This window comes from Mus caroli, chromosome 15 (assembly GCF_900094665.2).
Source record: "Mus caroli chromosome 15, CAROLI_EIJ_v1.1, whole genome shotgun sequence".
NCBI classification, from domain to species: Eukaryota; Metazoa; Chordata; class Mammalia; order Rodentia; family Muridae; genus Mus; species Mus caroli.
This window is the reverse complement of record NC_034584.1, coordinates 66,629,077-66,756,761: the sequence shown is the minus strand read 5'-3', so window position 1 is coordinate 66,756,761 and position 127,685 is coordinate 66,629,077. Positions and strand designations below refer to the sequence as shown.

Below are 127,685 nucleotides of genomic sequence, written 5' to 3'. Positions count from 1 at the left end.
GGATTTCTGAGTTCGAGGCCAGCCTGGTCTACAAAGTGAGTTCCAGGACAGCCAAGGCTACACAGAGAAACCCTGTCTCAAAAAACAAAACAAACAAACAAAAACCAAACGACATTGTATCCTTATAGGCCTATAGGCCACAGGCTTGTGGTGCCTGGCCTCTGTTGGGTTTACCACTGCTTTCTCACATTGGCTCAAGGGAAGCCCATATAGTCATCATCAGGAGGACTAGAGAACCAAAGATGGGACCTTGCTTGGCTCTCTATCCAGGGTTACTGACTTTTGGGAGACTGCTTGACCCTCTCTTCTTTCTTGGACTTTGTTGACTATAGAGTACTCTGTGACCATCACCATGGCCCAGCAGCCCAGCCCATCTAGATGACTGATGTTACCTGCTAGAAGGATGACACCTAGGAGTCACCAATGTCTGCTTTTGTGGAAGCTCTCATCAGCATTTTTGTGTGCGGAGGTTGATTGCTAGTTGCGTAGGAACGGAGCATCTGTTTCTATGGCAACACAGTGATGCCTTGGCTTGTACAAAGACAGGAGTGGATGGCTGGATTCAAGTGCATCTCCATCTGCTGTGTTGTGGAGCGTGGGAGCCAGGTGCTGCTAGGTGACCATGTCCCCAAGGGTCTGTTATTCAAAAAAGAGCAGCAAGATGGGAGGCACCTACAGGCAGCCAAGCACAGCTGAAAGCAGCTAAGGTACCCAGGAAAGATGTGACTCTTGCTTCAGGCTTTCACTTCACCAAGCCCACATCTAAATAGATTCCTGCATTCACAGAACACTTCACAAAAGGCCAGGGGATCTCAGTTCCTCACAAAGCAAGAAACCATTGCTCCCAGGCTTAAGGGTGCCTGTGAGGCCTGGCAGAAAGGACTGTGAGAGCTGAGCTTTGGGAGCCCTGGAAACAAACAGTACCTGCAAGAATGGAGTCTGATGTCTACATGGTATGGAGAGCCAGAGGCCTCCCTCACACTCTCAGGCATGTGGCCCTGAAGCTGCAGGACACACCAGCTGCTGCCCTGCCCTGGGCTACATTGCTGGGTGCATGGTCACTCCAGTGTTCTCCACCTGTATCTGCCCTGGACTACATCTCTACGGGCCTAGTCCATACCAGTTCTGCAGGCCATCTCAGTTTTACCCAGTAAAGGATGACAATCATTTGAAATGTCTTTTTGTTTGTTAGTTTTTCTGACAGAGTCTGTGAAACCTTGGCTGGGCTGGAACTTGTGGCCATTTCCCCGGACTCTACCACCCATGTGCTGGGATTATAGGCATTGGGATTATGAGAGAATTAAGAGAAAGGTTCTCAGGAGAGAGATGTCCCTTCCCTGAGGTGGAGAGATGGTGTGCTTCCCACGGGAGAATAGGAGCAAGTAAAATGTACTCAAGTGCGTGTGAGCTTCTGCTGGAGTAGGCATGGCTTCTCAGCATCAGCCCTGAAGACCATTTGGGGGGGGGTGTCTCAAGTTACACCTCAAACATTTGCTAAAACACCCTCTCCTTTTTGCTTTTTCTTTTGTTTTCTGTTTTTGTTTTTGATGTGTGTTTTGTTTTGTTCAAGACAGGGTTTTTCTGTGTAGTTCTGGCTGTCCTGGACTTTGCTCTGTACAACTGGCTGGCCCTGAACTCATAGAAATCTACCTGCCTCTGCCTCCAGAGCTCTGGGATTAAAGGCATTTTGATGGGCAAGATAAAGATCTGTGGATACCTTGGGCGGATTTTTAGTCTGATGAGGTGAAGCCAGGAGTCAGTAGGGTTGCACAGGGGACTTAGTGTGTGCCCTTTCCATGTAAATGGGGTTTCTGATGAGATTCCTACAGAATTTCACACATTTGTAACTGGGAAGGGAGAAAGACCTTAAGCAGTTAACTATGCTAGTTAGAGTCTTCAGCCAGACTCCAGGGCAAGGGGCTCCTTTCTCCTTCTCATGTCCCCAAGCTTTCCCTGCTTTCCCTTGCACACAGCTCATGATGCGTGTGTGTGTGTGTGTGTGTGTGTGTGTGTGTGTGTGTGTGTTTCGAGACAGGGTTTCTCTGTGTAGCCCTGGCTGTCCTGGAACTCACTCTGTAGACCAGGCTGGCCTCATACTCAGAAATCTGCCTGCCTCTACCTCCCAAGTGCTGGGATTAAAGGAGTGCGCCACCACTGCCCGACCCTTTTGTCCTTTTTCAAGACATTGTATTTCTGGCTCTTCTAAGTCATTTTGTTTATGTCTCACTTTGTTCTGTTTTGTTGAGATAGTCTAATACGTAGCCCAAGCTGGCCTGGTGATTACTATGTAGCCCAGGCTGGTCTCACAGGGATATTAATCCTCCTGCTTCTGTCTCCCCAGTTCTGGAGTTACAGGTTTGAGCCACCATGTCTCGCTGTCGTTTGCAGTTATATATTCACTTAGAGTGAATTTGTCAGTTTCTGGGCTCCGGTGTACTTAGCAGCGGAGCACTTGCCTAGGCCCTGGATTCAATCCCCAGGACCACACCAATGAACTGTATTAAATGAGAAAGTCAGTTTGTCAGTTCCCACTCTGGGAAAAGCCCTTTGGGGTTTGTACCAGTTCATTTAACAAATGCTATTGACTCCACATCTGAGGCTTGGCTGGTTGTGGCTCAGTTGGCTGAGGTAGCTGTGTTTACCTGAGGCCTGCCGCAGCTGGACAGCTGGACAGTGCTCCATGAGCAGCTAAGGCCAGGCTGGCCCCATAGCCACCAGGGGTAAGCTGCTCTTGGTGGCCTTGGCGAGACCCAAGCTGAGGCCAGGTCTCCAGGCGTCTGAGTGTGTACTACCCTAGTCACACAGGTGTCTTGGAGGGAGAACTAGGCTCTAGGGCAGGCAGGTCACTTCTCTGGCCCCTTCTCTTGCCAACACACACCTAAGCTTGGTTTCCCGACCTTTGCTTTCCCCACCCTGTGCACCAGTGCACAGTGAGCCAGCTTTAGGTCCAATTCTGCGGCTGCAGGAAAGAGGTTGCCTGGGGTTCTGGCCTTAGGCTGAAATGGCTCCGAGACTGGAGTCACTTTGATATAACTTCCTCCTGATGCCACCTGCTATTTGGGGCCCATAGCTCCCGTGGTGCTGATGTAGGGAAAATGAACAATGAGAAAAGAACAATCAAAGACCCCCTACTCCCTCCAGCCATCAGCAGCCCTTCCTTGGGTTCGTCAAGTCATGGACAAAGAAAGGTCTCTGTTCTCTCTTTGAACTATGTTACTGCTGGGACTGGAGCTCAGGACAGGGCACTAATCTAGTATGTCCTGAGCACTCCCTGGCTTTAATCCCCAGCAGTGAAGAAAGAGAGAAAGGAAGGGAGGGAGGGAGGGAAGGAGGGGGAAAAAAAAAAGAAATAAATTTCCACTCAAATTGTCCTTTCCATGACTGTAACAATCAGTCAGCTTTATCCCGTTGTGACCAGATTCCTGAGAGAAGCCCCCTAGGGGCAAGAGATTTTTTGTTTTTGGGATTTATTTTTATGTCTATGAGTGCTCTATTTGCATGTATACCTGCATGCCAGAAGAGGGCTTCAGATCCCACTATGGATGGTTGTGATCCATCATGTGGTTGCTGGGAAGTGAACTCAGGGCCTCAGGAAGACCAGCTCTTAACTGCTGAGCCACCTCTTTCAGTCCCAAGAGATTTCTTTTGGAGTGTTTGCTCCATGGCTGCTTGGCTCCATGGCACTTGTGGCAGATGTGTTAGTGGAGGCTCTTCTCCTTCATGATTGACAGGAAATAGTCAGGCACCATGCAGGCCTCGGGATCATACCTGGTGACCCGGGTTCCCAGCATAGCTGCACCACCTCCCTGCAGTCATTCATCCCAGGAACCGCACGGTGGACGATCTAAACACTTCCACGGGCCCTTAGGCTATGCTTTACTAGTGAGCTGGGCATCTTTGGAGTCAAGTTTACAGTCAAGACAACAGTCCCAGTGACTGGGTTATTTCGTATCCAACTCTTACGTCTCTTTAACCAGCTGTGTACTGCACATCTGATCACATAGCAACTATTTTCCTTGTACTCGGAGGCGCATAGGAAAGTCTGAGATTCCAGTTTGCCTATGCACGTGTGTATGAACATAGACACACACAGAGATACACAAACACACACAATATTTTTTCAGTGCCAAGGACTAATCTCAAGGCCTTAACACATACTAGGCAAGTACTCTAGCCGTTATATATTACTCTTTTTTTTTTTTGGTGGCCTTTAAAAATATATATGTTGTGTTACATTTTTGTGTATTGGTATGTGCATGTGCAATACACATGTGCCTGCCTTTCATGATTCATATGTGGAAGTCAGAGGTCAGCTTGGAAAAAGCCCGTTCTCTCCTTCCGCTGTGGATCTAGGGCTGAACTCCCACCATCAGGTTTCATGGCAGGAACCTTTTAACAGGTATGGTGGCGCATGCCTTCAATTTCAGGATTTGGGAGGCAAAGCCAGGCACATCTCTCTGAGTTTGAGGTCAGCCTGGTCTATAGAGCAAGTTCCAGGACAGCCAGGGCTACACAGAGAAACCCTGTCTCGAAACTTCCTTTCCCCCAAAACATTCACTATATAGCCTGGCTGGCCTGTAACTTGGAGAGATCCTCGTGTCTCTGCCTCTTTGGTGCTTAGATTCCAACCATGGGCCACCAGGCCTGATTCATGTGATGCTAAGGAGAGAACCCAGGACTTTGTGCATGCGAGGCAAGCCCTCTACCAACGGAACCATAACTCCAGCGCTTCCCTTCTCATTTGCAGAGTCCAGTAAAAGTGTCTCAATCCATAGTGACTACCGTAACATAATGCCACAGACCATGGCTTAAACACAACAGAAAGTGGAGCCGTGGGCAGTGGGCCTACACGTGTAAAGAGCCACCTACAGGGAAGGCTGAGGCTCTAGAGTAAGACAGAAACGGAAGGATGGGGTGGAGAGGGATAGGAAGCAACCAAGAGAAAGGAAAGGAAAGACAGCCAGGTGTGGTCACGAAGGTAAAGGCAAGAGGATCAGAAGTTCAAGGGCAGCCTCAGCTATTTATTTGGTGAATTTGCGGTAGCCAATCTAAGCTACCTCAGACCCTGTCTCAAAAGGAATAAAAAAGCAAAAGAAGCCTAGTGGCTTCAAACATGTATAGGCCAGCCTGCCTCTGCCTTTCAAGTGCTGGGATTAAATGCATGCAGCACATCACACCTAGCTGTTTTTGAGATGGTTTGTCGATCCCCCTGCCTTAGCGTCAGTGCTAGGATTACAAATATAACCACACCGACTTGAAGGAACTAATAGGCCCTAAAGTTGAATCCTTCAGGCCCCGTAGCATTGGAGCATGTGGTGTGCAATGCCTCAGGCTCTCTTTTCTCTTTCCTGGGGATTATTGATCAAAACTGGGAGTGCAAAGTGTTTTAAGAGATGGGCTGGCCTGCTTCATCAGCTCGTCCTGTGCCTGAGTGTATAGCTACATATAGCACCAGGAGCCCCAACCCAAGAGTAGGAATTGAGCCGGGAGGGACCGAGGCCTCCAATGCTATGTGCCAGGCCAGACTGGGAACTGGAGAAGGTTCTAGGCGTGAGTGGAGATGACACCGTTGTAAGTTGAGTCCTAGCTTGCAGTCCAGAAAGAAGGCAGCCCCCCCCCTCCATGGGGGAAGAGGTGGATTGGGGATGAAATTGTCAGAGGGAGCGATGGTGTCCTTGGCTTGGGTTGTGGGTCTGCAGATTTTTGGACGGTGCATCAGCGCAGGGGAGGATGGCTGTACCCTGGAAAAGGGCACTCTGAATGCTGGTACGGAGTGGCTGAATGTGAGCCCGGGACTTAACTGGGCACTGAGCTGTGGAAGGAGGCCGACGGGAAGCAATGGCATCCTTCTACCAGCAGAGGGCAGTGTTGGGTCTCAGGAGAGACACAATCCAGCCTTCCTGAGATAATCCTGCCTGGAAACAAAAGTTTCCCAGCCTCCATCCTACCGCAGAGCCTGCAGCTTTTCTCCCAGGTCCTAGTGTTATACTGTCAAGCAGGCTCTGTGGGCCTCGGAGTGAAACATGGCTCCTGGAACGGTATGCTGCAACCGCAGGTATCCAGGGGGCTGCTCCACACGGCCCTTTCCTGCTAGATGGACACCGTAGCTACTACTTAGCTGTTTTTAGGATGGCGGCTACTTACAAAGGCATCTCTGAGCTACTTTAATTTTGCTTGTTTGGGATCTTCCCCCTCCCTCGCTCCCTCCCTTAGAGGCAGGGATTCCTATACTGCCTCAGCCTCCTGGAAGCACAGCTGGATGCGTAGGAACCCTTACAATAATGGGAGTCACACCTCCAGGCTGATGCTGGCCTGTTGGCTCAGGGCCAAGCACACTGCTGCACTTAGCCGCACTGACTGGATCCCATCTGCAGACACACTCTACTGTCTTTCTCACTCCACTCTGGAGGGAGCGCGCACGGTGTCCATCTTCGCCGTGATCCCTGTGATGAGCAGCAATGCCCACAGTACCCAGGCTTCCCTGTGCTCAGAAACACATGTGTAATCATGCGCTTTTTTTTTTTTTTTTTTGCGGCGTTGAGGATTGAACCCAGGGCTTCTTGATGCCTGGCAACTTACCTACTCCATGTTCCCCAAAACGACTTCATGACTTTGGGGGTAGGATGTCAGTGCTGGGAGCAGACCCAATGTCAGTGCTTTACTGCTGAGTTGAAGTCTAACACTGCCTCCCGCTGAACACCGCCTCCCCCCCCCCCATTAGTTCTGTGTTACCCTGGCTGGTTCTGAGCCAAGATGTCTCCTGAGTTCAGCAAATCCTGTCTCCATCCCTAAAGTACCAAAGTAGTGGTGACCACAAGGGCTAGGTATGATTGATTACCCATTTGTGTCAATCACTTGGGAGAGGGGTGGGGGCAAGTCTTTCTTCTATGTATCCTAGACTGGATTTACGGGAGCCATCCGCCTCCCTCGACTTCTGGCTAGCTGGGATGGCAGCCCTGCAATGCTGTGTCTAGTTTCCTCCTCCTCCTCCTTTATTGGAAGGAGAGCTTCTTTTCTTGCTCCTGGCACTATCTTTAAGCACTACACAGAATATGGAGCCTACCCCGATGATGGGGTCCCTGCAGTAGGACCCTGTTTGTCTTTGGCCTGGGTTCTCAGTATGGGCTTTGAAGACATTGCAAAGTCTGCAGGGCGAGGCAGGAGCTGACACACCCTCCTCTTCTATAGAAAAGGTTCCAGAGGCAGCTGGACAGGTCTGGGAGCACACGCCAGCAACAAGTGGAGAAGGGACATGCGTGCATAGAGCATGCTGGTCTAGCAGGCCTCAGAGCAGAACTTGGGGGCTCGGAGGCCAGAAAGCGGGGAGCCCCGACCAGATCTGCTCCCTGACAGCTGATAAAATTTAATCTTGAACTTGCTGGGCTTCCTTGGTGCTTTGCTAGGATTATCTAGGTTGTCGAGTCGCGCCGGGAGGTGGCGGTGTGGTCACGCGCACGGGTCTGGCCGCGTCCAAGTTCAAGCTCTGGGTGGGGAGCTAGCTTCCCGTCGCCGTTTCGTTAATAACTTAAAGAGCCAGGCCGAGGTGCAGGGGCGGGTGCGCGGCGGGACGCGGCCGAGGCTCTGCCACTCGGCGCGGGAGGACTCCGACTCTGGTCGCAGTGCCGGGCTGGCCGCGCCCGGAAACCAGACGTCGCCTCGCTCGGCCGCAGGGAAGGTCTCGGCTCGCGTGCCCCGGGTCGCTTCTGGGGTCCCTCATTCAGGGCAAGCACGCGGGGGGCCGCCACCGCGAGTCCCCCCACCCCATCCCGCCGGCGCGAGCCGCCTCCAGCCTCCTCCCCTGCCCCCCTCCCTGCCACCTTCCCTCCTCCCCACCGTCCCCTCCCTCCCCGCCGTCCCCTCCCTCGTCGTCCCTTCGCCCCTCCTCCTCCCCTCCCTCCTCCCGCTCCCCTCCCCCTCCGCTCCCGCCGCCTCCGCCCGCCGCCCCGGCCGCGTCGGGTAAACCTGTTCTGCGAGGCGGCCGCGCCGGGGCGGATCGAGCGGCCGGCGGCTCCTCGCGGCTCGCGGCGTCGGGGCCCGTGGAGCGCGCGGCCGGCCCTCGGCCGCGGCCCTCGGCAACGCCACCATGTACTCGGGAGCCGGCCCCGGTGAGTCCGCGCGGCGCCCGGCACTCGTGCCGCGGCGGTTGGCGGTTGGCGGGCGGGGCAGGCGAGGGCGGCGGGGCCTGTGGGGCCGCGGCGTAGCCTCGGGGCGGCCGGGCAGGGCCTCGGGGCTGGGAGGCCCAGTGCACCCGAGCAGCGCCACCGGGACGTGTGCGGGGGCCCAGGTTCGGCCTGCAACGGGTCTCCGTCCTCCCGTAGCGCTCCTCCCGCCGTCCCCGAGCGCATAGCTGTGGGGCCCAGCACGGCGGGCCTGGGGCGGGGAGCTGGACGGGTCGGGAACCGAACCCCGGGGCCCCGGGACCGCGATCGGTCGCTGGGACGCAGTTTCACGCCGGGCAGCCGCCCTCCCCATTCAAGTGCTAATCGCCCTGCGATTTCCTAGCGGAGCGGGTGGCCGCCGTGGCACCCCTTTCCCACCAGCGTGCCCGTTTCTCTGGAAAAGTTCCAGAAAACTTAAAAACACGAACGCATTTCCCCACCCCGCTCCTGGAGCCGAGAGGAGGGCGGTTTACTCGCGGGGTTGAGAAAACAAGTGTTGGGGAGGCTTTTTCGCCTTCTCCCGCCAGGCACGTGGCTCCATTTCCCGGCTGCCCCGCCGCTTGCTCGGGCTCAGCCTGCCCCCCTTTGTCCGCCAGGCTGTACTTGGCGCCCGCGGGCCCTCCCCGCTGCCCACCTGACCTAGTGGTTCGGCCCTGGGGCCTCCCCAGACTTCTTCACTGTGGGGTCTGGAAGCCTCCCAGATCCTCCCGGGTTCCCTATGGTGCCTGCTTCGGAGCCTAGTGCGCCTCCGCTCCTGATGTCACAGAGCTCCTCGAATGCCCACTGACCAACTTGTAAATGCGTTATAAGGCTTCCCAACGATTTGAAGACCCTTTTAACCTTGCGCTTGGGAGGTGCCCGGGTCCTAGGGACAGATGTTGGGGCCTGGAGGTCCCTGCGAAATGGCCAGCGGCAGCCTCTTGCCAGATTGGGAATCCCCCCACCCCCACCCCCCCAGCTCAGCGCTGTGGAGGAACCCAGCAAATCTTAGCTCCAAATTTGTACGTTTTCCCAATGTGTCAATTTCTAGTGACTTTCTCGGGGACGAGGCCAGGCTTTCGTTAATTTCGCGTGTTGATTGATCCCTTCAGCTTGCCACAGTGGGTCTTTCTTGAAGACGGACAGTGGAGGCTCAGAGACGTTTAACATCCGGGAGCCAGCAAGCATTAGGGCAACCTGTTTGAGCACTCCCCTCTAGAAGTGCTTCCCAGTCCCTTTGACCTTGACCCGCTGTTGGAAGTACTGGTTTGGTGTGGATTAGACCAGTGAGCTCTTAGGTAGGGTGGAAGTAAGAGCCTACTGTGTGTTCTGCAAGGAGAGCTTTGTTGCCTTTTTAAAAAAGAGAATGCGGTAGCTTTCTTGGTTAAACCGGTTCATTTTGGTCACTGGCAGCTTTGAAGATGGCTGCTGCGTGGGCCTCCGCATTGTGGCCTAAGAGAGAGACAGTCCCCTCTAACCAAGAAGGCCTTGGGTGAGAAAAGAGATGCCTGTAGGATAATTCTTGGCCAATGGCGGGCTGGGAAGGAACTCAAGTTTCAGGTGGGCCAGTGTCTGTAATTGCAAGCCTGGAGTGCAGCTCCATTTTATTGTACATATCAAGGCTTTTAATTCTGTTTACAAGGAATCCCCCCGCCCCCATCTCGTCAAAGAGACTCCATCATATTTCCAAGTTTAGGAGAATGGAAGACCATTGGATCTGAATTATAGAAAAGTGACAGACTTTTGCTGTTTCTGAGCTTGATGGGAAGTAAATACTTAGTAAATTAACTTTAAAAATAGAATTCACCGTGGGTTCTTATTGTGTCTGTCACAAATACTGTTAGATGTGTGAGGTTAGTAGCATTGGGGGCCAAGGTTCAGAACCTCATAGGGTTTTTTTTTTTCTTTTCCTTCCTGTGCTATTGGGATTGGTTAGTGGTTTCCGGAAGGTAAATTCCCTACCCATACTGAAACTTCCTAGATAGTGGGTTCTAGGTGGGGTCCCCCCACCCACCCACCCAAGGATCTTAAACTGTCTGGGAGGAGCTTTGCCTCCAGCAAGGCGTGTTCCTGCATTATAGAGCCCGAGAGTATTTGCTACAAAATAACCCTGGAAATTGCCAATCAGGACTGAGTCTTTGATCATTGCTGTGCTCTCGGATGGCAGCGGTTAGCCCTGCCCCCACTCCCATTCTCCCCAATTCACAGTTTTGTCTGAGGGTACCACTGCAGCCTGGCGGCCTGTGTGTGCCGCAGGGAAAGCTCTGCCAACAGCTGGAACGCACAGCCGGTGGCTGAGCACTTGTGGGAAATCTTCCCCCCACCCCCCAGTAGCTTGTCGGGGAATTTAAATAAGAGTTCAAGAGAAAAGATGGAAAAGCTTTGACTTACACATTCTGAAGAAGCAACATTTTGTAACTTTTGAGTGTCTCTGTCAACACCATTGGTTTTATTCTTTACAAGTCAAGAGGCTGGGGCTGCCAGAATGATAAAAATGTTTCTCTTCTTTCTCCCCCCCCCCCCTTTTTAAATTTTATGAATTGTTATTGTAAGAACTGTATCACACAATTTTTTAAGAAGTTTCTACTGTGGAGTAATTTTACAAACCTGAAAGCAAGGTGTCAAAGGATTTTGTTTCTCCTGCGCTTGTCAATGTCCTGGTCTTGTCAGCTGTCCCTTTCCCTTTACATCCTTAGACACATTCCAGAGGACATGTTTGTGTGAGTAGAATACAGGGAATCACGCCCCTCCCTCCCTGGGCTATAAACAGGCTGGTCTCAAACTCATCTTCCTGTCTCTGCTTCCTGAGTCTTGGGATCACAGGTCACCCTGGTGGGCTGGTGAAGGTACGGTGTGGGCACCGCCCACTGCCATTGGTATGCTAGTTCTCTTGGCTGCAGAAACATGATTGCAATTGGCTTGCTTTTTAGATCTATTTGTATTTATGTAGGTTGGTGTTTGCATGTATGTATGTATGTGTACCACATGTGTACATTGACCTAAAGGCCAGAAGAGGGCATCAAATCTTCTGGAAGTGATCTTCTGGAAGCGGAGTCACAGGTGTGAGTTTCCATGTGGTTGCTGGGACTTGAACCTGGGTCCTCCCTGGAAGAGCAGCCAGTGCTCTTAACTGCTGATCCACCTGTCCAGCCCCTAAAATTGATGTTAGAATATGAAGTTAGTAGACTATGTACATTTGCTTTCCTGTCTTCTAAATCTTTCTTGGTTTTTGTTTGTTTGTTTTGTTTTGTTTTGTTTTGTTTTTGGAAGCGGCATCTTATTATATATCCTGGGCCGGCTCTCAACTTGCTTTGGTTCTCTTTTGGGAGATCCGAATGTATGCCATCTTACCAGCTTTACTATCTGCCTGGCCTTCAGAGTCCTCCTGCCTGCTTTCCTGTTCTGTGAGGGGCTGATGGAGACCCACCCCCTCATGTTCATTCTGACTCCCTTGTCCTGAGGGTGGTTTTTGTTTGTTCTGTTTTTTGTTTTTTTAAAGATTTATTTACTTTTTATTTATATGAGTACACTGCAGCTGTCTTCAGACACACACTAGAAGAGGGCATTGAATCCCATTACAGATGGTTGTGAGCCACCACGTAGTTGCTGGGATTTGAACTCAGGACCTCTGGCAGAGAGAGCAGTCAGTGCTCTTAACTTCTGAGCCACCTCTCCAGCCCAGTCCTGAGGGGGTTTTGTTTTGTTTTTGTTTTGCACAGGTCACTTTGAATGTAAAACTCATAGTTGCAGGAGCCTATATTTTTTTCTTTTTTTAAAAAATATTTTGTCTCTCTTCAAACACACCAGAAGAGGGCATCGGATCGCATTATAGATGGTTGTGAGCCACCGTGTGGGTGCTAGGAATTGAACTCAGGACCTCTGGAAGAGCAGTCAGTTCTTAACCACTGAGCCATCTTTCCAGTCCTTTTTTTTTTTTTTTTAATTTTTCTTTTTTATGATGTGAGCACACTGTCACTGTCTTTAGACCCACCAGAAGTGGGCATCACATCCCATTACAGATGGTTGTGAGCCACCATGTGGTTGCTGGGAATTGAACTCAGGACCTCTGGAAAAGCAGCTGGTGCTCTTAACCGCTGAGCCATCTCTCCAGCTCAGGAGCCTGTTTTTCCATGGCCTGTTTCTACACTTTCAACACATGTTATTCAACACACAGAAAGTCAAAGCCAGGACGACGCCCTTGCCCAGGGTGGATTTTTTTTTTTTCCTTCCCCAGTTTTGGGCTCAGGTGTGAGGTGAGGAGCCCTGCTCTGTGTTTTGTGCTCTTTCCCTTTATCTACCCCAACTGTCTGCACCCTGCTGCGTTGCCCCACCAGCACACTATCTTAAGGGCGGTGAGGCTAGGCTGGCCCAGCCCCAGCCTGCCATCCTCTCACTTTGGATGGTTAAAGGGAACCAATTTCCCTTTTCACCTCTAAGGGCAAGCCCTGGTCCCCTTGTTCTTTGAGACCAAACACTGAACTCTCCTATCTGTTTCTCAGTAGAGCCGAGCAGGGTTCTTCTTCATCTAAACTGGGAGCTTTCTCCAGTCAAGTGAGGTAGGTGCTGGGACTGCAGGCAGACCCAGAGGGCCATCTTCAGGGCAGGCTTGGGGCTCAGGATCGACAGGCCTGATTTCACCTGGAGTCCTGAGGGCTGAAGGTGCACACGAGGTGTCTCTGAGATGCTGTACCAAAATGTGCCGCTGTAGCCACAAGCAGGGAACCTACCACCTGTGTGAGAGGCAACCAGGCACTCAGCTGACAGGAACAAGGTCCATTCTTGGTCTTCCCATGGCCTCAGCAGAACCAGTGGACAGATGAATGTGTTCATCTATTTCAGTTCTGTCCTCTTAGGCATGCGTGGTGAGTTGGTCTTAGGCATGCGTGGTGAGTTGGTCTTCTCTGTGGAGCCTGTGAGAGGTTGAATGGGTTGCTCATGGATTTTGTGACCTGGATTCGTTCCCTTCCCCTGTGGCGCAGACTGAAGGTGGAGTTATATGTATGTGTCCCCAGTCTTCTTGGGAGCATTCTGTCAGGATTGGTGGTTGCCCAAGGCAGCCAGCCAGGCTTGAAGCCTAGCCTGCAGAGCTAGGACTACAGCACTGCCTGTAAGTGATGCTCTGGAGCTGGTGTGCCAATCCAGATAGGAGTTCCAGTCAGGCAGTTCTTAGACATGCTTACGACTGAGCAGAATCTTAACCCGGTGATGCAAAGAGCATTAAGAAGTACCTGCCTCCCCATGTTTCCATGTGTGTCTGCGCAGGTGTCATTGGCTCTTTGTCTCTGCTGGTCCTGACTCCCAGGGAGCCCATTTGAAGCTGAGTCCTAGGAACGAACCATCTTGAGTGGGTCACTGGAGAGCAAGCCGCCAATGGTGCCAATGGTTTAAAGAGAGAGGAATTGGGGAATAGGGCACTAAAACTATGGGACCATGGAAGGCCAGGTTAGCATCTGTGGGAGTCAGAGAATGTTGAGGAGGAGGAGGCCTGGGCAGAAATTGCTACCCAAGAGCTGGGGCACTGGGTGGTCGGGCTCTTGGACAAATCCTCCAACAGTTTCTTATCCACATGTGTGTTTGGGCAGGAGCTGGCAGCCATACTGGGACGGGAATGAAAAGAAAATCATAGGTGATTGGTTGGTCAGGAATTATGTTGAGTGGAGTGACCCTTGGACCCCCCACCTATTAATTTAAATTTTATTTATTGTTTATCCTTTTTTTTTTCTTTTAATTTTGAGTGCATTGGTGTTTTGCCTGCACGTATATCTGGGTGAGGGTATCATATAGAGTTACTGACAGCTGTGATCTGCCCTGCGGGTGCTGGTAATTGAGCCGTGGTCCTCTAGAAGAGCATCCTGTGCTCTTAACTGCTGATTCATCTCTCTAGGCCTGCATGGACCCTTTTTTTTATAGTTGTGGGAAGACTGACAGAACATGGGGGAGGTGACAGGCTCTGAGGGCTAGTCATAGGGACCTCTCTGTCAGCTCTCCCAGCCTTCTTCACCTGGGGGAAGGAGGTGGTGATGGGTGTGGGCCGAATTGGTTACTTCTCTTTTACTGTGATTAAAGCACCCTGACCAAGGCAACTTACAGAAGGGGGTTTATTTGGGGGTTATGATTCCAGGGGTCAGAGTCCATGATGAGGAGGCATGGCGCAAGGAACAGGAAACAGAGCTCGCATTTTCAAACATTTACAAGCATAGAGCTGAGCGAAATGGAAATAGCACCCTCTACGCTCTTAAAATCAAGCCCTAGGTGTGATGTACTCTCTCTAACAAGGCCACAGCTAGGGACATTTCTCATTCGAACCACTGCAGGGGTGAGAGGAGTTGAGCCAGTGCCGCATCGTCCTAGTAGGCAGTGAGTCTCTATGGGACTATGGTCTATGCACTGCATGAGGTCTGAGTGTGAACCCAGCACACGGTCCAGCATTGGACATTGGGCAGGCATTGGGTTTAGCTGTACCTTCACCATGACAACTGCCAGGAAGCAGTAAGTAGTTCATTTCATGGCCGTGGTAGGAAGAGAGGCCAGATACAATGGTGTCCTAACTGGCATTGCTGCCAGTGGTGGAATAAGGGGGGATGATCTGCAGGCTTTGAGGTGAGGGTTCGGTTATTAGGCTTGGGGTGCTGAAGGGGGCAGTTTGAGGTTGGGGTGAGTGCTGGATATGAGCTTGGAAAAGCCAGATGATGTGGGTAAGGCTTTGAGACCCACAGCTTCTCTGCTTGCTCCCGGAAGATCCAGGCCATGCCCAGGTGATTTCTGTGGCCAGGGGCGTGGGTCTCCCAGGTGCTGTGAGTAGGAGGACCTCTGAGAAGGTAGAAAAGAGCCCCAGGCATTCCCCAGACTACTGCTGGCCAGAGTGGGGCTAGGCCAGAAGCCTGGGTTGGATGGGCCTAAGAGAATCGTTCCTGCCTTCCGCACAGCCTCGGAGATGAGAGATAAGCTGAACTGTTAAGTATATCTGCTTGTCTGTCTGCTTACCTGCCCCTCCTCTTTCCTGAAAAAGCTTAAAGGTATAACCTAGGACCAGTGCTCCCTAATCACTGCTCGAGCATCATGGTTAGGTTACCATTAAGGAGTCCCCAAAATGCTATGGCAACCGTGCTGTGCATTTTTAAGCACCTGAAGCCTCAAGGCTTGGGAACAGCTAGACTAGAGGCTCCTTTTGTGATGACCAGGACAATAATAGGTGTCCTGGCTGGGGATGTGATCTGGGGGGTCCTGACTGGGGAGCCTGGTTTCTCTGGATGGTGGCATTGTGGGGGGGGGGGGGTTGAAAAAACAGCCCTGTGAGATAAAAGGAAGAGAGGAACGTGTGGTGGTACATGTGTGCGCATGGCGTCAAGCAAATGCAGAACTAGATTGGCCTCTGGAGGGAGTTGAATTTCATTCTGTTGGGTCACCCCTCCCTAGAGGATCCTAGTTGCCTGTGGTGTCAAGGAGTTGCCTCGGGGTTTATAGGAGATTGAGCCCTGGGCCTCACTTCTCTAGAGAGGGCAGGACACTTATCATCTGCCACCGGGAGGGTGGAGAGATGGTGCCTGCCCCAGGGCGTGCAAGACCAGCCCTCAAAAGCACACTGCGGGTACCAAGTGTTACTCTAAAGAACATTTATTTGAAATGTGGTTTTTGTTTTATTCTTGCTTAATTTTACTGAGCGAGGTGTTTTTGAGTTCATGTTGCGGAATGACATGTGTTAAGAATCTTGCCAAGTCATCCATCCATCTTATGCCAGACCTCAGAAGCTGGGCGGGCAGGTGGCTGCCATTACTCCCTAGTATTCCAGCCCTGGCCTCTGGGATGGATCCTGGAGCTTCCACTGGCCCTATGGCAAGTCCTTTCTGGCCCTCACCCTAGTCCGACCCAGCAGGACGCAGTGCAGTGTGGTGTATTGCTCTCATCTATCTGGTTCAAGTGGGTCTGCACTGACAACAGAAAGAAGAAAAAGGATTGACACTTCAGAGCAGGGAAGTACTTTCAAAATGACAGCCTTTCAAAAAAAAGTAGCGAAGTTTACGTAACACGCATTTAACCAGTTAAGGGGCTGGAGAGATGGCTCAGTGGTTAAGAACACATACTGCTCTTGTAGAGAACTTGAGTTTCATTCTTAGTGCCCACACTGGGAGGATCACAACTGCCTATGTCCAGCTCCTGGGAGATTCGACTGTCTGCATCCCCAGGCACCTACCTGCAGGCAAATAACACACGTGTAGTGAGAATTTTGGTTTCTTTTAAAAACATAGAAATAGCCGGGGCCGTGGTGGCACACACCTTCAATCCCAGCACTTGGGAGGCAGAGGCAGGCAGATTTCTGAGTTCGAGGTCAGCCTGGTCTACAGAATGAGTTCCAGGACAGCCAGGGCTACACAGAGAAACTCTGTCTTGGAAAAACCTTAAAAAAAAAAAAAAGAGAGAGAGAGAGAGAGAGAAAGAAAGAAAAAAGAAATATGGGGATTTGTTTTGTTTTTTTAATCTCAGGTGTGGGATATGGGGTTGCTTCAGAGTGTCCACAGCCGGTGACTGATTTGCCTCACGTTCTAGCAAGTACGTGGTTTTGCCAGCTGCAAATCTGTTTCTGCACGTGGTGATGTTTGGCGTTCTGGGACCTTTTCAGAGGATCTATAAATGCTAGGGTACCCCCAGAGAAAGGGATTGGTTGGTAGTTGAATGATGTTGGTTGCCTCGTGTTGCCGTTTGTTTGAACAGTTACCATGTATGGGAGGTGATTTCCTGGAGAACTTACTTCACTTCCTCTACCTGCGTCACCATGAAGGCGTGGCTTCACTGGCATCACAGAGTTTTAGAAAGGGAAGGATTTTGTTGTTGTTTTAAGGGAAGTTGAGACAGAGTCGTGTCTGAAGTTGGCCAGGAGCTGCCCTGATGCTCCTGCCTCTGTCTTCTGAGCTGTGGGATTACACAGGTGTGGACCACAAGGCTCAGTTTAGAAAGTGAGGTTCTTTGATAAGACTAATTGATTAGGTAGGCATCAAAACTGATGGGAAATGTGAAGTCTACATTTCAAAGATGTACCAAAGAGAGATAAGGCACACTTATCTCATTAGGACACATTGTAGAATTTGTAGCCTAGACACTAATGAGTTATTGGTAGGACCCCGAGAGTCCGGGATCCTGGTCTGGGTCCTAGCGTCTGAGTATTTGCTGCTAGCCCTGTACTGCTGAATGCAAGCTGCCTCCTGCTCCACCAGCGGAAAGCCACGCGAGTGGGTGACCACACGTGGTCCTCACAGAGTAGGTAAACACAGGTAAGAAACTAGGCACAGCTTTCTGCCTGAGGGGACCGAGAGACAGAGGGAGGCAGGACAGACCTGCTCCATTCCAAAAGACGGGAGCCAGGTTGCGCTGGATAGATTCATGGGTGTGGAAGCTGCTGTGTGTTAAAAAACTTGGGGAAAAAAGTGGTAAGGGGCTTTTAGTTGTGAAAAAAATAAAAATGTTCAGAAAAGCAGAGGAGAAAATTTAAGGACAGTGTCCGTACCTGACGCCCATGTCAGGGGCAGAGCGGCTCCACCAGTCCCCCACCAGTCACCAGTCCCCACCTGCCGAGTTGTTCGTCCCTCGTTCCTCCTGCTGGGGACAGAAACCAGGCCTTGAGCTCCAAGCAGAGGTTCTTTAATCTCTGAAATGACCGCAGCCTTCGAGAAGGGTGTAGCTGGGATGCACCTGCAAGCACCCGCGTTGTACTCCCCACCCCGCCTACCAGGGGACCAGTTATAGACACCAGGAAGCCATGGGCGTGTGGTCTTTTGACTTCTGCTGAAGGTGGGCACAGCCATCCGACTCCACTTAGCACAGGCTGGTCTCTGCGACGTCAGCTCTCTGTACTTCACTTTCTGTGTCCTTAGCCCTTTCCAGCATGATCCCTGGGTGGTGGTTTGGGGCTGTGGTGATTCCCATCTGTCTTGTCTGTTGTAGTCCTGCCTGTCACAGTTAGGTGTGAGACACACACACTCACCTGCACCATCCTTGGCGCCTCTTCTGTTCTCCCCCCAGCTGCCATCTGACCTGTGTTTTCTACATCACTGTAGACCACTGTTGTCTTGCATGTCTCTAGTTGTGCATCCAGCTCTTCCTGCAGCAATGGATAGTCTGTAGTTGAGAACAACATGACTACTGTGTTGTGGTTGAAATCTGAACAGTGAGGAGGCTGAGAGCCCTGACTTGGGCAGCCCACCATGGTGTTGCCCTAGGAGTATCAGTTGCCACCAAGTGTGTGCCCAAGCTGTGGTTGGCAACTTGGCAACAGTAGCTGTTGAGACCAGGGATAACCACCTGCTGCACGTCATTGTGTAGCCTGGCATGTGCTCCTCTGGTCTCTGTGTGGCACTGATGAGGCCTGGAAGTTAGTGGCGTTTTCTTGAGAGGTGGCACTTTGGTCCCATGGCTTTTTTGTTGAACACCTGGCAGTCTCCTGAGCATGTACAGTCCCCATAGCCAGGTTGCCTTCAATCTGGTGTTTTTCTGGTCTTCATAATCAAGAGGTATGTGTGTTCATTTCAGAGAACTTAGGAGATAAAGTAAGCTGGTGTCAGCCGGTCTCAGATCAGATGGGAGCATGGCACAGGGTGGGGGCAGCTCTGTGAAGCCTCCTTTCCTGAGAGCTGAAGTGTCTGGTCCTAACATCCATTGTGGCAGTCAGCACCTTGCTTAGTGCCTGTCCTGTCCTGCTCTGTCCCTGTCAGTCTTCGGGGCTCTCTTCTTTGAGTCTCGCACGTATTGAGGGTGGTGCTGCAGTGCCCTGCCTGGAGTGTCTCACTGTTGCCTGCCTGGCATCTGCTTAGTTAAAGTTATTACTGAGAGAAGAAGATGCATGACTTAGGTCTCAATACATGGAGGACAAGCTGACTCCCTGAAAACACAGGGCGCTTGCACACAGAGACTCCTTGCTAAAACACCTGCACCTTTTTACAGTGACTCCTTTCTGGGTGCGAACTGCATCCAAGGTGAGGTAGGGAAGATACTGTCCCACATTTGGAGTGACCCTGGGGAGATGGTTAGTTTCCGAGATTTCCATCCCGCTTCACTCAGTAGTCAGTTCCCTGGGTCTCTTTCCTAGTCTGTAAAGTGGGAGTTGCAATAGCTCTCCTTACTGTTATTACAAGGAATTGCTGTGCATTCCTAGGAAATTACCTCCAGCATCAGAATAATTAGTACCGTGCATTGTACTTTGTCTGTGGCCGTTAGTAATGTGTAGCTGTCATATCAAGTCACGGACTGATGGTTCTAACGGCCCATGGTTAATAAGTGTCCCACTGGTCGTATTGTTATGTGTAGAGCAAGTGTGAATGACTTTGCAGAGTCCTGGGTGGAGGTGTGCTGTGCTACACACATCCTTAATTGCGGTTGTGAGAGTGGGAAGGGGTGCCATGGCTTTTCTGAGGAATGCCAATTGTGGTCTGGGTGCTGGTGAAGTGGTGGCTGACTTGGGCTATGGGGCACAGAACCTGAAGATGATACCGTGTGAATCCCACCAAGAGAACCTCCTGAGCTGTGTAGCGGGGCTCCCATCAATCCCTAGCTTTTTCAAAACCTAAAAAAGGCTGAGAGTTGCAGATGGGGGATTTTAGTTGGAAGGACAGTGATGGAGCCTTCATCCTCCTCTAACCTCCTATTTGAACAAGAATAGCATCTTCTGTTTTTGCATATGAGTTTGTAGACATTTGGTCAGATGCTGTCAGAAGCTGTTTTCTAAACAAAGCCATGGAAAAGACAGCAGACACATGACTGTGTAACCTAGTAGTGAATCCTAATTCAATCCTGTCTAAGACAGGGCCCATGCACCTAGGAACAGACATGGTTTCTCTTAGTAATGTAGAGAGCGTTTGAGTCCGACACATAAGAGGGGAAAGGAGCTGCCATGTGGGGAGAGTGTGGAGGAGAGGAGAGATGCCATGCCTGTGAGGGCAGGACAGAGAGGCATGGCCACCATGTGAAGGAGCCAGGAGCAGCACAGCACGGCGCAGCACAGCAGGGCAGCCAGCTGGGTCCAGAGCAGCTGGATAGAACATAAAATTAGTGAGTAGTAACTCAAGATTATCGGCAGGAGATAATGGAGGGTAGGCAGTGGCCCAGCTATTGTGTTGTTTAAGGCATATCAAAATATAAGGCTAACTGTCTTTCATTTGGGAACTTTAAACTATTGAGGTGGGGAGTGATCCCACCACCAAAACTGTATTAATATGTGTTTCAACAGGTCACCCTGGCTTATAAACCAAGGCCTCCTGAAGGGGAGAATGGTGCTGGACCTGCATCTTTGACTTCTGTCAGGTCCACAGCATAGGACCCATATTAGGAACTATTTTGGGGCCTCCAAGGTCTTTGTTAAAGAGCAAATGGATTTTGTGTTTTCTTTTTTGATTTGTTGTTGTTGTTGTTGTTGTTGTTGTTGTTTTGAGACCAAAAAAGTGCTGGGACTAAAGGTGTATGCCACCACCACCCGGCGATTTTGTGTTTTCTAAAATAGTCTTACCATGTAGTTTTGGCTGACGTGAAACTCACTAAATAGATCGGGCTGGTTTGGAGATTTGCCTCTGCCTCTGCCTCTGCCTCTGCCTCTGCCTCTGCCTCTGCCTCTGCCTCTGCCTCTGCCTCTGCCTCTGCCTCTGCCTCTGCCTCCTAGATGCTGAGAATAAAGAAAGGCCTGTACCACCACCACACACTTGAAGTTTTGTTTTGTTTTGTTTTGTTTTGTTTTTTCGAGACAGGGTTTCTCTGTATATCCCTGGCTGTCCTGGAACTCACTCTGTAGACCAGGCTGGCCTCGAACTCAGAAATCCGCCTGCCTCTGCCTCCCAAGTGCTGGGATTAAAGGCATGCACCACCACTAGTTTAATTTTTTTTTTTTTTTTTGAGGTTGGTATTTTGAATTCTAAGCGCTGGTGTGGCTCATGACTGTGACCTCATGAGTGCAATGGGAACTGTCTTTTCTTGGCCTGTATTCCCATAGGTCTTTGCTGCTGCTGCCAGGCTCACGGGCACACTGTCACACTGTGGAGGGTTAAAGTGTCTGATGCTTTCCATTTCTTGACTTTCTGTGAGATTGGAGACTCTCGTGGGAGTGGGCTGGGAGCCTGCTTCTGTAGGTTGCTTTGGGACGTCCCCTGATTTGGACCTTTTAGGTGGTAGGATGGTGGCCCATCAGGACCATTTGCATCTAGTCTAGTTGTGTGTTCTGGCCTTGGAGCTCCACAGCCTAGAGAAGGAAGGTGGTGCCTGTGTTGCCTCCCAGGGGCTTTGGCTGTTGGGATCCAGGTCTAGGCTCACAAGTGCTCTACTAACTGAGCTACGTACCCAGTCTGTAGTTTTGGTTTTTTGGTTTGTTTCTTTCTTTCTTTGATTTTTTTTACTACACAATTAAACTAAACTAAAACAAAACAAAAAACTGGGAGAAGGCATTGGGTGACCTTGCCATGAAATGTGGGCTACAGCCCTCAGTTTCCCTGGCCCATCCTGCAGGGCCTGGGGCCTGGTAAGGTAGGTACGTGATGGAACTGCCCTTTCACCCTGGAGCCTGGCTGCCAGGCGGGGAGGGTTGTCTGCCCATTCTGAGGGCACAGACACCCCTGTTTGTTCAGCGACTTTTCCCTGGTGCGATTATGTATTTTGAAGTGAACAATGTTTGCTATCTCTTGAGCTAAGCGCTCAATAAATAGCTGTTTAAACTGTAATAACCAGATAACCGTGGAGGACACAGTGATTTGCCAAACTTCAAAACCAAGGGCAGGATAGGTGCCTGGTTCCTAGCTTTGGGGTTCTGAAAATCCAGAGCTGGTACAGATGCCATGAGCATCCTGGCCCCACCCCCTGTCCTGTGTTGGCTTCAGCAGAGGATGACTGGCTCAGTCAGAGGACAGTTTGAACGAACAGGCTCAAAAGCCCCTGGGCTGTGGTAATTGCCCGTGACTAACAAGGCCGCCCTTCATGACCTTCAGTGTCAGGTGGTGGCTTCCTCCCAGGGGCTCTGGTACAGTGTTCCACACTCTGACTTCCTGAGACCCAGCCCAGAACCTCACACTGAATAATAGGGTCAGCTCAGTCATCAGGTTTCCACAGGTGGACTAGGTAGCAGGACAGAAAACAAGCTGCTCCCCACTGACTGGACCTGGGCTCCATGGGGTGGGCAGAATGTTGCCAGGGCTCTTGTTAGGTGTCCATGTGTGTCAGAGTTGCAGGACCAGAACCTGTGCCTTCCAGCCTTCCTCAGAGACACCTCAGGTGGTTCTTGTTGGTTGGTTTTTGAGATAGGGTCTTTTTTTTTTTTTTTTTTTTTGGTTTTTTGAGACAGGGTTTCTTTGTATAGCCCTGGCTGTCCTGTAACTCACTTTCCAGGCTGGCCTCGAACTCCCTGGCTGTGCCTCTGCCTCTTGGAAGGTGTGTGTCCCCACACCCAGCCTGTGTTCTTGAGGTTTTGAGAAAGTCTAGATGACAATTCATTGTCACATAATGACAGAATTAGACCGTGGCTCAGGTGGAGCAGAGGGGTCTCTGCTACTAAGGATTCCAAAGACCCTTTCTTCTTGGGGCCTTTTATCAGTCAGTGCTTGTGCTAGCCTGGAACCTGGGGATTTAAATGGTTGGGTATGTAGTTCAGTTTATAGTTGTCTGCCTAGCTTTGGTCCCCAGGCCCCCACATACTGGGTGTAGCGGCCCGTATCCATGACCCCAAGACTTGAGAGGCTGAGGCAGGAAGACCTCAAAATTGAAGTCATTCTGAAACCCTATTTCAAAACCAACCAACCAAACCCAAATGAGTGTGGCGGTACATGTGTTTATTTCCAGTACGAAAGAGGCGGAGGCGGGTGGATCTCTCTCTGAGTTTGAAGTCAGCCAGGGCTACACAGAGAAACCCTGGGTAGAAAAACAAAACAAAAACCCAAACCATGCAGAAAGGAAATATATTTAAGAGGCAACATGCCAAATATATATCAATATAAACATTATTGTGCCGGGCGTGGTGGCATACGCCTTTAATCCCTGTACTCGGGAGGCAGAGGCAGGAGGATTTCTGAGGCCAGCCTGGTCTACAAAGTGAGTTCCAGGACAGCCAGGGCTACACAGAGAAACCCTGTCTCCAAAAGAAAAAGAAAAAAAATATATATATATATATATGAAATGGTTTTTTAAAGAAAAATGTGAGTTACTGTGTAGCTTGTGTGTGTGTGTGCTTTCTTAGGAGCTGGCTCTGGAAAGGGCTGTGGTTGGCATTCATTATTAGGACACATAGAAGAAAACAGCCTGCCTCAGATAGACCTATGGCCTTTGCACACTGCTGAGGGTGTACTGCTAATGTGGAGACCAGAACCTGCAACTATCAGCTCATACCTCGGATTCCAGGTCTCCTGAGAGAATCGCACATGTGACCTGATGACAGGGTGCTGGCAAAATTCATCTGAGCAGAAGTACTAATACAAATGTCACATTTAGACTTGGGTCCTATCCCCAAGATGGCTCCTCACATAGCCACAGATGTTTGGAAATTGGGAAAACTTCTTCTCCCAAGTCAGTTGCATCAGGGGTTTTCAAGCTACAGTAATTTCTGTCCTGCCCCACCCCACCCCACCCCTTCCCTGTCAAGGTGTATGTTTTTGAGACAGGATTAGACACTGGCTTTGAACCTCCCTGTACTGGAGTGACAGGCAATGCACACAATGTTTGTATGTGTTTGAGACATTGTCTTCCTCGTGCCCTGGAACTATTGATCCTCCTGCCTCAGCTTCTTCTATTCTGAAGAGCCCTGCTTCCATATTGGTTTGTTTCTTTTTTTTTAAAGACTTTATTGTGTATCTGTCTTTGTGAGTATGTGCCATGTGTGTGGGAAGAAGGCCAGAAGAGGCTGTGGGTCCCCTGAGGTTGGGGTTATAGTTGGAATTGGTTGTAAGCCTCCACACGCTGGTATTGGGGACTGAACTCAGTCAGGTTCCCTGCAAGAGACACCAGCACTCTTCATCGGTAAGCCATCTCTGAGCCCCATCATGGCTTCTTAAAAGTTGGCTACGCTGGATGGGAAAGCATGTACAGTTGTGAGGGGTTTTTAATCGGCCATTTGGAACATAGTTTGAGTTCCTAGACCTTTTGAACATTGACAAGTTTGATTTCATGAAATCTAAATATCCCATTCATGATTTTCACTGCTGTCCCCAGGAACTCATGGTGCAAATGGAAACTTCCTGATTCAAGTTTCCATTATAATTTTTGTGTTAAAGCTGGAATTTTATACTTGCCCCTTTCTTAGAAGTGGTCAGCCATTTGGCTTATTTTCAAGAAAATGGCTGGCTGACTCCTTAATCTCAGCTGTGACCCCTGCTAGCTACATTGACTAACCTAACAAGACAGGCTCACTGGTGCTGCAGTGGCACAGCTGTTAGGGGAGTTACCAATCACACTCTGATTGGCTAAGAGGCCCACTCCAGGGGATAGAACCTACACATGGTACTATTCACGGGGCAGTTCCAGGGGGTTTACAGCGGCTCTGGCCGACACACACTGCACACACTCAGACCGATATACACATATGTGAGAAGAAAAAGAAATCTTAGAAGAAAAGAAATCCGTGTGGAGTCTAGCCCTCTCAGAACTGGACAGACAGACAGACAGAAACATAGTTGCAGTGCATAAAGGAGAAGCAGCAATCAGATATCGATATGTCCTCAGCCAGGAACTTTGTCTCTTACAGAAAAGGGTGGTGGTAGCCCCAGTGCTCGAGTCCTGGTGCTTTCCTTGGATCGGGGCTCTGGTCACACGTGGGACCTGCATTTTGCCCATCTAATCAATGCATGTAGACAAGTTGACTAAGGAACATTTTTACTTTTGCAATAGTTTTATTAATTCTAGTTTTCTACAATGTGTTTTGAGCTTATCCCCCCTCCCTAATTCCTTCCTTTAGCATGTTTCCCACCATCCATTTCTTCCCATCTAGCTCCCCACCCCCCACCCCCCATCAAGTCCAGTGTGGGTTGCTTCACTGCCTTAAAATGTGTTCACCCTGTCAGGGGTCACACCACTAAAGAAACCTGATCCTCCCATGTCCCTGCAGCAAGCAAATTCCAGTAGCTCCTCACTTAGGTGTGGGATTGGGTACCCACCTGACCTCCCCACTTCTGTGATGAGATTTGGTTTGACAGGAGCGTGCGCAGGTCTTGCGCGTGCTGTCACAGTTGCTGTGAGTCCACATGGACGTTTGTCCTGTTGTGTTACAAACCACCTCTGGCTCTTAAGGAGCTTCCTGCCCCATTGCCCACAAAGATCCTAAGCCTTGCAGGGAGTCTGGCTTAGGTAGGACTGAGCACTACAGTCTGAGTTTTAACCAATTGTGGTTCTCCGAGTCTACTGCAAGTAGAGCTTCTCTGGGAATGGCCTTTGACCTACCTCACCAGGTTCTTGGCCCCTTGAATAGTGCCATGTATATGTTCTATCTCATGGAATGGTCCTCTGATCTAATAAAAAAAATGGTTGGTAATTCTGTAATGCGTGTGTCACTATTGTACCCGTGGGCCTAGCTTGTCCCATCATCAGTCATTATAACTTAAGATAACTAATTGCTGGCTCACAGCTTGGAGAGATGAGGCTTACTTTTTCCCTGATGCCCTCCAGCAGCATGAACACTAGCCAATAGGGACGAAGCTTCCAGGAGAGTATCAGCCTTATGTCCCTGTGTTCTGTGACTTGTGCATCTTCAGCAATCGGGGCTTACCAGTATGTTCTGGGGGTAACCGAGAGCAATGGCAATAGCCTATAATGTTTGAGGAGGCGGGTGGGTTGCGGATCTATATGACCCCGTTCACAACAACGCAAAAAGAAGTAATTCACTCCTGTTCCTGGGGTGTTTATTTACTAACATGGGGGTTTCTGTGGGACTCTGGACATACAAAGGGGAGCTTGCTCTCTTCATTGTGTCTGACGTCCTATGGCTGAGGGTTAGGGTAGTTTTACCACACATGTGTGTATGTCCATAACCCTGCTGCTTTCCAGCCTCCAATACTGACAACAGCACATGTCGGCACATCAGTGTTTTACCCTTGCGGTTCCATGGCCATGAAACTACTGAATTAGAAGCATCTTAAGTTTGGGGACTTCCCTCTCCAGAATGGGGTGTGTGTGTGTGTGTGTGTGTGAGTGAGAGAGAGAGAGAGAGAGAGAGAGAGAGAGAGAGAGAGAGATCCCAGAGTGTTGTAGAATTGTGCTCCTGCAGTCACGCTGTTTCCCGATTTGAAGTCTCACCTTAGTTGTGTAGAGTTGCTGTGCAGTCTGTGAGCGAGTGTGTGGAGGGCCAGTAGGCCATTGCTCCATATTCTGAAGCCCCTCTCCCCCACAGTGCCTCCATGTGAGAGGAGATATGCCCCCTCCTCTCCCCACCCCCCGCCCCTGCTGGGATGCTCATCCCTGACCCTGTTTGTGACGGAGAACTGGGTTGAATGGAGAACACACTGCCCTTGGCTGCTGACCTCCTGTGGTGCTGGGGCAGCTTGAGCCAGCTGTGGAGAAGCTGCTAGGAGCTGTGTCGGTGTAGATGGCAGTCTCTTACAATTCACCGCCCTTCCAGTTGGGGAAGTCACCGAGAGAGGTGACTCTTCCCTTGCTGGTAGTGCCCAGATTGACTTAAGTATTCTGCGGGGAATGGAAAAGTGTCCTACGTCTAGTTTTCTCTTCGATGTGATTGAAATACCTAGATAAAAGTCTCTTAGGGGAAGATGGATTTACTTTGGCCCATGATTTAAGAGTGGAGTCCATCTTGGTGGGGCTTAGTGCCAGGAGCCTGAGGCAGCTGCTCACATCCCACCTACAGTCCGGAAACCAAGAGCGATGAGTGCTCGCTGTCCGTCTGGGACCCAGGCTGATGGGATAGGCGTTCATATTTGGCATAATAAATCCTCTCTGCTTATCCTCAGCTGCATCCAGAGATTTGTCTCCAAAGTGACTCCAAATCTAGGCACAGTGACAGGGACGACTAACCTTCGCACTGCCCACCCTGCCTGGTCTTCATCTCTCTCTCTGCTTGCTTGTGCTGTGAAGCATCCCAGAGGCCCCTGGGGTTGACAGTGGGGTGCAGAGATGAGTCTCTTTCCACTTCCACCTCTTCACTTTAGTTTTAGTGTAGTTTGAGACGGGGTCTCACTCTATATCCCTGGCTGCCCCCACCCCCTGACTCCCACAGATTGCTCTGCTCTCTGTGTGTTGGGGTTAGGGGTGTGCGTCACCACTCCTAGACAGCTCTACTGTTTTAGAATGGGATATGAGCTTTGCTCCGGCATCAGGTGAGTTGACCCATAACCCAGAACGGACACTGTCTTCCTTGGTTCCTGTCCTTGTTTGGTTCCCGTTGCTATGATGATAAACACCATGACCAAAAGCCACTTGAGGGAAGAAAAGGCTTATTTGGTTTACAGATGATATACAGTTCATCCCTAAGAAAGCTGAGGCGGGAATTGAAGCAGAGACCATGAAGAATGATGCTTCCTGGCTCTTGTTCACCCTCACCTACCTTTCCTAAACCTCTCAGGGCTACCGGCCCAGTCGTGCATGCGTGAGTGAGTGAGTGTGTGCATGCATGTTGAACCTGCGGCACATGGTTTTCTGTGACCCTTTGTGTTGCAAGGTCTTTGTGGCAACATGAACTAGTGTCTTCCTGTGAGTATGCAGGTCCACAGTAGGGACACACACTTCCATTTGTTCCCATATTTGTCAGAGGACATTTGGGTTGCTTCCAAATACATTTTTGAACAGTTTTGAAGTTAGTTGTTAGCCTTCGAGCCCTGTTGGAATTCCAAGTATGTAACTAACTTTATGGGGACCCATGGGCCAGGCTGGCAGTTTTTCCTTATTGAGTGGTAAGCGCAAGAAGTGTGTGTGTGTCACGGTTGGTCCTTGTTTGTGCTCTTGGGGGATGGAATTGCACATCACCCGTCTAAGTCCATCTACTCCATGAATTGTTCTGGGTCATCAGAACCTGTCTGGTCTCTGGGGTGAATCATAGCATGTCCATGCTCTGCAAGAATTCAGGCCTCAGTATTGTTTCTCCAGGAGGTAAATATGGGACACTGCCGAGCACTGGTGGTCAGAGTGGGGCTGAGCCTGGCTGGCTTAGATGAAGCAGTGTGCTCTGACCCGGGTCTGGTATTGCTTGTGTTGAGTGGATTTCCCTTCTTGCTGGTATAGGAAGCCCAGCAGAGGTGAGCTGACCCTGCACTGCCTTCCACAGCTGTGACTGCTGTCCTGTCCTTAGGACCTTTCTCCCTCCAGCTTTTCCTGCACGGGTCTGCTAGGTTTCCTGTTGTCCTCCTTCTCTAGGAGGCAGAAGCCTTTCTCCTCCTTGCTGAGTTTGCCATAGGCCCTTTCCACGTCCTGGTTCATAGTCGCCGGAGCTGTGTTGGAGATTAGATGTAGCTTTGATCCAGCATGTGAGGTCAGCAGCAGCTCCCGCCAAGGCTTCAAAGGGAGAGAGAGAGAGCTGCCCACTGATCCATAGTGGCAGTGGTAGCACCAGTGACAGCTACAGACCTGCCCTGGAGAGATGTGGGCTGCAGCCTCCTGCTGGCCCCCTCAGCTCACAATCCCTGCCGTCCTCTTCAGTGGATCCTCGCCGGCTTCAGTTCTGTTAGCTGGGTAATCCCATTCTGTTCCATCTGGATTCCCTCATTGGCTGGCAAGTATTTGTAAGTATTAAGAACTGCTTACACGTGTTGGGCATGGCAGTTTCAGGTCCAGCCTTTAGTTACAGCATGGGAGGCAGAAAGAAGCAGGTGAATTCCTGTGAGTTCTGGGCCAGTATGGTTTACATGGCAAGTTCTAGGCCAGCCATTGCTATACAGTGAGACCTTGTCTCAAAACAAAATGAACAAAAACTACTTACAGATGTAGCATGGTGATGCATGTCTAATCACAACAACTCTGAGACTGAGGCAGGAGAATGGCTATGAAGGGCAGCCTGAGCTACGTGGTAGATTCTGCTTGAAATAGCAACAACAGACAGACAGACAGACAAAGTCCTTTCAAGCAATATGTAAATGGACATAAATACTAAGAAGAAGGAAGTCTAGCCACTTGGGGGCAGCCAGCATGTGGCTCTTTCCTCCCTACCTGCAGTGGTTGGGGTGGGTTGGTTTATAAATGTCTATTTACATGTGTGTCTATTTTCATGTATGTATGTGCAAAGAGGCAGACTCCTTTCTGAAAGTGGAACCATAGTGCTATGACCTGTGGCAGGTCATCAACTGTGCATTGGGGACTCGGGTGTTCCATATCGTTGAAAGTGTCCTTTCACTTGGGTTTGTTTATTTAAGTCTGCATTGTACACACAAGAAGCCTCCCCAGCTCTCCAGCGCTGTTCCTAGGCACTGTGCCAATGGAATTCTTAAGTTCTCTCTCTCTCTCTCTCTCTCTCTCTCTCTCTCTCTCTCTCTCTCTGGTATATGTGTGTCTGTAGGTGTTCCCCTGGATGTCAGGAGAGGGTATCAGATCCCCTGAATCTGGGTTTGCAGGTGGGTGTTAGCAGTCGAAGTGCTGGGAACTGAACTCAGGTCCTGGAAGTGCAGCTAATGTTCTAACTGCTGAGCCATCTCTCAGACACGGATTCCAGTTCTTAGAGATACCTTCCAGCTGGGAGAGAGCTGCCCCATGCAGATGCCACATTGCCTAAAAGTGTCCCATTTCCCAGTGTACCTTGACCACAGCTTAAAGCCATCCCATTCCTCACTGTGCCTGTATTTCTCAGGCATCTGGGCATTGGCCTGCCAAGTGACTCGGCTTCAGTTCTCTCTCTGTCTAGGTGGCTCTGCCTGTCTATGCAGTTGGTGCTCTGCTTCTCCCACCCCCAAACAGGTTTCTTTCACATGTCCCTAAGGGCTGTCATTCGAGGGACATCACCTGAATTTGGAAGGAGTGATGATGTCCAGGCTATAACCCTCAAGCCCGAAGCTCCAACATAGGTACAGCATGGGTGTGCCTCTCAAGTGCATTGTGGAGAGGCCAGGAAATGGCTTGCTCCCCCTTTACTGAAAGTGGCCCGGGCAAGCAGAGCCTTGGGAGCAGATGGAGAGGGATGAGAGAAGAAATGCAGGAGCTACCCAGTGGGTCTGTGGTTTGTAGAGTCAAGGAGAGAAGTGATGAACACACAGAATCTAAACGTGTTAGGACACATTGCACACTCTGCAGTGGCTAAGGTGGTACATTTCTATAACTAACAGGAAGGAGGCCACCCTGACCACCCTGCCTCCAAACGGCCCATCTCTTCCACAGTGTGGAAGCTTTTCACTGTGAGATGTGTTTGTAGCCAGCTGGTTCCTTGGTGACTTTGGGCTTCTGCCTTATGCTAAATGCAGCCACCTGAGCACCAGGGTCCCAGCCTCCACTCTCAGCTGGCCCCAGCTGGAGAGCTCGCCTGCTATTGTCATAGGCTAGTATTCGATAGAGATTGTCAGAGTCACAGGGAGAGCTCACAAGGCCCACCACGAGTTGAAGAACCACAGGCAACTCATGACTTGCCTCATGTCAGTTGTCAGGGATAAGCCCTCATAGGATATCCAAGCCCAGGCAGTCAACCCCAAACACTTGTATAAGCAAGCAGCAACAAATGGGTTTAGCAGGTTGTGTGTGTGTGTGTGTGTGTGTGACTGAATTTTAGGAGTTGGGACACATGAATTGGAGTGGAAAGAGGGTGTGGTAGACGCGATGTAAATATAGTACTCGTATGAAATTGTGAAGATGTGCCTCTGATAGAGCCAACTGGGGGAACGCCGTAACAGTCCTTTAAAGGACAGCAACCAGGCCCTACTTCCTGCGCAGCCCGGAATGGAAGCCACCTGCATCTAGGACTGCTGTTCTTCAGTATTCTGAAGAATGAGGGAACAGCTTTAATTTATTTTAAATTGCAAGCCTGTCTATCCTTAGGAAGAAATCGATTAAAGGAGCCAAACAGCCCCATGGATTGTATCTGCTTGATTTCAACAATTTACTCCTTAATTAATTATTCTGACTAGGAAAAAAAATTTTCCCTCTATGGGATGCCAGTATTTAGAAGTGACATTTCAAATAGCTGGTGAGAAAATTGGGGACGTTTTCTGGTTTCTGTCACTTGTTAAATTTGCTTTTAAGCTGCTCCTCTGGGGGTTGTATTAGGTCCAAGCTGGGATCTTAAAGTGACGTTTTTCATCTGCAGCACCCACTGAGTGACAGGTGTGGCGGTGCTCTGGCACTAAGGAAGCCTCACTTCTGGACAAAGCCAAGGCTAGAGTGTTTTTTTCAGTGTTTTATATGTGGCAGGAGGAACATTCTGCATGCTGTCTGGAGGGAATATTGTGGATGTGTGTCTCACTGTTCTGGGAATGAATATCTCAATGTTACAATTGAGAAGGTATTTCTGCTTCTTATAATTTAAGACAAATGTGAGAATTTTCTTGCAGTTGAAATCCTCCTAAAAGCTGGGCAGTGGTGGCGCACACTAACCGGGCAGTGGTGGTACACGCTTTTAATCCCAGCACTTGAGAGGCAGAGGCAGGCAGATTTCTGAGTTCAAGGCCAAGTTGTTCTACAGAGTGAGTTCCAGAACAGCCAGGGCTACACAGAGAAACCCTGTCTCGAAAAACACAACAACAACAACAACAACAATTCAAGCTGAGCAGAAATCCTCCTAAAACAAGATACTGTACTTGTGTTTCGCTGAGGGTCACATGGCAGCCAACCTGGCTCACCTAGGATCTTGGATGGTCCTGCTGGGGCTCTGGAGTGTTGTAGAAGCTCTTTGTCCCAAGCAGAAATAGCATGTTCTCTATGCAATTTCAGCATCGATTTCCCTCTAAGCTTAGACAATGTTGAGATTGTCTTTTAGGGACAATATTGAGGTTGTCAAAAGACCATTGTCTTGGAGCAGGTTCTTACTAAGTCTACCTTTCTGCATGACTTTAACATGGAGGCCATAGGTGGCAAGCTGTGGAACCACCTTGCTTAGCCGGCTCAGAATGTAATGGGAGAATGTATGTCTCCAGGTTGAGTGTATATCAGCAGGTTGGACACAGCAGGAGAGCCCAGGTCATGGGTATGGTGTGCAGAAATTCTGGGTACCAGAGGGCTTTGAGGAGAGGTGACAGCAGCCTCGGTTACTCACTGGAGGCTGCTCCTCACGGTACAGGTGCACCTAGGAAGTCAGCATCCAGAGCACAGAGGGGCTGCCAGGGATGCACTGGAACTCAGCAGCTCTGAGGTCTGGGCATTTAAGTAGTGTGGTTCTGTGTCCACTGAACTTTAGGGGCTATGGAGACCCGCCACTGATTTAACCAAGGACCTTTGCTTGGTGGAAGTGAGGCTTAATATCTGGCCTGGAAGAGATGAGGAGGTGCAAGTTCAGTCTGGCAATACCAGGCACGCAGGACTGATTTCAGGGCCTGACTTTTCTCTGAGGTTTGCTGGCAAATTGGGGAAACTGCTCTGTAAGACTTGGCCCTGGTAGGGCAGATGAGCCGCCCCCCCTGGTTCCTGCCACACCTTTGTCTTTGTAGAGTAGATCTTGCAGTGGCCCTATCAGCTGGCCAGGCTTTTCTCCCCTGGTTCAAACCTCCTCCCATCAGAGTGGTGGTGGGGGGTTGAGATGTCACTTTCAGTGTCTTATTGCTATGAGGGGGTCACTTGCCCACTTCCTGTAGCCTGGTCTCACCCCTCCCCCACCTCACCTTTCTGTGTTAGATCATATAGTGATGAGCTCTGAGGCGGACAGGTGATCAGAGGACAGCGTGAGGCCTGCAGCCTAGGCCCTGGCTGGCACTGCTGTCTGCCAGGATGTCCCCGGCAGAAGGGCCATGTGCCAGTTCTCCTGGGTGGCAGGTGGTAGCTTGGCTTAAGAAAGGGCCTGTGTTGAGTAGGTTAGTAGAAGAGGTTCATAGGTTCTGCTACCTCAGTGGAAAACATGACATCCATTCTTTCCAAGACAGGCAGAGGGCCAAGGCTTGGTCTCAATCCCACGTGGTGGAAGTGAGACGTGGGGGAAGGGCCACCCTTCTCTTCCTTCTGGGCCTCCTGCATGCTGATGCTGCTCAGGTGCCCTGCCAAACTGCAGCTCCAGCCTCACACCTACTGATTTCTGGTTTAACATTTTCTTCCTGATTCTTTCTATTAAAATGCTTCTGGTCTCACAGATTGTAAGGGCAAACCAGACTTAAGCAGCTCCAGTGAGTGGCTCTGAGGGATGGATGACTTATTCTTGGCCTGTTAGATTCAAGTGTGAGGTCGCCGTGTCTGTCCCCAGCTCAGGCTGGAAAGCAAGAGGTGAGAAAGGCCCTGGTCCAGCCCCACCTATCCACACTGCTGTTGGAGACTTATTCCAGAGAAAGAATTAGAGCAGTGGGCCTGGGCCTGGGCCTGCTACATCATTGGTTGTTATTGATGCCGACAATACATGTGCGAATCGAGCACAAGGTTGACCTACAGTACCCTTCTTAGTAGGTGAGGGCTGGCCATTTCCTTAGCAGGAGGGGTGTGGCACTGAAGACAGGATTGTACTGCTGCTGCCTCGTGGACTCCACTGCGCTGGGCTGCGAGCTGTGCAGGCAGCCTCTCCCCTTGGGCTCTCTAGGGAGAGGTGTGTCAAAATGGGGATGTTTTGTCTCTTAAAGAGTGAGCACCGTGCATGTGGGAAGAAGTGTGGGGAGGAGTCTCCCTACACACCAGATGGAGGAGCACGGGTGGAATGTGGACCCCTAGTCAGGGAGGCAGTGCTGGGCAGAGCAATTGTGTTATTTTCAGTTGTGCGGGTCTGTTGTGAACTCCCCTAGCCATGGTGTGAACTCAGAGTGGGTGTCAGACCTGGTTTGAATCCAAAGCCAGCAGTGTTTCTGGCTCTGGGGTGGAAGAGCAGGACCCTTATCTGGACAGGGTCCCAGGAACTGGAAGCACCAGTATCTCTCCAGGACCGTAGGACCGTGAAGAACATTAGCAGTGACCTCACGTGGGATGTGCGGTTTGAACAGGCCTACTATGGACCTCAGGCTAGGAGTATTCCTAGGTCTCTCTTCATGAAAGGACATAGTGGCTGGCTGCTCACGGCTGCCTCTTGTTTTCTTTTTCATGGTTGGTTGAGAATGAGTCATGCTGGGTAACCAAGGGTGACCTTGATCTTCCTGCCTCCACTTCCCAGGTGCTGGGGTTATAGATAGGAGCCTCACAGCCAGCCTGAGCTGCCCTTGCTAATTACAGCTGTCAAGTCTTTGGATCTTTTTCCTGCCAAGGCTGAGGACCTGACTTTGTCTGTAGAGGCTGTGGTGTAGTTCACACTGTGGTCTGTGGGCTGCTACCAGGAAAGGGTCTGCCATTTGGCCCAAGAACCCTGGCCCTTCTCCCCATGCCAGTAAGCATGTCGAAGTAGGAAATGAATTTGATAAGTGGGTGTGGACATGCTAAAACCTCAATAAGTGTATTGCCCCGCCCCACCTGAGCAGATGCCGACTGACCGTGCAGAGTAACAGTCCCTCCCTGAGGCTTGGGATTCCCTGCAAAGACTGTCAACATTGAATTATCAATCAGGCTGCTGAGATCAGCTACTCTTTCATTTACCTGTGCAATCAGCCAGTCCACAGTTGTGCATAAAACGACACAGGTCCCCTGGTCAGGATGCTAACTGTGCAGTCTAGCAAGAAGCAGACTTTGGCCCTAGGACCATAAAGCATGGTGACTCTGGACTCGAGGAAAGACAGAGTGAAGGCGTTCTTTCTGCTCAGCTTCCTCAAGTTACACCAGGGTTCACTATGGGGCAGTTTTAGCCAGGTACTCATCACAGCAGCCGGGCCCCCTTGTGGCAGTTGTATCGGGAAGAGTAACTGGGGTGCAGCCTTGGGGAGTTGTCTATATAGTTTTTCTTGAGCAGCCCCATTTGTTTAGTGTGGTATTTTGAATGTTACAGGGGAAGAGTTGCTGGACCTGAGGGGGTTTAACTTGTGAGAGAACTGTTCAGAATTTACTAAGCAAAACTATTTTTGAGATGGGTTTGGGGGCCATTTCTCAAAGAGGGTCATGATCAGAGTTTCATACTGAACCAAAAAAGCCACTGAAACCCCCACTGTAAATCAGTGGGTTCCGTTTGAGACGAAAGTGAGCGGTTGGATCTCCGCAGGGCGTGTCACTGTCACAGCTGACCCTAAGCCTCTGTGTGCACCCTGCGCTCACATAGTACATTCTATCACTTGCTGAAATAAGGTCAACATATATTTAGCAGATTACTCATTAAACCAAAAGGGCCACATGAGTAATTGTAGTACTCCACCCTCTGAACCCCTCAGAGAAGCCTGACTTACCCAGCACCCTCACACCCCTCAAGTGTCCGATCCCCAAGGACCCTATTTCCTGTCTCACCCAAACTAGCTATGATGACAAGAGATTTCCCAGAGGGTTTTTTTTTTTTTTTTAAATCAGGTGTGATCAAAGCAAAAAACTCCCGGGCAGCTAGTAACTTTCAAGGACAACAGGTTTCTAGAGGACGAGGTCCCTGCCTTCCTTTCCTCTCGTGGCAGAGGGATATCCTCCATCCCCCACTACACAGGAGGACATCACTGAAGGGCCTTGTGGTTTATGGAGACATTAGGTGATGGCCAGAATTAATTCCTGATTCTGTGTACTCTGGAACATTTAAATTCTGCAGTGGCCCCAAACAGCTTCTGAGATCAAACCACCCTATTCTACGGCAGTAACCGCCCACTGCTCAGTCTTCATCTCCTGTGCTCAAGTGCCATTAGGATGGTCACCCTTTCTGCCCTAGAGTGCTCAGCTGCATCTCTGCAGTGTTTGTTTGCTAAGTCTGGAGCCAGGTCCTGGAAGGGCAAAGGCTCCCTCCCTCGCTGTGGTTATGTTCTGCTCTCTCAGATTCTCGCACGCTCGCTCGGCTTACAGTAGAGTTTGCCAAGCTGTGGGAGTCAGAACTGGGGTGGGAGGGATCTTACCACAAGCATGGTTCCAGTCCAAGCTGTACTTGAGCCAGATGCGAGGAGGACGTGAGCATGGGTGTTCCTGTGTTGGAAGCCACTCCCGCAGCGGGGCTGGTTTTGGGTTTGTGTTCTCTGTTGGCTGGTGGTTACTGAGGTCTTCTGACAGTGGTTCTACACTGCTTCTGCTAATAGTGTGTGGTAGCTGTGTTCCTTCTCCAGCCATGGAGCAGATGGCCGTGGCTTCGTTCTTGGTACACACTCCTGGCATCCCTTTCTTGTCCAAAAAGCCTGGCTGTGTTTAATGTAGCTCTGTCAGTGTGGGCAGCATATGGCTAGCTGCACAGTAGGATTGTAGGATCGTCAACTATGCAATGCATCCCGAGTCTCCCAAAAGCACCTGTTTGACAGAACCTACCATCAGTCTGTGCTCCTGCAAGCTGTCAGCTTCCTCTCTGTTCTGGAGCCTGCAGTGTCCAGCTTTGGCCTGACTATTGTCTAGCCAAGAACCCAGACAAGTCACCCAACCATGAAGTGTCTGTAGACGCTTTCCTGTGGGGCTGACAGTGGCAGAAAGGTGCTGGTGTCCATGCCTGTTGTGGTCCACGGTGTGGTACGGGTTGGCTTCCCTGGCTGTGTGTCACATGCTTTTCATTCATAATTTCTGGCTGATGTTCAGTGTGCACACAGACTTCTACAAGAAAGATGAACTAGGTGCCTTCAAAGATACTGGCTTTGAAGCCCAGCCCTGGGAAGAACTCTGCAATCTTGGAGTGTTCCCCTCTCCCTTTGTGGATGCCTGAGGCTAGGCTGGGTCCTGGAGGAAGAGCCCTGGGTTCCACTTGTCCTGGGCTTGCTTGTCTTTCATAGTCAGGCCTTTGTTTTTGTTTGTTGGTTTGTGGCTGAGTTCCTCTTACTCTAGGATGGAACTTAGTATGGCACAGACATCGTCATAGTCACAGCTATACACCTGCTTCAGCTTTCAGAATGCTGAAATACAGGCTGTAGCCAACACAACTGACTCATCATTAGCTTCTTAAGCTACTGTTTGGTGTTGAGATATTCATATGGAGTGTGTGTGTGTGTGTGGGGGGTGTACATGTTGAAGCCATGCCATCGGGTGTCTCCATTTTTAAAATTTTATTAAAAAGACAGTGTCACCGGGCGTGGTGGCGCACACCTTTACTCCCAGCACTCGGGAGGCAGAGGCAGGCGGATTTCTGAGTTTGAGGCCAGCCTGGTCTACAAAGTGAGTTCCAGGACAGCCAGGGCTATACAGAGNGAGGCCAGCCTGGTCTACAAAGTGAGTTCCAGGACAGCCAGGGCTATACAGAGAAACCCTGTCTCGAAAAACCAAAAAAAAAAAAAAAAAAAGATAGTGTCTTTGAACCTGGAGCCCACCACTCCAGGGAGGGCTAGACTAGCAGACCAGGCAGTCCCCCAGGAATCTGTTTCTTTTGGCCCTCCAGGTGGCTTTTCTAATGGGTCCTGGGGCTCTGAGCTCAGGACTGTCAGGACTGTCCCAGCACTTGGTTTACTGGCAGCCACCCCACGCCCACTCTGTCCTGCAAGTCACCCAGGAGTGAAGTCATGAAACCTTTGTTCTGTTTAAAGGTCATACAACTCATACTTAGATGTCATAGCGGGACTGCAGGTGGGTGGTGACAGGAAGCGGCCTTCTGGGAAGGGTAGCAGCTGTCCTCTATGCTTTCCTCCCTCCCCCCTCACACTGAGACCCTCAGATGGGGTGCAGTAGCCCCCTTATGTCTCTGTGCACATAGACCCGAACCTGGCCAATGATGCTCACTAGTCTGAGCAAGTCTGAGGGGATTTTTCCTATGTAGGTAGCTCAGGTTGGCCTCTTACCTCATGTTCCTCCTGTCTTAGTCTCCTGCAATCTGGGATTGTGAGTGTGCACCCCCCCCCCCTTCCTATGGTTAATTCTACAGAAAAATCTCTGACTTGCTCACTAGTCTGAGCAAGCGAGGGGTGGGAGTTTTCTCCTGGTTTCCAAGGTGACTCCTGGTTTCCAAGGTGACGTCCTGCTCCAGGTGGTTTGTCACATGACACCTGTAGTCTTCAGCAGGCACAGGTATACAGTGGCAACAAGATGTGTGCTTGCCACACAGTAGGCCCTTAACGAAAGCCTGACTATGTGGGGGTGGAGATGCAGGCGTTGTCTTAGTTGAACAGGTTGAATGTTTGTTTAAAAAGGTTTATTTTATTCATGTCTATGTGTGCCATGTGAATGCAGGTGCCCCTGAAATTGGCACCCTGTTTGTGAGCTGCCCCGTGTGGGTGCTGGGGGCCATTGCTCAAGCCCTTGAAGGGGTGTTCATTTTGTTGTTGTTTTGGGTTTTTGTTTTGTCTTCCTAGTTGACAGTGTCTTCCTATGTAGGTAGCTCAGGTTGGCCTCTTACCTCATGTTCCTCCTGTCTTAGTCTCCTGCAATCTGGGATTGTGAGTGTGCACCCCCCCCCCTTCCTATGGTTAATTCTACAGAAAAATCTCTGAACAGTCACACCCTTCTACTTACACATCCCAGAGTGGCCGTCACATGAGCCCAAAGCACTTGTATATGGGAGCGTATGAAATGCCTAGGTCATGTCCCAGGGCTACATGATAGCTACATGTGTGTCCGTGCCAGGATGCCATGTGGGGGCGCCAGTGTCGGGCTTCCTCAGGACACCAGCCTCCTGATTCAAACTCGAAGCCGCCCATGCCAACAGCCTGCATGATGAGCAGGCGCAGGAGAGGCCGGTTGCCATGGCAGTGGTAAATGGTGAACTGACGCACATTGTTGCAGCCATGGTGACAGCAGAGTCCCTACCACGTCTGCAGGGTGCTGGCCTGACCTTCCAGCTGCTCCTGCCTCAGGAGGGCGGTGCCGCCTTTTCCAAAAGACCCCTAGAGAGAAACAGTTAACCTGCCCATCCCCCATAACCAGTCTGAGGGCAGGTTTGATGCTTTCGAGCTGGGTGCCTGCTTCTGCCTTTAGAGATGAGGCCACCCCGGCCCTAGAGACCCAGGGAAGCTGCTTCTCACGTGTTCAGATCACGAGTTCCCTTGTCAGTCTGGTGACGCTGGTGTGGGAATTTTTCTGGAATAATGATTTTCATGGCAGAAACAAAATCTACAGGTTGATAGATCAAATTAGTCATACTGAATTAAAGCCATCAAAATACCAAATTTAATATGTGATACAAAATAAGGACTTCTTCATCTGTGTAACCGCAGAGTCGCGCGGGTGATGGGAAGCACGCCACAGTGCTAGTAAGGGTGGCTGCCCATGGGCCAGCTGGGTCTCTTGCCACCTGAGACTGTATCGAGGACAGGTACTGGGACAAACAGGTCTAAGCTTGCCAGGTTTTCAGTGTAGCATTCATTCGTCCTGAAGGAAAAGATGTCAGAATGCCAGGCTGGGATAGCCAGCTTGTAGATCTGGTCTAGCATGCAAAAGACCCTGGGTTCAAACCCCACTGCATAGATGTGGTGATGCACACCTATAGTCTTAGCACTGGCAAGCTAGAGGCAGGAAGATTAGGAATTCAAGGCCAGCCTTGTCTACCGAGCAGGTTGGAGGCTAACCTAGGTTACATGAGACCATCTGGAAAGAAAAAAGGAAGGAAGGAAAAGAAAGTCTCAGAATTCAATGTGGAGTTGCAGTGTAGGAGTGGAATGCTGAGCTGAGGGTGGCTGGAGGTGACACACAGACCCACAGAGTTGTGTAGCTTCTGGCTCCCATTGGGTCCTTGGTTCCACAACACACTCTGATGCCACAAAGTGTCATCCATACAGGGGTCACCTATGGTGGGCTCCTAAGCTGTGAAGTGCCTGGGCCAGGGTGAGGGCCACGGAGGAGCTCAGTGAGGTGGCTACTTTAGTTCTGAGAAGCTGTAGGCACTCAGAGGCCTCAGCCTGAAGAAGACAGGGCAGGAAGATGGGCAGTCAGCGCTGAGGGCGGGTGCTGTCGGAGTTCCCACTGTGGCTCCTAGTTTCTGTCCCGGGATGAAGGGAGATAGAGGTGTATTCTCTCAGGGGTGTCAGCCTAGACTTTGTGTGGTCCTGAGGGAGTTTGGAAAACCCTGAGGTGGTTTGGAGCTCTGGGCATGGTATAATGTTAAAGGAAGGACGAGGGGTGGGGTGGGGGTGGAAAAACCCAGTCAGGTCTAGCTGGGGCATGTGTGCTTTGAGGCTCATTTTACAGGGATTGTCTCATGGTGACTTTCTCTGTGGTTTTAGTCTACTTTTCTCTGTCTTCTATAATTTTTTATTATCAAGGTTGGAAAGAATAAAAGTATATTACAGTAATGGCTCTGTTTCAGCTCCACCATGGGCAGAGAAGAAGCCGCAAGGCCCCTTGACTAAGAGTGGTCCCTGGTTGGCTGAGAACATTCCTGAGGGCCTGTGCAGAGGGCCAGGCCAGGAAAGGCGCAGCAGCCAGGGCAGCCAGGTCCCCTGTTCCTAAGCCTGTAAGGAGAGGGAGGATATAGGTTTTTCCAGAAGGCCCTGTGACCCTCCTTGGTAGTAGTTTGTAGCAAGCATAGGTTGCTGGCCTGCAGCAGGGCTCTTCAAGCTTGGCACATTATCTGGGTAGGGACCATCTGTCTTCCACCCAGGGCCTCTCCACATCCCTCAGGAAGCAAGTTTTCCCAGGAAATGTTGACTACACAGTGCTGGTCTGGGTTGTACATGATGCTCCAACAACATCCAGCATCCCTGTCCCACGGCAAGAAGTGGACAGTGTGCTGGTGACCTGGGTTGTCAGGGCCGAGTCACAGGATTCAGGACCCTTTCCTAGGTGCCTGAGGGCAGGTAGGAATATGGGTAAAGTAGACCCATCCTGCTGCTGCACACCCCTACTACACACATGCCGTGGGTTTTTTTGGTTTTCTTTTCTTTTCTTTGTTTTTCCTTTTTCTTTTTTTGCTAGTCAGTCCTGGTGTGGGAGGCTGAGGCTGGACCTATGCTAGGGACTCAGAGCATTCCAAGCCTACAGTACTTGTGTGTGGTAGGTTGCTCCCAGGACCTTCCCTGGATACTCTGTCCCTGATAGTCCCATGTTTGTTGTCTGGAGCTGGTGTTTGTGCTTAAACTGAGCATGTGGGCAGAGCAAATGTTTCCAGAGTACAGCACTGTCTCTTACAGGGAGGCTGGATATATGCGCACCCATGCTCCAGGTAGGAGTTGGGGGGTAGGCATCTCAGCAGCCTCCCTTGTGCAGATCCCCTGTGCGCCCCAGGACTTTTGAGGCCATCCTGTCCTGCGGCGGGCTCGGGCCTCTCTTGGCATCTGCTGCAAACACCAGATCTTTTGGTCTCCTGGCCGCGGTTGCTCATACAGGAAGTCTCTGTGTTACTCATTCTCTGTGTTTCCCTTTCTCTGTTTGTGATGGGGCTCTAAAAATGGAGCTCTCAAACAAATGTGCTAAGTGATCAGCGAGTAGGCAAACACTGGGTGCCAGCGTTGTCACCACGCTGGCACCACACTGGGATTGTGTCCTGGGAGTCTCCCTGTCGGGGAACCCTCTGCAGCAGTGAGCAGTAGCTGGGTATATCATCCAGGGGTTTAGTAGGGGACACTGCCCCTCCCTGAGGCCTCCTAGGTGAAAGATGGGATTTGCCTTCTTGGTCCCAAGGATTTCCTTAGAAGGCAGCTGGGAACATTCAGGACAAGGGTAGGAGACCAATTGCCAGAGCAGGTGTCTGGGTGCTACCTGGGATTGGGGGAGAAGGGACATTGGGTATCTGAGGGCTGTGCCCAGAGGATAGAGAGGGCAGGGCCAGCCACCTGGGAGTCTTTGGTGCTTTCCTCCTCAGTGTCAGAAAGGAGGGGGTATGGGGGCGTGCTGCCTTTTGCCTCTTCGAGCTTGGCACATTATCTGTCGGGTCAGAGCCTATACCTCACAAGCTTAGCTGTTTCCCTGCTCTGTTCCCTTCTCTTGGGAGCTCTGTGCTCACACGGAGCCAGCTTCTCTCCAGGGCTTTGGGTCTGAACCTCCTGCTTGTTTGGCAGTGTGCACTTGGGGCTCCCTGGGAGTGATAAAAATAGGTCTCTGGTGTCTCAGAAGAGGGATCATGGGATTACAGTACTTAGGAAGAGGCCTAGGACCGAGAATTTGTATGGGCCAGATGTGATTTTATACTCTCCGTGGCTTTCTATGAAGTAGCTGCCTTGTCATTCCTTCCAGAGGTAATGGGAACAGTATCTTGTGAAATCACACTTCATGTTTCCCCACTCCCTTTATTGATGCTGCCTGCAGCCCCAGCTGGCTGGTGACACTCTGCAGTCCCCATAGCTGGCGATAGGGGGTGGGCTTCCAGGTGACCCTAGAAGTGAGAGTCTGAAAATATGCTGTGGCCAGGTCTGGGTGCTGAGACCACATCAACCATGACAGAAGGGGGACCCTGGGCTGGGCTTCCCAGGAACGCCTCTTCCGTTGACTTTGTAAGCTGGGGTCTGCCCAACCACGTGCGATTACTGGCTCCCACACAGTGTGTCTGAGCTTCCTGACTGTGGTTTGGCTGATTCTGTTCTCAGCTTTCACTGCTTGGACCAGTGGTGACCACCTGAGAGCAGGGACCACAGTCCCGTGACTGTTCTTTTGTTAAGTCTTCTTTGACCTGAAGGTCAGGTAGGTTTGTTCACCTGGCTATTCTGTGTCCTGGTCAAGGTCTGTGGAGGGAAGGATGGTGGGTGTCCTGGAGAGCTAATACTGACTTCCTCCTGTTGGGTGTTGATCATCCAGAAAGGAGAAGCTTGCGTAGAGGACAGTTTCTCTCCTCCTTTTAAGGCCCCCAACACGTTAGGGCCTTAAGAGGGGGCTTGTGGACTTTCAACTGCTTTCAACTCTGTAACCATGTCCTCTGAAGTCCCATTAGAGTAGAGGGGAGACCTGACTGCTTCCAGCGCCGCTCAGCTAAGTGCCACTTTAGCTTTCTTGGAGAAAACAGAACTGAGAGTGAGCAAGCCCCAGGCTCCCAAGACAGCTCGCAGTACTGTTTCTGGTGGAGTGTTTATTCCCAGTGATTTGTCAATGGGGATTGTGGAGTTTTAAAAAAACGCAGGTGGCTTATCTCTTGACACAGGACATTTCAATGAAAATCCTAAGTGGTCTGTTATCAAACAAATACATAGTTGTATTTTTCCTAGATTTGTTATTAGTCATCTACTGCTGTTGAAGTTCATGTGACACTTTCCCATGTCTACATCAAAAGCAGTGTCACCGTGCATGCCTGTACTGGTGTGTGTGCTCAGGAGACGTGTAGGAGAGAGCTAAGTTGGAGGCCAGCCTGTTCCTATGTAGTGAGTTCTAGGCCGGCTGGGACTGTAGAGCAAAACCTGCCTCAGAGCCAAAGCAGAGCAAAAGCGGGATTTGAGGATTTGAGAAATACTGGGGATACCTTTGCCTTGTGTCACTTGTGTCACCGATAAGTCTTGTCTGGTGGGTCTTGCTTTCCTCGATGTATTCCATGGCTTCAATTCCCCATTGGCAGCACAGGTAAACCTGAGGTAATCTGACTCACCCAGCACACCCTCAGTTGATGGTTGGGTTCGTGTTAAAACACCACTGGAAGTGTTGCTTGGTCCATGGCTGGGATGAGGCTCTTGAGTGGGGATTTCCAGGGCCAGAGCCTGTGTGAGCCCGCGCAGCCTATAGAAGTCACAAAATGGCATTGTATATGTGAGCACTGGGAGCAGGGAAGCTGGACTGTCTGGACCCAGGACTCTGATGCTTGCTCAGGGTCCTTTTTAGAGACTCGGAGTCTCCCTGGCTTCCTTGCACAGTGGCAGAGTCCATTCGGTGTGCCTGAGCTTCTGTTGCACCCTCTCTGACCTTGGGATGGTAGCACAGCATCCTGGGGTGGGAATAAAGGAAATGAAGAGGAGGAGGGGAGGGGTGAGTTCCTGGGCCTGGATTGGGACACTGGTTAGAAATGGCCAGGTAGGGCTGAGATGTGAAAGGCCGAGTTACTGGGCACTGGCACAGACCTGAGCTATAGACAAGGTGTTAGAGAGTCAGAGGTGTAAAACCCCTGGGCCTACCCAAGGTTCCTGTGCTGTGCATGATCACATGGGACCGCAGAGGGTGGTACCAGAGGGGATGAGCAGGGGAAGTGAGGTGCACCGATGAGCTTGGGGAAGGGAGGCTAGCTGTGACCACAGTGTGAAAGCTCTGAGTCTGGGTGAGAGAGAGGTGAAAGTCCCCAGCAGAGGAATCCTCTCTTGGTGATCTGGAAGAACAAGAAGTGTGGGTGCGGGGGTGGGGGGGTTGGCAGAGTCACGGGCCAGCAAGCTGCCTGTCCCTTGTTGGCCCCTGTTGGGTAGGGGTCCCTGTGATGAGGTGGAGCTGCACAGGGATGCCATGAGGTGGTAAGAAGGTATGAACAGAGGGGAAACGGAGATGGTGGAGCCCATGGAGAGACGTGGGCCTCCGGATCCAAAGGGCGTGGGAAGGTTAGGGTGCATCGTGACTCTCAGGAGCAAGTCTGAGCTTGCACGCCCTGATGCCTACTGTCTCCCTACTCTTTTCCAGTTCTTGCTTCTCCTGCTCCGACAACATCACCCATCCCAGGATATGCCTTCAAACCTCCACCTCGGCCGGACTTCGGCACCACCGGGAGAACAATCAAACTACAGGCCAATTTCTTTGAAATGGACATCCCCAAAATTGACATCTATCACTATGAATTGGACATCAAACCTGAGAAATGCCCTCGGAGAGTGAACAGGTATCTTCTGACCCTGTCCCAGGAAGGTGTTAGGATGTATTTTTCCATTGGTTTTTGGCATTGAGATGTAATCTGAGTATAGTAGAACCCCAACATTGTAAATGTCCTGCCCCAGAGTTTTAGTAGGTGTGTATCCATCACTTCTGAGTTAGCCTGAGCATAAGTCATAGTTCCACCTTTTGTCTGCTTTTACTATGTCCTGCCTACAGAAGCCATGCAATCTCATTTCTTTGGTCCAGAATTGTCTTTGGGATTTATCTATATTGTTTTGTGTATTATATATAGTAGTTACTTTTAGGGGATATTATTACATTGAAGTGTGTGTGTGTGTGTGTGTGTGTGTGTGTGTGTAGGCAGGTCCACGTCCATGTGTGGAGTCCTGGGGTTGACGTTGGGCATCTTCTCCATCACTTTCCACCTCGTGGGGGTAAGGTCTGTCATTTAAATCCAGAGCTCTGCTGGGCTAGTCTATCTTGCTCTGGAGTGCCCCTTTGCCACCAGTGGCTGCCAAGCCTGATAGGCATTTGCATGGGTTCTGGTGATCTGAACTAGTTCTCATGGAAACATTATAGCTACCAGGAAACCTCCTAGCCCTCATAGAATACTTGATAATTTGCCTTTCTTCTTCCTGGTAACACTTGGGGTGTTACCCCAAGTATGAAGCGCCATAAGAGAAAACCCTTTTTTTTCTTCCTCCCTTTTTAAAATAGACATGGGCTTCCCTTCCTCATAATTGCGGGAATGGGGTGTGTCCCAGGCAGGTGCAGTGTGTCGTCATCTCCATCAATAAGTTGGGTAAAGGGGTTTATCCGTAGCTTGTCAGTTTTTGAGCTGTTCCTGCTGCTCTTCTGGGGGTGTGTCTGCTCCTATGGCCTTGCTCCTCATCCCAAGTAATAATTGATGAATTTCCCCTTGACACAGGAGGTGTGCTGAAGCCTTCTGCCCTGTCTTGGTTCTGGATGATCTGGAGTCTGTTGGGAATATTCTCTTCCAGTCTGAAGTCTGAAATTTGTTTTCTTGTATTAGGTTTTTTGTTTAATAGTGCCTTTTAACAAGTAAAACTTGCAAGTTTTGTTGGAGTTGAGTTTATGACCTTTGAAAGTGGCAGGTGTCACCCCTAGGAAGTCTGTCAACAGAGGTGGTAAAGATCCTGTTGCTGTGGAAGAGTTGTAGTTTGGGCTTTTGTGTTCAGATCTGTGCTTCATCCTGAACTGCTTTTTGTGTGCAGCGTGAGGTGAGGTATTGTGGAGGCTTTTCTGTGCTTGTCTATTTATCACAGCCCCTTTGAAAGGGAGGGTCAGTCAGCCGTGCATGTGACTGTGTCAGAACCTGCTTTGCTGTGGTGCCGGGGGTTGAACCCAGGACAGTGCACACAAACGAGGCAAGTGTGCAACCTTAACTCTAGACTGGAGAGTCTCACACTGCTGACTTCTCTGAGATTGTTTTTCCAAATCTAGATTGTTTCTTTGGACAACAAACAAAATTCTAAGAGAATAAGGTGGTGGTGGTGGGTTTTCCAGAAAGCCTTTGGGACTTTTAGGTTATTACAATTTTGAATCTAAATTGCTATAGTCTTTGTTTTTGTGGCTAGCATCTTAAAATGTCATTTTCCAGACACAGATGAGTGACAGCCAGAGAGCACAGATGTTTATTTTGGGCAATGGACATCTATCATCAAGCTTAGACCAGTGAGATGGTATTCAAATTCCAACCCACTAAATCGTTGAATTGTACACCTGCAAGTGTGACTTTTATCTGAGTGATGATATGTTGATTTATTTGACAATGTGTACAAGTGTTTCCTGTGTATGTCTGAGTGCCATGTGCATGTGGTGCCCACGAAGACTGAAGGAAGAAGATCCCCTGGCGCTGGAGTTCTAGGTAGTTGGGAGCCATCGTGTGGGTGCTGGGAACCAACCCTTGTCCTGTGGAAGAGCAACAAGTGTTCTATCCACTGTGCCACCTCTCCAGCTCAACTTAAATATGATTTTTAATAAGGAGGGTTTGGCTTCTCTCTTTCTGGTTTACAACGCATCTTATGTTTTACTTTCATCAATGCAGTGTGAAGGAGACCTAGCTGGACAGTGAGCCTGGGCCGGGCAGAGACCACCCCTGCCCTGTTACTGATTTTAATTGAGAAGCAGTTGGTTCCTCTTTAAGATGATTTCAGACAGTTATTATCCTTATCTGCCTAGAGTAGTGGCCACCAGTCAGTTGAATTGCCACTGCCGAGTTGATTGCTGGTCATATCTTGTCATCTTTTTCAGATTAACACATGTTGTGTTTTAAAAAAATGAGCTGTGCATCTGAAACTCGTGACTCTTTCTGTATAGAACTGGTTTTGTGAATTTCTGTCTGTGGGGTGCAAATCTGTAATTGTCTTGTTAGATTTCTGTGTCAGGGTTGTGTAGCGTATAATCCAGAAAGTTGCAAAGTGTGAGATTCAGGCCTGGGAGATGGATTGCTGAGTCAGCTCTCTTTCATCGGGTTTAAGGACTTGAGTTTGAGTCCCCAGAGCCCACAGAAGCTGCCCAGGGTAGCTCACTCCTGTAATCCAGTGATGCTGTAGTGGGAGGAAGAGGTAGGAGAGGCTAGCCTGGCCCATAGAGCAAATGAGAGAGCCTGTCTCAAGGTGGAGAATGACAGATGACACTGTAGGGTAGGTGACCTCACCTCCACATGTCTTCATACACATACAAAAAACTGTAAGATCTGTGCAATTCTGCTGTTATAAATCTCCCAAATTGTTACTGGAATTGTTTTGGGCCGGGATCTGTGTTTGTAGGAATTCAGCTTAATTTTTTCCCTCGGATATCAGGATCCCCACCCCTTTTGTTTTATTTTGTGTATACTTGGGTGTATACACTTTTAAGGATTCTACACGTCATCAAAGTTATGGAATTTTCCAGTAGAAAGTTGTTCATATTGTATGTGCACATGTATACCCCCCTTTTTTTTTTCTTTTAAAAAATGAGTCCTTGTATTGAGCAAGCTAGCCTCAAACTCAGAAATCTGCCTACGTCTGGTTTCCAAGTATCAAAGGCATCTACCACCACGCCAGGGTCCATAGTATCTCCCACACGCCCCACCACCCCAGGGTTTTTCAAGACCGAGTTCTCTGTTTAGCCCTGGCTGTCCAGGCTAGTGTCAGACTCAGAGATCTCCCTGCCTCTGCCTCCCGCTGGGACCAAAGGCCTGCCCCACCATGCCAGGCTCTATGGTATATTTAGTGTTTCTGGGCTCTCTATGAAGTTCCTTTCAAACCCCCTCCCCCCTGAGTATTTTAAATTTCTGTTATTTCTTCCGACCAGGTTTGCCAAGGGAACACAGCTCATTCATCTACCCAGGGCAAACATTTTGCTTTGTTGATTTTTTTTTTCCTTCTGTTTTTCTGATCTGTGTTCTTTCCTCTGCTCAGTCCCTTTTTTACGCAACATCTTTGCACACAAATTTTTCTTTAGTCGGTCTCTCTTGTGAGATGCAAATTTGATTTCCATTTAGTGAAGACTGTGCCGGGGTACAGGTGGCACAGGGCCCAGCTGTGAGTCTGTCTTGGGAAACATTCCCTTATGGTGGGGACAGGCATGCTGTGGGCTTAGGTGGAGGTGGTTGATAATTTTACTGCAGTCCTGTAGTCTTTTCCCCCACCCACCCTCCCATACAGATATGGTGGGGATTCGCTTTTCTGCCAGTGGAATTTCTACTGGACTTCATGTGTGCTTGTTAGTTATTGTATCTTTGTTTTTTAAATAATTAATTCATTGTCCTTTTGTATGCATGCGCACCACATACACGCATGCACACACATACACACTTGCTTAGAGGTTAACTTGTGGAACTTCTCTCCTTCCCTATGTGAAAACTGCAGCAAACACCTCACCCACATACTGTTTGCCTGGCTATTATTGTTGTCTTTTTGTTGTTGTTTTGCTTTTGAGACAGAATTTTGCTATGTAGTCTTGGCTGGCCTCAAGCTCTCTGTATTGACCAGGCTGGTCTAAAATTCAGAGATCTACTTGCCCCTGAGAGCTGGGATTAAAGGCCTGCACCATCACACAATGCTTTTAATTGTCCTGTCTTAATGACAAACTAACCATCCCATAATTAGGAGAGATGTCTCCTTTATATTTGATAATTCTTTCTTATATGTGAGTTATTAGCAAGCACGGGGGTCACACTTACCATCCTAGCATTAGGAGGCCAGGACAGAAGGCCCACTCCAGTTAGGAGGCCTGGGCTCTGTAGAGTTGTATCTTTATGTGGGTTTCAGGGTTCACGTTCAGGTTGTTGGGTGGTAGGCTATTTTGCCAACCCAGCTTTTAAATTTAAAGTTTTTATTATATTTATCATGTGTGTGTGTCTGTCTGTGAGGGAAAGAGCCCACATCCTGCACTTTGCGTGCAGAACAACCCAGGAGAGTTGATTCTCTCTTGGTGCCATGTGGGTCCCTGCAGTTGAACACCCTTTGTTTCTGAGGTCAAGCTGGGTGTTGCATGCCTTTAACCTCAACATTTAGGCACATCTCTAAGTTGAAGGCCAGACCAGTCTACATAGAAGGTTCCAGACCAGCCAGGGTTGCATAATGACTTTCTTTCAAGCACATACACAAAAGAAAAAATTAAGTTGGCAAGTTAATTTTATTTATGTGTATGAGTGTTTGGTCTGTGTGTTTGTGAACCACCTGTGTGCATGGAACCAGCAGGGGCCAGAAGTGTGGGGAGTTGGGTCCCCTGGGACTGGAGTTACAGACAGTTGTAAACTGCCACGTGAGTGTTGGGAATTGAACTGGATGTTATACAAGAACAGCCAATTTTAACTGCTGAGCTAATTCTTCAGTAATATTAATAATATTCTTATTTTTAATATTACTTTTCCATTATATGACTACAGTGTGCCCATGTGTAAATCTTTTGGGATTCATGTTTCTTGGCCTTTCGAAATACATGGACAATACTGGCCTTAGTTTCTTGAAGCCTCTTTCTCCCCCTTCTTCAGAATTGTTGCTCTATACATGCTAGGCCAGGGATCGTTTATGTCAAGGGGGCTGTGAGCTGAGAAGCAAAATACTCTATGAATTGGGATAGCTTTTATTGCTTTCCCTTAAATGTGCTGTGTGCGTGTGTGAGTGAATGTGTGTGGAAGTCAGGGGTCAACTTTCTGTGTCGTTCCTCAAGTGTTTGTTGTCCTTGTTTCTGTGTCAGGGTCTGTCACGTGGACCTGAAGCTTACAGGTTATACCAGGCTGGCTGGCCTTTGTGCTCGCAGAATCCAGCTGTCTTTGTTTCTCCAGCACAGTGATCAAAACTCAGGCCCTCAGCCTGTGGCAAGCACTTCCCTGACTGAGCCACCTCCTAGATCCCTTGAAGATTCCTTTTGGTTTGTGTGACCACCAACTTGGCGTTTGTGCTATATCCAGTCCCTTTCTATAGGAGTTGTCACCATGCATTATCTATCTCCCTTAGGCCATATGCCACCTTTGTGGCTGAACCACACACTCACACACTGTAACCCTGACTCACCTATGGGATGTCATGTGTAGTACGTTGAGGGAATCAACCCAGTTGCCATCTTTTTTGGCTTAGAAATTGCCACCTCTGCAGCTCTGGGCTCTGCTGATCTCCTGGGCTGTGGCTTTGAAACTGTTCTAGACCCACAGTGAATTCGAAGCTCAGAATGTACCACCCCCAATAACCCTTATCCCCAAACAGTTGCCTCTGTGCATTTTAGGGCAAGAGGCTGAGTCCAAAGCCAAGTGCATTGGGGGAAAGAGCCTTAATATGTATTGTAGACTGATGTCCTCAGCGGAGCTGGTTTCTGGTGAAGGAAGTGCCCCTTGCTGGTGCCCCTTCTGTCACAGCTGCTGGAGGAGAGTGACTGTCTTAGGCTCTATTATCTGACCCGCTGAACAATGTGCTAGAACATGCTAAATATCAGGTGTGATTCCTTCAATCAATGAGCTCCTGTAACAAGCCCATTTCTGCACAAAGGCTGCAGGCCTGGCTGGGTTGAACTGGTCGGTGCTGAGGGTCTTTTATGTGTCTCAATGAAGATTGATAAGTGGGTGTGTCAACTTGCTTGATAGCTTCTTGGGTCAGAAACCTGTTGGTCTCCCTGTTGTAGCACACACCCTCCAGACTGGAAAGAGGGTGGGCCGAGACTCTCTTGTCACCTGGGCTTTTGTGGTTCCCATCAGGTTCTTGTCACGCCATACACAGCATACAGGAAACCCTTTCTGAAAGGAGGCCCGACTCAGGCTTGCACCAGGCACTGGTATGTGGCTGGCAATGGTCACGTGGTGTTTTATGGACGCTGCTGCTCTTTTCCCATCAGCGTCACGTCTGTAAGAAGCTGAGGTTGCCATGGTTAGAAACTGCGTCAGTTCGGTCTCTCAGCAACTGAGGGGGCTGGGTGCTGCAGAATGAAGCAAGGGCCAGCCCACTAGGCTCACAAATGATGGGGAGAGCTTCTGACTGGTTAGATATGCAAACCTTTAATGTTCTTCATTTCGCTGTTAGTCATGGGAGGCCAGATTCAGATTCAGGTCCAAGTGATGTTCAAATAGTGTGGTGCCTGATTGTGGGATCTCTCCTCAGGAAGCAGCCAGTGCTCCAGTGTGCTTGCATGGTGATGTGGTGTCTCCCGAGGACCCCACTCCCATCCCTAGTGGAGAAGAGCCCTGCAGTACAGCTTGGCGAAATGGGCTCAGCAGCAGGCAGCTGAGTGCTGGGTTCCTGCTCTCCCATGTCCCAGGCATAAGTGTGCCTTGCTGCCCCCACCCTGGCCTTTGTCCTTTCCCCATTGTTTCATGCACAGCAGGCTGTGTGACAGCCAGAATGGGCCCAACATGGAGCCTCTGATGGCCAGAGATCTGTCATTGTTAGCACTGTGACACCATGATGAGTCCTGTGTAGCCCACCCTCCAGCAGTGTCACATGTCCCTCAGTCTAGCCTGGCCTAATGGGAGTCCCATACAGCCAGCCCTCAGGAGATAGCTAGATGCCTTGTTGCTTGAGGGCATGGCTAGACTCATGCAAAATGAAGTTATTATAGGGGAAGTGTACCACCTCCTCTATCCCCCTTTCCTCCTGGCCCAGACTTGAGCCTCTCTGTGGTCTGCTCTAGTGGTTTTAGAATGCAGTTGGGTGCTTGTGTTAAAGTAAGAATATTACATGTCCCCTGGCCTGGTATCGTAGTTTTAAGCGATTATCTCCAAAGGACAGATACAGGGTATCAACCTTCTGAGACACAGGGGATGTAATCAATGGCGTACCTTGCTGTCATTATAGCTTGATGATACCTACATTTATAGGCAGCGTGGCCCCATTGTATACAGTAATGAGGTCATATTTCTTTTTTTTTTTTTTTTTNACTTTGTAGACCAGGCTGGCCTCGAACTCAGAAATCCGCCTGCCTCTGCCTCCCGAGTGCTGGGATTAAAGGTGTGCGCCACCACGCCCGGCTTGAGGTCATATTTCTTAAGATACACAGTAGGATTACATCAGGCCACAGATATCTAAGTTTAAAAAAAAAAAATAGTGACCCTTAGAGTCTGTGGCAGGAGGGTTAGTAGATTTCCCCGGCCCCCACAGCAAGCAGGTAACCAGTTCCAGGGGATCTCCTGCCCTCCACGGGCACTGTGCTTGCATGCACACACCCACACACAATAATGCATGTAATTCAAAATAAACCAAAAATCTTCTTTCAAAACGACAAAATAGAAGGGCAGTTTTAAAATATTTAATGTGTCTATCTGTGTAAAAGCTTGGGTTGTTCTGGAAAGGCTGGGGTGGGAGGCAGTCTGAGCAAACTTTTAACTCTGTGCCCCAAGGAGAACGCAGTAACACAAAACCCACACAGTTAGAAATTAAGAAACCCCCAAAACTGTAGTGAAAGTACCAGGCACCTGCCAGTTACTGCACAGCAGTTCCCAGGGCCGGGAAGTGGGGTGCAGTGGAGAGATCCCTCAGTAGCCTCTCGCCACCTCTGTGCTTCAGTGTCCCTGCATGGAACGTGGCGATGGTGGTGTGACCTGTAGGTTCTCGAGAAGTGGGGCTTTTTGCTCCCTGTTGGCCGGGTTGAGACCTGGTGGTTTGCTGCCGCCCATGTGTTCAGCATGCAGACTGCTCTAGAGTACAGAGTGCACAGGTGATCCCGAGGGCTCACTTTAACAGCTTAGTGAGGTCAGGGGCCTGGGGCGAGCCTAGTCCGCAGGGCTTCCTCCTAGATGTCTGTACAACTACCTGCCTCCTGCTTGCCTTGGGGAATGATGAGTGAGGAGATTCATTTGGAAAGATGTTGGTGATGGTTATGTACCATGCCTGTGACTGTAAAAAGTGGGGTTGGGGGTTGTGGGCTACCATGGACACACAGACTCACGACAGAGGTATGGGTGTCTATTCTACAAATGTGAGACAGAAATTCCAAGTTACCCCTTCAGTGAACCTTGGTAGCAAACACTACCTGCCCCATGTAACTCATTACAACATTCTCCCACATTTGTGTGACCAGAAAAATGAGATGAGCCTACTTCGGGTTCTAGGTTGTCCTTTTTTTTTTTTTTTCCTCCCCCACAGAAGAGGGTAGAAAGCCACATGACAGACAGAACCCCTGGTCTCCTAAAGGGCCTTCAAAGCTAGTGTGTATCGGACAGATACACAGCCCGCAGCCTCACTGACATCTTGCTGAATTCTCTGCCTGTTCTAGGGAAATCGTGGAGCACATGGTCCAGCACTTTAAAACTCAGATCTTCGGGGACCGGAAGCCAGTGTTTGATGGGAGGAAGAATCTGTACACAGCAATGCCCCTTCCGATTGGCAGGGACAAGGTGAGGATGCATGTGCCGGGGCCTAATGGGTGAGATTCAAACAGGTTCCAGGGTTACTTGCTTCTCTTATGTAGAGATCACATCACCTGCGAGGCGCTGGCAGCTGCCGTGTGGGCTTCTTCATGAGAGCGCGCCGAGGTTTGCAGAGAGGCTGCTCAGATGCAAAACACTCCGAAGTGCAACCCACAGACCACCACATACTCTGTGTGTGAGAGACAGAGAGTGTTTGTGAGAGAGAGAGAGAGAGAGAGTGAGAGAGAGAGACAGAGTGTATGTGTGAGAGAGAGAGAGTGTGTGTGTGTGTGTGTGTGTGTAAGAGAGTGTGTGTGTGTGTGTGTGAGTGTATGTGTGTGTGTATATGTGTGTGTGAGAGAGAATGTGAGTGTATGTGTATGTATATGTTTGTGTTTTCTGCTAGCAATATAACAAAGCGGAAGTGCTGTAGCCGCCGCCGCCTCTGCAGTGGGGAGGAGGAGGAGGAGTCAACCTGGTGCGGTGACCATAGAAAATGTTACCTTCCCTTATTATTTTTAGCCTTATCGTGGCTTTATTTAAAAAGTAATAAAGCGTCTGTCCAGACTTTGACAGTCTGAGAATGAAGGGCCGGCACAGTTCCTGCAGGCCTGGCAACGGTTGTTGCTAAGTGACCACGAGCCTTGGCTCCTTTGTGCCTGTCTGTATTCCCAGTGGGGCCAGGCAGTCCTGGTACCTGGTGGCTCTGCTCCGACTCTCCATGCTGACAGGAACGCACTGCGTTAGGGCAGGGAGGGGACCACTGACTGCACAGCTCTGTGTCATGTTCTGATCTCCCCGCCCCCACCCCCAGTGGCATGTGGGTTGTCGATGCCACTCCAGGAACAGATAATGGGCGTCAGGCTCCGAGCTGGAGGGAATCCCAGGACTGGGTGTGAATGAACTGAGCAGGCTCTCTCTGGCAAATTAACACACTGTGAATTGGGGATTTATTGATCTTAAGGTTTTGTGTTTAATTTACACATTGTTTTTATTTAAAGCTCTATAAGAAAGAAAAGCATAAGGAGTTTATTCACAGTCTTGTTGGTACGGATTTATAATTAGACACTGGGAGGAGCATGAAGAGAAAGCTCCTGAAGGAGGGATGTGGCTCCTCTCATGCTCAGATGCAGATACGCAATCATACAAGCTACCAGCCCAGACTGGAATGAAAATAGACATAGTATGTATGGCTTTCCTAGTAATGGGACCTGACAAAAGCCACCTCACCTTGCCAGCCTGTCTACCTTTCTAGTGCAGAGTGGAGCAGCCAGGGTAGGCAGCCCTGTGTGGTACGCCTCAAGTCTCAGCTGCAGTGTGGGTTTTCATCCCAGGTCTGGGGGCTTCATGTGCCCCTCTCTCGTCCACACTGCAGTGTAAGTAGCAAGGCTTGAGGAGCTTCAGCCCACAGCCGGAGACATCCTAGCCCCTGGCAGGTAATAATGCGCGCAGTTCATTGCCCGTGCTAGGCCGCACACAGCGTTTGGAGATGCGCAGTCCCTTGTAACTTAATCGTAGTCTCCCGTGTCAGTGTTTTCAGATGACAAGCTGGCATGGGGTTTCCCCTCTGTCTGAGCTGATCAAAAATAGTTTCCCTTTCTTTACTACCAGCAAAGCTTTGCTTCAGTCTTTTTCTTTTTTGTCCTCTGTAGTAAGGAAGGACTCTCCTTGACTCCGTTAGCTCAGCCTCTGCCTAGTGATCAGTGGGGACTGTGATACCTGATATGGGTACGTGCCGTGTGTACATCACCTTCCTTAGGAGCAGTCTCTGTAGAGCTGAGCTCACACTCTCCATAGGTGTCCATCTCGGTGCCAGCCCATGTGGAAAGCTCCTTGGGGTCAAGAGTACTTGTGTCTGCCAAGAACATGGCTTCCCTTTGAGATGGGATAGAACTGGAAAGTTAGATGCCGGTTGCTCTAAATTTGGGGCTGACATCCTCAGCCTCTTTTCACCAAAACCATGCCTAATATGTTATCCTTGGCTGTGTTTGGCTGTGTCCAGCTGTGCCTTCTTTTGCCAGCTGTTTGCAGGTTATAGCTTGTGAGCTGCTGCCTCCCGGGCCAGGGAGAGTGGAGTATATCCCCTTGTTAGATGGCAGTTGTGACTACTCAGATCCAGCTCAGGGGAGCCCTTGTTAGTAGCCTCAAGCTGTCTAGTAGCCAGCCAGCTCTGGGAGGGGAGGCTCAGCAGGCAGCCATGGGCATCCCTAGGGGTCCCTGTGGTGTTTGTACTTGAGACATGTTGCTAGGAACCCTGAGAAGCCACATACCTTTGTGAGCTTGTGTCTCTGCCTTGTCAAATGCACTGGTACAGGTGTTTGGAGGGCCTCTGTTCTACTTGACTTTCTGTTGCTCATGATCATCATGACCAAGGACACCGTGATTCAGAGAGGGACAGGTTTGCTTGGCTCTCACGTCCTGATGTCTTAGTTAGGGTTTTATTCCTGTGAGGAGACTAGGACAATGTTTATGAAGGTAAACTTTCTTTTCTTCTTCTTTTTTTTTTTTCTTTTTTTTTTTTACTATAGAGTTTATTCAGGGCATGAGGAGGGGAGCTAAGAGGGTAGTAGAGGCAGAGAAAGGCAGAGGGGGGGGAGGGAATGGGGAGAGAGGGGGAGCAAGAGGGCAAGAGGCAAGAGAGACAAGAGACAAGAGGAAGATAAGTGTTTAGTTGGGGCTGGCTTGCAGTTTTAAAGGTTTAGCCCATTATCATTATGGCTGGAACATGGCAGCGTGCAGACAGACATGATGCTGGAGAGTTCTACATCCTGATTTGAAGTCAGCAGGAGACTATGTGCCTCACTGGGTTTAGCTGGAGCATAGGAGACCTCAAAGCCAGCTTCCACAGTAACACACTTCCTCTAACAAGGCCACACCTCCTAATAGTACCACTCCCTATGGGGCAAGCATTCAAACAGTAGTCTGTGGGGCCATTCCTTGTTTTGTTGTTTTGTTTTGTTTGTTTTTTTGAGACAGGGTTTCTCAGTGTAGTCCTGGCTGTCCTGGAACTTACTCTGCAGACCAGGCTGGCCTCGAACTCAGAAATCCGCCTGTGTCTGCGTCACGAGTGCTGGGATTAAAGGCACGCCTAGTTGTGGGGCCATTCCTATTCAAACCACTAAACCTGATCATAATCCCATCACCAAGGAAATCAGAGGAGAAATCAAAGCAAGAACAGAAGCATGAACTGAAGGAGAGGCTGAAAGACCCATGATTCATGACCCTGGCTTGTTTCCCATGGCCTGCTCAGCTTATGCGACCCAAGACTACCTGTTTAATTGTGGTGCTACCCACAGTGGGCGGCACCCTTCAATATCAATCAAGAAAACCTACATGTTGCCTACAGGCCAATCTGATAGAGGCACTTAGCTGAGGGTCTTTTCTTCCCAGATGACTTTAATTTTTGTCAAAGTGACAAGTACAGTTTACCTTTTGCCAACCCGACACATAAATACATCATTATTAAACCCTACCCTTTCTTTCTTGTTTATCACAAAGATTTCAGATGGCCCAGTCGGCCATCAGTGGAAAGAGAGGCCCATTGGTCTTGCAAGCTTTATATGCCTCAGTACAGGGGAACGCCAGGGCCAAGAAGTGGGAGTGGGGAGGAGGCTTTGAGGGACTTTTGGGATAGCATTGAAAATGTAAATGAAGAAAATACCTAATAAATTAAAAAAAAAAAAAAAGTAACTTTCAGGACTGGAGAGATGGCTCAGTGATTAAGAGCACTGGCTGCTCTTCCAGAGGTCCTGAGTTCAATTCCCAGAAACCACATGGTGGCTCACAACCATCTGTAATGGGGATCTGATATGTCTGAAGACAGCTACAGTGTACTCACATACATTAAATAAATCTTTTTAAAATGTGACTTTAAGCCGGGCAGTGGTGGCGCACGCCTTTAATCCCAGCACTTGGGAGGCAGAGGCAGGCAGATTTCTGAATTTGAGGCCAGCCTGGTCTACAAAGTGAGTTCCAGGACAACCAGGGCTACACAGAGAAACCCTGCTCAAAAAATAAAATAAAATACATTTTTAAAGATTTATTTATTTACTATATGCAAGTACACACCAGAAGAGAGCATCAGATTTTGTTATGGATGTTTGTGAGCCACCATGTGGTTGCTGGGATTTGAACTCGGGACCTTTGGAAGAGTAATCAGTGCTCTTAACTGCTGAGCCATCTCACCAGCCCCATAAAAACAAATTTTTAAGTGACTTTAAACACTTTAAAAATTCAAACTCTTAAGCTGTAGTGGTGTATGGCTTTAATCCCAGCATTTAGGAGGCAGAGGCAGGCAGAGTTCAAGGACTGTTCTACAGAACAAGTCCCAGGACACCCAGAGCTGCATACTGAGACTCTGACTCAAACAAACAAAACAAAAGCTTATTAAATGTCCAATGTTGCTTAACTGGATTTCTATAAAAATAAAAGCAAATTAGATACTTTATTACTCTGAAGGAAAGGAACCAAAGTTAAGGAAAGAGGCAGGTGAATGTCTTTGAGTTCTATCCAGAAGTTACATAGTGAGTGTCTGTCCGTCCCTGGAAAGGAAAGGGAAGGAAAGGAAGGAAGGAAGCAAGCTTAGTATGCAGTGTCTGGGACTTACTCATGATCTTCTGGACTCTAAAGGACTTGGGCAGTGCCACTTCTGGATCTGCTACCTACAACACACATAGTTTGTCTCATAGGCTCAAGCTGACCCCACACTAAGCCTGTTAGTGCCTTTAATGGTCATTCCCTGGTCCTGACATCTCCAAAATGATGAGTTCGCCACTGCAAATGAGGCTACACTTTCCCAGTGGTATCAAACCTCAGCTCCTTCCAGGACTCTTTCAACCCTGCAGCTTTCATGCCATTAAAACCGATACCATGTAGAAGATCTACACACATTATCATGCTTTGCTACCAGCTTGAGATGCAGCCTTGGCCCCCTCTGGACCACTGCTTCTGTGTGCTCACCTAAGGAAATACTCAGACTATTTCATCTCACTGATGCTGGTATCTTACTAATTGTGGCTGGTTCTCCAGCCCCAGCTGACCAGCACCAATTGCCCCAATAAAGCACAAAAGGTTTCATTAACACACTCTTAATTCAAATATATCATGCTAAGGGTTCTGATGATCTGTTTCCCCTGAAACTTCACAAGCCAGGCTTCCATTGTCTGTGCTACTCTTAACATTCTTAGATTTCAACCTCATTAGTCTCTGAGCACTTCTGATCTAAGTTCCAAATGCTTCAACGATCTTCCATAAGAGCAACATGGTCAGGTCTGTCACAGCAACACCCCACTTCTGATACCAATTTCTGTTCTCATGTAATTTCTGTTCCTGAGATAAAACCAAAAGCAATTTGGGGCTTGGGAAGGATTTATGTGACTTAAAGGATGTAGTGGCCAGGTGGTGGTGGCGGCGCATGCTTTTAATCCCAGCACTTGGGTCGCAGAGGCAGGCAGATTTCTGAGTTTGAGGCCAGCCTGGTCTACAAAGTGAGTTCCAGTACAGCCAGGGCTACACAGAGAAACCCTGTCTCAAAAAAAAAAAAAAAAAAAAAAAAAAAGCAATAAAAGGATGTAGTGCATTATTCAGCAAAGACAAGTGAGGAACCTGGAGGGAGAGGCTAAAGCAGGGACCAGAAGGAGGATGAACCACCTGACTTTCTCAGCTTGCTTTTTTTTTTTTTTTGTATAGCCCAGAACCACGTGCCCAAGAGAAACTCCACTCAAAGTAGGCTGGGTCCTCCTACATCAATCATTAGTTAAGGAAATGCTCACGGGCCAGTCTGATCAAGGTTGAGGCTTCCCCTTCCCAGGGGGTTCTAGTTGTGTCAAGATGACTAAAAACAACAAAACTATCCAGCACAGGCAGTGACTTGTTTTCCCAGACAATTGCCATGCAAAGTCACAGCAGCCCATTAGACAGCATTGAAACAGGACATGACCTGCATGTCCTTGTCAGAAAAGGATACATGGCACCAAGCCCTGCAGCTGTCCCTCTGGCCAGCACAGCAGTTGTGACGCCAGACACCTGCTGGTGCCGTCACTCTTCTATGGGGATGGGGGTAGATGGCCCTGCAGCTGAGAACAGGGAAATCTTGAAGACACAGCTGCTTCTGTGAGTTCACAAATTTGGGGGCAAACACTGCTTCTTTGTGTCTGGGTGCAGCTTTCTCCTCTCTTTGTTTCTTTGAAGTGGTGTGCCATTCCAAAATGTACATATATTTGCTCTCAATTTGACCCTTCTTCCAAAGATGTCCAAGCAAGAGCTGGCTCGGTGTCGGCGTTCTCAGAGGTTGAGTCTATAGCCAGTTCACCATCTTCCCTACTTAGATTGGTACCGTGTGATATACCAGTCATCCTTAGGTTCTGGACACACATCTGGGCTGTTTTCTGTGGCATTAGCGAGTCTGAAACCCTTTCTGCCCTTTCCTGGCCTGGGGCCTTGGGCTGTTTGCCAGCCCAGTGTCTGTGGTGATAGATAAAGTAGGATGAGGTGAGCCCATCTCCCCACTGCGAGTTTTGGGTACATGAGGATAAAGTATTCTAGAGCCGGGCGGGGAGCTTGTCAGCAACAGATAACAAAGCCACTTTGAGCATCACCTGAGTGGTTGGTTTGTGGACCACAGTCATGATGCAGTGTTGTAGGCGGTGGTGATTCAACTGTGAACAGTAAGATCTGGGTAGATTGAACAAGGGTTATGGGAGAAAAGTGGGCGTGTTTGGGAGGGTTCAGTATGCTGGTCACTGACCTTGTACACTGGTTGCACATTTGGTAAAAGTAAAGAAAATTGAGCCTTTGAGTAAAGAACTTGTCACAAAAGGATGGGGACCTGAGTTCTGTCCTTAGCACCAGGTGCAGATCCCTTGGGCTCACTGCCCGATCAGCCTAGCTTAATCAGCAAGCACAGGGTCAAATAGAGACGGAAACTACAAAGTGGGAAGCAGCTGAGGAAGGTACCTACCGTAGACCTTGGGCCTCTGCACATGTGCACCCCAACCACACAGGAGCATAAAGTTAACACTTGAATTTCTTGTGCTTTCTCAGAGATGATGACCTCTGTGCTTTGGCTTGGCAGGTGGAGCTGGAGGTCACGCTGCCGGGAGAAGGCAAAGATCGCATCTTTAAGGTATCCATCAAGTGGGTGTCGTGCGTGAGCCTGCAGGCATTACACGATGCACTTTCGGGGCGGCTGCCCAGCGTCCCCTTCGAGACGATCCAGGCCCTGGACGTTGTCATGAGGCACTTACCATCCATGAGGTGAGGGCATCAGTGGGGTGGGGACAGAGACTGCAAGCTGGAGCTGAGTGGTCACAGAAAGAGCGAGATCTTGACTGAGGAAGGGCGGAGTCAGTGGTGATAGTCACACATACAACCTCTGGGGCCAACAGTCCGAGATAGAAGACCATAATATTAGCTGTCACCAGCGGCCTTGCCTGGGTGTAAAAGGTTCACTTCTCTGGCTGAGAACTCACAGTCCTGTGCAGAATCTGTAGCAGATCTAGGACAGCACACTGGCCACCAACACTATGCTCAATTGGATGCCCATGCTTGGGAGACTTTTCCGCAGTGTGTATGACAATGGCCAGCCCCAAAGGCATCAGCCTGTTTGATTAGCTACACTTAGCAGGGAGTAAGATCATTTCAGAGGTTTGTCATTTTCCCAGTTGTCAGACAGAGTGTTGCACTGACTAGCACATGGGACCAAGGCCAGGGAGCCACATCTGAACTTGGCTTTCACACAAAGCACACAGTAGGGCCTCAGGAATGGTGAGAAATGGTCTTACAAGATCAGAAGTAGCCAGGCATGGTAGTGCATGCCTTTAATTCCCAGCACTTGGGAGGCAGAGGTAGGCAGATCTCTGAGTTCAAGGCCATCCTGGTCTACAAAGTGAGTTCCAGGACAGCCAAGGCTACACAGAGAAACCCTGTCCGGGGGTGGGGAGTGGGGGGCAGAAGTGAGAGGCTGAAAGAAAGCTGCGTGCTTAGTTAGGCCCTGGGACCTGTTTCTGCTCTGCAGAAAGCTGGGTGTTCCTTTGGTTCCGTGTTTACACATTAGGCATAGAGGAAGGAGACTATGTTCCAGAGTCAGCTATCCTGCCTCTCCATGCTAAGAACTGTTGAATGGAGGGAGGGAGGCAGGTAGGGACAGTAATAGCCTAAAATAGCAATTAACAAAATCTCGTCTATTGTTTAAAAACAAACCAGTATTTACTTTATTCATGTAGGCATGCCGCCGGTGTGTGTGTGTGTGTGTGTGTGCACGCGCGCATCAGGGGACAGCTTGTTAGGCGTCAGATCCTTCTTTCCACCGTGTGGAATCTAGGATGGAACTCAGGTCACCAGGCTGGGCTACAAGCACCCCTAGACCATCTCACTGGCCGCATTGTCTCTATTTCTAGTTGAGCAGTGGGAATCTCCTATGGTTTCCTCCCTCTGAATCCCTTTGGAATGTTTACACTCATTTTTACAATCCGGAGATTGTCAAGCTGTAACGGGATGAACAGGCACAGGCAGAAAGTGAGAAGGACACGCTGCATGGTTTCATTAACACACAGTGTCACCTGTGTGCCTCGGCTGAATACTGTATCCCACCCTTTGGTGGTGAAACAGCCTGCACGTAGTAGGATTGCGAGGGCAGGGGTAGGGGATGTGGTCCAGCAGGTGGGTGGGCTATAGCTCAGGTCACCCATGTACATAACTGGCCTGTTATGGATCTTTTCACAACTGAGCTTAGGCTTCAGAAACAGGGAGCTGTCCACAGCCTCCTGTCTTTGATACCTGTCATTGAAAGAAGCTAGGACAAACAGGGAGCTACATGGTGGTCCACAGCCACATGAAGAAGTGGCAGCCCCACGGCTTGGAGCTGGGCTGTTCCGGCTGCCTCTGCCTGGTAGCTCCTAGGATTCTACCCATGCTAGCATTGAGCTGCTCTTACTTGCATAGCACAGCCCCGGATTAGGAAGACTTGAAGGGATATACCCAGCTATGTGCACTGCACAGTGGAAATAAGGATGAGAGGGGAGAATGGAAACACCAGCTAGATCTTGCATGGGCCATAGGCCCCGGTTAGAGGTAGAGCCTGCTCCCAGATTAACTCTGTCCTTTCGAGAGGCAAGGAAGGCGAGATGCAAGTGTGGAACAGTGAGGTTGTGAGCTAGAAGCACAGCGGGGCTTGTCAAACACTGACACCGAGCCTTGAGACAGGCCCCCTGCATTCTGTCAGTTCCTGTGTTTAAACATCTGATAGTCTTTAAGTCCACGGGGTTACTGCTTCCACAGGGAATGCAGGCTCAAACTACATGTAATGAGCATGACTTTACAGAAGAAACCTAGAGCAGTCTCTGAGTGTAGTTATGCCTGCTGTGATGATAGGCTGATTCTATCTGATTAAAAGAGGGCTTATCCCTGTTGCAGGTACACCCCGGTTGGCCGTTCCTTCTTCACTGCGTCTGAAGGCTGTTCCAACCCTCTAGGTGGGGGCAGAGAAGTGTGGTTTGGCTTCCATCAGTCCGTCCGACCTTCTCTTTGGAAAATGATGCTGAATATCGATGGTAAGAGAAGCCCATGGGTGTCGCTGCAGGGTGGATGGGGGCCCATGCAGCTGCCATTGAAGTGGGTGGAGATTTGAAAGCATTCAGAGGAGCCCAGATTCTCTTAGCCACCTTTAACACAGCTCTGATGTGATACCAGCCTGTTTCACTGGGCACCAAAGCCCTTAGAGCACTCCACTCCCAGGGACCTTTAGCCAGCCTGAAGAGCTACCCTTGCCAGACCATTGCATTCCTAGAGCACTCCAGGTGTGGGGCGGGGGCCACACCCTTCATTCTCTCCCCATGTTTCCTGATTACTCGTGTTGCTGCTTGAACTAAGGAAAAGACATCATTAGGTGCCAGTGGCTGGCCACTGCCCACTAATCTTCCAGCTTTGGAGTATATTAGACCTATTATTGCTGTGACAAGTACGTAGAAGAAACCATTGAAAGCTGTAAAGATTAACTCGGGTTCAGAGGTCTCGGCTCACCGTAAGCTCATGCCATCATTCTGAAGCCAAGCACCGTGGCAAAGAGGCTGTGACCCAGCATAGCTGCTTATCTCGTGGTGGCTAGGAAGCGAGGAGATAGAAAGGGGCCAGGGACAAGGTACATTTCTAAGGGCACAGGCCCAGGGATGGACTTCCTTCAGAAATGCCATCAGTCAGTGGACTAATCCATTGGTTGTCTCAGAGCCCCCACAATCCACTTAGCTTTCAATGGTAGGGGGGATACTGTAGCCCCCGTGCTTCAGGAGCCTTGGGGTCATACTCTGCTGAGTCGTCTTCCCTCTGCCAGAAACTGAGAGCCAGGAGCATCCCCCAACAATGCTCCGCAGGCTACATCTTGGTAGGATGCACCTTGATTGCAAAAGAATTATATGAATGGAACACTTCAGAAATTCCTATTTAGAAAACCTGACATGATCCAAGGTCCTGAATGCCCTGACCATGCTAGACTTGTTCAATCAAGATCTCTAATTCTTTTAGTGACTTCTTCAGATTCAGCCAGTCCCTCACCATTGTCCTTGGCTGGAGGAAGCATGCAGTCTCCTGGGGTTGGTGCCTCCTTTGGAGTGCGGAGCCACGGGCATAGTGGACTGCTTTTCTCACCACAAAGCATCAAGGGGCGCTCCACAGAGGAGAAACAGGACCGGGCCTCCTAAGCAGCTACTAATTAGTCATGTGTATCACTTCAGATACCTCCGTTAAACCTGTCCGTCTCTTCCTTTTCCTGCGCATAGTATCGGCAACAGCGTTTTACAAGGCACAGCCAGTGATCGAGTTTGTTTGTGAAGTTTTGGATTTTAAAAGTATTGAAGAACAACAAAAACCTCTGACAGATTCCCAAAGGGTAAAGTTTACCAAAGAAATCAAAGGTAAAGATGTACCCAGCACAGCAGGCTAGGGGGTGGGACCGCCTCTCCTGGTGCAGGTGCGGGCTATGGGAAGAGTGAACACAAGACACACTGACTGAGTCGATTGGGACCCAGGCACCGAGGGCCCATGACTCTAATGAGTACAGCTGCACAGGTGGGGGGAGCTGGGTCTCCTGTTTGGTCCACAAATGTTAGGTTTCAAGAAAGGCACCCAAGTCTTAAGTGCTGAGTTATTCTGGCAGAAGGCTTCCGTGGATGAGGTGTATCCAGCCAACGTATTCTGTGGTTGGTCCACATTTCTTACTTCTCAGCTCTAGAACCTCACAGCTTCATCCACGGCCAAAGCTGCCGTCCATGTGTGCCTCGAACTGTAAGTGCATAACAAGAGTAGCTCTGATACCTGCTGTCTGTCACCAGGTCTAAAGGTGGAGATAACGCACTGTGGTCAGATGAAGAGGAAGTACCGTGTCTGCAATGTGACCCGGCGGCCTGCCAGTCACCAAACGTAAGGCAGCCAAACAGCCAGCCCTCCTTTCAAACTCTGGTCTGCCCCCAGGCACTCAGCTTCCCAGACACTGGAAGGCCTGGGACTGTCCTGCAAACAGCTGCCTGCCTCCGGGGCTCACTCACACTCTGCTCTAAGAAGTGAACTCCACAGGCTGGAGAAATGACTCTGTGGTTAAGAGCATAGCATGTATTGCTCTTGGCAGAGCAAACAGGACACAAGTTTGTTCCCAGCACCCATGTTGGGCAGCTTACAGCCTCCTGTAGCTCCAGCTGCAGTGCCCTCTTATGTACCCTCAAGGTACCTGCACACGCACTTGTGCACACACATTTAAAACATATTACATTGATTTTGGTGTTGTTTTCCTGTATGTATGTCTGGTCCCTGTGGAGTTCAGAAGAGAACATTAGATTCCCTGAAACAGGAGTTATAGGCAGCTGTGAGCCACCGTGTGGGTACCAGAAATCAAACCTGGGTCTTCTTTTTTTTTTCTTTCTTTTTTTTTTTTTTAATTTTTAATATTTTTTATTACATATTTTCCTCAATTACATTTCCTTTGCTATCCCAAAAGTCCCCCATACCGCCCCCCAATTCCCTACCCACCCATTCCCATTCTTTTGGCCCTGGCATTCCCCTATATTGGGGCATATAAAGTTTGCAAGTCCAATGGGCCTCTNTTTCCAGTGATGGCCGACTAGGCCATCTTTCGATACATATGCAGCTAGAGACAAGAGCTCCGGAGTACTGGTTAGTTCCTCATGTTCCAACTATAGGGTTGCAGATCCCTTTAGCTCCTTGGGTACTTTCTCTAGCTTCTCCATTGGGAGCCCTGTGATACATCCAATAGCTGACTGTGAGCATCCACTCCTCTGTTTGCTAGGCCCCGGCATAGTCTCACAAACCTGGGTCTTCTGCAAGAGTAGCCAGTGTCTTAAAGCAGTGGCCATCTCTCCAGCCCCTGTTCTGTTCTGTTTTTAAGTCAGGGATTCATTGTGCAGACCAGGCTGTCCTGGAACTGCTCACAAAAATGACTCTACTTAACAGGGGCTGGGGTTTAAGGCATACAAAATAATTTAGGGAAAAAAATGTGGAAGGCAAGGGATGGCTCAATGGCTAAGAATATTGGCTGCTCTTCCAGAGGTTCTTATGTTCAATTCCGAACATCACACAGTCATAACCGTCTATAACATTGGTCCTATGGGATCCCCTACCTTCTAGTGTGCAGCAGACATATATGCAGACAAAATGCCCATATACATAAAATACATAAGTCTTATACAAACAAGTGTAAATTCCAACATAGAAATCATACGAGTGTGCGTGCACACACACACACGGAAACAGAGGATGTCACCTTACCAGTGTTAGGGTGTCTGCAGTGCGGCTTTGTGTAGGTTTGAGAGGAGCAGAGACGGACACCCGGGGGCAGCCTGAGAATTGAGGGGCTCGTGCATGGTCCAAGAGATGCCTGAAGGAAGCATTTGTTTCCTGCACAACACAGATGCTCGGGCCTGTGAAGGTTCAGTGTCCAGGGAGCCTGGAAAGTTCTTTCCTAAGTCACCCCTTTCCGCAGGTTCCCACTGCAGCAGGAGAGTGGGCAGACAGTGGAGTGTACAGTGGCCCAGTACTTCAAGGACAGGCACAAGCTGGTTCTGCGCTACCCCCACCTCCCGTGTTTACAAGTCGGACAGGAGCAGAAACACACCTACCTACCTTTGGAGGCAAGTCTCTGCACTATTGTCTGAGGAGAAGCCCAAATCCAGGCCAGCCTCCGTGGTGCTGGAGAACTCTGTTAATTCACGCTTTGTTGAGACTTGTCCCCTTTGTGTCTTTCTTCCCCTAAAGTGGGATGAAGCTAGCAGCTTGGGTGGAATTACCCACCACACTGCCGCTTAGATAGAATCTCACTGCATACTCCTAGCTGGCCTGAAATTCTCTTTGTTAGACCCTTACCTCTCAGAGGTCCTACCTGTCTTCAGCCTCAAGTCCTGGGATAATGGATGCCTTCCTTAAGCTTTCTGTTGCTTAAGGACCAAGAGCAGCCTGGAGAGGAAAGAGTAAACTTCATTTACTCTTCTTCACCACTGTTCACCTAAGGACGTCATTGCAGGAACCCAAAATGGGCAGGAACCTTGAAGTAGAGCAGATACAGAGCTGTGGAGGGGTACTGCTTTCTGGCTTGATCCCGAAAGCTTGTTCAGACTGCTTTCTTAGAGAGCCCAGTACCACCAGCCTCGGGGTGACATTACCCATGATGGGCTGGGCCCTCCTCATCAATCACTGATTGAGAAAATATCCTACAGGCTTGCCTATAGCCTGCTCCTATGGAGGCATTTTCTCAGTTAAGGTTAACGCCTCTTGGATGATTATAGCTGTGTCAAATTGACATAAAATTAGCCAGCACAACAGATGTGAGCCACTCACTGTGCACAGGTCAAGCCCAGCAGAGTGCCACCAAAGCTGTAGATGGTCCTCTTTCATGCCAGGGTTACCTACAAGTTCTGTTGTGTGTGGTAGACTTTGGAGTGGTCCCACCACTAGTCAAGGTGGTTCTGGCTTGCGTGCTCAGCCTCTGAAATCTCCCTCCCTCCTACAACCCCTAGTCACATACACAGTTCATGTGTTGACCTGTATCTGTCTTCTTTGTAGGTCTGTAACATAGTTGCTGGACAGAGATGTATAAAAAAATTAACAGACAATCAGACCTCAACCATGATCAGAGCAACTGCCAGGTCAGCACCTGATCGCCAAGAGGAGATCAGCAAACTGGTGAGTACTGGGTCCTTGGTTCCTCCAGGATGGGGTAACCAAGGACCCCCATCCCCAACACACACACACACATGCCTGGACTTTGAGCAGAGGTGGCCTCCACTGACCTGTCTTCCTCTTTTTCCTTCCTCAAGATGCGAAGTGCAAGTTTCAATACAGACCCATATGTTCGTGAATTTGGAATCATGGTGAAAGATGAGATGACAGATGTGACTGGGCGGGTTCTGCAGCCGCCCTCCATCCTCTACGGGGGCAGGGTAGGTGCAGACAGGGGCAAGTGCTCATGTGCTGTGTGGATGTGGGTGGGTGTGTGAGCTGTGCCTGTGCATGACCAAGACTCAGCCTCATCCACTCACCCATCCCATGGTACCTTTATCTGTCTCTATTCATCTATCCTTCCCATGCACTCATTTCCTCACCCCGTCCATCCATTCACCTGGCCTTCACTCCCCCCCATCGAGGTTCACCATTGGCCCAGGCAGTCATTTCTCACCACCGCGCATCTAGAACCTACCATGCTGCCTGTGTGCAGGGGGGTTCCTTCCAGTGCTAAGGAATGCTAGAGACATGGAGGTGCCACACCCGGGGTGATCTGCTGCCTTAGGAGTCATTGTTGGTCAGGGAACCAGCAGCAAGAATGTTTTCATTTGTTCTCCACTGAACAACTTTCTCTTTGCAGAACAAAGCAATTGCCACCCCTGTCCAGGGTGTGTGGGACATGCGAAACAAGCAGTTCCACACAGGCATCGAGATCAAGGTGTGGGCCATCGCCTGCTTCGCCCCCCAGCGCCAGTGTACAGAAGTCCATCTCAAGTAAGCCTGCTTGAGGCTTCCATGTGCCTAGCCTCGTTTCTGGTTTCTGTTGGTCAGACAGGTCACTGGGGTTCCAATACCAGCGGTTGGCAGCCTTTCTCTAACAGATAGCACTCACCCAGGGTGACTGCCATTTATGAGATGTGACAAGGCCAGATTCAGTGTGAGAAAAAACAGTTCCTGAGCAATGAGGTTAAAATAAATCGGTCACCGTGGAAGTAGAGGTGGACACAGACTGTAGAAACTTCACTGTCTATGTAGCCCTCACTGGCTGTCCTAGAACTCAACTATGTAGACCCAGGATGGCCTTGAACTCACAGAGATCTACCTGCCTCTGCCTCTGCTAATGCTGGGATTAAAGGCGTGTGCCCTATCCCTGGCTAAGAAATTTTAGTGGCATGTATTTGTGTGTGTGTGCGGCGGGGTGGATATGCTTCTGTCTGTCCCATCATGCACTGTTGGAGGATTAGCTGAGGAAGTTACTTCTCTTTCTACCACGTGGTCCCAGGGATTGACCTCAGATTGGCAGGCTTACACAAAGCACCTTTTCCCATTGAGCCATCACTCTGGTGCTACTGTGGAATTTCTGTGAATTAAATAAGAAGTGACACTGAGAACTGGGTGGGAAGAGACAGTAGAAGAAGGCCGCCTTGGGTGAGCTGCAGCAGCTGCTCTCCTGTGAGGGAGGGCTTACAGGGAGCACATCAGGCTTTGGTATGTGCCCAGCCATTTTTCTAGTAGCTTAGGTCAGCTGATTCAGTGAGCTGCAGAGGGGCCTGCTCCTCAGCCAGGAACACTGTGAGTGTTGGGCCATTGGCAAGGAACTAGGCTTGACCAGTACCAACAGGAATGCCCTATAGCTCACAGGGCTTGTACTTGTATTCCAAGTTTAGGGGGGAATAAGACATTTGCTTTTTCACCTGTCTGGGGTCAGTGAAGGGGGTACCCCAAAGCCTGTAAAGTCTAGCTGTAACCTTACCATCTCAGCCAGAGGCTCTTTGGTGAGGCTGCCATCCAGCACTGGTTGTAGCGTTTGCCTGTGCTTCTGACAGAATGAGCCACAAGCCCAGAGAAAAGGAAGCCAGAGTAGACACTGGATGCTGACCAACTCCTGCCCATCTTCTATCCTTGGTATCTCTGTCCCCAGACACACCCCACCTGTTGGTGGTGTGATTGCAGGTGCACAACCATGAATTCTGTAAATGTAGCACAGGGGAGGTGACTGCTGTGCCACTAGGCTGGAGCTAAATGTCCCCACCTTGGCTGCTGATGAGATGTTTTTGCTCTGAACGTCGTAGCCAGTCTTCTCAGCTACCTGAGTCTGGTTTGGCAGCCCAAGTGCTGGATTTGCTTGACTGCCACCTGTTCTGTTTTCTTCTGGGTCTGTGTTTCCAAGACTACACCCACCAGAGCAGCAGGAAAGGAAAACCCACAGGCAGCTGATGGTGTTCTTTATTTTGCTTAGTTGGCCTGCATGGCACAAAAGAACCATACTGTGTCATTACAGAAAGGCAGCAAGCATGCTTTTTTTTGGGGGGGGGGGGGCGGCGGTTTCAAGACAGGATATCTCTCTATAGCCCTGGCTGTCCTGGAACTCACTCTGTAGACCAGGCTGGCCTTGAACTCAGAGATCTACCTGCCTCTGCCTCCCAAGTGCTGGGATTAAAGGCATGTGCCACTACTACCTGGCACAGCATGCATTTTATATCTGCCATTTTATCCCATCAATGACCCCTGGGCCTTCCATGGTTGTATGGCGCACTCGCCCCATTCATGGGCTGATATGCCTTTGACTTTATCTGAGATTAGATTCTAGCACAGCATGGTACCTAACCCTAGGCCCCAGAGGGCAAGGCAGTAGAATCCTGAGTTTGAGGCCAGCCTGGGCTACCAAAAGCAAATAAAAAACTTAATTCTTTTTTGTTGTTGTTATTTTCTTTTGTTTAGACAGAATCTTATCTGTCCCAGGCTAGCCTCAAACTCAATGTGTAGTCAAAATGACCTTAACTGTAGACCCTCCTGCCTCTCCCAAATGCTGAGATTGAGTGCATGCTAGGCAAAACCTTTGACCTTGTTAAACTGTACTCAAATCCCCTGGTTGATATGACCTCCTTACCATCTATTATACATCTTAGCAAAGTGGCCTTTTCCCTCAGGTCCTTCACAGAGCAACTGAGGAAGATCTCGAGAGATGCTGGGATGCCGATCCAGGGTCAGCCCTGCTTCTGTAAATACGCACAGGGTGCAGACAGTGTGGAGCCCATGTTCCGACACCTGAAGAACACATACGCTGGCCTCCAGCTGGTGGTGGTCATCCTGCCTGGCAAAACTCCTGTGTATGGTAGGTGTCGGCCCGCTGCAGGCTTCAGGGGGTGAGGAGGTCCCAGTGGCCTGAGTGGCCTGGAACAGTCCCCTTTGTGCTGACTGAGCTGAGTGGTTGGTTCTTGTCCATCCCTGAACCTGAGAAGGGGACAGGAGGTGGGTTAGTTACTCTCGTATACGTTTGGCCCATCGTCATTTTCTTGAGTGAGGCCACAGTCCCAGGTATCAAGCCACTCCCAGTGACCCATCGTTGCAGATAGTCTCTGCAATTGTGCAATGTTTGGAGTTTTAGGAACTTTTCAGAGGAAGTATACATGACTGGTCCCCTTTGTGTTGACACCGACACCCCCAAGAGAGGGTGTTAATAGTTGTTAGTCATTCAGGGAGCTTGGTTGCAGTTTATTAGTAATCATGGTCAATAAAGAAAAGGAAATAAATTGGATTCAGGGATCTCTCTCCCCCCTCTATCCTCCTTTCTCTCCTATCTAGTGATGAGTGAAACTAGTAAATAAAAGGGCAGGAAAAAGAGGAACCCACAAAGTAGCAAAGGCCAGCTACAGCCCATAATTTGACTTGACGGTTGGTTTCATGTTCATGCTGTGGCATGAGTGTTGGCAGGTGGAAGAGAGTGCCTTGATAGGTCAGTGTTCCCCGAGGAGGCCCCACTGGCTCTCGATTCCCTAGGATTCAGTCAGCATGTCTGGTCTCTACCACCACCCCACACAAGGGTTTCTTTATGTTAGAGGGTAGTTGTTCCTTCATCAGTGGAGAGCCCAGTGATGCTGAAGAAGAGGAAATGGATTAGGTACAGCCATCTGTTCAGAGGGAGGCGGGGGCAGGGAGGCTATATGGACAGATCTGCAAGGTGAGAGCTGTCTGCCCCATAAGCTTTTTCAGCAAAAGGGTGTTGGTGAGAGATCTGTATAGGGGTCAAGGAAAGCAACTGGGCTTCCTGATGGTTGTGACTAGTAGCGGTCTGTCCTATCTAACCACAGGCAGGCCACAGACCCATGGCATGGTCTTTCCCTTTAAGTTCAAAGAAGGCTTTCTCATGGCAGTGGTGTTTAGGTGTGATGAGTGTTGTCCCTAGAGTCCGAGTTTCTAGAACAGTCCTAAGAGCAATGAGCAGCTGTTTCAGGAATGAATGTGGGGATGGACAAGTGTGGATCCCCACGGCACTTTGATGTTCTATGTTTGCCAAGGGGTTTGAGGAGACTGGTGGTTTTATTTTTAGCCACCTAGGCATTTGCTTAACATGGGGTGTCATTTCTGCTGAGGAATGATGAAGCCTTAGTTATAGCCAGCTTCTGCTCGCCCCACCCTGGCCCAGGATCACAAATGGCTGGTATGAGATTGCTTCCCGGTTCCTGTCCTGAGGGAGACAGGCACAGGTGCCTGGCAGTGCTAAAGCGGGATTCCGCCAGGAGCCCTGCCCCTCTGTCTGCCAGCATCTTCCCTAGGCTGACTGCAGGCGCCTAACGCAGCTGCTGTGGCTGAACACTGCACCGGTGCAGTCCAAAAGGGTGCAGAAGACAGCTGCTTCTATTTGGGAGTTGTGACATGTGCGCCTCTGCTCCACAGCGGAAGTCAAGCGTGTGGGAGACACAGTGCTGGGGATGGCCACACAGTGCGTCCAGATGAAGAACGTGCAGAGGACCACGCCACAGACCCTATCCAATCTCTGCTTAAAGATCAATGTCAAACTGGGAGGCGTCAACAACATCCTACTGCCACAGGGCAGGTGAGGTGGCCACAGCCCGTGCACACACCAGCTGGCTTAAATGGTCAGCGGAGAGGTGCTCACTGGTGGTTTATGTGGGCATAAGTCCTGGGCTCCTCAGAACCAGGGGCATCAGGGATGGGTGATTGTTAGGGCTGGAGTCCCTAATAGTTGAAGGCTGCTGTGGGGCTGTTGCCACCCTGCTCCTTTTGCCAGGGCCAGCAGTCTCCACTGAAGAGTTGGAAGAGTGAGTGGCCTCGGGACAGGTCAGGAATGGGCTTCCACAGACTTGTCAGCTGGTCCCTGGAGCTTCACTGCAGTGTAGACTCCAGTGTTTCCTACTCTGCTTACTTGGGGCTGGGAGCTTACTGCTAGGATCAAAGCTAAAGCACTTTGGGCTGGAAATTCCTTCCCTGTAGGGCCCGCTGTTGATGGGTCCTATGTCTGGGCCAGGAACTGAGGCCAAGTGCTGGCCCACCTGCCCCATAGGGCTAAGGGATGGGAATGTGGAACTGTGCCTTCCTCAGGTGCCTCCCGCAGTCAGCATGCTACCCTAGGTGTTAGAGGTCAAGGTCCAAGTTAATGCTTTCCCTCCTTTGAACAAAAGGACAAAAGAAGAGAGCGACCATAGTAATAGCTTTGGCTGAGGAAACTGTCTATAGATACTGAGAATAATGGGCAGGCCTGTGCTGTGGGGTCTGGCTTAGAACAGATTTGGAGGCCTCTTGTGCCAGGCTACACCAGGCTGAAGTTGGGGACCGGCAGGATGAGGGACCCCAATGGTTTGGAGATAAGGACAGGTAGACAGGTTAAAGAGATTAAAGGGGAGAAAGGCAGTTGTCTCATGCTCTTGGTCTAGTTAGTGTCAAAGACAGGGCCTTCCTGAAGGAGGTGTGGCCCGGGTTGGGAAGCTGAGCTCTGGGGATGCTCATTGTCAGAGCACAGGAACCCTGAGACTGGATGAGCATCCTTGAGTGAATGGCAAGGAGATCTGAGCTCTGTGCCCAGGGTAAAAGTTCAGGGACACTGGTAATAGAAAATGAAGGCAAGGAGGGGAGGCACCTGAGTCAAGGGGCCCAGGGAGGTGTGTCTTGCATCACAAAATGCCAATGAGCTGCACTGTGCGGCCTGATTATTGGACCCAGCAATGGAGGAAGTCACTAGAGACCTTGAAAGGGGAATCTTGTTGCCATGGCAGCATGAGTTGAGTTAGGCGGAGCCTGGGAGGCCCCCGGCAGGCTGGGCTCATGGGAAGGAAGCTTTGCTGGGCTGCAGATGAGAGGAAGCTGAGCGCAGGTGTGCCTTGCTTGTGGCAAGTGAGTCACATCCACCCACGTGTAGAAACACAGCTGCTACACAGCTGTACCTGGTGGCCTCATGGTGGCAGGGCAGTGATCAGGATCTCTGGGTATACCTCTCAGCTCCCCTTCAGTGAGGAGAGTGAGGCCAAGAGGCACAGGCATCTCAAGTGTGGTTAGCAGGACCACAGTGCCACAGACGACCTGTGTCCTAGAAGTGGCACCCTAAGTCTGAGGCTGGGTGCAGGCCCCCAGGGGTGGTTGTAACCACAGTGGAGATTAAAGGAACACTTGCCCTCCTCTCCCTGGAAAGGGCACATAGATGAACATGCTTGACATGTAGGAATCACTTTCTTTCTTACATGGTTAAATCCTGAATGGGTGCTGAAGAGAAATCCTGCTGTGGACACACACACACACACACACACACACACACACACACACAGGTCTTTACTGTGCCTGACTTTGATTGGGAGATGACACTTGCAAGAGACACACTCCCCTCTGAGTGTGCCACACCTCACACAAATGGGACGTCACCTCACAGAGATGTGGTATTCAGCTGGTATCATGGTTGCTCATGATCTAGGGTCTCACACAGAGAATATTGTCTGGACTTCACACACTTAGGGACAAAGATGCCCTTCTGGCTACCTCTCCTTGCCCACAGTGTCAAATTGTCCTTTGGTTCTTTGTAGGCCACCTTCAGAATAATCAAGTTTCTTTTGGCACAAAGTGTAGAGGCATACACTTATGATTGCAGCATTTGAGAGGTCGTGGCAGTGGGACTGGACATCCAAGTCCAGTCTGAAGTACATGAGACTATGTGTCAAAACAAAGGGGAGAAAGGAAAAGAAGGTCTCAGGAAGGCAGACGGGATGGATAAACCCCTTTCTGATGACCATGCTGCATACCCTCTCTGGCCATATAAACAGCAGCCAGCAGCTTCTGTGTACACTTTTAGAAGAGCAGTCACCATGGAAATAAAGACATATAACTGCTCCTATTGTGAACAGTATATGATAAGCCCGGCTCCTACAATGCAGGAGCCTGTTGGTCTTCAGGGTGCTGCATGGAGAGCTATCATTGTCTCTCTCTCTCTCTCTCTCTCTCCTTTCCTCACCACACATGCCACCACTCAGGTAGTGAGCATTCCGCCTGAAGGTCTCAGCCAGAAATGATGGCCATGGAAGAAGATGGCAGGGTTGTGGGAATTGGGAATGTATCCTGTGGTTAAGACCCAGGATGCTACTCAAACTCCTGGGCTCTGGCAGTCCCTCCCCTCAACAGAACAAGGCACCCACAGTACCCAACCAGGCCAGCTACGTTCTCAGCTCTCAGTCCCACCTTCTCAGGCTCTTTCTCAAGTGCATAACAGACATCATTATTTAATCCAATAGGCTTCTGTGTGTATCATTAAGGGTAACGATTCTGTTGGGGGCAGGGGAGGTCTCTCACTTGGTAAAGTATTTGCATGGCATATATAAGGCCCTGGGTTCAAGGCCAGCATAAACCAGATGGGTTTGGTGGTACATGCCTGGCACTGAGGTAGAGTCAGGAAGATCGCTTGAAAAATACCCATGTTAGAGCTAGGGTTGCCTCCCAGAGATGGGTAGGAATTGCTTCTGGTGCCAGGCATTCATGCATTCTCTGAAGCTTGGTCCTCAAATACCCATTTTCTTGTAGGCCTCCAGTGTTCCAGCAACCTGTCATCTTCCTGGGAGCCGATGTCACCCACCCACCAGCTGGGGATGGGAAGAAACCTTCTATTGCTGCCGTGAGTGTCCACTCTTTTCCTCTGGCCTCTCTGCTGGTATCATGTTGCTTGGTGGGACCCTTGCTCCTCGAGTGTCTGTGGTCTGTTTGCAGTGGTCTGTGGAGGAGAAAGACATGGAAGTCACCACTGGCTTAGCTGGTCTAATCATGATCTAATGGCAAATAGGTGATAGGGTGAACCTGATGATGTCACAGGTGTGTGGGCTGCCATCTACCCTGCATTCTGTGGTGCATCTGATGGGAACATTACCTCTGGCTTCTCCATGTCCATCAAGGTAGCCTTGGCCAACCACTTTGCATCCACTCCCTCTGCTCTCAGTAGGCTGGCCTGTCACGTTACAGTGGCCAGGCATGGACTTCTGTAGTGGGGTTTGGAGTGCAGAGTGCAATGGGTGTCCTCTTACCACTCCTCTAGTTAAAGAATAGTGGGTTCTAGAGCCAGGGTGGTTGAGCATATGAAAGGAAACAATAGCTCTTTTGGATCGTTTGTCTGAACCATGGATCCTGTCCTCACAAATGCCCACCTTGCCCAATCAGTTTCTCCAACTGGTTGTTCAAGTGCTCAAAGAAGTGCTCACCTGTGGAGTGGAACCAAAAGGCCCTGAGTAGGCTCCCGCACTTCTTACTTGGCATGGCAGTACCAGCGTCATGCCCAGCTGAGCCTCAGGCATCAAACCATTCTCTACCACTTCCCTACAATTAATCTTTCTGGGCTTTTTCACATGTGCTGCAGTCAGCTCAGTGCCCTGGCATTCGTGTGTGTGTGTGTGTGTGTGTGTGTGTGTGTGTGTGTAGTAGGTGCTAACCAGACTTAACATCACTGTTTATTTAATCCGTATTAACGGGGTAGAGTATGGGATATGATATAGGATGAGACCCCATTTGCATCATGTGTGCTATGCATAGTTCTTGGGTGTGGCTTTCGGGTAGTATCCAGAGTCAGGATCTCTAATGCCAGAAAAGACCTGCACAGCCAATGTGCTTGGGGTCTGGCCCAGGTCTTGGGCTCTACCTGATCATTGTTGGCTTTGTTTTCTCTTGAGTCACTGTGTACAGGGTCCTCTCTCTAGGCTTCGGAGACTTAGGCAAATGCATTAGTTCCACATGTGCACACACACACACAGTTCATTGGATTGACTTAGAGGATGCAGTCTTAAAACAAAGGCCAAGAATAATTTGTAGTTGTTCAGTCTACAAGACTAGAGGTCTCTCCAGGTGTGGTGGTGCACGCCTTTAATCCCAGGGGAGGCAGAGGCAGGCAGATTTCTGAGTTTGAGGACAGCCAGGGCTATACAGAGAAACCATGTCTCGAAAAACCAAAAAAAAAAAAAAAAGGAAAAAAAAGACTGGAGGTCTCTGTGGTCCCAGTTTAGTTCTAGAGTCCAGGAGAACCAAAAGTTGCTGGCCTTCAGTCTAAGTTAAAACCTGCCGGCAGTAACAGAAATAGACAAACTTGCCAACAGCAAGCAGGCAAAAAAAGGCTGCCACTAAGAAAGAGGTGTGACTCGGATTTTAGTGGGTCTCCCCACCTTTAGTGATTCCATCAGCAAAATCCCTCATAAGCTTACCTCGTCAGCTGCTGTGGCTTGGGTTGATACCAGATGTGGGTGAGTTGACAACCAAGATCAGAGCCAGGCTTATCAAATTCTAAAGAGCAGAAATCTATGCTTATTCCTGGTGCCCTCGATTCTCCATCAATAGGACAGGTTTCTGTTCATGTTGATTTATCTCTCTTTATGCCAACTTGAAATATTTTTTGAACAAGGAGTCTGGCAAGGCTTAGAGACGATGCTCTGTAAGCTTTTCCGTGGAGTGGCTGGCCACCTGCTTCCCAGCCCAGGGCTCTTCCCTGTGTGCTTTCAAGGTATAAGGAAGTGCTTTCCCCAACCTAGAAATGGGCAGGCCCTAGCTGTAGCTGATCCGTTTACTTTTGGTCCCCTAACCTCAGAATCCTGGCAGCGTTGTGGCACTCTGACTCTCTGGTTGCTCCTTCAGATGAGCCCTAAAACAGCCAAGTTGCTTCAAGGGGCTGTGACCTTCCTAGGGATCTAAGTCTGGGGATACTAACTCTTTGATGGGCATAAGGCAATTTGGAGACGTGTTTGCTCCTGAAAATCTAGAGGCACCCCCCAGTTGCTTTTTACAGGTAACCCAACCCCCTGACACAGTAAGGCTCAATGTTGCCTTTTTCCGGTGTACCATGGGGCAAGTATCCCATCTTGAGAAGGGAGCTAGCAGTACTATCTGCTGTGAGGGACACTGGGAGATGCTTCTTACAGGCCAATCTCCAGCTGGACCCAAAAGACGGACCCCTGGAGCCCTTGTCCCTTGCTGACCGTGTGTCTGTCCACAGGTCGTGGGCAGCATGGACGCACACCCCAACCGCTACTGTGCCACCGTGCGTGTGCAGCAGCACCGACAGGAGATCATCCAGGACCTGGCTGCCATGGTACGAGAGCTGCTCATTCAGTTCTACAAATCTACCCGCTTCAAGCCCACCCGAATCATCTTCTACCGAGATGGCGTCTCCGAGGGCCAGTTCCAGCAGGTGGGCCGCTCTGCACCATCCTCTTTGCCTCTTGTCAGTCGGCTGCTCAGAGTGGGGAAGGCAGATGGTGATGGTGGTGTGGTCTGTGTCTTATGAGGTTTCAGGTCCCAGGATGGGGGAAGGCAGGAGGGAAGTTTTGAATATAGGCCTGGGCAGTGGAGACCTGGGTGAGGAGAGCCTCAGCCAGGCCAGGGGATATGAAAGCAAACTGGGAGTTTTTACCTGCCCTGGGCCTTTCTAAGATCTGAAGTGCTGGAGAGTCTACTTACTTGCCTTGACCACAGGCTGAAGACATGCAACAAAGTACATTTGTTTCCTATTTAGGGCAGAAGCTGCAACTTGCTCCTCTTTAGAACAGATATCCATTGCCCTAGGAATACACTGTCCTGTCTGGTTCAGTTCCTCTAGTGCTGTGTTCTGCAAGAGCCGTGTTGACAGCTTCCACAATGTACTTCCATGACCTCGAACCCTGTTGCCTCTCGGTCCATCCTCCTGGGCTTTCAGTCCTTCCCAGTGCTTCTCCCTTGTAGGAAGGCCGGGCCTGTCATTCTCCGCTCCACTGCTCAGAGTACCAGAATCCCCACAACTCAACTGTCTGCACTAGAATTCTACATATACTTTTTAAAACATTGTAAACTGGTTGAGACTGTTAAATCTGGGCAAGGTCAAGCATGATGGTGCACACCTTTAATCCTAGCCCTGAGGAGGCAAAGGCAGGTGGATCCAGGCAGGGCAGAATAATAAGACTTTGATTCAGATAGATAGGTAGGTAGGTAGGTAGATAGATAGATAGATAGATAGATAGGGCAGAATAATAAGACTTTGATCCAGATTAGACAGACAGACACTGTCCTGCCACAACAAAAAGCCACTATTTCTGGTACTTGTGTACCAAACTCTTCACATGAGGCCTTCAGTACAGGACCCACAGTTGACAGGCGGAAGGAAGGGGTGTTGCTGGGTACTGTGCAGTACTGAGCTCTGATGGGAGTTCTAGTCTGACTCAAGTGAGTGCTTGCTCCATTTGTCTTTCCTTTCCTCTCAGTAAGCAAGCAAGTGGCGACTCTCTCTGCTGCCCAAGCCCATAAGTCTTCATGGTGCTGTTTCATGAGCTTTGAGATCATTATGGATTCCAAACCAAGCAGTTTTGTGTACCTTCTAATTTTAGAACCTGTGTGCCCTCGGTCCCTATGTAGGGACTTGACTATAATTTTACTATCAAATCTATATAAGCTAGAGTCACCTGGGAAAAGGGAACCTCGATGAAGAAGTTGTCTCAATCAGATGGCCTGTTTGTGTCATGTCTGTGGGACATCCTCATTTTGCTGTGATATAGAAGGCTTAGTCTACTTGGGGCAGCACTATTCCTAGACAAGTGGGCCTGGGCTGACTGAGAAAGCAAGCTGAGGTGGGTATATTGGTGCGTGCCTTTAACCTCAGCACTGAGGAGGTAGAAGCAGGTAGGTCTCTGAAGTCAGGACAGTCTTGTCTACATAATGAGTTCCAGGCCGGTTAGAATGAACAAAAGCACAAAAGTGTACATAAGCAAGCTAGTTAGCTGAGCAAGCTGCAAGTACTGTTCTTCCATGGTGTTCCTACCCTTCCTTCCCTCAGTGATGGGATGTGGTTTGGAAGTGTGAGCTAGTTAAACCCTTTTCCTTCCCAAGTTGCTTTGGGTCGGTCTTTTTATCACGGTATCAAAATGAAACTGGGCCAGCTGTTGGAAGGCAGAGTGGTATACCTGACTAGTGCTGGCAAGACTTGGAAAGCCGTTCCCAGCGTGCAAGAGGCATCTGACGCCTGCCTTTGTCCTGCAGGTTCTCCACCATGAGCTCCTGGCCATCAGAGAGGCCTGCATCAAGCTGGAGAAGGACTATCAGCCAGGGATCACGTTCATCGTGGTGCAGAAGCGGCACCACACACGCCTCTTCTGCACAGACAAAAACGAGCGGGTGAGTCAGAGCCCCGCGGCTGCCACAGTCTGGGGAAACGCTTCTGAGACTTGGGCCTCGATGAGGACCCAGGCTCGGGTGTCTAGCAAGGCTTTGGTGAGGAGGGTCCAGGCACGAAATGTCATGTATCTAATAAATGATGGGAAAGGTGGTTCAGAAATAAATTGCCAGGACTTGTGACTGGGGGTGGGGGTGGGGGGTGTCTGGCTTGGTTGGTAGAATGCTGCCTAGCATGTGTTAGGTAAGACCTGGGTTTGATTCCCCGGCTTTGCTTGAGCTGTGACCCCAGTACCAGGAGGTAGACACAGCAGCATTGAAAATTGAGGTCATCAGTGGCTACAAAATGAGTCCAAGACCCTGCCCCAGAAAGAAAGGATGGGGAGGAGCAGAGAATTGAGAGAAACCAGTCATTGAGGGTGGAGGACTGGGCAGTCAGAGTTTGAAAGGATGGAGTCAGCCTGAGGCTCTCCACAGAGCGTGCCTCTGACTGGGAGCATACACATCTCACGCACTCCATCTGGAGCAAGGTAAGGGTCCTCAGGCCTGTGTGTACGTGAATGCGGGTGTCCGCGTGTAGAGACCAGAAGACAAACGTAAAGGTCATCCTTAGGATAAGCAGGATAACCAGCAAGCCCTGGGAATCCTGTTTGTGCCTTTGCAACCCCGGGATTGTCAGAGTGCCACCGCACTTGGTGTGTTTATGTGGCTTCTTGGGAATAAATTCAGGCCTTTGTGCTCACGTGGCATGGCAGGCACCTTTTGACTGAGCCGTCTCCCAAGACCCCCAAAAATAAGCTCTGCGTTTCTAAAGCACAATGAGGCGCACATCCATGTATAAAGACAGCAGCTTGAGAGACTTAGGCTGTCTAGAAGGGCAAGACCTCAAGTTGTCTACCAGACCTTGAACCCAGCGCTGTAGGTCCAGACCCCTCAGGCCTGGGATCACCACACTGTTGCAAGACGGTCATTGCAGTTAAGCTTTGCTCAATGGCCTCCAGTGTAGCCCAGTGTGTGTTTGTAAGTGTTGTGAAGTGACTGAGGTATAACTTGCCACAAAGAAAGAAACCACTTACCAGTAAACACTGCAGCTGAGGTCTCCAATGGCCCCAGTGTTGCATCCTAAAATGATGTAAAGAGGGAAAAAAAAAAATCACAACAGCAAAAGCTTGCAGGATTTCAAAGGGAAATTGACAAATACAGTGTCATGGGTAGATTTTGTGACACACCTTTGTTGGGAACCTGAACCAGGCAGGAATGACTGGGAGGGGCCAGAAGAGCTGCAGGTGCTGGATTCACATGGAAGGACAAGAAGTCTCAGGTGGTTTCCAAACCTTGATCTCATAGAAACCATATGTTTTGATCATTATGCAAATGAAGTTTAAGAATGCTTGACACTATCGCTTTGCTGCCTGCCGCTCATGCATTAAAGATAGAAAGGAGACGACAGAGCACTCACAGCTGAACAAAACGGAAAGGTTTCATACCAGATCAGCTCAGCCTGGAGACTTGAGTGCATTTATTATAGAATGAGAAATGGCCCTGCAGACCATGAAGGGAAGCTGTGGCGCCTGAAGCTGGGTCCCTTTTGCAGCTCCGTGTCTCTGTTGCTACAGGTATTACTGCCTGCAGGCAGCTCTCCTCCCTAAACCAGGCAATAATGAGGAAGCAGATTAAATCTGCTTCCTTGGATGCCCGGGAGGAGGGAGAAGATACGCTCCGGGGAAGCAGGCAGCATCAATTTCCTTGGATAGTGACACTTAGCCAGGGAAGTCTGAAACGTGCCACAAATGCTTATGGAGTTAGGTATATTTACAAAATCATCTCTGGAACTAAACCCCAAAATTCTTTTTTAAAAGCTACCCATGTCTTGGGATTCGGAAAGCTTTATGGGCAGGCAGGTTTCCCACACAGCTGTGAATCCTCACAAAATGTGGCAGAAAACAGTAAAAGGAGTTCTCAATATTATTATTAGTATTATTATTAGTTTTGGCTTTATGGTGGTCAGAAGAGGATATTGGGTAGCTCCCTCCCTCTGACACTGAAACTAGACTTGTGGGTGGCTGAGAGCAAACATGTGGGTCTGGAAACCCATTCAGTCCTCTGCAAGAGCAGCAAGTGTTCTTAACCACTGAGCCATCTCCCCAGTTCCTAGTTGCAGAGTTATTTTATGAATTTAGTTTGCAGGCAAGTTTCAGCAACCCTTCAAGGAGTAATGTTTTGGTAAGACCTGTGATATCACAAGTCTGCAGTCCTAGCTTACAGGTGTCTAAGGCAGGAGAGTCATAAGTTCAGGGGTAGTCTAGGGCCTTTCTTGGAAAGCAGACAAACAAAAACTTGTGCACTTTTAGAAAAGAGTGAATTTTGCACAGATTTGGGCACATGACACTGAAATCCAGGACAGAGGGTCTGAGTTGTGTCTCCATCTGTTTCCCTGGACCTGCCCACAAGGATAGACTATTGGGAGGACTGACCAAAGGGCGTAGCACTTGGTCCCTGGTGTGTTTGTTGTTAAAGAGGAAGTGCCGGGGATGGGAGTTCAGATCCTTAAGCAGTCAGGAACACAAAACTGACAGTTGTCCATTCCCCGAGTGTTCTGGGAGATTGTGTGTAGGAATTGTTTAGCTGTACATAGTGACACAAGCCTGCTGTCCCAGCATGCAGGAGGCTGAAACAGGAGGATTATCTTGAGTAAAGTCCAATCTCAGTGAGCTCTGGTCCAGCCTGGGCTACAGTGTGAGAACCTGTCTATAAATACATAATAGAAGGGTTTATGGCATTATTATTGCTTGTGCTAGCAAGAAAAGAGTAGCCATCCCCCCCCCGGGGGGGGTAATCTCTCCCTCTTTCTTCCTCCTCCCCCTCCCTGTCTCCCTTATTCTCTCTCCTCTCTCTAGTTGAAATATTAAGCTGAGCGTGGTAGTGTACAATTCACTTCCAGCACTTAGAAGGTGGAGGTGGAAGCATAAGGAGTTGGTCTCATCCTTAGCCTCATAGAGAATTGGAACCTAGCCTATGTGATTGGAGCCTGTTCAGGCAGGGCCTTCAGTAAACAGACTGTGCTTGACTGTAGCACCAGGATACAGTGTGAACAATAACTCAAGCCCAAGTTAAGCTGTGGAGATCGTTGGTACTTAACAGATTTTGTCTGTGCTGAGAAATGGGTGCTCCTGCTGACACACTGCCACAGCTGATGAGCCCTCTGTGCTATTGCAGGTTGGAAAGAGTGGGAACATTCCTGCAGGCACAACCGTGGACACGAAGATCACCCACCCCACTGAGTTTGACTTCTACCTGTGCAGTCACGCCGGCATCCAGGTGAGGAGGCAGGCTCCTTTGACTGCCTGGGATGTTTGTGGTGCTGTCATACACTTGGGATGTTTTGTGACTCTGCAGACAGGGCTCAAGCTTGTTCTGTGGCCAGGAGAGGTGGGCACTCACCTGGGGTCCAGAAGAGATAGGAAGGGACCAGTGTAGAAGTGGGTGTGGTGAGACTAAGGCATAAGGAATAGTGATCTGAAAGACCAAGGGATACAGCGTGTTCTGTGCTGACCGCTAGTGAGCTAAAAGGTGGGACTGACTGCAGGAGCTGCAGTGGTGGGGCCTGGAGGGGCTCATGTTCAGCTAGCTGTGTGCTGACCACCAAGAAAATGCTGGGACAAGGAAGTACTGAGATGTTCCTCAGCAGAATCATGCCATCTTCCTGATGGTAGAGTGAGGTCTTTGAAGACTGGTTATAGTGGCAGGGAGGGAGGGAGGGAGGGAGGGAGGGAGGTTCCAGCAGTATTTCTGCTGGGCACATCAAATATTCTCAACTCCCACTTTCTGGATGTTAATATGTAGCTTTGTTGGGAGATTTTTTTTTTCTCTTGGTATTATAAATAAAATACTATAGAATAACTAGTATACCCAGAGGGTGTTGTCTTTGGCTCAGCTCCTTCTAAAAATTTTTTTTTTTATTGCTACATCAAATGCATATTTATGGGGTGTGATGTGCAATGTGATTTTTAGCACATGTATCACGCCTCTGATGATAGGGTGACACACCCCTCATACCCATCAGTCACTTCAGACTTTGACCAGTTCTCTGTATTGGAACATTAAACATCCTCTCTGCTGGCGCTCTTAAGACTTGGCCACATTTAATGTTACTCATCGAGCTGGGTGTAGTGAAGTAGGAAGCTGAGGCAGAAGGATAGCCTAAACTAATGCTGCAAGGCTTGATTGGGGGGAGGGAGGGAGGGAGGGAGGGACAGATGATTCTTCAAGCCTCCCAAGTGCTAGGATCCCAGGCATGTGCCACCATGCCTGCCTTAATAGGAATGCTTGTTTTTGGTAAAGGTCTTACGGTGCTTCTTTCTTGGCCCTCTAATCTCTTCCAGGGGACAAGCCGTCCTTCCCACTACCACGTGCTTTGGGATGACAATCGTTTTTCTTCTGATGAGCTGCAGATTCTGACCTACCAGCTGTGTCACACCTACGTGCGCTGCACACGCTCTGTGTCAATACCCGCGCCAGCTTACTATGCTCACCTGGTGGCCTTCCGAGCCAGGTACCACCTGGTGGATAAAGAACATGACAGGTGAGTGTTGCACCTGGCAGGGGGTTAAGACGAGGCTGGCTTCTCAGGGGCTGTGATGGTTGCTTTCCATACACATGTCTTGTCCCAGTGCCTTGCTCGGTATCCAGAAAAGACTGCATCCTTTTCCCCTTCTCTCCCGTGTCTCTGCAGCGCTGAAGGAAGCCATACCTCTGGGCAGAGCAACGGGCGAGATCACCAAGCGCTGGCCAAGGCGGTCCAGGTCCACCAGGACACACTGCGCACCATGTACTTTGCTTGACCTGTTGTATTGTTTAGCGATTGTGTACCAAGTTGGATTCACACGAGACCAGCTACACTCAGACCAACAGATGCCCAGCCCTTCTGTGACAGCCAGCATCGAACATGAGACGTCTTTGGTTTTATTAGATCCTCCGTTTTCCAGAATGCCTTCCGTCCCAGATGTCAGACTTGGATTTTGAGCTGTAGGCCTGTATGAGACCCCAGTGTAGGAAACATGGTTTGCCAAACCTATAAGCTGCTCACTGAGAGTCCCGTTTCCTAAAAACAAAACAAAAAAACAAAACAACAACAAAATGTCCTAAAACCAGTCTATGAACTCTCAGGGCTTTAAAACATTTTAATTTATTTGGTCATCCAATTTACTTGTTTTTAACACCTGATTCTCAATGAAATCGATGGGCTCCATCTAGCTGTGAAGGCTCTGAGCATGAAAGCCACACCATTTCCATTGGGGTTTTAAAGCCTGGCCCTAAGAAGTTGTCACTAATGTTGAGTTCTAAGGGATGCCATGCGCCCTGCAGCCCCAGGGCGTATGGCTGCTAGGTCTCCACAGTGTCTCTCGCGGCCACTGCCTGCCCTCGAGGCCTGAACAAAGGCACAGTGGCCAAGGAGATGGTCACGTGTGTTTACGGCAGTGACAAGTCCGAGAGATTGGCAGACAAGTGCCATTTTGATAAAAATTTATTTAAAAAGAGAAAAAAAGACAATATACTGACAGTCTAATCATAAGATTTGTCCTGTAGGACTGTGACATTTATTTTCCAAAGTTTCTAAAGAATACGGGTCTGTGGTGATAAATACAGTACAATCCTTTTTCACTGTTAATGTCTTTAATGTAAGAGAAGAATATATGTATCTGGTTTGCAGTATTAATGTGGTAGGTAGATGCTGTTTCCCTTTCGTTGATGAGGGGCGCTTCTCGTGACCTGCTTCACATATCAGGAGCTGTGTGAAGCCTGGAGACAGTCCACCTCTTGTGGCTTTTAGTGCTTAAGTAGAGGAATATGCAACTGGCTTCACGTACCAGCGATGCCCCCTCCTCCCTCCCCACCCCCAGTGTGGACTGTGTAGCCTGTACCTCCGGAAGGACAGTGCGCTTGCCAGTAACCTGCCGTCCTCCCTGCCTCGTCCATGTGTGTCGCTCAGCCGATGAAGCACAAATGGAATTTATTTATTCTTCCATTGCTGGGAAACAAGTTCACGTAAGAGTGCACTTCTCTCAGTGTGCAGTTATGGAAGGTGGGTTTCATAGGATCTATGCACTGAAGTGGAAAGAGAGCTGCCCATAGCGGCTCTGCCAGCATGGGACTGGCAGGTAGGAATGGACTGTGCCCGAGGACCTGACTGTGGGCAAGGCCAGCAGGGAAGGCACAGACTTTCTCTGGGTGTTATTTGCTTCTGGGCCCCAGTGTGGGTTTTCCAGCCCAGAGACCATTGAACTGAGAAGGGGCCACTACGAATGGCTCTGCGGATGGCAGCAGCCACGTCAGTGTGTGTGTCCTTGTGGGGCTCTCTGTGCTTGTCCCGAAGCTGAGCGAGCATCGGGCTCACTCCGTTCCACATACGCGTGCGTTCCCGGAAGGAGATGAGCCTTCTCTTGTGTGCTGCTCTGTGCTCTGTGGGTTTTTTCTACCCCTGCTGATGGGCCTCATCCCCCAGCTCTGCGTCATTTACCTCTGACCCTGCGGAGGAGGGAGGGTGCCCACCCTCTCCCCCTGCCGTGGCACCTCATGCTAGAGGACACAGTACCACCTTTGCCCCGTTCCCCATCTTCTCTGGAGCTGGTGGGAAGGGCAGACGCAGTTACCTGGGAAGTCACACCCTCAGCAGGTGTGTGTATCCGTGTATGCATGTGGGTGTCTTACTAATGACAATAGTCTCTTCTTGCTGTGTCTTTAGAAATCTTTTAAAGTAACAGACCCCCCCAGTCTAAGAAGCACTGGGACTGCCTGCTATCCCATTGGCAAGTGGCACCTTCTCAAACTGTTTCCAAAACGATATAAAAACACTCAGTTGGCCTAACATGGTCAGGCTGGGGAACTGGTTAAACTAGTGAACTTTTAGAATCTGAAATTGGATTGTTTTCAACCATTCTTAGAACCAGTGTGTTTCTAAGGTGTGTCTTCAGCCCCTTGCCATGGGATCTTAGTCATGCAAGTGAGTTTTTTAGAATGCAGATTCTCAGGCCTGCTGCCAGCTTCTTGGATCTGGCACTGTGTTTGAGGCCACCCCTCAACCCCCACCGTGGCTCTGTAGGCTTTCTGAGGCCGTCCCCCCTTATGCCAGGGGGACAGGAAGGAACCCCTATCAGAGCTCACACCTAGGAACACTTGTGGGCTGGGGCAAAAAAATCTTGAGCTGGGAGTTTTGTTTTGATCACCTTGAAGGATAGGTTTTCTTTCTGATGGGCCAAAGTACTGGACGAGAAGTGTTTTCTGTAGGAGCCCACGCTTACTTGTGACACTTTTAATAGGAAATGTATCCCCAGACCAAATGTCCCTAATTGAGTTAGATGCACACCATCCACATGTCTGATGGTGCAGAGCTTATAAATGGCTATAGTTCCAATTTCTCAGGTAAATAATTGTTTTCCCCAATTTCTGCCCTCCCCTTATTAATATTAGTTTGAGACAGTGTGAGACCTCAGAGTGCGGTAGCAGCTCCGGCCATCTTCTGCAGGAGCCAGCTTTTTGTGTGTATCTGTACCCAAGACTGGTGACAGGTGCCATTTTCTCCTGAGGTGATACCTGGCCAAGTTTGACGACTGCCCACTTGCTAGCTGTGTTCCCAACCCCACTGTTAAGTAAGGTGTGCCTTGCTTTAAGCAAACTGAATGTGATTGTGTTGTGTGTGCTCTGTATCCATTTGGAAGGAAAACTAGGATGTGCCTGTCTCTTTAAGAGAGGCTAGCCAATTAGCCTCTCATGGTGGGACTCTCCTAGTACACTGTAAGATACTCTTAAAAAACCCATCGTGACATCCATCCCTTTACCACTGTGTGCACCATGCAGCAGGTCCCTCCCTCCCCATGCTCATGAAGCAATGCAAAACTCTAGAGAGACATCGAGGCCCCATTCCATAGATTTAGCCCTAGTGATACTAGCAAAACTCCCACCCTGTCACTGCGTGTTTTAAGCCCAGATTCTCCTAGTCCCCATCGAGTCTGAAACCGAGCACGCCTGTACTTCTTGTCAGGGGCTGTTGGGTTTTGGCTTCCTTCTCCCATTTGGGGAAGTCCTCACATGCACACTTGATACCACTTTGGGTCTGCTCTGCCTTCTCCAGATTTGGCCTCTTGGCCACTCCTCACACCCACCCGCTTGCTGGCCTCCAGGCCACAGGGCACTGCCAGTGAGGAGACTGCTAGCTCCGTGCTGTCTGCAGCTGGCCCAACTTCTGTATTCCTAATGTTTACCTGTTACTGAGCGCTTGATAGAAAGACGGGCCCCTGCAGCGGGCTTGGGCGGGTTTGGTTTTTTGGTTTTGGTTTTCCATTGTCTTGTTCTTGTGTTATTTTATTGGTTTTAAATGCAAATGTTGCTATTTATTTTTTTCTCTCTCCTGCTCTGGTTTGACTAAGCTGATCTGGCTATCTCAATGCATGTGGTACCTGATGGATGGATATGGTAGAGATTATTTCCCCCGCCTTTTATAACTGGCCCGGTATTTACCTTCAGGCTTGCTAATGCTTTATTTTTGGAAGCCACAGATGTAGTTTTTCTGGATGAATTGCTTTTCCTATAGATGCAGCGGTATGCTTTTGCATTGATCTGCAGGGTGATTTGAATTTTATTTTTACAAGCAGTTTTTCAATCAAATTCTATATTTGATACAATGTGTTAAGGCTAGACCAGCCCGAAGTCATGCAGCTGGGGACCCCTGAGTGTCCAGGAGGCCTTAGGGCTGGGTGGCCTCTCTTGGTAGTCCCTGTGGTGGTAGCACTGGTCACAGGAACCTGCAGGGTCTTCATTATGGCCCTGACCTCGTAGATTGTTACAAGGATTTTTTTTCATGGGCATTTTGCTACACAGACAGTGGACAATCCCGGTGGCCCCAGACAAGCCATAAGCAACCTTTCTGTGACCTCTCCCTGACTCATCTCTCACACCCATGATAAAAGGAATGTGCCCTGAGTAGAAGCTACACTTCCTTGGTGTTCATCTGCCTCACTTGTGAATGCAGATATTTTGTTTGTTTTAAGCCCTTCCCTGCAGTAACCATGCTGGCTGGCTCTCACATAGGCAGAGCACACGTGACTCTTGTCATGAGCGCCCCGTTGCAGGCATGCCGACTCCTGTAAGTTGCACTGATCTCTCGACAGTTTCCTTTATTGCGTCCAACTCCCCATCTGCTGTACTCATTTGAAGTGATTGTAAACGGATTCACAGTGGCAAGAGTGACGTTGATGTGGGACATTGCCTCACTTCTGCCATCCCAACACACATTTCAGTATTACGTGCTCGAGTGTGCGGGCTGGGCTCTTACTCTCTCAAGCATTGTGGGCTAGCCTTGTCTCAACACTCTGACAAGAAGTTCTCCCTCTCTATACAGGACAGCATGCTCTTTGAGACCTGAAGGCTTGAATGTAAACAGGTTAGTTAGAAGTCTTTGTGGCGCTTTGGTCTGTTTAGTTTTCTTGTGATCTGCAAGGCCCCCCAAAAGTATGTCCTTCTAGTTCCGTGTGGCCTTTGTCAGCGTGGACAGCATATGAATAGCCCAGTCAGTGTTAACAGGCCATTGCTACATTCTTTGGCCAGCCCCTCAACTTAAAGTTGTGAGGTCACTGCTGTGTCAGACTGTCATTTGTGGTCCATCCATGGGAGACCTAAAGCCTGGTGCAGCCCTTTATGCCTTGTGACCCTGCTGGGACCTAAGTGTACATGATCTGTTTAGCCCCACATGGACTGTCTGTAGTCAGGGTGCCCAGAGTCTGAAACAAAAGGAATTATTACACTTAAACCGCGCAGGGGGACGACACACAGACAGACAGTGCCATTGCAGACATTGCAGAGCCCTCCCTCACCTTGTGTCTTTGGATTTGTTCAGCCATTTTATTTGTCTCAAGTTGAATGTACCGGCTTAGCCAAATCACTACAGAAGGTGGTTTCTTTAAACCTTTTAGACAGATGCATAAAAGCTACCTCTGACTTCTCATAGATTTGTGTTTGCTCTGAAGCATCGCTATCCACACTGAATATAGCCAAAATATCGCCTGAATAAACCGAGTTACGAACTCCTCTGTTCACTTCTGGCTTGAAAATGTGTGAGTGCCATACTGTGATCTGAGGCGGTGGCTTCTCTGCTGCCACTGACCCAGGGACTCCTCAGCACCACCCAGCTACAAGATCCTAGCGTCTGAGAGGCTGGTAGACGGGCTTCTCTGCATGGGGAACATGCACCCTCCAGGCTGGTGGGCGTGACTGCGCAAGGCCACGTGCGGCTGAGCCTGGAGGTGGTCTGTTCCTGCCTGGTTTTGCTTTCCTATTTAATAGTGTAAGAAGGCATCTTTACCCCTGCTTTGCTTCTGAATGGATTGAAAGTGGCTTTCCTGCTCTCTCCTCCCTTTTTGTACACTATAAACTCATAAAGGTGCTTCAACACCGACTCTTGTGCAGATAATGTAGTTAAGCAGTTGCATGGATTCAGATAGTGCAGGCACAGCTGACCTTGGGACCCTGGTGAAAGTGAAGGACTGAAAGCCCTGAGCTCCATTTGGAGGGAGCAGTGGGCTCTGCTTGACTAGGTCCCTTTAGCGTTGGCAGAACAGAGATTTGTCATGGGGACCCGCCACCTCTGACCAAGCTGTCCTGTGGCTGTCCACTTTGCTGTCCAGGAGGTCATCCTCTTACATCATGGCTCCACCTGCATTGCCTTGGCCTCTCCACCTAAAGTTTCCTTGGAAAGTCAGCATAAGATCCCAGATTCCCCTGTTTAGCTTGAGGGACAGATGGACAGTGTCATGAAGGCAGGTGCCTGGGGATTGGGCTGGGCTTAGGGGAGCTCTTCTAAAGGTTGTCTCTGTGCCCTCCCCAACCTCCCCCACATACACCCCCCATTGTATTGTTTTGGGGGGTGTCATCTTCCATTCTTTTGACTTGGACAGCTCAGTACCCTTAAGAGCCCTCACACATTTCTCTGTGTAGAGAACCTGAGGCGTGGAGGGTGGTGGGGTGTCTGCAACACCCCTGACCTGCACCCCAGGTTTCTTAAATCCTCTGACTTGGCTGGAATTTGAAAATCCAGGGAAGCACAGGGTGCTAGATATGTTACACTTAGGGTCACACCCAGGTGCCGTGGTGTAAGCCACAGCCCTCAGGGCACCAGCACAGAGGCAGCCAGCCTCCCCACTCGTGACATTTGGGAAGGATACCAAACAAGCCAGAGCCCTGGCTGCTGCAGTATTCAGCTAACACTTCCTTTTCCTGGTTGAAGGGAGAACACTATTTGAAACCTTCTAATGCCCTGGTGGTTCTAGTTCCTCTGTTCCTGAGGGCTAAAAGGTTGAATGAGCTCCTGTTTTGCTTAGAGCTGCCTTTGAGTCCATTTAAAGGTGAAGCATGGGACTGTATCCTCTTCCCTGAGTCACCAGCAAGTAGGTGTGGAGACCCTTCTCATTCAGTTCTTTCTGCATCTTCAAGCGCCCCAACATCAGTGGGATCACAAGAGCACCCACACCAGCCATCAGCGGAGTCAAGTATACATATGGGGACAGAAATTGGCAAATTTACAGGTTGTAATGGCCACTCCAGCTTGTGACAGGGAAGGCCCTCCATCCTGCACAGCAGGTGGCCTTGGTCCTACCTCCAGGCACTGGCTTTACTATCTGGACACCTAGTCTCACACTTGAGAGCCTTGAAAGTCTGTTCTTGGTGTCCTTCTAGAATCATGCTGGGACAGGTCATTAGTTGACCCTGCCCAGAAGCTCTGTCAGCCCTCAGCTCTTTCTTGCAAACTGTGATGCCACCTTGTAGCCTATGGCTGTGGAGCCCCGTCCTGGGTTCTTTGTGCCCTGAAATACAGGTGCACCTCTGCTGGGGGTTGGTTGGGCACTGGCAAAGGCTACTTGCTGGTCTTGTGTTCTCTGCCCCTCAGCAAGACTGTCTGTTGTAGTGGAAGTAGGTTTAGAGGGATTTGGAATCATGTCTTTGTGAATCGAGTGTGACGTCATCAGGGGTAAGGTGCTACTTGGTCCTAATGTTTTGGAATGCTTTTCCGTCTTGTTACTCCATTGTTACTCTCTGTTCTATGACACTGGGGAGACTGCTCACTTAGGTGTGGTGTCACATAGGACTCCAGCTTTGATGTGCTGTGCGGGTGGTGTGATTATCATCTCTGACCTTCTCAAGCCAGGGGTGGTACCCTTCCCTAGCTTAGTCTAATTAAATCTTTCCTCCCTGTCAAGTGATTGCTTTGGGTGGTTTTAACAGGAGTAGTCCAGTCTGGTTATTCTATTTTCTTAATAACATAGAAAAGGCCCGTGCAGCACTAGCTGCAGACAGATAACATATTTAACAATTTTGGTTCATCTTCAAAGCCAAATAGACCTATGTGATTAAACTCCAAGAGGGTACAATTCAGCATTAAATTAAAATTTGAGTCATGAATTTGAGAGGGAATTTCAGTATAGTTGATAAAGTTATGAATTAATGTTTTATAATTGTAGTGGCAAGTGAGTATTTATAAAATTTATAAGAGAATAATTGTAAGTTTCTGTACAACAATTTGGCTACTGCCTCATAAAAACAGGAAGAGACCATAGCCCTGAATCTGACTCTCTTATCTCCCACATACTTTGGATTATCTGCCTAATATGTATTTGAGGGGTTTTAACCCTTGGTTTTATCAAATTTTCTAGTTTTATTTTATTTTTATAAAATAATTGAAAAAGAACCAAAAAGGAATCCAGAAGTTCCCCAGCGGCTCCTCCCCCAGTCTTAATTCCCCCTACACACACATTCAAATGTTTTAGAAGACATTTTGAATCAAAATGTATTCCATCCATTTAACGTTTGCTACTTTCTGAGAAGTGGAGTGGCTACAAGGGCCTGTTTCAGGTGGTACTCTGTATGTCATGGACATGTTTGTACCTGTACAGTGGATCTGTGTGACGACGTCTTGTGCTTGCGGTTTAGAAACCACGCAGTGCTGTTTTGTAAATTGACAGTTTCTGTGTAAACTATTATTTATATCCCTTGGCCCTTCTGTATAATTTTTCATTTGCTACATGGATTGTATAATTAATTATAAAATTATAGTACCTGCTAAACCCAATTCTGAGGCTTCATGTCATTGTCTTTGGTTTGATACCAGTCTGGATCGGGAGGCTGCCCAGGCCTTGCGCAATACCAGTAGTGATGTCACTTAAAGTTAAGCCTTAATCAGATAATGAATTTGTGCATTTCAGAGTATGCAAAAAAAAAAAAAAAAGCAGAGTGAGTTTCAACTGCCCAGGTGAAGATGTTCAACCCTAACTAACAGATTCCTTCTGGAGTGAAAAATGGGCCGTTACCAGGGTTACACTCTTCCCTCTCACCTGCGCTCTTCCATGTGGCTTGATGAAACAGATCGTGTGCATTTCTGTGGCAGTCTATCTAGAGACCTTTGCAGGGTTGTCTTCAAATGTCTGGTTTCTCTCCTCTGGTCTGTGACGAGCGAGCGTCTACTGCCGGGAGCACAGCTGGGGCGTAGGTTTCACCAACCTGCTCAGCGGCCAAGCTCTCTGCTGTTACTGCCACCTGCTATTGCTTCTGCATAGATTACAACAGATTTGTGTCGGGTAAAAGCATCTTCAATCTTGAGGTAAATTAGAGGGGACCCAGCTTTCTTTTACAATGTGGATCTACCTCAGTTAAACAGTTGGGTGCTATTAACTAAGTCTGTCAAATTAAATTGGAAAGTAACCAAACAGTGGGACATAACTAACTCCACGTGAAACTTGAAGACATCATTTCCGTTTCTTTAATAATACTTTTTATTTATTTTGTGCCTTTTATGTTAACCCTAATGCGTTTTTTAAAATTCAGAATGGTCATTTTCTCTTGCGTGTGGGGAGCTCAACTGACCATACAAGCAGCCATCTAACTGCTAGAGTATACTGGGATCCTAACCTACCCTCTTGGGGAATGGAGGGGGAAATGTGTCCAAGAGCAAATTTCACACATCACATACCCCAGCTCTTACATGCTTACCTTCATAGCTTTTGCTTCACTTCTGTGCCATCTGAAGGGGCAACCCCCAAAACTGACTCTCGAGTGCTTTGTGTCTGCTTTTTCAGCTGTCCGTGTCTCTCTTCTCTGGCATGTTTTCTATAAGACTTTCTTTCATAAACAGCAAGTGGACTGTTGTCGATCCCATCTCCTGGCTTGCACAGTGAAGGTGCTAAACGCCAGGAGCAGAGGCGGGGGCAAGCTCACGGTTGTCTGGAGGCCAGGCCGGAGGCGGGGAGGATGTGCACGAGGTGGCAGCCCGCGGTTTCTGAAGTCAGGAACACTCTGACTGGTAAGAAAATAAGATCGGAGATCGATAACTTTCCATGCCTTTATATTTGGCAGTTTACAACTTTTCCTACTACGGCAACCTTTTTGCCATAATTCTTTGGAGGTAACACAATATTTTGAAGTCTTATGAATTTGATTTTATACCAGTGAGAAGTCAAAGTTTTAGCGGTCTTTCCTGTAGTGTATAGTTTTACTCTTTTAAAGTCATCTCTGGATTTTAGAAGAGAACCAACTGTACTTGGTAGCTCCAAAAGGTGATTTGGGGAGCCCTGTCCCTTCCCTTCTTGCTCTGCTCCCCCTTCCCCCTTTCCCTTTGCAGGGTCTCAAAAAAGGAAAACAAGAAAAAAAAAATGATGATTCTAGTTAGATGTGTGTGGGGTTTTTTTATTGTTGTTTTTTTTTTTAAGCTTCCATCAGGTTGATACTTAAGCTATATTTTATAGAATAAATCCCCCTTTAGTATGCTGCATATGGATATGAAGCTCAGAGCTGTTGCACTTTCTCTGTAATCGATGCCCTACAGCTGGCTCGCCGGAAGCATTTTCTTTTAACCTAATGTGTACTTTGGGCAGGTGATGAATTTACACAGGTACCTCAAGTCAAGACCTGCACGTGCTGCATTTGGATTTTTGGTTTTGTTTTGCTTTGCTTTGCTTTTCTATGTATCATTATGTTTTACTTAATTTTGTTCTGGTGTTATGCTTTTTGGACCCCAATAGTCTGTTTAAAGAAAAACCTAAAAAGTTAGTATCCTTGTTTTCTCCCCGCTGCAGTATGTGGTTCTAAAGGTCGCCCCCCATTAGGAATCTTCCCCCAAGCACACCCGAGGAAAAGGGTACGACGGGAGCTTCTCAGCGGGCTGTGCCATTGAGATCTTTTATGTTCATGCTGCTTCTAGTCCCTTCTCCACATCACCTAAGGGTGGGTACNTCCATTGCGATGTTGTGGCATCTTAACTTTTACACACAGACCTCATGGGTGTCCACTGAGGAAGTAGTATGAGCCTAAAGACACTGGCAGCGTGCAGCCTGGCCTGGGAGCGGCGGTCTTCGCATCTCTCTCTCTCAGCACTCAGCCACGCTGACCTGGCCGGGTAGTCCGCGTGGACAGGACAGCTGGTGAAGCAAGCCGGATGCTCAGACACTGCGCGTCTCCTGTCCTGTTTTAAGCTTAGCTGGGTCCTTTGTTTTCACAGCTTCCTAGGTTAAATAGTTTGCACTATTTTTGCAATAAATTCATGGGAAACCTAATGGCTACTTATGTTGTTGTTCTTACTGTGTGTATAAACTAACACTAAAGGTTTGCTATAGTGTTTTCTTTTCACCTCCTTATGTAGCCCCATAACATGCACAGAATGCTGTAAACCTGATTAAGATATGATGTGGATATTTTATAAAGTTATTTTGTATGGTGTCGATTGTTTTGCCGCATAGTGTGTCAGCAAAATAATAAAATTCCTCATATTTACAGCTGCCTATTCCAAAGGTGTCCAGTTACTCACTGTCTGTCACCCTGCAGAGTGCTGTCAAATGCACGGGCTGAGTCCAGTTTCCCTGGTAGAGTGCACCTTTCCCCCCAGGGCTGGGTCTTATTCTGCAGAGCCAAGGGCTGTGCCCAAAGGATGGACTGGCTCCCGGAGTTCTGCTGTGGTTGATGAGCCCCACAGGCAGGAGAACATTGTGGTGTGTGAGGCGTTAGAACTGAGTCTTGATTGATTTTTATGCCTGCTCTCTCCTGAGCAGGGTAAACAATACAGAGCTCTCCAGTCCCTGGAGGCCTCTCTCCTGACTGATCTGACCTGTGAGCCCAAGTGACAAGTGTGCAGGTGGTGTTGGAAAGACAGGGGAGAGATGCCCTGAGAAAGCCCAGACAGGTGAAAGTCCCGAAGACGAACAGAACAAGATGGCAAAACCCGTGATCACAGCAGCAATGCTCTGTTCATCCAGTCTTTTTTTTTTTTTTCCTACTGGGGCAGAGGGCAGCTCAGTGGTTGCCATGGTAACATGGAGATGGAGATGATGGCAAGAGATTTTTCAAGAGGGTGCTAGAACTGTTCTTAATGGTAGTCACATGATTGCATGTGACCAAATCTGTACACCAGAAAGTGGATTTTTAAGTGGGCTTATTTTAAATCATTTTAAAAAGCAGACATGAGAAGCAAAGTAGGCAGAGAGGATTTTGCTGCCTTTAATCCTAGCACTCAGAGGCAGAGGTGGGAGATCTCTGAATTCAAAGCCAGTCTACCTGGTCTACAAAGAGTTCTAGACCAGCTAGGGCTACATACTGAGACACTGAAGGAGGAAGAGAGAATAACTATGGGGTAGAATGAGAATATTTTGGGTGGTCTGTGTATTGATTTGTAACAAAGTACAAATGAACGGCCAGCAGGATTGGCACGCCCTTATTATCCCTGATATTTAGGAAGTTGAAGCAGGATCACAAGTACCAGGCCAGCCTGGGTTATAGAGAGCAAGACTAAAACACAAAAACAATGTGTCTAGCTTTATAGACCATAATAAGATGATTGTACTGGATATACATAAGACAAAAATGAAAAGTGTCCTCAATGCTCAACTTGTCTAACACCCTTACATGGTGGACTGGCTGGTTCTATAAGTTTGATACAAGCTAGAGTCATCTGAGAGAAAGAAAGCTCCATGAGGTAAGTCATTTTCTCAGTGATCAATGGAAGAGGGCCAAGCCCATTGTGGGTGGAGTCATCCCTTGGTTGGTGGTCCTGGGTTCTATAAGAAGGCAGACTGAGCAAGCCAGTAAGGAGCACCCACACACATACACACATGGCCTGTGCACCAGCTCCTGTCTCCAGGTTCCTGCCCTGTGTGAGTTCCTGTCCTGACTTCCTTTGGTGATGAACATCGATGTGGAAGTGTAAATTGAGTCAACCCTTTTCTCCCCAACTTGCCTTTTGGTCATGGTGTTTCATCACAGCTACTTAAGCTCTGACACTGAAGACAGCTGCTTCAGTTGCATATGATGGATGGATGAGCTGGGGCTCTTCTCTGGAAATGGGACAGCTACTTACTTGTTGCTACTGTTTGCTTTGGTGCTAAGAATGGTGTATGTGCCCGGGGTGTATGTGCTAAGCACATATTCTACCCGAATCACAGCTCAAGCCAGAAAAGCTCACTATGAAATTTCACAAAGAACCTAAAACCACTTCAATAAAGCATATTACTGTACAATACAGACCTTTAATGGAAAGAGGAAAGCAAATTCCTGTACAATAAAACTGCATAGTCCATTTTTTAAGAAAGCGAACATCAAAGGTAGCACAGTATGCACGCGGTCTGTGAGAACAGTGTGTCCACGTGACTACACAGCTGCCGGGGAGCTTCCCAGGTCTGCCCTGCAAGTTCAATGTGAAGTTCAGTGGTATGTGCTAATGTGCCCAAAGCCAGAGCAGTGCCATCTGCCCAGGATTCTCCTAGTGGGAGAGAGGAGATGGCTGAAGGGCCTGTAGGGGAGGCTGCTGCTGTCCAGTCCTTTCCACTGCAAGAGGGAATGAACAAGTTCCAAGTCTGAGACAAAGTTGCAGTGCCCTTCACTTCACAGCTGTTAGTCTGTCCTTGCTCACAGGACAGGATGAGAGCTCTTCTTGCTGGTCTAAGCCAGGGCTTCACCAAGGTCGCTTCCATTGTCCTCATCGTCCTCCTCCTCTTCCCTCTTCTCTTTGAGCATTTTCAGGTACTTACTAGCTAAAATCTTCTTTGGTAATATATCTTAAAAGTGGAAAACATTGTCAATAATTGGTTATGGTGAACTATGACTACAATGATTCAAGTTTCAAAATGTATCATTTCCACTTTTAACTCTAGAACACCTTCTAAAGCAGATGAAATCCAGGTATGCTTCTAGGTGAAGAGTCACAAAAACAGGCAGTTTCCTGGCGCATGCTTACAAAATTGTTCACATTCCACAGCTGGTAAACACGTTTTGTGAGCAGCACTGTCCAAGCTAGCTGAGGGAGGCTGAGCTGGCCCCTGGGCTAGAATGAAGCTCTTTCTAGCCAGAGCCTGCTCTATGGCTGCACCCATGCTCTGTCTTGGGGGGGTAGGGGTACAGGACAAGCACACAGCTCTGAGTGAGTCGGCTTGGCCAGGGAAGCACCTACATACTGTTGGCTTCTTGGTGGGCTCAAATGGAGAAGGCTAGTAACACCTCCCTGTGCCAGATCAGGGTAAACTGAGGCACCAAGCAGAACAAAGGGAAGAAGACCTCACACTACAAGGTTTGTTTGTTTTTGTTTTTTAACAGAATGTCCCAAAGGTTAAATACCTGCGAGAAACTGAAGTGTCTCTGAATCCTCTGCAGTGCTGGCTAAGTCGCTGTACGTCAGTGCTTTCTTGGCTTTGCCACTTCCGTGTCTGTAGGAACAGGTGGCTAGGTACTGAACAAAGAGCTCCTAAACCAACACAAAGAAAATCAAACGAGAGGGTTCAGTCAAAAACCCACCGCACATTTTATAAGCTTAACACTCCATTAAGACTTCAGCTTATCTTGGTTCCTCGATTCAAATGACAGGAAATCAGTTTACAAGAGACAGAAACATAAGACCAGAAAGGAAGCAGCAGGCAGTTCCCAGCTGAGCTTAGGTGTATAACATAAATATTTATTACAGGGCTATCAAAAATATTTACAAGTGGTTTCAGGGAGTGCTATGATACATACCTATCATATCAACGCTCAGGTGGAGGTAGGAGGCACAGGAAAGCAAGGGCAGCTATGGCTATATATCAAGTTCAAGGCCAGTCTGGGCTAAATGAGCTGCTGTCTAAAAGGGAGGGTGGGGTGGGGTGGGTGGAGTGTTACCAGCCTACACAAAATGGAATAAAAAGCCAGGCAGTGGTGGCGCACGCCTTTAATCCCAGCACTTGGGAGGCAGAGGCAGACCTATCTGAGTTAAAGGCTAACCTGGTCTACAGAGTTCCAGGACACCCAGATCTACACAGAGAAACCATGTCTTAAAAAATGAAAACCAGCCAACCAAATTACATCTGGCTTGCAAAGGACTATATTACAAACATAAGGTACCACGTGTCTGTGTCTACTTCAATCCCTTGTTTTCTCATGACTATAATAAAAATCAAAAACCTCAGACTGAAAAATGACATCTCATTTTGCCCAAATACCTTTTAGGTGCAGCCCAATGCTCAGAAATAAAAACTGAACCTTCCCCAGGGTTCAGTATTATCTCAGCTAGTACGTGATCAGAGAACTGTCTGCATAATGATTAGGTCCTTAACACTAGAATGAATCTTACAAAAAATGTGAATCCTAGCACCACACAGAAATAAGAGGAAGACCACCATGATCTTTTTCTTTTTTTTTTTAATAGGTTCTACTTTTTTGTTTGTTTGTTTTTTTGAGACAGGGTTTCTCTGTGTAGCCCTGGCTTTCCTGGAACTCGCTCTGTAGACCAGGCTGGCCTCAAACTCAGAAATCCGCCTGCCTCTGTTTGCCAAGTGCTGGGATCAAAGGCATGCGTCACCACTGCCCAGCGACCACCATGATCTTAAGATGATTTAATGAGACATGTATAGTTTACATGTAAATATACACCACTGTCTAAAAGGGGCTTGTTATCCTAAGATTTGTATTTGGCTTTGGAGGACCAATTCAAAGATACTGGGGAACTATTGTTATTTTATCAGGATCTACTTAAGGTTGACTCTATTGCAGTCACAAGATTTGTACCTTTGTCCCTAGTCCAAAATATTGTTAAAAAATGCCACGCACTGAATGAAGTTCTAGGAGCAGAGGCTGGAAAAGAAGGTAGAGCCAGTAGTCATGGCTGGGTCTCAGAACAATAAGGTTCCCGGCCTACCACTATCGAAACCAAACTTTAAACCAGGAGTGGGGTCAGGAAATTTTAATCGCTGTACTCAGAAGGGCCAAGACCAAGGTGGCAGGGCGTGGTGGCACAAGCCTTAAACCCCAGCAGCACTTGGTAGGCTGAGACAAGAAGATCTCTTTCGAGTTTTGAGGTAATTCTGGTGGTTTACAGAGCTTCAGGATAGGGAAAACATACTGAGAGATGGCTGGAAATATAGAACAAAATAAGACAAAGCGATGTGTGTTGGGAGGGGACTATGCGGTTATAATTTAACTTGTGACAGCGGATGTCTGCGTAAACCCTGACTACCTCCAGAGTCCTCAAGGCTGAAGAGCCCTAGACAGCCTCGCAAGCCGTCCTGGAAGCTTGGAGAACCTTCCCGCATCTTTCTGAGGGACGTCAAAGGCAGCCCGACCTCCCGCACAACATAGACCCGCCTCAACTCGCGCACGCAGCCGAACCCTTAACTACGCGTGCGCGAGGCCCAGCGGGGAGTGACGCGGGAGGCGGGGCGCAGAGGACGCTGGGAGCGAGGCGATCCTGCAGAGCGAAAGCGGCGCAGTGGGCGGAGCTGAGCCCGCGGGAGGGGAAGGGGAGGTGTGTAGCACGCAGGCGCAAGAGGAAGAGACGCCGCGCGGCCCCCGCAGGGCAGCCAAAGGCCAAGGCGTGTGTGTGCGAAGCCTGAGGGGCGGTTGGTGCCCGCGCCCGCCCCTCTCGTCGCCCCGCCGGCCGCTCACCGTGGCCTTGGCCGTGAGCACCAGCGCCTCCTGGTTGATGCTCGACACCTCGGGAGAGCTCTTCATGATGACTCGGATGCGGGACAGGGGCAATGACACGAGCCGCTGGTCCCCGCACTTTTCCTTCCCCACGGCCGCGTCCGCCATCTTCCGCGTCCGTCCGGGGCGGCCCGTGATGCTTCGCGCGGCCGCGCCTGCGCAGACGCTGTGGAGCGCGGTAGCCCGAAAGCCTGGGAGCCGGCGCCCGGGAAAATCCCTTTCAGAAACGCCAAGGCAGTCTCCCGGAAGAAGCGCTCTCAGGCGTCCGAGTGCTTGCTCGGGCAGTCCTGAGCTGCACAGATTTGTCCTTTCAAAAGCTGGAGAGATGTTTTAAGAGGTCCTGTTCTGGAGGGAGTCAAACGAACCATTGCAACAGTTTGGCCAGAGGAATAGGGAGGAAAGGCGGCCACTACCGATGTCTTTCTTGAGGCGTATGGGGATTAGCCTGCTAAGCAGACAGGTGAACTGAATGGTCCTTGAGTCTTCTGTAATCCCACCACAAAGCCAAAAGGATCACCAAGAGTTCTAGCCAGCCTGGCCACACACTTGTTGAAGAAGATGGGCCATGTCTTAAGGAAGAGAACGCAGGGACAAGGTAGAATGAAGACTATTAGAAACATCCTATCAAGTAGTGGTCTGGAGCGCAGCGTCCAAGAATATTAGAAAGTGGGACTCCATGGCAGATGAAACCGTGAGACCGTGGAATTTTGCTTAGATGAGCTGTGGAGTAAACTTGGGAACGTAAAGTTGATGTGGTCTGAAGAGAACAAAAACTAGGAGTTTTTGTTGGCACTAAATATAGTTGGAGGAACTAAATCGGCAGGGTTTTATAGATTGGATCATGTTTGGTTTTAGTGTCGTCATTACCGTATTATATCCTAGTCCAATAAACATAAGATACAACTGTCCCTCAGTATCTATTGGGGGATTGGTTCTAAGATCCCCACACATACTGAAATTGTACATGCTGAAAAGTCTTTTTTTTTTTTTTTTGGTTTTTTGAGACAGGGTTTCTTTGTATGGCCCTGGCTGTCCTGGAACTCACTTTGTAGACCAGGCTGGCCTCGAACTCAGAAATCCGCCTGCCTCTGCCTCCCGAGTGCTGGGATTAAAGGCGCGCGCCACCACGCCCGGCACTGAAAAGTCTTTTAAATACAAAAGACGACAACTGCATAGTGCCTAGGCACATTCTCCTACAATACCCATCTCTCGGTATTCTTGATTAAGTGCTTCGTGAATGCCATATGAGTAGCTGCTGGACTGTTAGGGAATAATGATGAGAGATTTCTACATGTCCAGTCAGATGGGTTTTTTTCCTGAATACTTTGTATCCCAGGTTTGAGACCATAGATGTAGAACTTATATCCAGTGTTAGTGTCAGGCACAAAGGCACAGTTGGTGAGCAAGCTAGCTGCCTGTCTCAATAAGTCTTATGTTCACCCAGATGTCCTGGGAAAGAATACCGTTTCCAGTGGGAAGTGTCATAACTGTGTGGTAAGCTGGCCTCTGGGAAGTGATGTTTGTTTTCAGATCTGCAGCAAAGGAAAGCGGTTAGGACAAGATGAGTTTTTCCTGTCTGTCACATGCTTCCTTTCACCCAAGTGAGGCAGACAAGCATAGGACTGTTTAGGAAGCTAGGATGCCACTAGGCTTGGGCTGTGCACACTTCTTAACAATGCCACTAACAGCCTATGACACACCCTCCCATCATGTGTGGGAGGATTGGCACACAGACACACACCACTCTGAACACTGGAATGTTTCTCCTCCACTTAGTTGGTATAAACTTAGATTCATTTGGTTGTATTCTAGTAATGAAAGGAGAAGGAGGCCAGCCAGAACTAGTTTGGAGTGCACGCATAATAAAGCAAACTGTCCTTAAAGTGAACTCTTAGGAAAACCCCTTTTACCATCTTATTGCCTAGTTGCAACTGGGTGTGCATGCAGTTAAAAATCAAACATTATTGGAGGGCATGTAAGGTAGAAAAGTTGTAATCTGTCAAAATAGTGAATCACCCAAACTTTCTTTTTTTGTTGTTTGTTTTGTTGTTTGTTTTCTAAGACGGTTTCTTCACATAGCCTTGGCTGTCCTGGAACTAGCTCTCGACCAGGCAGGTGTTGAACTCACAGAGATCCACCTGCCTCTGTCTCCTGAAGGCTGGGATTAAAAGGCATGTGACATTGACCCTATCACCACCCGGTACCTTTTAATACTCAAGAGGCCAAGAGTCTCTAAATGCTGAGACCCGAACCTCCAGCAGCAAGCACAGAACATGGCCAGAAAACTCAAGAAATGCTGTGCAATTGGCCCTCACGGATTTTTGTTTTGTTTTGTTTGTTTTTGGCTTGTCTCTTTAACTGATTATTTTTGTACAGTTTGTTTTGAGTGGGTTTGGATTCAGGACGGGAGGAGATGGAATCAGGAAGATGTCTAGAGAGTTCCGAGAAATGAGAATTCCCAAAGAGCAGGGATGAGGGAATTGAGTCGGGTGTAGATGCTGCAGACACTTGGGAAGTTGGGAAAGGAGCAAAGGTGATATTCAGGCTGGAAATGGCAAATGCCCACCATGTCAGAGAAAGCTGAGCTAAACCAGCAGAAGCACTGAAGATTACTTATGTTGCTATGACAAAATAGCTGACCACCTTAGGGAAGGACAGGATGATTTTGACTCAGCACCAGGGTATAGTCAGTCATGACAGAAAGTCCCAACATAGGATCTTCAAGTAGCTGGTTATATTGTGTCAGCAACCAGAAAACATAGCATTCAGCTGGCTTTGTCCTTAATCTGGCAGGTTAGAGTGAGATCTTCTCACCTGATTAACCCAGTCTACTAGGTTACAGACACATGGAGAAGTTAAACCTTGATTCTTGGGGCTGGTGGGATGGCTCAGTGGGTAAGAGCACCCGACTGCTCTTCCGAAGGTCCGAAGTTCAAATCCCAGCAACCACATGGTGGCTCACAACCACCCATAATGAGATCTGATGCTCTCTTCTGGTGCGTCTGAAGACAGCTACAGTGTACTTACATATAATAAATAAATACGTCTTAAAAAACAAAACAAAAAAACCTTGATTCTTCCTCCTAGCCCCATGCTCCCAGAAGTAAGACTAAATAAGACTCAGACTCAACACACACACACAAATACCTTGGCCATATAGCTAGGCTCCTCTCTGGCTAGATATAACTTAAAATATCCCATTTATTATAGCCACATTTTGCCATGGGACTGACTACCTGTGCTCAGGTACCATGTGTCCATCTCGTCACATCTTTCTGGTGAATCTCCCACCTGGTTCTCCCAGAATCCTTTCTCTTTACCAGATATCTCACCCCTATTTCCTGCCTAAGCTATAGGCCATAGACTTTTTTGTTTTGTTTTGTTTTTTTGTTCTTTTGTTTTTTGAGACAGGGTTTCTCTGTATAGCCCTGGCTGTCCTGGAACTCACTTTGTAGACCAAGCTGGTCTCGAACTCAGAAATCCGCTCACCTCTGCCTCCCGAGTGCTGGGATTAAAGGCGTACGCCACCACACCTGGCTAGCGTGACGGTCTTAACCATCACAGGGGTTAACCTCCCTGCATTGTGAAGAGCCTAGAAAGAGCTCAGCCTTCTCAACTTCCAAGAAGTGTGTGCCCATTAGTTTCTGACCTCCAAATCACTCACCTGTGATCTGGTTACACCTGGGAGCCTCTGACAAGCCAATTTATGTCACCAAGAGCAGCATATGTGACAGACTGCAGTGAGGAGGGAGGAAGGAACCTGGTTACCTACCTTGCTAGAAGATGCTAGCATCGGGTGGTGACTGCAATGGGCCCAGTAAGGGATAGCAACTAAGTAGAGCCTTGGATGGGAGCAGTTGGCTCCTTGGATGGGAGCGGTTGGCTCCTTGGATGGGAGCGGTTGGCTCCTTGGGTCCAGGCCAAGGGCAAAACAGCTGCCTTACCTCCAGGCAGCAGCTCCCCTAGTGCTTCTGAGGATTTCCCCATCTCCTTCTTGCTCCTATTCCTCCACACTCTTTGTTTTTTTTTGGTTTTTTGTTGTTGTTGTTGTTGTTTGTTTTTTCGAGACAGGGTTTCTCTGTGTAGACCTGGCTATCCTGGAACTCTGTAGACCACTCTTGTAGCCCAGGCTGGCCTCGAACTCAGAAATCCACCTGCCTCTGCCTCCCAAGTGCTGGGATTAAAGGCATGCGCTACCACCGCCCCGGCTTCCTCCATACTCTTGAAGGCAGTGTTTGGCTATAAGCCCCTCCCTCCGTGTGTGTGTGTGTGTGTAGTAGTGAGTAAGCAAGGCAGGCAGGTACCTTCAGGGGCAGAGCTCTGTACTGATGCACCGTCCAATCTTTACTTTCAGCTATAACTGAGTGCATGTAAGAGTGTGCTCCCAAATAAATACCTACGGGAACAGCTGTGCTTTTGCAGCTTTGCACTCCAACCAAAATGGGCGGATCTAGAGGCTGGTTTTCTGAATGAATGCTTCATCGGTACCTAGAGATGACTTCAGTGGCAGCATGGCCCAGCAAAACAGGTCCTCGAGTTATCTCCAGTCATCAGAGGGAGTGTCTGTTGAAAGCAAGTTGGCCACAGTGACTATTGCAGGAGGGATGGTAGCCACAAGGCTTGTGGGGTAGCCTGGCTTCTGACCACATTGGAGAGACTTTGAACTGTCAGGTAAGGCCCCTGATGGCCCACAGAGTGTCTTTTCTTCTGGGGCTCCCATGCTGAAGGGGTTGCAGATCACTTGCCTTCAATCCTCCCTAATTCATGCATTGAACATAAGCTGAATTCACAGTTGATGGTAACTTCTTTAGCTTTAATTGTCAGCTTAACACGGCTTGTAGTCCCCAGAGAAGAGAATTTCAATGAAGGAGTTTCCAGAACAGATTGACTATGGGCATGAATATGGGGAATTATTTGATAATCAATATAGAAAGACCTACCCCACTGTGCAAAACACCTTTCCCTGGACAGGTATGCCCGAGTTACATAAGAAGGCTAGCTAAGCCTGCATCTGCAAGGGAGCCGATGAGCTGTGTTCCTCCATGCTTTCTGCTTCCAGTTCCTGTTTGAGTTCCTGACATCCCTCTGGAGTGGACTGTAAAACTGAAATAAACCCTTGCCTCCCCTAAGTTGCTTTTGGTCACTGTAGTTGTCATGGTAACCAAATGAAAGTCAACTGGCTCAGGAGAGTGAAGTCCCTGCAGCTAGGAAAGAAAGATCTGGGAGGATGCAGTTACTGAGACCCTTTAACCTAAACACTGGGCTGCCCACTCATTTGGGAAGAGGGCACCTCAGCTGAGAAAATGCCCCAAACAGATTAGCCCAAGGGCTAGCCTGTGGCGCATTTTTCTTGATTGATGATTGATAGATACACTAGGGCCCAGCTCACCGTGGGCTGGTGATCTTATAAGAAAAATAGGCAGAGCAAGCTATGAAGAACAAGCCAGTGAGCAGTACTCCACCACAGCTTCTGCTTCCACTCCTGACTCCAGCTTCTTCCCTGACTCCTTTCGATGATAGACTGTGGTGTGGAAATGGAAGTGAGGTTAAGCCCTTTCCTCTCCAAGTTGTTTTTGGTCGTGGTGCTTAAGCACAGCAACAGAATCCCTAGTTAAGGCAGGGTGGACATTATACTTGAGACAAGGTCTTGCTATGTTGCTGGGGCTGGTGTTGACTTCCTGGGCTCAGCTGATCCCTCCAGCCTCCGGAGTAACTGAGAACACTAGCCTGCACTATGTGCCTAGCTTCACAAAGGTTTAAGTCCATTTTGTGTGGTTTTGTTGTTGTTGTTTTATCCTGTGAGCAGAAGGACTACCAGGCTTTGGCTTCTATTTTTTCTAATCTGAGATTTGTGTTACATGCCTTTAAAATCCCAGCACTTGAGAGGCAGAGGTAGATAGATTTCTGAGTTCAAGAGACTATAGTCTACAGAGTGAATTTCAAGACAGCTAGGACTTCGCCGAGAAACCCTGTCTTGAAAAAAAAAAAAAGAACTAAGATGCTCTTACTTTTGTGAATAAGGGGTGGGCACCTGTCTCTGGCATCTGTGACTCTTCTGGATAGTGACAGAGCTGAGAGTTTGTGGCAAGGACGGTGGGACCCACATGGCTCAGATATTTACCGTGAGCTCCAGAGACTCTGAGCTCTCTAACCAGGAGCAGGTACATCTGGGAGTTAGACTTATACTTTGCCTATTTATTTGTTTGTTTGTTTGTTTGTATATTTACTTATTTATGCATGGTGCACGACTATGGTGTATGGGTGTGTGGGCACACATGCACGTGTGTGCGTGAGAATGTATCAATCATAGGTTGACATCAGGTGTCTTCTTTTGCTCTCCACTTTATTTATTTTTATTATTATTTTTGTTTTGTTTTGTTTCGAGACAGGGTTTCTCTGTGTAGCCCTGGCTGTCCTGGCACTCACTTTGTAGACCAGGCTGGCCTCGAACTCAGAAATCCACCTGCCTCTGCCTCCCAAGTGCTGGAATTAAAGGCGTGCGCCATCACCGCCCGGCCACTTTATTCTTTGAAACGGCCTTTTTTTGAACTTGAAGCTCACTGGCTCACGGAGGCTGGCTGACAGAATTCCAGAGACCTGCCTGTGGATTCCTCTCCAGTGCCAGTGCTACAGGTGTAAACTGTCACAACTGGCTTTTATGCGGGTCCTGGGGCTGGAACTCAGTTCTTCAAGCTTGCAGACTCTTTACCCACAGACTATCTCCCCTGCCCCACAGGTACCTCTTGTGACTTCTCCCTCCCTCCCTATATCCCTGCACCCCCGCCCCTAGGCCAACATGGCCCTGTACTGACTGTCCATGCCTACCTTTGGTTGTCATTGGGGAAATACCAAGGCAGCCACTAAGCCAGTCTCTTGCATCTTTGCTTCCTCATACGGGAAGTTCCCTCCATATAAAGCTGGCTTCTTGTCCACCAGGTCAGATGTGAATTGTTGAGGACAAGCTTTCTCTTGCTGTATGAACTTCTCTCAGCCCCTCGGATGCTCTGAGATTCTCCGTACCTGGGCCTTGGTCTGTAACTTGTTTGCAATCAATGGAACTATTTGTCTTTCGTCCTGGGACAATTTCCTGTGTGTATATGTCTGCCAAGACATGTTGTCTTTGTGACACATAACCTGAAACAGTTTGAAAGAGAACTTATTTCAGTTTACATCTCCAGAAGGTTTGCCTCCTTGTTGGATTGTCCCTTCCCCTGCTAAAAGTGACCACCATGGCCCCGAGAGCATGTGGTGGCATTGAGTTTTTCACCTTATGGTGGCCAGGAAACAGAGAATGGTATCAGGAAGGGGCAGATCTAAAATCTGGTCACACACACACACACACACACACACACACACACACACACGCTCAGAGGTGAGCTTCCCTAACCTCTAACAACTAATCAAGCTGTCAATCAAAACTAACCATCACAGACCTGCCAGATGGCTCCGCATGTCTAGGTGTTTGACACCAAGCCTGAGGACAGAATTCTGATTCCCAGACACCACTGAGTGGCAGGAGAACTAAGTCCCACAAGTTGTCCTTTGTTCTCCACATAACTGCCACCATGGCACGTGCAAACCTACACACATATAAACAAAATAAATAAATTAACTAAAACTTTAAAGACTACGGATCAGAATATTACAAATACACAAAACGTCTATATTTCCAGACATGAGGGCACACACCTGCCTTTAATCCCAGAACCGAGAAGACAGAGGCAGATGGATCTTGATTGTCTATGTAATGGATGCCAGGACTTAAGATCTTGTCTCAAAAAATACCCTTGTATTAGTCTAAAAATTATTCACTTATTTAAAATGTAATTTGTAATTCTGTGCATGCACATACATGTAAAATACCCACAAGGCCCTTCTTCTCCACCCCTGTGTCACTCTAACCAAGACTGAAGAGCCAGTGCTTGAAGGTTGGTTTGACATCACTGACAATCAGACTTGTAAGAAATTCTTTAAAAATATGTGTTCTGTCAAGTAAGATATGTTTTTATCTTCAACAGTCTCTAAAGATTACAGCATTTATAAACGATGAATTAAACATGAAAATGTTACCTTTGAGAATTTCCGGTACGTTGTCTCAGTCCACCGAAAACACGTGAGTGTGGTGGTGTCTGCCTGCGGTCTTCCAGGACAGTAGGGGAAGGTGGGTCAATTCGAGGTCCTTTTCAGATACATAAGGAGTTGTATGACACCCAGACTCACAACCCCAAACAGGAGGCCTGGCAAAATGGCCTAGTGGCTAAAGGTTCTCTCCATAAAGCCCGATGTAGCAAGGGTTCCTTTATATAAATTTGGTGGTCCCTCTGTAGACCAGGCAGGCTTCAAATCATCAGAGATCTACCTGCCTCTGCCACCCAAGTGTTGGGATTGAAGGCATGAACGACCACCACTACCACCACCACCACCACCACCTGGCAAGGTTATATCTCTTAATTCTTCTAATCCTTTTCAAATAGTTACACTCAGTGGTGACTAAACATTCAAACACATGTGCCTCTGTGGGCTATTTTCATTCAAACCACCACAGCTATGTAGCAAGACTTTGTCTCAAAACAACAGAACCAAAACAGAACAAAAAAGAAATAAAGCCATGAACACACAATATTGACCTCTCACTTTTACCTAAACACCCCACACACATGTGTACTCAGTCATGAACACATACACAAAATAAAAACAAATATTAAATTTCAAAGTAAATGAAGGCTTTAGAGGTAGAAGCAGGAAGATCAGACATTCTAGGTCATCTTCAGTCACATAAAGAGTTTAAAGCCTGGTTGGGTGGTGGTACACGCCTTTAGTCCAGCACTTAGGAGGCAGAGAGAGGCAGAGAGGCATAGGCAGAGAGGCAGAGGCATCTCTCGGTTCAAGGCCAACCTTGTCTACATAGGGAGTTCCAGGACAGCCAGGGCTACACAGAGAAACCCTGTCTTAAAAAACAAAAGAACAGCCCCCCCCCCCAAATAAACAGAGTTTGAAACCTGACTGTGCTATATATAAGATCTCTGGAACACCATCATCAGAATACAACTAAAATGTCCTGTGTCCACAGATTCTAAAAGTTAAAATGTTGCTTTTAAAATAAAGCTTGTTAGTTAGTTAGTTAGTTGGTTTGTTTGTTTATTTAATTAGTTAGTTAGTTTTTAGAAGCTAGGGTCTCACTGTGTAGCCTAGGCTGACCATGAATTATTGGGAATCCTTCTGCCTCTTTAGGGCAGAGATTATAGACCAAAGCCATACTTAGCTAGAATGTTTTTCTTAATCAATTATCTTTACAGTTCCTGTGGAGAAACCTCAGACATGACACATTCTGAAACGAATCTTACCAGCTGGGTGTGGTGGTGCTGCTGCTTGGAGCCCCGATGCTCAGGAGGTTAAGGGCGGATGATCACCTTAGCACGGGAGTTTGAGACCCACCTGGGTGATTTTAGGGAATCTGTCTCAAAAACAAACAAATGGAAAGAAAGACTGAATACAGGAAAATAAAAGTATATGGTGCTGCACTGGGATCTCTCGACAAATGTCTTCTTTCAGTGGTGGTGGCAGGAATGGGGTCGTGTTGGTGACTGCTTGGTAGAAGTCTTTTTTGGACTGGGTTGTTTTTGGACTTGTGTGTTCAACCTGCTGGGTCAACCTCAGCTGCTTCCCTCCATTTGTCTACTCCTGATTTTTGAGACAAGGTCTGAAGTCAGCCTACCCAGCTAGCTAGCAAGCTCAAAGATCCTCTTGCCTCTGTCTTCCTAGTTCTGGTATCACATCTGCCCATGGTTCTGGGGCTCCAACTCAGGTTTCTAAGTGTGTACAGAAATACTTTCTTGACTGAGTTATTTTCCCCAGTTGCAGACTGGAGTTCTCTCCATTTCTGGGGTCACAGGTGTGAGCTCTCATCCTTTAACTTGTGAGTGGGAGATGGTGGGTGGGCAGCCATCTCACGCCTAGCTGTAGTGGTTGTTGGAGTGATGGCAGGGATATCTGCTTACAGGAACAGACAGACAGGAATTGATGACCCTGTGTAAGCTTTGTTTGTGGTACCTGAGTTCACACTGAAGGTCTGAACAAGATGGCCAAGGGCTTGACCACAGTAACTCCCTGAATACATCACTTGTTGGTATGCGGCCCAGGCTGGTCTTGAACTCAGGATCCCAAGGCTCCATCCAGCTCTGCAACATGGGAATCCAGGTGTGGTCCACCATACCCAGCCAGAACACGTTATTTCATGTAACAAAATGCGCTCATCTTAAGTTCACAGTGATGCTGGACAAATATATATATCAGTATAAACATCGAAATAAAGATATGGACATTCCTATTAGCCTCCCCACCCCCATCAATTGTCTATTTTCCTTTCCAGTGCCCTTTCAACCTGGGCCCAGGGCACACCTGCCCTGCCTGTCACTGTAGATTAGAGCTGTCTTCTCTAGAGCCCCAGACCAACGTACTTGTCATCTCTTCTATGTCAGACTGCCTTCAAGAGACATCTGAGATTCCTCTACATCACTGAACATGTCTGTGACTTGTTCTTTTTTCTTGCTGGGTAGTAGTCCCATCTTCCTGTTGAACATTTGTTTTTGCTTTTTTTCCCCCGGTGGGTGGCCGTTATGACTGAAGTTACTGTAGACGTTTACCCACATTTTTTTCCTTCTTAATAACACCCAAGAGGGAATTAGTGTAGGTATATATGTGGTGGTGGGGGGTAGGGGTGGAAATTTTTGCTGAGGTTCTTTTTTTTTTTTTTTTTTTTTTTTTTCCCGAGACAGGGTTTTTCTGTTAGCCCGGGCTGTCCTGGAACTCACTNNTGTCCTGGAACTCACTCTGTAGACCAGGCTGGCCTCGAACTCAGAAATCCACCTGCCTCTGCCTCCCAAGTGCTGGGATTAAAGGCGTGCGCCCGGCTTTCTGAATTTTATTCTAAACTTTTTGTAGTAGTTTATGTTCCAAAGCCCAGTTTCTCCATATTTTTGCCAACACTTGTCAAGGTCAGTATGTTCAATTTTAGTATACAGAAGAAGGTAGAGAGTTACCTAGCTTTGGATTTTATATTGTTAAAGAAACATTCTGGCACATCTCCAAAGAGCAAGGATACCTTCTTCCGGAGGATTGCGTCAGGGGAAGAGATCCAAGTGAATTCCAAACTCTGGGCGTTTGGATTCCCAAGAAGAGTGAGCAGGAGGGTGTAACAGGTCATTGTGTTTCTCATCTCCATACACCATAGAAGTCGTAGGTGAGGAACTGCCTCCATCAGGATGGCCGTGGGCATGTCTGCGCAGGCATTTTCTTGGTTTGCTAGTTGATGTAGGAGGACCCACCCCACAGTGGGGAGCACCAGCACAGGCCAGTGGGCCGAGGCTGCGTAACAAAGCCAGATGAATGTGAGCCTGAGCACAAACCATTATGTTCTCTGCTTCAGTTCCTGCTCCAAATTCCTGGCTTCCCTCAAGGATAGATGGGAACAGGGAAGCCGGAATAAGCCCTTGCCTACCAGGGTGCTGTTGGTCATGGCGTTTAGCATAGCAACAAAAATCAAATTAGAACGGTGCATGGGGAGGGTCAGTTGATGAAAAATAACAAAAAGAGATATTAAAGGTTGATTTTTCCTGAGGCAGGAAAGGAGGGGGGGGGCTTCTGATAAGACTGAGAATGGAATTCTTTCTAAACCCGTGTGAAATAAGACTAACGGGGCTGAAGCCAGTGACAAGAGTTAGTGGATCAATTTTGGAGAAGGATCCTTGAGGCGCTAAGAAGAAGGTATATTCTTTTGTGTTTGGCTGGATGGCCATAAAAATGAGTGGGAATTCATAACTGATAGGAGTGAGAAGTGGGGGGGGGCATCTCCAGGACAAGACCTGGGATAAGACCCAAGAGTTGATGGGGGTGAACTTAGCTGTGACTCATAGCATTGGGGATGTGGAACCCGAAGAGGCCATCCCATGCAGCCAGGCAGGAACCCCAATGGAGCAATAGAGACACCAACCCATCCACAAAACTTTCAGCCCAGAATTCATCCTGTCTACAAGAAATGCAGGCACAAAAATGGAGCAGAGATTGAGGGAATGGCTAACCAATAACTGGCCCAATGTAAGACCCATCCTATGGGTCTTACACTAATAGTCCCTAATGCTATTAATGATGTTCTGATATGTTTACAGACAGGGGCAAGTTTTCCTCCTCTGATAGGCTCCTCCACCCAGCAGCTGACTAAGACATCCATAGCCAAACAGTGGGTGGAGCTTAGGGACCCTTATGGAAGAATTAGGAGGAAGGATTGCCCACCCTGAAGGGGGTAGGAAATCCACAGGAAGACCAACAGAGTCAACTAACCTGGACCCTTGGAGCTCTCAGAGACTGCACCACCAGCCAAAGAACATACACAGGATGGACCTAGGCCTCCCCACACATTTGGTCTTCATGCGGGTCCCAAACAGCTGGAGCAGAAGGCTATTTCAAAAACTATTGCTTGTCTATGAGCTAAGTTCTTCTAGCTGGGCTGCCTTGTCTGGCCTCAGTGGGACAGGAAGCCCCTAGCCTCCCAGAGCCTTCAAGTGCCAGTGTGGGAGGCTCTTGGGGAACACTCAGAGGAGAAGGGGAGGGGGAATGGGGAAAGGATTGTGGAAGGGGATAACCAGGAAGAGCAGTGAGGGGATGTTAAAAAAAAAAAAAAAGCTGGTTGAGAGGTATAGCAGATATCATTACAGTCTGTCCAAAGCCTCTCTCAGTATACCATTCCCTCAGCACTGAACTGTGAAGGTGTTTTTTGGTTTGTTTTGTGGTTCTGGGAAAGAGCCCAGGGGCCTCCTGTGTGCTCAGCCAGCATCCACCATCAAGTTCAGCCTCAGACCCCAGAACTAGTGAAGGAAAAAGAGGCTTCAATTACATTTTGTTTATATGTTAATAGGTGTATGGGCTCCTCTGTGGTCCTCAGAGGACATTTATAGAAGTTAGTTCTCTTACCATGTGGGTCCTGGGGATTGAACTCAGGTCTTCTGGCTTGGCAGCGAACACATTTACCTGCTGAGCTGGGAAGTTTTAAGATGTGTGTGACATGTCCTGTCAGGTGTGTGTCTGTGTGTGTCTCTGTGTGTGTTTTATGTGTGTGTATATCTGTGTGTATGTCTATGTGTGTTTATGTGTCTGTGTGTCCAGAATTTGTCAGCTTGTATTTTGAGACCAGGGGTTTACTGTGGAGAGCTTTGGGGGCTGCTTCTAGAAACTTGGCAGGAATTTGACTTTGGACTAGGACAGGGAAATAGACTCAGATATCGTGGGCATCCTGATAAGTCCCTAGAAACATTGATCCCAGGACTTTTTTTTTATTGTCTTATTTGTTCCTTAACTTAGAACTGACCTTATTATTTGCATGTACTTAAAATGGTATAAAAGCAGACTGGGAAAAAAATAAGCCTGCGTCAGCCTCAGAACAGGCTGGGCTCATGCCTCATTGTTGTCTAATTGTCTTTTCTCTTTTTAATCCTCGCTCCTTCCCTGGAGAACCTGTTGACTGACTGAGCTGATTTGGTCAGTTTACTCTTTTGGCTAGACCAGCTGGCCAGCCAGACCCTGGCTCCTTCCATTTTGACTTCTCCAGTGCACATAGCCACGACTGCTTTTCATGTGAGTCCTGGGGACCTAACTTAGTTCTTTATGCTCATAGGGGAAAGACTGGATCAACGGAACCATCTCTCCAGTCCCTTCATGGAGATATGTTGCCTTTTTTCACGTGTCTCCATGTGTGGCATGCATGTGCAGACATGTGGTATGCATGTCTTTGCATGTGACTGGGCACATGTATATATGTATCTGTGGGGGTGTGTGTTACACATCCCTACCTGTGCATTGGAGGCCTGAGGTTGATGCTGCAAACCTTCCTTGATCCTCTTCTGACTGTTTTATTGAAGCAGGGTCCCTCACTAAAGTCCACAGCCCAGCCCTAATCTTCCTAGGCAGCTTTCTCAAGGAATCCCGTCTTTGCTTTTGGGACTGGCATTATAGGCTGGCCATCTATAATGCATCACATGGTATCTCAGGGAAGTAACTCCAAGTATTTTAACCACAGAGCTATTTTCCTAGCACCTGTCCGCCATTTCTCTTTGAGTCAGAACCATGCTATGTGGCCATGCACCCTACACTGGCTTTGGATTTGAGGTCCTCCTCCTGCAGTTTTGAGAACTGGGGTTACAGGTATGCTCCTCAAGTGGCCCCTGCCTGCTTTCCTGTCTTTTTTCCTGGTTTCTGAGACACGGCTTCTTTTTGCAGCCCCGACAGTCCCCAGACTCAAAACAATCTGCCTGTGTCGGCTTCTTAAGTGCTGAGGTTAAAGATACCGCAGACACACCCAGGTATACACATGAATAAATAAGTAAAAATTTAAGAACTAAAAAATTTAATTTAATGTTGTAATATTTAGGATAGGGAGTATACAAGCCAACATTCTAATCATAAGGCAATAACTTCACAAATATACAGCATATATTTCCAATTATATTAATTATATATGTTATAAATGTAATATATAATTAATATATATGACATTTGATATACAATATAATATAATGTAATTAAAAACTTGAATCTATTTCTTTTTGTGATAAGGGATTATGTAGTCCAGGTTAACCTTGTATTCACAGAGACTGGCAAGTGTCTGCCTCCACAATTCTGGATTAAAGCCTGTACCGCCATGTCCAGTATAACCTGAATTCTTAAATCACTATTCAAGATCACTGCCAATTCAGTTAAATCTGTTATGAGTTCCTCCCCGGCTTGTCTACTCGGAATGCGTCCAGAACTCCCTGACCCAGGCTCCCCAACAAACTGACAAAACCCTGGGTTTCAGAGACAATTTGAGGCAATTAGCTCCTAATTCAACCCAGATGTCTTGTTTTCCTAGCATCGCTGCTAGCACCTTCTGCCACCTGGTGGTCACATGTGGAATTGCAGATCCCACTAATCCTGGATAAGAATTTTTATTTCTTATACCTTTTTATATTTTTCTCTGAAGTGTAAAATTCCATTTTAAAAATTGGATTATTAATTTTGTAAACAAGATTTCTGGTTCTACAAGTGATCACTCTGCTTCGGTATGAATACTCTAGCACAAATATAGTACTTAGGTGAACTAACACATTCTATAATTTGGCAGTTCTTGTGTGAAAGTTATTTCGTATTAACTCAAAAAAAATCTATTGCTTCTACAACATGACAGCTATACCAAGAGAATGAAAAATTAGGTAAAAGAGAAAAATTATTTTGTCGACAATTCACACCAATTTTATTACAGTTGGAAAGCACACATTGTTCAAGGTTATTTCCCAAAATTAACAGTCTCTTTGAGAATGAAAAACTATTCTTTTTAAATGACCTTAGGTGGGTCAATGATCAAGGTGGGCTTTTGTTTTGCTTTTTTTGTTGTTATCTGCGACAGACAGGGTTTCCTGTGTCGTTCTGACTGTACTGGAAATCACTCTGTAAACTGGACTGGCCTTGAACTCAGAGAATCATCTGCCTCTGTCTCCAGAGTGCTGGAATTAAAGGCTTGTACCACCACACCCGGCTTTAAGGTGTGGTTACAAAAAATAAGAAAAAAAAAAAAAAAAAAAAAAAGGCATGATAGGCTTTTTTTTTTTTTTTCCTGAGCCAAACAGGAATGAATGGCCAAGAACACGAATTCATTCAAGTTACCCGGAATGACGTGCTCTGGCACAGATGAGTTTTGAATACAAACTCAGGAAGGGACGAAACTGTAGCTCTGTGGATAAGAGGGACTGGTTTGTGAGTCCTGGGCTTGACCCTCAGCACGGTATAAACCAAGTGTAATAATCTAAGCCTGCGGTCTCAGCACGCTGGTGGAAGCTGGGGATCACGAGTTCAAGGTTACCCTTAGCTAATTAGGGAGTTCAAGGCCAGCCTGGGCTACTGGGGCTCCTGTCCCAAAAGGAAAAAAAAAAGCGTGAATCTTCATAGAGACGCCTATCCCACCTTCTGGGCCCCAGGCTGGACACCTTACCCTTTTCCCCCAATCCAGGCCGCTTTCACAGGCGACCCTGAACCCATTTTTGGCCTAAATTAGTGTTCTTCCCGCGCTCTGCTATGTGGCCGCGCATGCGTAAAATATACAAGACCCACCGACCTATGACGCAAGTTTGACGTAGGCGAGAGCTCAGTTCCCAGGGCAACAAGCTCCGGCCGCCCGCCTTCCGTTGGCGCTCATGCGTCACTTCCCGTTCGCCCCTCCCTTCTCTTTTCTCAACCTGATTGACGATAGGTTCCGCCCCAGGGCGCGGCGGGCGGCGGGGCGGTGCTGGGAAAGGCGAGCCTTCGGCTGTGGATTGGTCCTGAGCCGGGATGGGCGGAGCTTGTCTGCCCCCCAGCCAATCGCTTTTAAATTTGTCCCCCCTAGTCACCGCAGAGCATGCGCAGACTCAGAAAGGATTCTGATCCACTACTCCGGAGTTTGCAAGCAGTCTGAGGGAACTCTGACAGTGGTTGGGGTGTGTGGCCTCGGAGGCGGAGCTGCAGGTGAAGGCGTTGATTGGTCGACTGGTGCATGGCTTAGGGATTCGTAGCACACAGCCTTTCATTCATTCACTCATTCATTCTATTCATTCAAGGAATGGATTGAGTGACACCAGGTTTTGTGACTTCGACCATGTCCCCCACTCCCCATCCCCCAGGAGCCCATGCTTTGGCTGACACATCAGTGTCGCCCTCTCCTCTCAAGTCTGGTGTGATAAGTGTTTTGCAAAAGGGGGTACATTCTTCGTTCTTCCAGAGACATTTGCAGGTGGCTCCACCTCTGAAATCAGCTGTAGCACAACCCCAGATCTGCAGAGCATCCCAGCTTGCTGAGAATTTACTACTGCGCCCCTTTCTTTCGCTTTACATTCACCTGGGCTGTAGAGTTGTCTCTCAGAGGCACTGAGAGGTTTGAAATGAGTTTGCGTCAACTAACGTTGGGGATAAATTCCAGGAGTTTGGCTGAAGGTGGGCCTCAGCTGGTAGACTACTTGGTTAGCATGCATATAGCTCAGTTCCCACATCACTATTATTCTGAATTTGGGAGGTTGGAGGCAAAAACCTCAAAAAATCAAGGTCATCCTGGATTACTTAGTTTCAAGCCAGCTTGGGCTGTGTGATAGCCCCGCCCCCAATTATCCCTCTTAGTCATTGACTATTGGTATGTTTGTATTGAGTGCTGGGGCCGCAGAAGTCAGCGGGTTAGCTCCTCTATAGCTGTGCTTACAGTTGTGAGCCACCTGCTGTTGGGTGTTGGGCCCAGAACTCTGGTCCTCTGCTAGAGCAGTATGCGCTCTTAACCATTGAACCATTTATCCAGACACTAAAGTGCACATCTGCTACATGTGTGTAGGGAGGCCTAGGTCTAGCCCATGTAGATGCTCTTTGGTTGGTGGTGCAGTCTCCGAGAGACCCAAGGGCCTAGGTTAGTTGACTCTGTTGGTCTTCCTGTGGAGTTCCTATCTCCTTTGTAGCCTGCTAAGTGTTGACTTTAAGGGAATCAAGGACTTTAAGGGAGTTTAAGGACTATACTAGAATCTGAATAACCCTAAAGGAGGAGTGAGTAAATCAAACTCAAAATTGTGGCTTCTTTCCATCCAACATATTGACAATATAACCAGTGTAATTTAAAGTCTTATTCCTGTATTTTATTTCTCAGTTGTTCCACACTGATGAAGGGTCATAAAGAGTATTTAACTAAAATGACCTGCCTTACTGGGACACAGCGAGTTTAATGGAAAGCTCATTCATTGCACACAGTCAGGTAGGAATTCAATAAATGGTAACCACACCATTGTGTTATGTGTGTCTTCAGTATAATGTGCAGTTGTGTTTATGTAGGTGCCTCTGTATATAGAGGCCAGCGGTCAATCTTTTGTGTCTTTTTCAATCTTTTGCCACCTTATTTTTTTTTTTTTTGATCTCTTGGTGAACCTTGAGTTCATTAGTCTAATTTGTAGAAGCTACTCGGCTCAGTAGCCCCAGGGATCTTTCTGTGTCTGACTCCCCAGTGCTAAGATTGCAGACACACACACTCCATCATGCCTAGTTTTGATGTGGGTGCTAGATCCAAGCTCAGGTCTTCATGCTTGTGAAACAGGGTCTCTCCAGCTCATCGCTGCAGTATTTTGAGGGAAGAGTTGTGAAACTTTAACCAAGGGGCTTCTTGGTAATGCTAAATGAATATGATAGTTAAATAGATTCTTCCCACCGGGCGTGGTGGTGCACGCCTTTAATCCCAGCACTCGGGAGGCAGAGGCAGGTGGATTTCTGAGTTCGAGGCCAGCCTGGTCTACAGAATGAGTTCCAGGAAAAAAAAAAGATTCTCCCCTCCTTTGCCTATGAACTAGAAAGTCCGGATGAGAGGTGGCAATGTGGTCAAGTGGGAGACAGAAGCCCAGAGAGCTGACAGTTTTTTATCCAGCATGAGGCCATTCCATCACCTCACCAGAATACTCTTAGCTGTGATAATCTGAGATTGTCCCAGACAAATAAAGATATATTGCCGCCTTATTATAGGACTATATAGGGAATGTGTGCCTGAATTTGCATTGTATCAGATTGATTTCTTATGTTTTATTTAGGTTAGTCCCAGTAACAGTCCTTCGGAGCAATCGACCTCATTTAGTAGATGGTGACACTGAAGACATGCACTTCGATTCTGCCTTTTATTTTCTTTTAAAAATAGTTTATTATTCTTATTTATTATTCTTATTGTGCGTGTAAGGTGTGAATGTGTGTGTGCACACAGACACCCTGAAACCTGAATGGAGATCAGAGGGCAACTTCTGGGAATCAGCTTTCTCCTCTGTGTGTCCTGGGATCAAGTCATCAGGCTCAGTGGAAAGGTTTTTTGTTTTTTGTTTTTGTTTGTTTGTTTTGTTTTTGTTTAAACAAGCCGAGCCATCTGTCTGTCTCTTTTCTTGTTCCTTTCCTTATTTCTTTGGCACCCTTGTCCTCTCCCCAGACAAGGTCTAGAATTGCTCCCCAGGCTACTGCAGAATTTTCTGATAAAGCGTGTTCTCCCCAAAGTCCTATGCTGAGACGAATTCCATATGGGATGGGCTTAGGAGGTCTGGTCTTTGGGAGGTTGGTGCGTTCAGAAGGGCTCTGACCTCACTGGTGGGATTAGTATCCTTCAAAGAGGCAAGAGAGCTGGCTGAGTCGGTCCACTATGAAGACACAAGAAGTTAGCAGTCTGGAACCCAGAGAAGGGTCCTAGCAGTACTTTAGCGGTGCTTGTTTTAAGTACCATAGGGGATGGGGTCAAGGGGTTCCATCTGGCGATGGCTTCCATGTGGTACAGAGCACCACACTAGATTGGGAGTGTGCTTGTTTCTGTGTCTGTCTGTCTGTTTGCTTCCTCTCTTCTTACAGTCACCAGTATTTAATTCGAATCATACCAAAGATCTTGATCCTAATAATCTCATAAAGGAACCACCTCTAATCACTGTCATATGGCGTTACCTCCCCCTCAGTACCTCATTGTAAAGATTAACACATAGGTCTTTGGGGTAGATTTCTTTTTTCTTGTATATGGTGTCAATGTGGGCAAAGAATTTTTTTTTTCAAGACAGGGTTTGTCTGTATAGCCCTGGCTGTCCTGGAACTCACTCTGTAGACCGGGCTGGCCTTGAATTCAGGAATCTGCCTGCCTCTGCTTCTGACTCCCGAGTGATGGGATTAAAGGCATGCGCCACCACCGCCAAGCCCTGTCTTACTTTTACACCTTGTAAATGATATCCTTATGCAGGACTGAGTTAAGACCCAGTTGTTCTTAAACAATGCTATCAAATTGCCATAGAAATTCTATATGTATCAAAGGTGGACAATTTTCATGGCAGGGGTACATTTCAATCATAGTTAGTGTCCTGGGACAATCTCACTTTGCTGGTATCCTCCCTGCCCATTTTTAGCCTTCAGAACTGATCAGGAAATACCACTGTTTAAGCCACTCAATCTACCATCACTTGTTACCATGGGCTCAGTTAAAAGAAATAGGTGCCATCAAAGCCCCCACCTCTATTCAATGCTCTCTTGGGACCTGGTGTGAATATGGGCGGGGGAGTACTGTGTATATAAAGTGGGATGGTCCACTTTCAAGGGAAAAGTGCCTTAGGGAGGCTAATGCTTAAGGACAGAGAGGCAGCTGATGTCTGCTTGTCTCTCTTCCCAAACCAGAAGTTTGGCTCAGGGTGGAAAAAAATCAGAGGCAGCCTGTGTACGTGACTAAGTCCATGCGTCTGGAGGGACCATAAGTAATACGGTACTGGGGTGGGAAAAGGCCAGTAAGAAAGTCTTTGTTATGAGATGTGAACTTAAATGGGGAAGAGAAGAAAAGTTACCTATAAGAAAGTAATGAAGATCTGGTGTGGTGGCACATACTTTTAACCCCAGCACCGAGAAGGCAGAGGCAAGAGGCTCTCTGTGAGTTCGAGGCCAGCTTGGTCTTTATAGAAAATTCCAGTATAGCCAAGGCAAGATGGCTGTACTTAAAAAGTAAGAGTCTGTCTTTAAAACAAAAACAAAGCCTGGTAGGTAGTGGTAGCTCACACCTTTATTACCAGCACTAGGGAGGCAGAGGCAGGTGCATCTCTGAGTTCAACAACAGCCTGGTCAACAGGATGAGTTCCAGGACAGCCAAGGCCACACAGGGAAACCCTGCCTCAAAGAACCAACAACCAACCAACCAAATTAAACAAAACAAAACAAATAAATGAAAAATACAATAACAACAACAACAAAACCAAAAATTAAAACTAAAACCTAGGCAACATTTGGGTAATCGTGTGCACCCCAGAGTACTCTGTACTCTTTGTCTCCAAGTCTAGTTTGAATTTGGGCAAGGGTGTTTGTTCTTCACAGTGCTATTTTAGAAGCCTTTTCCCACTTACGCTGTCCATAAATTTCTTACCGGCAGTCTTTTTGCATTTTTGAATTCCCATCTTCAGAGGAGACACTTGGGAAATGGCACAGAGAGTAAAAGACTTCGGGACACTCCAGCTTGGTGGCCTCAGGCTGTGGCAAGCTTTTTCTTGGCCAGCCTTATTTCTGTTTACTATTTGTCTTCTGTTCCGCAGTGGCACTCCCATCCCCACATAGGGGCGGGGGCAGTGAAATAATACAGTGGGTACATCAGAAACTGGGAAAAGGAGGTACTACAATAAGCAATGTTTCCTACTGCCAGCTTTCCATTTTGCCTTTCAATGTGCTCATCTTATCTATTTATAGAGAAATTAAGACAAAAGAACTTTGAAGGAGTTGGACATGCCCTGGATTGAAATCCTTAAATAGCACTAGCCACTTATTTGTTCCTAGCCAAGTGGAGCATCTCTTCTGAACCCCAGCGTGCAGCATAGCTCTGTTTTGAGAATATGTGTTGGGTAAGTGCTATGCATGAGCCTGGCTGTTGGCACACAGACCTCCATCACACACACACACACACACATACACACACACACCACACACAAACCTGAACACAATCACAAACCAAATACCAATTGGTTTTTTACTTTTCCACTGGCTGAGACAAGTTAAGTGTATTATTTTATTTAAAATATAAATCATAAAATGAGTTATAGTTGGGTAGCTGGGAGCAGTGGCGCATGCCTTTAGTCCCAGCACTTGGGAGGCAGAAATCGGTGGATTTTTGTAAGTTTAAAGCCAGCCCGGTCTACAAAACAAGTCTGAAGGCAGACAGGGCTATACAGAGGAACCCTGTCTCAAAAAAACAAAACAAAACAAAACAAAACAAAACAAAACAAAACAAGGGGGAGGAGGAAGAGAAGGAGGAGGAGAAAAAAGATAGCATGAACACATAGTAAATAAATGCTTGCTAGCTTAAAGCTATTGTTGACTGAGGTCACTCTTCTCTTGTGCTAGCTGAGGGGCCCACCCTGGTGTTTCTATTACTATTGTTGTTGTTGTTTCCAGGCAGGATTTCTCTATGTAACAGGCTAGCCTCGAACTCAGAGATTCTCTTCCTCTGCTGGGATTAAAGGCGTGTGCCGCCACCATTACTACATTTTAATGCATTTTTAATTGAAAAGAAATGCATGCATATGGTAGAAAAACGTCAATCAAAATATTATAAGCACATAAGGGAGAGTCTCCCCTTCTGTCTTTTTCTTTCTGGAGCCACTGTTATGTATGCACACTGTAATCTCTATACATTCCCGTTAATGTGTGTGTGTGTGTGAGAGAGAGAGAGAGAGAGAGAGAGAGAGAGAGAGAGACTCCCTGGTGATAGCTAGGGGTCTCATCTAGGTGTCCTCAGGGAAATGTTAATCCAGCCTGGAGTCGGTGACTGGCGGTTCCCACGTAGGCACCTCCCCCAGTAAAGGTTTTTGCGCTTTTCGCTCCTCCTCCGGCTCCTCCCATCTCCTGTCCCTTCCTGCTCCCTGCTCCCTCCCTGGATCCTCCACTTCCTTCCCTTCACACTAGTCTTCGTCTACTCCAGAGTCTGCCAGTACTACCCTTTCTTCTTCCTCCTCCTCTCTCTTATCCCTCCTCCTTCTTCTCCGCCTCCCTCGCAGGCTCCAGGTCTTCGGGAAAACCCGGAGCAGATCTTAGGCCGAAGCACGATCTTAGGCCTTGCGCACGCGCAGGAGCTGCGCCGGCTCGGCCGGTGGTTCGGAGGTTCCAGGTTGCTCAGTCCCGCTGCCCTCCAGGCCTCGGCTCCTGCTTGGGGCCGCTGCGCTGTGTAAGTGCCCGGCTAGGGCGGCGCGTTGGGGTTCCTGGCCGGAGGGGCTGGCTGGGGGCCTAGCCCGGTCTGCACCTGCCCCGGTCCCCTGCTTGTCCGGGTCCCTTGTCAACCCATATCCCCCCCCCCCCCCCCCCCCCCCTGCTTGCCTGGTCCTCTGTCAGGTCCCCTTGTCTGCCCAGGTCCCCTGCCCAGCCGGGGACAGCCTGCTACCCTGTTGCCAGTCGTTTGGCGCCCCGCCTACACCTGGGGTGCGGTATCCGCACCTAAAGGATCTGCGTACACCTGTCCGGGATGGGTTACACCTGCACCTCCTGGCAGGCCAGGCTGTCTGGCCCTAAGTCCCTCCTCTCTTCCGGTTCTGGGACCTGGAATTGGGCTACACTGCACCTCGTGCGCCACGCCCCTCGCCCACAATTCTGCGCCAGGAACAGGGTGCGCTATCTCAAGCGGCCCAGTGCCTCAAACCCAGCCCAATTTGCAGTTAACCTGGAATGAGATCTTTGCGCTGTAAACTCCAGTTTGTCTCCAGTGACAGCTTGGGAGGAGTGTCACTTTGCACTGGCCTTTGATCTCACCTCTCTGTTATATCCCCTCTGGTTACACTGTTAAGCAGAGCTTTCTGGTGTTAGGGGCCTTTAAGGGAGCTGAAACCAGGCTGCGTTGGATTCAGGGGAAAAGTATGAGGCCGACACACCCCCTTTAAAAGCAGTGACTTTGCAGAGTTAAGGAGCTACAGTTGCTTCCTCATCTGCCTTGTCTGTTATTACCAAGCAGTAGCACCAGGGGTATGACATTGGAAACCTAGTCATATTCCGGAAGATTTCCCGGTGAGGTTTGGTTTTCTTTGTAAATTGTTTTAGATGGTAGACTTATTAGTGGGATGGTGGTGGTGGTGGGGGGAGATAATTGTCAAGAAACTTAATCTTAAAAAAAGAAAGAAAGAAAGAAAGAAAGAAAGAAAGAAAGAAAGAAAGAAAACAGTCCAGCATGAGATTCCTCCTGCCCGGGAGGATTGCCCGTTCAAGGCCAGCTTGGGCAAGGAGACTCAGAGTCAAAAGAGGGGTGGGAGCAAGGGCTCCTTGGGAGAGCATTTACTAAACTCATGCAAGATCCTGTTCTGTCCCTAGCACCTTGTACAGTCCAGGGGCTCAACTATTGTATTCCAGGATCATTTCAGAACCATGCCTTTAGTTGTTGCTCTTCATCGTTGATCATTGCGGGGTGGGGGGTGTGGGGGTGGGGGGGGATGGAGAGTTGGTTGTTAGTAGTAGAGAGTTTCAGAACAATAAGATGGAAAGTTCTGGAAATGGATGATGGTAACATTGTACAACACCGAAGACTCGTGTTTTCGGAACTATATGCTTAAAAGTGGCAAATCTTAGGTTCATGTATTTTTAAAATATTTATTTATTTATTTATTTATTTTCTATTATTTTTTTTGAGACAGGGCTTTTCTGGGTAGCCCTGGCTGTCCTTGAACTCAGAAATCCACCTACCTCTGCCTCCCAAGTGCTGGGATTAAAGGTGTGTGCCACTACTGCCCGGCTGATTTATTTATTTTTATTTACCACGAGTACACTGTTGCTGTCTTCAGACACACACCAGAATAGGGCATCGGATCCCATACAGATGGTTGTGAGCCACCATGTGGTTATTGGGAATTGAATTCAGGACTTCTGGAAGAGCAGTCAGTGCTCTTAACTGCTGAGCCATCTCTCCAGCTCCCAGCATTGTTATTCGTAACTACTGTGCCATCTCTCCAACTCTTTTGTCATTCTTTTTTATTTTTATTTATTTATTTAACAAATATTCTTTTTGAGATGGGGGACTCACTATGCAGCTCTGACTGGCTTGAGACTTACTTGGTAGACTAGGGTAGATTTGAACTCACAGAGACTTGCCAGCCTCTGCCTTCTAAGAGGCTGGCATTAAAGGCACACTTTTTTTTTTTTTTAAAGATAAGCATGGCTGTGTAGTCCAGGCTCATCAGGAACTTATGGCTCAACACTCTGGCCTCCTGAGAGCCTTGCATTGATCATATTTCGTGACTCTGTAGAGAGACCACATCCCCATTAGCAGTTCTACCTGGTCTTGCTTTCCTAAGGAATACATAAGCTTCCCGTGGTAGCACACCAGGCGATTCTTAGCTACTCTTGCCTATAGCTTGTTTCACAGTTAGATGCCTGGTAGGACTTCTAACCAGGAGTGTGTTGAGTTTGCATATTAAACTGAGGGGTCAGACAGAGTTGGCATAGTGATACTCCTGTTCATGAAGAGCCCCCTAATGCTGGTCTATTTGGTCCATGGTTAGTTTCAACTCCGGCTTCTCACAGAAGGGATAGTTAGCCTTGTGGGGTACTGTGTGAATCACTTGTGGCCACCCAGAGTGATAGCCAGGGTTGCCAATGAGGATGAAGAGTGTGGCATGTCTCTGTCCACCACTGCTAATGTGTCATTGTGAGTTCTGCAAGGTAGAGATGTCTGTCATAGACTCTTTCCCCTTTGGACAGGCCCTCAGGATGAGCGTCCCCGACTACATGCAGTGCGCAGAGGATCACCAGACCCTCCTGGTGGTCGTCCAGGCCGTGGGCATCGTCTCTGAGGAGAACTTCTTCAGGATCTACAAGCGGATCTGCTCGGTGAGCCAGCTCAGTGTGCGCGACACGCAGCGTGCCCTCTTCATCCGCTACCGGCACCACTACCCGCCCGAGAACAATGAGTGGGGCGACTTCCAGACGCACCGCAAGGTGGTAGGCCTCATCACCATCACTGACTGCTTCTCGCCCAAAGACTGGCCACAGACCTTCGAGAAGTTCCACGTGCAGAAGGAGATCTACGGCTCCACGCTCTACGATTCCCGCCTCTTCGTGTTCGGGCTGCAGGGTGACGTGGCTGAGCAGCCACGCCCGGATGTGGCCTTCTATCCCAACTACGATGACTGCGATTCAGTGGAGAAGCGCATCGAAGACTTCATCGAGTCCCTTTTTATTGTGTTGGAGTCCAAGCGCCTGGACAGAGCCACCGACAAGTCTGGGGACAAGATCCCTCTTCTCTGTGTCCCCTTCGAGAAGAAGGACTTCGTGGGACTAGACACGGATAGCAGGTAAGTTTATGTAGGAATGGTTGACCTAGAAGCCCTAGGCTTGGGTCCTCCTTACAAAGCAGGCAAAAATGCTGCAAGGATAGTTCAAATGTGGTCCATTGGCCACAGAAGAAGAGGAGTCCCTTAGGGTCAGCACATACAGTCCTGGGTGTCACACATCCCCTGGTAGGACTTCCGCAGCCATTGCTGCCTGTGGGACTAGGCTATCGTGAGCTGGTATGAGTTGTGTGTGTAAAACATACAACAGGTAACTGGAAAATAAAAAAGAACCTAAAACATATCAGGAATAGCTTTTGCATTACACTGTTAGACTGGAAACAATGTTAACATTTGTTTCAACTGTTTTTATTTTATTACTTTATTTTTGTGACATGTATCATATAGCCTAGGTCGACCTCCAACTCTTTATGTATTTGAAAGTGACCTTGGACTTACGCTCCTCCTGCCTTCACCTCCCAAGTGCTAATAGCATTATAGGTGCAGACCACCAGACCCAACCATTTTAATGCTGTGTGGGAATCCTGCATGCTAGACAAGCACTCTATCAACTGAGCCGCATTGGTAGCCCTGTTTCTACTTTGTAACATGTGGCAACTGGAGCAGGGCCTGTGGCTCACACCTGTGATTCCAGCTCTCAGGTGGCTAAGGGTTTGGGAGCTT

At 48.7% G+C, this 127,685-nt stretch overlaps 3 protein-coding genes across 5 annotated transcripts in view; 2 read left to right on the top strand and 1 right to left on the bottom strand.

The window, feature by feature from the left end:
* Nucleotides 1-7,918: 7,918 nt before the first annotated feature.
* On the top strand, nucleotides 7,919-93,493 carry Ago2 (argonaute RISC catalytic component 2). Its single transcript, XM_021183054.2, has 19 exons — nucleotides 7,919-8,105; nucleotides 44,589-44,784; nucleotides 53,487-53,607; nucleotides 60,692-60,873; nucleotides 63,031-63,167; nucleotides 64,389-64,523; nucleotides 64,941-65,028; nucleotides 66,602-66,749; nucleotides 67,678-67,797; nucleotides 67,932-68,054; nucleotides 68,477-68,610; nucleotides 70,767-70,951; nucleotides 72,514-72,673; nucleotides 75,637-75,727; nucleotides 78,080-78,274; nucleotides 80,092-80,226; nucleotides 83,440-83,541; nucleotides 84,606-84,805; nucleotides 84,956-93,493. The coding sequence occupies exons 1-19, from the start codon at nucleotides 8,084-8,086 to the stop codon at nucleotides 85,062-85,064; spliced, it is 2,583 nt and encodes an 860-aa protein (XP_021038713.1). The 5' UTR covers nucleotides 7,919-8,083; the 3' UTR covers nucleotides 85,065-93,493.
* A 4,262-nt stretch (nucleotides 93,494-97,755) lies between these two features.
* On the bottom strand, nucleotides 97,756-101,338 carry Chrac1 (chromatin accessibility complex subunit 1). Its single transcript, XM_021183675.2, has 3 exons — nucleotides 101,155-101,338; nucleotides 98,860-98,986; nucleotides 97,756-98,303 (listed from the first exon to the last, which is right to left on the bottom strand). Exons 1-3 carry the CDS (start codon nucleotides 101,299-101,301, stop codon nucleotides 98,188-98,190), a joined length of 390 nt encoding a protein of 129 aa, XP_021039334.1. The 5' UTR covers nucleotides 101,302-101,338; the 3' UTR covers nucleotides 97,756-98,187.
* A 22,276-nt stretch (nucleotides 101,339-123,614) lies between these two features.
* Nucleotides 123,615-127,685, top strand: part of Trappc9 (trafficking protein particle complex 9) — a 481,588-nt gene continuing 477,517 nt past the window's right edge. For 2 of the 3 annotated variants that reach the window (XM_029469729.1, XM_021182812.2), the window contains exons 1-2: nucleotides 123,615-123,919; nucleotides 126,433-127,025. In XM_029469729.1, the coding sequence (XP_029325589.1) occupies nucleotides 126,442-127,025 (584 nt within the window). In that variant the 5' untranslated portion in view covers nucleotides 123,615-123,919; nucleotides 126,433-126,441. Of the gene's footprint in view, nucleotides 123,920-124,618; nucleotides 124,750-126,432; nucleotides 127,026-127,685 lie in introns of those variants that run through there. The other variant, XM_029469728.1, reaches the window with a different exon arrangement.

What these genes read in the sequence shown, in the direction of transcription:
- Ago2 (XM_021183054.2), top strand. Translation starts at nt 8,084, where the DNA reads ATGTACTCGGGAGCCGGCCCCG. An exon ending in TTCCGATTGGCAGGGACAAG is followed by an intron (nt 53,608 to 60,691) that starts GTGAGGATGCAT and finishes TTGGCTTGGCAG; the next exon opens with GTGGAGCTGGAGGTCACGCT. An exon ending in GCACAGACAAAAACGAGCGG is followed by an intron (nt 80,227 to 83,439) that starts GTGAGTCAGAGC and finishes GTGCTATTGCAG; the next exon opens with GTTGGAAAGAGTGGGAACAT.
- Chrac1 (XM_021183675.2), bottom strand. Translation starts at nt 101,301, where the DNA reads ATGGCGGACGCGGCCGTGGGGAAGGAAAAGTGCGGGGACCAGCGGCTC. An exon ending in TGCTCACGGCCAAGGCCACG is followed by an intron (nt 98,987 to 101,154) that starts GTGAGCGGCCGG and finishes GTGTTGGTTTAG; the next exon opens with GAGCTCTTTGTTCAGTACCT. An exon ending in GACACTTCAGTTTCTCGCAG is followed by an intron (nt 98,304 to 98,859) that starts GTATTTAACCTT and finishes TCCACTTTTAAG; the next exon opens with ATATATTACCAAAGAAGATT.